At 43.3% G+C, this 144,179-nt stretch overlaps 2 protein-coding genes across 4 annotated transcripts; both read right to left on the minus strand.

The window, feature by feature from the left end:
* Positions 1 to 18,324: 18,324 nt before the first annotated feature.
* Positions 18,325 to 42,893, minus strand: LOC124110535 (dipeptidase 1-like). The gene is made up of 10 exons (XM_046469911.2): positions 42,299 to 42,893; positions 30,564 to 30,705; positions 27,092 to 27,224; positions 25,589 to 25,739; positions 24,843 to 24,909; positions 24,325 to 24,501; positions 23,370 to 23,466; positions 21,911 to 21,986; positions 19,005 to 19,140; positions 18,325 to 18,469 (listed from the first exon to the last, which is right to left on the minus strand). The coding sequence occupies exons 1-10, from the start codon at positions 42,538 to 42,540 to the stop codon at positions 18,383 to 18,385; spliced, it is 1,308 nt and encodes a 435-aa protein (XP_046325867.2). The 5' UTR covers positions 42,541 to 42,893; the 3' UTR covers positions 18,325 to 18,382.
* A 7,998-nt stretch (positions 42,894 to 50,891) lies between these two features.
* LOC124110536 (telomere-associated protein RIF1-like) lies at positions 50,892 to 103,780 on the minus strand. Of its 3 annotated transcripts, XR_007218200.1 has the most exons (35): positions 103,664 to 103,780; positions 101,602 to 101,730; positions 100,370 to 100,534; positions 97,733 to 97,874; positions 96,090 to 96,184; positions 94,262 to 94,448; positions 93,264 to 93,353; positions 92,807 to 92,942; positions 91,535 to 91,686; positions 90,248 to 90,332; positions 88,865 to 89,041; positions 88,311 to 88,421; positions 87,715 to 87,872; positions 86,604 to 86,687; positions 85,591 to 85,664; positions 84,674 to 84,854; positions 84,015 to 84,119; positions 82,759 to 82,908; positions 81,871 to 81,970; positions 81,480 to 81,622; positions 80,156 to 80,344; positions 78,707 to 78,909; positions 77,692 to 77,797; positions 76,516 to 76,701; positions 74,284 to 74,363; positions 73,225 to 73,311; positions 72,315 to 72,402; positions 67,402 to 71,787; positions 65,116 to 65,211; positions 64,414 to 64,485; positions 63,790 to 63,980; positions 62,420 to 62,655; positions 54,909 to 55,046; positions 53,677 to 54,541; positions 50,892 to 53,640 (listed from the first exon to the last, which is right to left on the minus strand). XR_007218200.1 is itself a non-coding variant. In XM_048383045.1 (34 exons), the coding sequence occupies exons 2-34, from the start codon at positions 101,715 to 101,717 to the stop codon at positions 54,153 to 54,155; spliced, it is 8,898 nt and encodes a 2,965-aa protein (XP_048239002.1). In that variant the 5' UTR covers positions 101,718 to 101,730; positions 103,664 to 103,780; the 3' UTR covers positions 50,892 to 54,152. The 3 variants fall into 3 exon arrangements, 2 of the variants coding, with proteins under 2 accessions (XP_048239002.1, XP_048239003.1); XM_048383045.1 differs by having other exon boundaries at positions 50,892 to 54,541; XM_048383046.1 differs by lacking the exon at positions 64,414 to 64,485 and having other exon boundaries at positions 50,892 to 54,541.
* Between the last annotated feature and the right edge of the window lie 40,399 nt (positions 103,781 to 144,179).

Here is a 144,179-nt window from a genome sequence, read left to right on the forward strand (position 1 = left end):
TACTTCTGAGCATTGGGATGTTTCTGCTTAAAAGAGAGGTGTTTGTCAAGTCAGTTCTTTTCAAGGGCACAATACCTGTTGATAGCACTTTGATGTTTGCATAAAGATTGTTTAGTTTGTCCATTATTTGTCAACAAATGTTCATCCTTAGCTTGGGGCACTCTTCACACTTTGATAAATGAATGTATTTTTGATGCAGTTAATTTTGATAATTATTTTAGATGTAATTTTTCTATTCATGTCTAGTGGACTCGTTGCTCAAGTTGTTTCTAGTCAGTCCAAAAGGTTTCATTTGTCTATATAAAAATAAACCATTTCAACACTAGTTCACATTATGAGGTGATTTGCAATTAGGTGAAATGAATTCACTATCAATAGAATAAATATGGTGTATATCATATTTGCCGTAATAAGCGCCCTGCACCAATAAGCACCCCAGACCAACTTATAGACCAATCTGTTGTTAATATGTGGATGTGAAACTTCCCCTTGAATACGTAATCTTTATTTTAGCTACAAAGGCCGAAAATTTATGTGGCCATCTTTATTTTCTTGTGTATTTTACATACTTTTTACAGAAAACAGCAGGGGGTATATAACTGACTTGCAACAAATAGTGTAATAGTTTCACTGATGTTTGAAGTTTGGTGATTTCCCTCGACCTCTGAAACCAAATTTGGCTTGAGTATGGATGTTTAAGGCATCCCACTCTGTCCACTTTCTAAGTGCCCAGAGGGCTTATTGCTGCAAGAACAGGAACTATATCACTTAGTGTGATTTACCAAATGACGTTAAAAGATAGTACTTGTTACCCTGCCAGGCTCTTGGCATTGAGGTGCTAAAACAAGGACTGGTCATCTCGCAGTCAGTATACTGAGTGGGGTATTCATGTTAAATTGCTGCATGGTGTCTCAGTGAGCTAGCACCATAAATCGGCATCAGTCCGGACTAGTACAAGCAGACACACACACACACACGCATGCACATCACTATATAAATGAAATAATCTTGGCCGTGACGTTAAACCCCATTTCACCACACCCCTCTGGGGACAGCGCTGCCCATCTTCCCGAGACCAGGGAGTTAACTGACTATGAAAGTCCAGTTTCCACCCTTGCCGAACTAGGCTGGATTTTCTGAGTTTGATCCCAGTGCCACCAGTGGCTATTACGAGTTATGTCCCTCCTATTAACCTATCAGATTCCACCTCTGATATCACTTGCATTTGTTTCAAACAAAATGGCGTCGCCCAGTGATGGCGATCCGATCAATATAATCAAGATTTCTATTGTAATAAAACGAGCCTTACTTCACGAAGTGCATCAAATCACTTGAACACCTTGATTAAAAACGTGAAAAAAAATGGAAAATATCCATTGACTAGAAGTTGACGGTACACATGCCTTGCAAATCCTGCAGTCGACCAAAAGCTGCACGACAGTTTACGAACTCGATGTTGATTTTGTTACACAATTTTGATTGGACTAGACTTGATAGTCCAGCCAAAATATAACTCCATAATTGCTGCCTAGTTCGGCAAGTGTGGAAAATGGACTTTTATAGTCAGTTAATGCCCTTGCCTTAGGAAGATGAGTGCTGCCTGGATTAAATGGGTTTCAGTGTCTTCGTCCGTGGTGTTCCATCTGATATCCTCAATCCATTGTCTTTAATACCTCAATTAATACCTCTAAGAATTGATTATTTACTGGCCAATGTATCATGGAATTTTGCTGAGTGTGCAGTATATAAAACAGACACTCACTAACACACGGAAATAACATGCCGACCACACAGGACAAATTTCAAATTACAGATGTAGTTTGCTATACACTTTGGGCTGACATGCTGTGCGGAGTTGTGTCCCTTGTCTGTGTCAGTTGACAGTGGGTTTCAAATCCCTGACTATCGGCACAGTTAAGTTAAATTCACAAAATGTGTGCTCTGAATGCTATGGGCGTTTTCGCATTATTATTGTTATTGTTATTGAAGTAGTACTGTGCATGTAAATAAGTTATACTATTCAAAGAAGTTAAGGAACACCCGATTCTTTCATATTACTACAGCTAATCTGCCTGGACACTTTTGAGTCATATAAACAAGGTATTTGTCTTTTGGTGCTGCGTGTCAAGAATGGTTTTGTATAACTCATGCCAAAGACCTCGTCCCAATTTTATAAAGGGATGTACTTGTTTTAGTCGTCGTGTCAAATGCATCAATGTCACACCCCTCTATTGTTTCCATGCCATTGATTTCCAAATTCTAATGCAGTGAGTAGCATGGTGATGTGTATTTTTGCGACTAGTCGCCCTTGGTTTGCATTTAGAGATGCATTTATTTTCAAAAGCCAAAATATTTTAAACAAGTAATTTCTGATCCAACATTCACACAAAGAAAAAGAGCAATCTTAGTCATAATAAAGTTGTGCAATGTAGTGTCATAATATTTGCAGTATGGTGTTTAAGTGATATGTTGTCATGGTTACAGTCATCAATGTTTTGTAAATTCAGGAGTTCAGTGTTCTGTGAGTTACTTATTTATTTTTTTAAGCTTTCAGAAAAGATTTAATCAGATGTGATATGCACGATAGGGATAAGATGGTCTCCCTTATGTTGGATGCAGTATGGGTCAGCTCGTACCGGGTTATTGTAGAAGTTGTTACATGTAGCTAGGCGGCCTATTTGCCCCACATGGAAATTTCTTACCCTTGTGGGCGGTCGGGTAGCCTAGTGGTTAAAGCGTTCACTCGTCACGCCGAAGACCCTGGTTCGATTCCCGACATGGGTACAATGTGTGAAGCCCATTTCTGGGTTCCCCGCCGTGATATTGCTGGAATATTGCTAAAAGTGGCGTAAAACCATACCCACTCACTCACTCACTTAACCTTGTGAGTTCTCTCCCTTGATTTTCTCATTTTATTTGATTCTTTACTATGAGTAGACAAGTGTAAATACGAACAAATACCTAGACAATTTAATACATCGTAATTGATGTTTGTCTGTTTTCCCTGTATATAATTCTGTAGTAACTATGATACAAGTTGTTTACTATAACATTTATGCATTAATCTCATGTACAGCTGTTCTGTATCTCTCCATGCTGGTATCCATCATCAATCAGGAATGGCCCGTGAAGACCCTGGTAGAGAATACTGGTAGGTCTGCAGCAACCTATGCTTGTCGTAAGAGGCGACTATCAGCATCGGGCGGTCAGACTTGGTTGATGTATGTCATTGTATTCCAATTGTGTAGATCAATTTGCATAATGACAATCACTGGATATCTGATAAAGACACGATTATTTACAGACTGCCGTCATATAGCTCGAATATTGTTCAGTGCGGCTTTAAAGAACAAACCAACCAACCAACCAAATCGACCAGAAATGTTATAAAAGCCTTCTTATCTTGGATGCTGCTGCAGGGTCCCATGTTGACCAACTCATCATCGAGACACTTCCTCCATCACTCTTGAATACATTCAGCCGTTATGTGATGCAGCCGCTAGTTTTAACCAACCAAGCAAGCCACGGCCTGGTTCCAGCAAGATTGAACCTGCGAGTGCTCAGACCAATGACCTCTCAGATTAAACAAGCAATATTTTTCATGCAACACGTGCCATAGCCTTGTGACTTCATCTCTACACATTGCTTCAAGACCCATGAAGATCCGGAGTAGAACAGGTCTTCAGCAACCCATGCTTGTCGTAAGAGGCGACTAACGGGATCGGGTGGGCAGGCTCGCAGGCTTGGTTGATGCGTGTCATCATGTCCAAAAGACGTGGATGGATGCTGATGATGTCAATCACTGGATTGTCTGATCCAGACTCCATTATTTCCAGACATCCGTCATAAAGCTGGAATATTGCTGTGTGCGGCGTTAAACAACGAACAAAAAAACATTGCTTCAAGACCAGGATACGATCACACAAAGTTAATACACAGAGTTCGGGTAATTTGGCTTCTGAGAGTTATATATGGCTGTTTTTCAACCTGACTGAACTAACGCGTCACTACGACACCACACAGTGGACGTATGTGTTCACGGGTGATTGGGGAACATGTGGCCACAAACTCGAGATGTATTGTCGATGATGAAAGCTGAGTCACCATGACTCACTGCACATATTTTTGAGTCATGCACAATTTAGAGTCATGCATGAGTTCAACTTGCGACTGCAAGATATTGATGACACGATTTACATCTTGAAAATTCTGTTGCTGTTTTGTTTAGACATGTTTCAGTTTGTTCCAGTCCCTGTGTTTTGTGGGTGTCCTTCCCATCTGATAGAAATGTGTTGCCTTAAATATAAGTAATTGAAATGTTATATTGACTATTTTGAACGAAAAGCATGTCAAATATGCAGGATTTAAACTGCTGTTGGTCAATGAATCATTTGAGGCAGGTGTTGGTGGTGAGAATGAAAATCTGATAATTAATGTGTTATCGCCTAATTATAGGAATCTAAGATTTTACTGGATAGGTCGTCTTCCCGAGGCAAGTGAGTTAACTGACTTTAAAAGTCCAGTTTCCACCCTTGCCGAACTAGGCTGGATTTCCTGGGCTCAACCGTAGCGCCACCAGTGGCTATTACCAGTTATGTCCCTTCTAAGCCTCTCATATGGACCAATCAGATTTCACCTCTCGTATCACTTGCATTTGCTTCAAACAAAATGGCGGCGCCAAGTCAGGATGATCAGCTCGACGATCAAGATCCATATTGTGATAAAACGGGTCTTACATCGCGAAATACATCAAATCACGTGAGCACCTTGATTAAAAACATGAAAAGATTTTGAAAATATCTGTTGACAACGAGTTGGCGGTGCACATGCTTTGCAAATCCTGCAATCGACTGAAATCTGCATGACAGTTAACGAACCGGATTTTGATTTCGTTGCGCGATTTTGATTGGACTATGCATAGACTCGTTAGTCCAGCCAAATTGTAACTCCATAATACCAGCCTAGTTAGGCAAGGGTGGAAACTGGACTTTTATAGTCAGTTAACTCACTTGCCTCGGGAAGATGTGGATAGGTAGGCGGTATATCAAAATATTACTGCACCCACTGTTCAGATTTTCTAAGAATTTGTTTTGTTCTGCATGATATGTTTGCCTGGGTTTGAATATAGTCAATATTTCCGATGATAATTATACACAATAATGTTTTTTTCTTGTCTTTGAATGGCATTTAGAAGTGATGCATGCAAGCAAGAGAATTTATGGATGTCAACTTCCTTTTTAACAAGAACAATGTTTCGGAATATATACTTACTTCTTCATCAGGTGAATTAATGCTATGAGGTAGAGAGCATATGTATATTAACATGTAATATCAACATAAATAATAAACTTAAGGGGAGCCAACAGATAATGCCTCATTTCATTTATTCACCTGATGAAGGAGTAAGTACACACTCCGAAACGTTGTGTTCCTCATAATAAACATGTTGACATCCATAAATTCTCTTCCTCATGTATTTTCTTGTCAGAACTCAGGTTAGTTGTGATGTTGATGATCCTCCTGACTGACCGAGGGCAGCTACTGGGGTACAATCAGTCAGTTGAAATTGCCAGATTATAAATACCGTATTCGACATAATAAGCACCCAGGGCGCTCTCAAAGTTAGAAATAGGGGGCTCTTATTAGAATATTATTTCAGTGAAAAACAACAGAGTTGAAAGATTGTCAATTTCTTGGTTTATGCTGACAGCCTGAAATATTTATATACAACAGATATATTTTTTCCAGAATTTAATTTCCCATAATTATGAATGCATATAACATACGTATTATACTCAAATAAATATGTCCTGGGTACATTGATCAATCGGAAGGGGTGCTAATTGGGATTGTTCACTAGCCAATATATTAGAAAATATCGCCGGGGCGCTTATTACATCGAATATGGTAACCTTTAGTTTTTATGAGCACCGTGGGGATTCTGGATTAGAAGTGGTCCCAAAAACAGATGCTGGTCACAAGAGGCGAGCAAATGAATCAAGTGGTTGGACTCAGTGACTTGGTTGATTGTGTTTCATCTTACCACTACGAAGTGGATCGTTGCTCACAATATATCGATCACTGGATTGTCTGGTCCAGACTTGATTAATTACAGGCAGCTGTCATACAGGGCTGGAATATTGCTGAGATTGGAGTTAAAGAACAAACAAATAATTAAAAATACTGTCATGACTTCCCATGTTGTGCATGGATGATGATGATGATGATGATGATGTGTCCACAGTATGTTTAGGGTGAAATCTGCAGTATCAGCATTTTCTCAAGCCAAGCAATTGATATGTTCGGGGGCATTTTATTTGGTATCTTGTTGACCATGTTTAATGTTTTGAATGAATATGTTCACTTCGAATTCCTTTTTTAAGGGATTCTTTATAATGGGATGTCAGATGTGATATGTGAGTTTTGTTAAGGGATATAACTTCCAAGATATAGTAATCCACTTTTTATAGGAATATTTATATTTTTCCATGATACACAAAATTGATTCTTATAATATGTCAGGGGCAGTGGGGGAGCCTAGTGATTAAAGCATTCGCTCGCCAAGCTGAAGACTCGGGTTTCATTCCCCACATGGGTACAATGTGTGAAGCCCATTTCTGGTGTCCCCTGCCGTGATATTGCTGGAATATTGCTAAAAACGGGATAAAATTAGACTTGATTATTTGCAGACCGCTGTCATATAGCTGGAATATTGCTGAGTGCAAACAAACAACTACAAGGATCTTTCACCCTTTGCATATTTCAGTAAAAGTATTCCTGGTTACAAAACAGACATGCTTGAATTTTGTAAAAATGCTGTTCAGATAAGATCAAGGACTTGAGAGATTTGACAACATTGTCTTAGGAGATGGCTTTGGTGTATAGGTAGAGATTTGTAAATAGTCTGATGTTTGAGGAAATGTGTTTAAAGGCAGAGGTGAAGGTTACAAATAGCTGTGCTGCATCTCTTGTGTGTGTGTGTGTGTGTGTGCGTGCGTGCGTGCGTGCGTGCGTGCGTGTGTGCATACATAGAAGTGTCTGAACAATGCAGGTAGAAACTGGACATGGGACTGTCAGCTTCACCTTTTGAGGAAATTGCAATATTCTCTGCTTATCCAGTATATTAATGAAACAATCCCACATATTAGAAACACTGATATTTGCTGTATATGACCAGAGCATTTGTAATAAATATTTTAGAAGTATGTTCTTGTTACTTTTCTTCATGATTTTCTAAAATTTGCAAAACAGTGAAAGACAAGGTTTTTGAGAATGTGTGTTTTTCTGAGGTGTATGTGAGATTTAGCCAAAGTGATAAACTTGACAGGGAGGGGGAATAATTTGTTCCAGGTTGTTTTGCATTAAAAAAAAGAATTGTTCCCCGAAAGCACAGGTTGCATGGCCAGAAAAATAGAATTATCTGCCTTTCAAATAAAAAATTGTATGTTTAGAAGCTGTAAACAAAAGAAGATTCTGTGTTAAATAGAACATTCTTCGTCCATTCAACTGATCACAGGGTTTACCTACCTGTAATACTTTTGATAAAGGGCAAACCAGGGAACCAACACACAAGACACCATAGGATCTTTGGTTGAGACAGGGACCCCACACAAGACACCATAGGATCTTTGGCTGAGGCCGGGACCCCACACAAGACACCATAGGATCTTTGGCTGAGGCCGGGACCCCACACAAGACACCATAAGATCTTTGGCTGAGGCAGGGACCCTACACACAAGAAAACATAGGATCTTTGGCTGAGGCCGGGACCCCACACACAAGACACCATAGGATCTTTGGCTGAGACAGGGACCCTACACACAAGACACCATAGGATCTTTGGCTGAGGCAGGGACCCTACACACAAGAAAACATAGGATCTTTGGCTGAGGCCGGGACCCCACACACAAGACACCATAGGATCTTTGGCTGAGACAGGGACCCTACACACAAGACACCATAGGATCTTTGGCTGAGGCCGGGATCCTACACACCTGACTCAATAGGATCTTTGAGGCTGGGACCCCACACACAAGACACCATAGGAACTTTGGCTGAGGCTGGTACCCTACACATAAGACTCAATAGGATCTTTGAGGCTGGGACCCCACACACAAGACACCATAGGAACTTTGGCTGAGGCTGGGACCCTACACACAAGACACCATAGGATCTTTGGATGAGACAGGGACCCCACACAAGACACCATAGGATCTTTGGCTGAGGCAGGGACCCCACACAAGACACCATAGGATCTTTGGCTGAGGCCCGGGACCCTACACACAAGACTCAATAGGATCTTTGGCTGAGGCCGGGACCCCACACACAAGACACCATAGGATCTTTGGCTGAGGCCGGGACCATACACACAAGACTCAATGGGATCTTTGGCTGAGGCAGGGACCCCACACAAGACACCATAGGATCTTTGGCTGAGGCCGGGACCCTACACACAAGACACCATAGGATCTTTGGCTGAGGCCGGGACCCTACACACAAGACTCAATAGGATCTTTGGCTGAGGCCGGGACCCCACACACAAGACACCATAGGATCTTTGGCTGAGGCCGGGACCATACACACAAGACTCAATAGGATCTTTGAGGCTGGGACCCCACACACAAGACACCATAGGAACTTTGGCTGAGGCTGGTACCCTACACATAAGACTCAATAGGATCTTTGAGGCTGGGACCCCACACACAAGGCACCATAGGAACTTTGGCTGAGGCTGGGACCCTACACACAAGACACCATAGGATCTTTGGCTGAGACAGGGACCCCACACAAGACATCATAGGATCTTTGGCTGAGGCAGGGACCCCACACAAGACTCAATAGGATCTTTGGCTGAGACAGGGATCCCACACAAGACACCATAGGATCTTTGGCTGAGGCCGGGACCCTACACACAAGACACCATATGATCTTTGGCTGAGGCCGGGACCCTACACACAAGACTCCATAGGATCTTTGGCTGAGGCCGGGACCCCACACACAAGACACCATAGGATCTTTGGCTGAGGCCGGGACCATACACACAAGACTCAATGGGATCTTTGGCTGAGGCAGGGACCCCACACAAGACACCATAGGATCTTTGGCTGAGGCAGGGACCCCACACAAGACACCATAGGATCTTTGGCTGAGGCCGGGACCCTACCGACAAGACACCATAGGATCTTTGGCTGAGGCCGGGACCCTACACACAAGACTCAATAGGATCTTTGGCTGAGGCAGGGACCCCACACACAAGACACCATAGGATCTTTGGCTGAGGCCGGGACCATACACACAAGACTCAATGGGATCTTTGGCTGAGACAGGGACCCCACACAAGACACCATAGGATCTTTGGCTGAGGCAGGGACACTACACACAAGACACCATAGGATCTTTGGCTGAGGCAGGGACCCTACACAAGACACCATAGGATCTTTGGCTGAGGCCGGGACCCTACACACAAGACTCAATAGGATCTTTGAGGCTGGGACCCCACACACAAGACACCATAGGATCTTCGGCTGAGGCAGGGACCCTACACACAAGACATCATAGGATCTTTGGCTGAGGCAGGGACCCCACACAAGACACCATAGGACCTTTGGCTGAGGCCGGGACCCTACACACAAGACTCAATAGGATCTTTGAGGCTGGGACCCCACACACAAGACACCATAGGATCTTTGGCTGAGACAGAGACCCTACACACAAGACACCATAGGATCTTTGGCTGAGGCAGGGACCCCACACACAAGACACCATAGGATCTTTGGCTGAGGCAGGGACCCTACACACAAGACTCAATAGGATCTTTGAGGCTGGGACCCCACACAAGACACCATAGGATCTTTGGCAGGGACCCTACACACAAGACTCAATAGGATCTTTGAGGCTGGGACCCCACACACAAGACACCATAGGATCTTTGGCTGAGGCCGGGACCCTACACACAAGACTCAATAGGATCTTTGGCTGAGGCCGGGACCCCACACACAAGACACCATAGGATCTTTGGCTGAGGCCGGGACCATACACACAAGACTCAATGGGATCTTTGGCTGAGGCAGGGACCCCACACAAGACACCATAGGATCTTTGGCTGAGGCAGGGACCCCACACAAGACACCATAGGATCTTTGGCTGAGGCCGGGACCCTACACACAAGACACCATAGGATCTTTGGCTGAGGCCGGGACCCTACACACAAGACTCAATAGGATCTTTGGCTGAGGCCGGGACCCCACACACAAGACACCATAGGATCTTTGGCTGAGGCCGGGACCATACACACAAGACTCAATAGGATCTTTGAGGCTGGGACCCCACACACAAGACACCATAGGAACTTTGGCTGAGGCTGGTACCCTACACATAAGACTCAATAGGATCTTTGAGGCTGGGACCCCACACACAAGGCACCATAGGAACTTTGGCTGAGGCTTGGACCCTACACACAAGACACCATAGGATCTTTGGCTGAGACAGGGACCCCACACAAGACACCATAGGATCTTTGGCTGAGGCAGGGACCCCACACAAGACTCAATAGGATCTTTGGCTGAGACAGGGATCCCACACAAGACACCATAGGATCTTTGGCTGAGGCCGGGACCCTACACACAAGACACCATAGGATCTTTGGCTGAGGCCGGGACCCTACACACAAGACTCAATAGGATCTTTGGCTGAGGCCGGGACCCCACACACAAGACACCATAGGATCTTTGGCTGAGGCCGGGACCATACACACAAGACTCAATGGGATCTTTGGCTGAGGCAGGGACCCCACACAAGACACCATAGGATCTTTTGCTGAGGCAGGGACCCCACACAAGACACCATAGGATCTTTGGCTGAGGCCGGGACCCTACCGACAAGACACCATAGGATCTTTGGCTGAGGCCGGGACCCTACACACAAGACTCAATAGGATCTTTGGCTGAGGCAGGGACCCCACACACAAGACACCATAGGATCTTTGGCTGAGGCCGGGACCATACACACAAGACTCAATGGGATCTTTGGCTGAGACAGGGACCCCACACAAGACACCATAGGATCTTTGGCTGAGGCAGGGACCCTACACACAAGACACCATAGGTTCTTCGGCTGAGGCAGGGACCCTACACAAGACACCATAGGATCTTTGGCTGAGGCCGGGACCCTACACACAAGACTCAATAGGATCTTTGAGGCTGGGACCCCACACACAAGACACCATAGGATCTTTGGCTGAGGCAGGGACCTTACACACAAGACATCATAGGATCTTTGGCTGAGGCAGGGACCCCACACAAGACACCATAGGATCTTTGGCTGAGGCCGGGACCCTACACACAAGACTCAATAGGATCTTTGAGGCTGGGACCCCACACACAAGACACCATAGGATCTTTGGCTGAGACAGAGACCCTACACACAAGACACCATAGGATCTTTGGCTGAGGCAGGGACCCCACACACAAGACACCATAGGATCTTTGGCTGAGGCAGGGACCCTACACACAAGACTCAATAGGATCTTTGAGGCTGGGACCCCACACAAGACACCATAGGATCTTTGGCAGGGACCCTACACACAAGACTCAATAGGATCTTTGAGGCTGGGACCCCACACACAAGACACCATAGGATCTTTGGCTGAGGCCGGGACCCTACACACAAGACTCAATAGGATCTTTGGCTGAGGCCGGGACCCCACACACAAGACACCATAGGATCTTTGGCTGAGGCCGGGACCATACACACAAGACTCAATGGGATCTTTGGCTGAGGCAGGGACCCCACACAAGACACCATAGGATATTTGGCTGAGGCAGGGACCCCACACAAGACACCATAGGATCTTTGGCTGAGGCCGGGACCCTACACACAAGACACCATAGGATCTTTGGCTGAGGCCGGGACCCTACACACAAGACTCAATAGGATCTTTGGCTGAGGCAGGGACCCCACACACAAGACACCATAGGATCTTTGGCTGAGGCCGGGACCATACACACAAGACTCAATAGGATCTTTGAGGCTTGGACCCCACACACAAGACACCATAGGAACTTTGGCTGAGGCTGGTACCCTACACATAAGACTCAATAGGATCTTTGAGGCTGGGACCCCACACACAAGGCACCATAGGAACTTTGGCTGAGGCTGGGACCCTACACACAAGACACCATAGGATCTTTGGCTGAGACAGGGACCCCACACAAGACACCATAGGATCTTTGGCTGAGGCAGGGACCCCACACAAGACTCAATAGGATCTTTGGCTGAGACAGGGATCCCACACAAGACACCATAGGATCTTTGGCTGAGGCCGGGACCCTACACACAAGACACCATAGGATCTTTGGCTGAGGCCGGGACCCTACACACAAGACTCAATAGGATCTTTGGCTGAGGCCGGGACCCCACACACAAGACACCATAGGATCTTTGGCTGAGGCCGGGACCATACACACAAGACTCAATGGGATCTTTGGCTGAGGCAGGGACCCCACACAAGACACCATAGGATCTTTGGCTGAGGCAGGGACCCCACACAAGACACCATAGGATCTTTGGCTGAGGCCGGGACCCTACCGACAAGACACCATAGGATCTTTGGCTGAGGCCGGGACCCTACACACAAGACTCAATAGGATCTTTGGCTGAGGCAGGGACCCCACACACAAGACACCATAGGATCTTTGGCTGAGGCCGGGACCATACACACAAGACTCAATGGGATCTTTGGCTGAGACAGGGACCCCACACAAGACACCATAGGATCTTTGGCTGAGGCCGGGACCCTACACACAAGACACCATAGGATCTTTGGCTGAGGCAGGGACCCTACACAAGACACCATAGGATCTTTGGCTGAGGCCGGGACCCTACACACAAGACTCAATAGGATCTTTGAGGCTGGGACCCCACACACAAGACACCATAGGATCTTTGGCTGAGGCAGGGACCCTACACACAAGACATCATAGGATCTTTGGCTGAGGCCGGGACCCTACACACAAGACTCAATAGGATCTTTGAGGCTGGGACCCCACACACAAGACACCATAGGATCTTTGGCTGAGACAGAGACCCTACACACAAGACACCATAGGATCTTTGGCTGAGGCAGGGACCCCACACACAAGACACCATAGGATCTGTGGCTGAGGCAGGGACCCCACACAAGACTCAATAGGATCTTTGAGGCTGGGACCCCACACAAGACACCATAGGATCTTTGGCAGGGACCCTACACACAAGACTCAATAGGATCTTTTAGGCTGGGACCCCACACACAAGACACCATAGGATCTTTGGCTGAGACAGAGACCCTACACACAAGACACCATAGGATCTTTGGCTGAGGCAGGGACCCCACACACAAGACACCATAGGATCTGTGGCTGAGGCAGGGACCCCACACAAGACTCAATAGGATCTTTGAGGCTGGGACCCCACACAAGACACCATAGGATCTTTGGCTGAGACAGGGACCCTACACACAAGACTCAATAGGATCTTTGGCTGAGACCAAGTCATTGAAACAGGACCGCCTCCATGGTCTAGTGGAGAGCGGAAAGTCCGGAGTTTGAGGGGCTAAAAACAAGGACTGGTCGACTCGGAGTCAGAATACTGTGTCTGAGTGGGGCATTCGTGTTAAACTGCGGCATGGAATCTCAGGGGTACAAGCACTATAAAAACGGCATCAGTCCGGACTAGTACAAGCAGCAACACACGTACATGCACGTTGCTATGTTAGTGCAATAATCTTGGATGCGACGTTAAACTCCATTTCACCTCAGCCTCACCTCAAAGATCAGCTCTTTGTCTAACAGTCTAATCCAACCATGGGAAGCGTTATGTTCTCTGATGTATGTGTACTGTGGGCCTTAGGGGTATGGTTGACTCAGTGGTTTAAATGTGCCACAAGTGACTGTGCCGAGTTGTGTCCCTTGACCGTACAAACGTCCAGAGGTTATGACCATCATAGATTTGAAGCCCAGATTTCTCCCACTGATGATCGCTTGTGTGTAAACACCGACTGAACGAATTGTTTCATAATGGCCGTGAACGTCTCAACACCTTCATTTCATGGGTGCTTATACATTAAGCTGACAGGCCGTGATCTGTATAGATGAAAGACTGTACAATAATACATGTCACTCTGCACAGGCCTGGAAGTGTACTGTAACCCTTCAGGTGTACTGTTGCCCTGGAGCCCTGAATAACTAGTATTCACCCCCAACAAACCACACACCCCGTCCACACCTTTTAAAAAAAAAGATGTGCCTCCCCACTTTTCAAAAAAGCTGACCCGGGAAGATCTGGGTTAGAATTGGTCTTCAGCAACCCGTGCGTGTCCTGGGAGGCTTCTAAGGGAATTGGGTGGTCAGACTCGGTGGCATGGATTATGCATGTCATCGTATCCCAAATGCGTAGATCGATGTTCACGGTGTCAAATTACTTGATTGAGGGGCGGTCAGGTAGCCTAGTGGTTAAAGCGTTCGCTCGTCACGCCGAAGACCCGGGTTCGATTCCCGACATGGGTACAATGTGTGAAGCCCATTTCTGGTGTCCCCCGCCGTGATATTGCTGAAATATTGCTAAAAGCGGCGTAAAACCATACTCACTCACTGGATTGCCTGGTCCAGACTCGATTATTTAGGCAGCCGCCATAACTGGATTATTGCTGCGTACGGCGTTAAACAGCAATCAAACAAACACTCATATCAAAGCAGTTGTATCCAACGGAAAGCAAGACAATGTTGGACCAGTTGAACTAGACCGGGGGAGTTAAGTTAGTTGTAAATACACCAGACAACAACAAATATTTAGAACGTAAAACGTTGCGTTTAAGAACAGATTTGTCTCGGGCTCACCTGACGTAAGAATGTTGTTGTTGGCGTACATTTTGTTGTATACACGTCATGTTTCAATTCAAAGGAAAATAGATTATTCTATTGAATAGCATCAGGGCGTTTCCCTAGCTATATTAGATTATCTACCCACTGTCAATGTTGACACCATTTGCACGTGCTTCATATGCCGGTGTCACGCTCGAGCCTTGAACTCATGCATATTCATGAGGTCAGATGTCGCGACCAAGTACTCGTCTCTATATGTTTTGTCTACTCTTTCATAACACATGTTTGTGTGTCTATTTGCTGACCCGCTCACGCACATCGTACCTGGCACGAACGGGTTAACTAAACAGGCGAAACTGTTCAACAGTATATACGCACTTATAGACATATTTGTTTATGGATGTTCACAGTGTGGGCATACAGTTTAATACACCCTGTACCCCATCTGTCCAGGGTAGGGGGTGGGATGTTGGGTGTATGCTTTGTGCCTTTGTAGTCAATTTCTTCTTAGATTATTTCCAGCACACAATATTGTCCAACACATTGTCAGAGATTTGGATATGTAAGGTTTCAGGGGGTGTTTTACACTAACGTACAAGATTATGATCAAATTCTACCTATAACAATCGCGCGCGTGTATGCGTGCATGCGTGTGTATGCGTTTGTGCCAGTAATGCCGGACTAATGCCGGGTTTTTTTCCATAGTACTAGTCAACCGAGATACCATGCCGCAGTTCAACATATATACCCTACTCAGACACCGTGTGCTTGCTCCGAGCCGACCAGTCTTTGTTTTATCCTCTCAATGCCAAGCGCCAGGCAGGGTAGCAACAAGTACCAGCTTCCAAAAACGTCTTTTGGTATGACGCGGCCGGGGCTCGAACCACCAACCCGGGCAAACACTCCATCCACTGGGCCAGGGAGACAGACAAGAACCATGGCACTTGTTGGTAAAGCGTTGGTTGTACATGTAAGTCTTATAAAGGGATGGGGTCACGTGGGTTCTGTGTCAACTTGACAATATACATGAGTATTTCACTGACAAGAAGGTATTTTGTCATAGGCATGAGTGGTTTGAACACCATGAAACACCCCTGATCTGCCACTTGTGTTACGACTACAGCTCCAATTGTCAGATTCACAAGAATCAGTCGTATAGCAACGGTCCTGCCACGAAGGGTGGAATTTACGCCACCTGCGACGTGAACGGTTGGTTGATAAGCTACCACGTCATACAATCCGGGTCAGAATTGGTTCACCCGTGAAGATCCGGGGTAGAATAGGTCTTCAGCAACCCATGCTTGCCGTAAAAGGTGACTGTGCTTATCGTGAAAGGCTACTAACGGGATCGGATGGTCAGGCTCGCTGACTTGGTTGATGCATGTCATCGTATCCCAATTACGTGGATCGATGCTCATGATGTCAATCACTGGACTGTCTGATCCAGACGCGAGTATTTACAGACAGCCGTCATATAGCTGGAATATTGCTGCGTGCGGCGTTAACCAACAAACAAACAAACAGAATTTGTCCCCGGCAGCCTGTGCAGGTCGAAAGTGGTGAGCAAATTGATCGGGTGGTCAGACTTGGGTGGTCAGACTCGGGTGGTCAAGCTTGGGTGGTCAGACTCGGGTGGTCAGACTCAGCGACTTGTATTGGGCGATGGCGTGTCATCGTACCCCGTCGACAAAGACCGTTGCTTTTAATAACAATCACCGGATTGTCTGGTCCATACTCTATTATTTTGGCTGCTGCCTTAGCTGGAATATTGCTGAGTGCGACGTTAAATATAAAACAAACAAACCTTAGGTACACTATGAAGTATATCTTATAAGACGTCACACAGTATACAAAATAAAAACTTTATTAAATAATTTCTAAATGTATATCAATATAAATGTGTATAAAATCTGCGTATCTGATATGGGAAAATGAAAAATACAACACTGAATCCACTGTGATACATCTGTCGGTCAGTTGAAACATAACCTGCGCCCATCTTCTATTATTAGCGTTATTGTTTCTTCTTATCTAGAGGTACGAGTTGCATGTGAACTTGCATGTGCATGTCCTACGTCAATACGTCACTGGCTTTGTATCATTTTCTCTTGCCATTTCTTTTGCGGTTCCATGCTTTTCTTCAAATTGTTCTGGGTTTGTGAGTAAACTTGCAATATACCCGAGTATTTCAATAACAAGAAGGCATATTGGTGTTTGTTTTGTAAATGAAATCCATATACTTTATTATACTACTCAAAAAATTGTTACGACCCAAAGAGCCTTTCATAGTACTACAGTTAATGCGTGTTGCCATGCTAGATTAACTGTAGCAATATGAAAGAATCGGGTGAAAGATACTAATAGGGAAGAATCGGATGAATGTTTATGATAATATGATAGAATTGGGTGGTCCCTAACTTTTTATTGAGTAGTATAAATAATGTCTAAATGTATACCAATATGCCAGTGTACTAATTTGGAATGGCCTTCTAAGTGTTTGTGTATTGCTGTAACTGCTTTTAGAACACATATTCTAAATAAAATCTACTGACTATGCACATGCAGTTCACAGCCCATATATGTTCGTGTGGACAGTGGGCGTTGTTAACGGTGAGCATCGTGCCATCCTGTTTATCCGGACCGAAACTTAAATATCTGGTCATCACCTCCCAATCGGGGCAAATCATATTTGTAAAAATATAAAATATATATTTCATAAAATACCTGTAATCCTTGTATACTCGCGTTGATATTTTTAGGCGTATTTCATCATCGCTTTAAAACTTTAACCATCGAGTATGACATTCTGTGATATATGTCTCGTAACAAAATCAGAACGTTTACCGTTATGCATGTTGTGACAATATGATCAAGAGAAGATGATAATAATTAAACAAATTAAAGTATGGTCAAGAGAAAACGCCCCCACCCCACCCCACCCCCACCCACAAACCTCTTCTCAATATATATATAAATAGCGATTATTTGTATTTCAAATTTGAATGAGAGCAAATACACACTTGAATAACTAGTCGCTCACGTGTGTACTCCTTTTGTCATCAGGTATTATTATCCAGTTAATCAATTTATAGGCAGTTCCAGGAATTCCCCAAACCGTGATTTCTCTTTTCTGTTCTCCTACACAAAACTCAAAAACTCCGACCTTTGTGACATCATAGGTCGGTCATTATGTTGGTCAAAGACACGACTTACGTTTGTGGCCATCAGCGATAACCGGTGTTATCCAATAATTTCCTCTTGTTTTCTACCTCACAAACAGACCTTTGGAAGGGAGAGGTTTCATATTTGAGGAGAGACGCATGGAAAAAGACTACACGATCTCAAAACCAGCTAAAGAACACCCACAACGGTCAGGCTGTGTGCTGCAATACTCACTACATGCATGTGAAACCTATTAACTATTGGCATATGAAAAAGTAGGTGTTCTTTAACTTCTTTTGAGTAGTATAATTGAAAGTCTTGTTGTGTCCCGACACTGGATTTCTCAATTCGTTGTCGTTGATTTAAAAGCCGGTCCGGCAGCTACCGTTGATGGCTTCATACGGGATGACATCTTCATATGGCGGAAGGTTGGCCTGGTTCATTTTCACCTGGCAGAAAAGAAGTAAAATGTGATTGCACTGCTGCTAAAATGATTGTGTTTGTTTGTATGTTGTTTACCGCCGCACTCAGCAACATTCCAGCTGTATGACGGCGGTCTGTAAATAATCGCGTCTGAACCAGACAATCCAGACAATATCACGGCGTATCAGCTTATTGTAGGAGGAAAGCCCGTAGTGGTACAGGTCTTAGACGTTTACCACTTCGGTGAAACCAACGACCACTGTAGGGTGCTGACGAACAGGGATTCGAACCCACAATCATAGGTTTCTGGCGTAGCCAAGGCACGCAACTCTGCACAGTGAATTACGACGTGTTAGACGGCTGCCGAAGAGACGCAGCTTTGAACAACGTATTGCGGCGTCTTAAGACAACCAGACCACCACGCCCTCTTTGCTATAACGACGATCAAGAGCTTCAAGTATATAAGGGGGCACAGGTGGCCAAGTCAAAAGCGGCGTTAAACCAAACTCACTCACTCACTCAAGTATACAAGAGGAGTGATCAAAGGCTAGTTGAACTCACCTTCTCGGCAGCTTTGAAAACACGAATGAGATTCCGTCCAGCCAGCTTCTCAAGTTCAAGGTCGGTCCAGCCCCGATTTATAAGTTCCTCAAACAGTTTAGGATAGGTGGAAACATCTTCTAAGCCCTGCGGTAACCTTGACAACACAGAAACACATCCTCTAGTATCCAGTGTGTTATATCTACTTTCTGTTATGATAAATACACTCGTATCGTTGAGGATGTGACGTCACCGTCTCTCTTACCAGTAAACTTCCCACATAATGTGTCTCGCATATGATTGAATCGGACTCAAGATGAAGTTATTTATCATAACAGAATGGAGGTATATATACCGGGTAAATCGTGGCTGATAAACACGTGGTCATGAAATTAAAGCAAAGAAGCACTATTCATGTCAACAAAACCCACCCAAGCATGGGGTTCAGGGAGCTATTCTTTCCCTGACTCCCATCAGAGAGATAAGCGCTGGGTCCTTGGGGCCTAGACTTTCTCCGACTCACAACTGAGAGACAAGCATGGGGTACTGGAACCTATTCTGTCCCCGACTCCCAACAGGAAGACAAGCATGGAGTACAGGGACCTATTCTGTCTCCGATTCCCAACAGAGACAAGCATGGGTAACTGGAACCTATTTTGTCTCCGATTCCAAACAGAGAGACAAGCATGGGGTACTGGAACCTATTCTGTCCCCGACTCCCAACAGGAAGACAAGCATGGGGTACTGGAACCTATTCTGTCCCCGACTCCCAACAGGAAGACAAGCATGGGGCACTGGAACCTATTCTGTCCCCGACTCCCAACAGGAAGACAAGCATGGAGTACAGGGACCTATTCTGTCTCCGATTCCAAACAGAGACAAGCATGGGTAACTTGAACCTATTTTGTCTCCGATTCCAAACAGAGAGACAAGCATGGGGTACTGGAACCTATTCTGTCCCCGACTCCCAACAGGAAGACAAGCATGGGGTACTGGAACCTATTCTGTCCCCGACTCCCAACAGGAAGACAAGCATAGGGCACTGGAACCTATTCTGTCCCCGACTCCCAACAGGAAGACAAGCATGGGGCACTGGAACCTATTCTGTCCCCGACTCCCAACAGGAAGACAAGCATGGGGCACTGGAACCTATTCTGTCCCCGACTCCCAACAGGAAGACAAGCATGGGGTACTGGAACCTATTCTGTCCCCGACTCCCAACAGGAAGACAAGCATGGGGTACTGGAACCTATTCTGTCCCCGACTCCCAACAGAGAGACAGGCATGGAGTACAGGGACCTATTCTGTCCCCGATTCCCATCAGAGGGATAAGTGCTGGGTACTTGGGGCCTAGACTTTCTCCGACTCCCAACAGAGAGACAAGTATGGGGTACTGGAACCTATTCTGTCTCCGATTCCCAACAGAGAGACAAGCATGGGGTACTGGAACCTATTCTGTCTCCGATTCCCAACAGAGAGACAAGCATGGGGTACTGGAACCTATTCTGTCTCCGATTCCAAAAAGTAAGACAAGCATGGGGTACTGGAACCTATTCTGTCTCCGATTCCAAAAAGTAAGACAAGCATGGAGTACAGGGACCTATTCTGTCCCCGATTCTCAACAGAGACAAGCATGGGGCACTGGAACCTATTCTGTCTCCGATTCCCAACAGAGAGACAAGCATGGGGTACTGGAACCTATTCTGTCTCCGATTCCAAAAAGTAAGACAAGCATGGGGTACTGGAACCTATTCTGTCTCCGATTCCAAAAAGTAAGACAAGCATGGAGTACAGGGACCTATTCTGTCCCCGATTCTCAACAGAGACAAGCATGGGGCACTGGAACCTATTCTGTCCCCGATTCACAACAGAGAGACAAGCATGGGGCACTGGAACCTATTCTGTCCCCGATTCCCAACAGAGACAAGCATGGGGCACTGGAACCTATTCTGTCCCCGACTCCCAACAGAGAGACAGGCATGGAGTACAGGGACCTATTCTGTCCCCGATTCTCAACAGAGACAAGCATGGGGCACTGGAACCTATTCTGTCCCCGATTCACAACAGAGAGACAAGCATGGGGCACTGGAACCTATTCTGTCCCCGATTCCCAACAGAGACAAGCATGGGGCACTGGAACCTATTCTGTCCCCGACTCCCAACAGAGAGACAGGCATGGAGTACAGGGACCTATTCTGTCCCCGACTCCCAACAGAGACAAGCATGGGGCACTGGAACCTATTCTGTCCCCGACTCCCAACAGAAAGACGGGCATGGAGTACAGGGACCTATTCTGTCTCCGATTCCCAACAGAGAGACAAACATGGGGTACAGGGAGCTATTCTGTCCCCGACTCCCAACAGAGAGACAAGCATGGGGCACTGGAACCTATTATGTCTCCGATTCCCATCAGAGGGATAAGTGCTGGGTACTTGGGGCCTAGACTTTCTCCGACTCCCAACAGAGAGACAAGCATGGGGTACTGGAACCTATTCTGTCCCCGACTCCCAATAGGAAGACAAGCATGGGGTACTGGAACCTATTCTGTCTCCGATTCCCAACAGAGAGACAGGCATGGGGTACTGGAACCTATTCTGTCTCCGATTCCAAACAGGAAGACAAGCATGGGGTACTGGAACCTATTCTGTCTCCGATTCCCAACAGAGAGACAGGCATGGGGTACTGGGGGTCTAATCTGTTCCCGACTCCAAAAAGTAAGACAAGCATTGGATACAGGGGACCTATTTTGTCTCCGACTCCCAACAGAGAGACAAGTGCTGGGTACTGGGGGCCTAGTCTTTCTCAAAATCCCAACAAAGAGACAAGCATGGGGACCTATTCTAGCCCCGATTCTCAACAGAGCGACAAGCTTGGGGTACTGGGGACTTATTGGCAGTGCAACAAAGGTAAAGGTCATCTGAACGTACGTAGGGACTCCATCATAATCAGCGCCTATTCCAACATAGTCGACGCCAATCAGGTTCTTGATGTAGTCAATGTGGTCTGAAAAAAAGATTCATAGTTCATAACATCTCTAGGCCTTGCTGAAAAAAGCGATAATACATCTATACATTTCATCCATTGCTCCACCAATAGAAGGCTTTCCTCAAATGGACCGCCTCCGTGGTCTAGTGGTAGAGCGTCCGCCCGGAGAGCGGAAGGGGTAAGACGTTAAAAGATGGAACTTGTTGTTACACTGTCTGGCGCTCAGCATTAAGGGGCTAAACCAAGAACTGGTCGGCTCGGAGTCAGTATACTGTGTCTTCATGTTAAACTGCGGCATGGTATCTCAGTGTGCGAGCACTATAAATCGGCATTAGTCCGGACCAGTACAAGCAGCCACACACATACACATGCACGTCGCTATATAAGTGCAATAATCTTGGACGCGACGTTAATCCCAATTTCACCTCACCAAAATGGGGCGTTGGTGGCCTTACTGGCAAAGAAATCGACACTGCTGAAAAAACATTCGCCACACCGAAGAGGGTTGATTTCACAATGGGTGTGCCATTCTTGGTGTCCAAACTGTGGTGTTGTTCAAACATAGTTGACTCGAACCGTTATCTTGAACCTGGCGGGGATACTTCGAGATATCCGGACATTCGAGATAACGAGACCTAGGCATCCAGATAGATCAAGTAACAGCATTATAGGTACACAACAATACGATTGCATGCACGAGACATTAGAAACACAACATGTGTACACGAAACATTAGCAGCAGCTGAGTGAGTGGCACGTGGTCTTGGCGTTTACCAAGACTTGAATTTCATATTTAACGAAAGAAAACAAACGACCGATGTTTGTTTGCACTTCATGTCACTGATATTGAAATATCTTTCGATCTGGTTTTTGACTTCATAGTAAAAGCGGAGCAAAACCTAAATAACTCCCAAATACTTGTCCGCCCTATTTTCAGATGACACGACCCCCTTACCCCCAACCCCACCCTTCCGACATAAATGTGTTTTGTTATGAATTGACTTCAATAATAATTATTGCGCTCATGGAGGTATAAACGTACAAAACGTTGCCCCATGCTCGTCTCCCTGTTGGGATTCTGGGGAAGTATAAATCCCCAGCATAACGAATATACATAAGTGTACACACCGATGTCTACGCTTAGAACTCCATAAACGCAAGGACATATTAATGTCAATTCTTATGAAACAAATGCGCGTACTTTGACAGGCCGTAATTCACTGTTGTAATTAAGTCCAACCCAGGCATCAGGGCTGCCGGGTAGCCGAGTGGTTAAAACGTTCGGTGGTCACGCCGATAGGAAACTACCTTGCGAGGCAATAAACAATATCCCAGTTGTTTGTTTTCTTCTTGTATTGACTAAATCTACATGTCAAGCTTGATGTGCAACGAACGACATACCTGCCACCTGAGCCAAAGTCGCAACGCTCTGGTTGTTCGGGAAACAGTTGATGTACAAATCGTAGAAATTCACCATCACCACACCTTCATTAATTTTCTGTTTCAAAAGAAAAGATAATCAGAAGATAAAATGTGTTTTCTCCCTCTCGCCTATTTGAAAAAAATAATTCGTTTAAAAAAATTGCTGGAAAAAAGGCAATTTGTAGTCAAGGTTTGCAACAAGACAATTGTCCGCTGGACATCTAGATGCGGAACATAACAGTATGAGTGACGATGTCGCCGCGTGACTTGGCCATTTCATAGTGTAACCATCCGATCTATATTTCGTGGGTTTTTATCCAAAAAAAACCCAACAACAATCGGGTACTAAATATCTGTTCTGCCCTAGAATCCTGGGTATTTAAAATAATGTAAAAACTGAAAATAGACCCAAGCCTGTGCCAAATCGGGTCTGCTGAAAGCGCTCATTAAATGTCATCGTCACCAAAACGTTGATTCAAATGGCATGCTCCAACATTAGGGTAAAAAGAAGAAATATATAAAAAATCGCCATATATATACAAATTTTTAAGTAATGAGAAAAAGGATTTTGCATGTGACCATATCAAACGGTTTTCAACTAATAATCTTTCATTGCTTGAGTGTGTAAGGTGGACTTAAACAACCGCTTTCAACAGTATTGCAGTTATATCATTGCGTGTCAGCTTGATGTGGGAGGAAATTCCGAAGTGATGAGGGTGTCAGACGTTTACCCCTTTTGTGAACCCAAAGAGGAAGGGTATGGTGCTGACAAACCCAAAACATAATAAGGACGAAACTTGGAATCGAACCCACAATAAAAGAGTTCTGACACACCTAAGGGACGCAACTCTGCATAGCGGATTGGCACCTTGGCCACCTGTGGCCCCCTTTCTATGAGATTAATGTAATCGACAGGCTGATTTCGGGTGACTACCGTGAGGTTCAAGACGTCGTCCTGGACGTTGCGGTAGTGGTTGCAGATGGCGAAGGCGGAGGAGTGACTGTAAATGACGGGAGCGTCCGTCACCGACAGTGCGTCAATCATGGTTTTGCGGGACACGTGGGAGAGGTCGACGAGCATCCCCAAGCGGTTCATCTCACGGATCACGGTCTGAAACATACAGTAAATTCGCGTACATAACAACCATGGTTATGGTCAATATAATTAAGTTATTTTGTTTTTTTGTTGTTTAACGCCGTAGTCAGCAATTTTCCAGCTAGATCATATAATCGAATCAGGACCAGGCAATCCAGTGATTGACATCATGAGCATCAATCCATGCAATTGGGATACGATGACATGCATCAACCAAGTCAGCGAGCCTGACCACCCGATCCCGTTAGTCGCCTTTTACAAGCATAGTCACCTTTTACGGCAAGCATGGGTTGCTTAAGACCTATTCTACCCCCGATCTTCACGGGTCTTTAGTTTGGTAGAAAAGCCCATCTCACCTTGCCGAAGTCTGTCAGGCCGTTATGTTCAGGGGTCTTGTCAATGTCCACCATCCAGTTGTCGGCCCTGAATTACAGAAATCAGCAGTACTGGTGTGTCACAGGTTATCGTTCCTACAATGTGTACCCTGTACAGAGTTATCTCCCGTGGTGTGATCATTAACCGCACAATCTCCCTTACGTAGGTATCTCAGGTAGTGTTATCATCGTAAGTAATCGTTAACATAGTTATCTCCCTTACGTATATCCCACGTAGTGTTATCCTCGTGCCATGTTATCATTAACATAGTTATTCCCCTTACGTAGTTCTCACGTAGTCTTATCCTCGTACAGTGTTATAATCAACATATGTATCTCCATTAGTTATCTGACGTTATACTCTTAGAGTTATCACCATACACAGTTATTCCCCGTACAGTTGCTTCCCTTATGTGTTATCCAACATACACTCATACAGTTTACGTCCACAGTGTTATCTCCCATAACCGTTATCCCACCATGTTATTCCACGTCTCACGTTATCTCATTTGTGTTATCTCATGTTATCCCATTTGTAGTGTTATCTCAAGTTGTCTATAGCCAGCTTTAAGAACTACGGTGTCAAGGTTCCTTAACGTATAATAACGCCCACTATAAGAGCCCGTATCATTTTCCCGAGGCAGTGGAGTTAACTGACAAAAAAGGCCAGGGGAAACTGGACTTTAAGATGGACCGGTATATAAAAGACAATGATAATATAATAATACCATGGTGTGTTGCAGCTGTGTGTGACGGTCATATATCTGACCCCGAGGTCATAGAACATGCGCAGATTACCGAGACTGCTGTCGATGGCATGACCTCCCTCCAACCCAAGTAGACTTGCGACCTTCCCGTCATTGAAGGCTTCCAAGATCCCTGTGTGGCCAATGAAGGAATATTTATCATGATGGATGGTGTTATCAATGCGCGAGTGAGACTTTGCGCCACAGGCAGCAAGAAGGAGGACATATAACTGCATTTATCCAATAATAAATACATTGCTAGTGATATCGTGATGTTTGATTGGCTAACCCAAGAAAATATTTTTGCGTTTATGTTTCCATAAACCAGAAATGGACTAGGACACGCCGACTACCGGCCTACTATTCTTGAAAAGCTGATAACAAAATAGGCAGTACCCTTGTTGCACTATTGCGTTGAACGATGTCGCTGATTTCGTATCGTTGTCTTCATGTGTGGTACTTAATGAAAAAACACTCTCTGAAGTTAAATTCCCGGTGTTTTTTTCTTTCAATATGTTCAAGATTTTTAACATTTTGTTCAGCACAATCAGGTGTGACAAAACATATTCTTTTGGCATGTTTCGCCCTTATGTTTTATTTTTGTAGTTACTTTGAGTTCTACCCCTTAGCCCCAGCTAGATTATATCAAGGAAACCGTCTTAGTCGTGAGAGAATTACGGTGCTATATATATTCCTCAAAAGAAGTTAAAGAACATTCGATTTTCCTATGACTACAGTGAGTCTGTCACGGTGGTGGGTATTGCAACACAGCCTTTCAACTTGTTTTGAGTAGTATCTGTCCCCTGTACCACCACGCTTGTACAGCCGGCCAAAGAGGAATCATGTGACCTGGCTGATAGTGTCATCGTACCCCAACTGCACACATCTTTGCTCATGATGTCAACCACGGTTTTACCTGGCCCTGGTTCGGTCACACACATTGCACCTTGATAGACTGTGTTGTTAGGTCGTGCACACCACGTCCAGGCATCAGTGGGATACATTTGGGGGTCGGCTATCTGGCAGATATACACTACCCAACAGCTGATAGAGATAATCTGAGTTTGGGACCTGAATGTGTGTGATTGGCTGCTTTGAGATGGTGCCATAACAACAGTATCCCATAGTGCCATGCACATCGGGCATGTTCAGCTCCATCGAAGACGTGCATACATCGACGTGTTTGGCTCTATTTAAAGTTAACGTAAGGACACTATTCAAGTACACCAGTTGCTGTCTTCTAGTAAGGCAACAGTATGAAATAGCCACGTTTCCCTCTCAAATGTTAAGTAGTATATTTTACTGTTATTAACACCGAACTCAACAATATTCCACATGACGGCGGCTTGTGAATAATCGAGTCTGGACCAGACAAACCAGTGATTGATATTATGAGCACCGATGCACGCGATCGGGGCACGTCAAAACTCTATTAAGCAATAAGAATATATTTAAATCATAACGTTAGTAAGAACAATATTTCACCATCTGCAGTCGTGACAAACTTGAAGGTCTCCGGATATTTTCCCACGAACTTCTTGATTGTGTCAGTCTGGTCCAGAAACTGTCTCACTGCGTCTTTGGACTGAGAGTCGCACAGAGCAAAGATGGCCCAAAACTGAAAAAGGTTTCATAGCGTTTTCATAGATACATGGTGTTTCGCATTTCAAGACAATCAACGTAATTCCAAAGGAAACTCTTAACTGTCATGGTAAAACATATATGTATAGCGTCCCCTCGCTATACTCATCGTCCTAATGCTATACTACCAATAGCACATTGATATGATGGAACGTTGGTGACAGAGATCCGTTGTTCACCGGTTCGAATCAGAGATTCGTCCGATTAAGATCCTTGGTCTGTCAGCATAAAAATTGTAGTCCGGGGTTTCAAGGCAGTGTTAGAGGACCATCACCTGCGTCTCTAGGCTTTCCTCTCAAATGTAACTGGCATAAATGAATTACTGTTCAGGCCAGTGTTAACTCGCTCACTTAAAAAAAACACGAAAATAATCGTCACGATTAAACAATGTCAAATTGCCCAATGAAAATGTGGCGTTAGATTATCAATCTCCCTGATGAAAATGTAGCGTTAGATTATGAATCTCCCTGATGAAGATGTGGCGGTAGATCATCAATCTCCCTGAGGAAAATGTAGCGTTAGATTATCAATCTCCCTGATGAAGATGTGGCGGTAGATCATGAATCTCCTTGATGAAAATGTAGCGTTAGATTATCAATCTCCCTGATGAAGATGTGGCGGTAGATCATGAATCTCCTTGATGAAAATGTAGCGTTAGATTATCAATCTCCCTGGTGAAAATGTGGCGGTAGATTATCGATCTCCTAACTGAAGATGTGGCGTTAGCTCATCAATCTCCCTGATGAAAATGTAGCGTTAGACTCTCAATCTCCCTGATGAAAATGTAGCGTTAGATTATCAATCTCCCTTATGAAGATGTGGCGGTAGATTATCGATCTGCTAACTGAAGATGTGGCGTTAGCTCATCAATCTCCCTGATGAAAATGTAGCGTTAGACTATGAATTTCCCTGATGAAGATGTGGCGTTAGATTATCACTCTCCCCGTGTCTCATATTACACCGAGGGCGCGACTATTCCACCACAACATTTAAACACTCGAGTTTGGAACAGACAAACCAGTGATTGACAGCAAAAGCAGCGAGCAATGCCACTAGGGCGCGACGACACACAATTGCAACCAGTCAGGTGACACATTGCAACTACTTTGGTGCCCACCCGTGAAGATCCGGGGTAGAATAGGTCTTCAGCAACCCATGCTTGCCGTAAAAGGCGACTATGATTGTCGTAAGAGGCGACTAACGGGATCGGGTGGCCAGGCTCGCTGACTTGGTTGATTCATGTCATCGTAACCCAATTGCGTGGATCGATGCTGATGATGTCAATCACTGGATTGTCTGGTTCGGACTCGACTATTTACAGACCGCCGTCATATAGCTTGAATATTGCTGCGTGCGGCGGTGAACAACAAACAAACAAAACAAACAAACTTTGGTGCCGTAGTACAAAGTGATCATAGCGTAATGGCCGTAATGTAATACCCATACTTAAACATAGGATTACGATCATCGTAACGCTAAGTTTGTTGTGTACACCCCGATTCCTTCTTCATTATTTGCATTGCCCTTACAGAAAACCCCGGGGTGTGCTGTGGTTCATCTGTCCTGGAATTCCACTAAGCTGTCGCAGCTGTGTACAATGCTCAAAGCTTCTTATATACCTTCTTATATACATGTCATATACACAAAGGGGCGGTCGGGTAGCCCAATGGTTAAAGCGTTCGCTCGTCAGGCCGAAGACCCGGGTTCGATTCCCGATATGGGTACAATGTGTGAAGCCCATTTCTGGTGTCCCCCGCCGTGATATTGCTGGAATATTGCTAAACGCGGCGTAAAACCATACTCATATAACCATATACACGAAGCCGACAAGTAGAAATTGATTTATCAACATGACACATTACACCATTCAGTCTTAGTATGCATGTTAAAGGGGAGTGGGGTAGTCTAATTTGTAAAGCGTTCGTTTGTCACATCGAAAAGGTCGCTTCGATTCCCAACCTGGAAATAATGACGTGTTCCTTGTTGTGTTGGAACGATGGTTTAAAAGCGGCACTTACTAACGTGTGTTAAATATTCTAAATGTCCAACAACAAGTAGGTGTTAAAGACCATGGATTCGACCAAGGATGAATGAGCCACTTGTAACAGTATTCCAGTCAGAACGCGGCGTGTCAGCTTAATGTGGGAAGAAAGTCCGAAGTAATGAAGGTCCTAGATGTTTACTACTTTAGTGAAACCCACGAGCACGGGTATTTTATCAATATTGATTTTATCAAGGAAAATTATTGTCCCCGAAAATTCTTGAAAATAATAATTATGTTTCAAACAGTTGAATAAAAGTTGCCTGCAACAATTACATTGTTCCAAGGTGTCTTGCTTAATAAGTTTCATAGTTTTAAGTATAAAGGTATCTGGTTCGGTAGCTGTAGATGAACAAATATGTTATCCCGATACAAAATCCGAGCGCGCACACACACGCACACACACACGCGCGCACTCAAGCACGCACGCACATTGAACAGTGTTTCAGTTATGTTACCGGGTGTCAGATCGATGTCAGAGAAAATCACGAAGTGATACGGGCTAAGGACATTATCCCCTTTGGTGAAAAACACCAAACCAAGAATCATAATCGAGGCGATTTAGGAAAACGATTCCAGCACAAAGTAACCCTGCACCGTAAATTTTGCCACCTTAAGCGACTCGCCCGACCGTACACTTAAATTCAAGCCAAGACACATAATTGTTTGTTTGTTCTTTAACGCCACACTCGGCAATGTTCCAGCAACATGACGACAGTCTGTAAATATTCAAGTCTGGACCAGACAATCAGATGACTGACATCATCATCAACACAGTTGGGATACCGTGACTAGCTTCTTACGACAAGCATAGTCGCCTTTTACAGCAAGGTGTGAGGTGAAATGGGGTTTAACGTCGCGTCCAAGATTGTTGCATGCACGTGTGTGTGTGTGTGTGTGTGTGTGTGTGTGGCTGCCTGTACTAGTCCGGACTGATGCCGATTTATAGTGCTAGCTCACTGAGATACCATGCCGCAGTTTAACATGAATACCCCACTCAGACACAGTCTACTGACTCCGAGCCGACCAGTCCTTGTTTTAGCCCCCTTAACCCTTAGCCAGACAGGGTAACAACAAGAACCATCTTTTAACGTCTTTTGGTATGACACGACCGGGGATCGAACCCCGGACCTTCCGCTCTCCGGGCGGACGCCCTACCACTAGACCAAGGAGGCGGTCTTTACAGCGAGCACAGGTGGCTGAAGACCTATTCTACCCCGGGTGTTCACGCGTGACAATCGCAAGACACTCAACTGATTGTGTATATCTATTTACCTGCGCCCCCAGCTTCCCGTCCCGTATCCTCTTGATGTCCGTGTGGGTGGTGTTCCACGTGAGCGCCAAGTCCATGTTCAGGTTCACCTGGTACACTTTGTTTTGGGCGTATTTCCGGTACTGCCATGACAGGTCGTTGTGTCTGAAACATACACGTTGTGTGACTTTATTGTCTGTGAAACATACTTGTTGTGTGACCTCATTGTGTCTGAAAAATACTTGTTGTGTGACCTCATTGTGTCTGAATCATACTTGTTGTGTGACCTCATTGTGTCTGAAACATACTTGTTGTGTGACCTCATTGTGTCTGAAACATACTTGTTGTGTGACCTCATTGTGTCTGAAACATACTTGTTGTTTGGCCTCTTTGTGTCTGAAACATACTTGTTGTGTGACCTCATTGTGTCTGAAACATACTTGTTGTGTGACCTCATTGTGTCTGAAACATACTTGTTGTGTGACCTCATTGTGTCTGAAACATACTTGTTGTGTGACCTCATTGTGTCTGAAACATACTTGTTGTGTGACCTCATTGTGTCTGAAACATACTTGTTGTGTGACCTCATTGTGTCTGAAACATACTTGTTGTTTGGCCTCATTGTGTCTGAAACATACTTGTTGTGTGACCTCATTGTGTCTGAAACATACATTTTGTTTTACGTGCTTATTGTTTGGCCTCAATGACATTGTGTCTAAAACATACATGTTGTTTCATTTATTTGTTGTTTGACGTCAATGTGTCTGAAATATATATTATGTTTTACGTCCTTGTAGTTTGACCTCATTGTGTCTGAAACATACAAGTTGTGTTACGTGCTTGTTGTTTGACCTCATTGTGTCTGAAACAAACATTTTGTGTTACGTGCTTGTTGTTTGACCTCATTGTGTCTGAAATATACAAGTTGTGTTACGTGCCTGTTTGACCTCATTGTGTCTGAAACATATATTTTGTTTTACGTGCTTGTTTGTCCGCATTGTGTCTGAAACATACATTTTGTTTTACGTGCTTATTGCTTGGCCTCAATGATATTGTGTCTAAAACATACATGTTGTTTCATTTATTTGTTGTTTGACGTCAATGTGTCTGAAACATATATTTTGTTTTACGTCCTTGTAGTTTGACCTCATTGTGTCTTAAACATACAAGTTGTGTTACGTGCTTGTTGTTTGACCTCATTGTGTCTGAAACAAACATTTTGTTTTACGCACTTGTTGTTTGTCCGCATTGTGTTTGAAATTTACAAGTTGTGTTACGTGCTTGTTGTTTGTCCGCATTGTGTTTGAAATTTACAAGTTGTGTTACGTGCCTGCTGTTTGTCCGCATTGTGTTTGAAATTGACAAGTTGTGTTACGTGCTTGTTGTTTGTCCGCATTGTGTCTGAAATATACAAGTTGTGTTACGTGCTTGTTTGACCTCATTGCGGCTGAAACATATATGTCGAGAATGTCGTAGCGCTGAGACCACTTTGTGGAAGTGAACCCAGCATAGGTTGCTGGTGACGTATTCTAACCCGGAATCTCCACAAAGGTGCAGCATCTTGGCAGTTGTCGGTAAATTTTCCACTTGGACCAGACACTGAGTGACTAAACATAGCTCGTGACGTCGCTTTCAGCAAAACTCCAGTCTTATTACAACGGGGACACTGGGCTTGATGTGGGGTTAGAAAAGGTCAAATATATACTATAGATGTACTGTAGGTGTCGTCAGTGAAACAGATAGAGTTTACTGTGTGTAAATATTTACAGAATGATTTGTTTCAAATGCATACTACGGGGTACATCGGGGTACATCGAATGACTAAAATGGACATTGGGTTGTCCTGGGTTCGTTTTAAAGACGCTGTCTTTGGAACGTTGATACCCTTTGTTGTTAATAAACGAGCCTGTCTATGTTTCCTATATTAATAAAGATCTTTATTTATAGTACATGTATATTACCGTCATGTGACTTCTGTTATTAATTATGTAACCTTTTTCTATACGGGGGCACCTGAAATGGACAAATTAATATGGCCATGCATATGGGTGTCAAATTTGAGTCTAGGGCGAAGTGAGCTAACGATAAAACCACTCGACCACCAAGAATACAAAATTTAATACTATTATGTTTCTAGGTTTGTCAGCAACACACCCGTGATCGTATGGTGGCCGAGAGGGGACATCGCTTTCTCGCTTCTTTTATGATTTAAACCCCTCCCCTACTGAGGTCAGGTTTAACAATTCATTAATGTTGTTTTACGTATATACTTTTTATCGTAAAGAAACCCATATAGTGGCCAAGAGGAAATATTGCTATACCGCGAGAAAGCGATAGAGCGAGAAAGCGAGAAAGCGAGAAAGCGAGAAAGCGATGTCCCCTCTCGGCCACCATATGATCGTGGGTTTCACCAAAGTCGGGACACATCGGGCGGGAGTCCCCCCCCCCCCCCCCCCCCCCTTCAGTTATGAATTGAGGTTAGTGCAGAAATTGCAATAAGAAACTACATAAAACTTCGACCTACCTACCTATTTATTTTTATAAAATAGTAAAATAGTAAGAGCCCGTACATTATGTTTCCCATGTCCCGTCCGCCCTGAGTTATAATTTCCGACATGGAATAACACAGTTGTTTTTTGAATATCTACTTTCGTAGCCGTTGTGAAAAATTATACCCCGATGTGATAACAAAAGTACCACTTTAACTGCACACTCATTTAAAAACCCAGATCAGCTTGATCTTTGCTCAGGAGTGTTATTTAAAAATCGTTTCCGAAGCAAAGCGACTCGATCTACGTCATACATTAATATAAAAACTGGTACCACTTTAATATGAAATAAAAACAGTCACACAGTCTGGGAAAAACATACTTTTCTTCTTATTTTTGTTACATTTTGTTGCGCCCGCCCTCTCTCTTTCTGATTGTGGTAGGAGATGAAAAATGAGATCGCAAGAGTAGTAAGGTTTTTATGTGACCGAACTTGAGAACCGGGTTAGAGCGGCTGAAAATCGCAAAACCATATTTAAATATAAGTTGAACCTATTTTGTCATGAAAGTGATGAGAAACAAGATGTGGTTTGTGTGGCCTAACCTAGACTGCATGCACGGAGACGTAAGGGTAACACCTGGTTTAATGAGATACAGCGGTATCCAAATTTTTATTGAGACATGAAATCAAGCTATAGTTTGTGAAGTGTCATGTTAACACCCTTCATTCCTCCAACCAACAAAACGGCCTTTGCTTCATTACAAAATAGGTTAGGTTTGCGATAAAGGACGTCAAGAAAGTTATATGTCTCCTGGTGAAACGTTCTGTCTCATGGTCATTTATATCCGCTGTTAAATCGTCTCAGTCCAGAAGGACCTCTGTCAGCACTGTTGGAAGCCATGTTGGATCTTGTTTCGAGCTAGTGACTTTCACCTGAACATGAAAAACATGGCGGCAGTCGAATTGTGTAATTCTGTAAATTGTTTTCCGTTGTTTGGATTCCTTTTCTGCAAAACATTACAGCGACCAGAATCTCAGTCACCCTGACTATATCCTTGCTATGTCATCTGCATATCCGTGTTAGGAGTCTCTTCCCTTTTAATGTTTGTCCCATTGAAGCGACCGATAGACGATGATTTTGACGGATTCAGTCGTTCAGCTCGTAAATGTCCTTCGGAATATCCCATGTTATCCTTTCCAACGTTGATAAGAAAACACATTCCGACTGTCACTTTCCCGATCTAGTAAGCGACGCTCCGATTGGTCGGGTGAAAGGTTGTTTCTTCAATGGGCGGTAGAGAGAACTTAGATCTGATTTTAATGAGATTGTGGGTGGTAAATGTTGGTATGAATATCGTCGTGCGAGGATTATGAAACCAAACAAAACAAGACAAAAAGTGAGGAGGGCTCACTAATAACCCCGACTTCGAGTCCAACATATTTCCAAGTTCAAAATATGAAAAAAGCAATATTTTCTCAGAAAATACAAATAATTGAAAACAAACTTTACACTGCACCTCATCTAATGGTATAGAAACTGTATCCCCAATTGGAAAAGAATAATTAATGAAGCAGTTTTCAATTCATAGGTTGCACATATGTTGAACTAAAAAAAATCTAAGTTCACAACATGAAAAACCTCATATTTTTCCGGAAATTCATATATCAAAATCAAACTTTGCACTGCACCCCTCCTATTGTTTTGAAAACTGTTCCCTAAGTTTGAAAAGAATCCACCCCGAAGTTTTCAAGATATAGGTCGCACAAATGTTTAAGAAAATAAAAAGCTGTCTAGTTTCAGAAAATCCAAATATTGAAATCAAACTGCACTTCTCCACTCATATAGGTATAAAAAGTTTGAAAAAAAATCTATGTTGTAGTTTTCAAGTTATAGGTCGGACGGACGGAGGCACAGAATTCCTTGGTATAACTATATGCCCCCGCCGTTTTAGGTCGAGCGTATAATAAACTGTCACCAAAAGAGTCTTGTCTACAAATATAAATCAGACTGCAACCACAAAACGAAGCCTACTACTTGAACCGCTCCGCTATTTATCCAATGTACACAGTCACGTCTAGGGTACTTTTTTTGGAAACCGATCGGGTCTATACGATCCTTGTTGAAAAAGTTTTCCATGTGCAGGTTCATAGGAGATCATATCATATAGGTGTAAGCAGATTCCGCCATGAGTGAGAAACCCCGTACTCCGGGAGTTCACGTTGGGAGGACCGGGGACCAGTCGAATAACATGCAAGCGGAAGATTCAAGCTGAGCTCCATCTCGTCATATCAACTCCCAGAATTAGGGAATCGAACCCGGGCCTACCGCGTGACGAGCAAACGCTTTAATTCTGCCCAGTGAGTTCTGAAGGGAGGGAACTCGGATCATAATGTCATGACCTTTAAGAGACTACATGCAATGTTTAAGCAACCTTGACCTATCACCGACTATGCGAGTAGTGTTTAGTTTATGACGGTGTTCATGCTGAATATAAGTCTTCTACCTTCCTTAAGCGTCTCGCAACAGATCAAAGAATATTCAGTCTATTAGATGCAATATGTACTGCCCCTATGGAATTGTTACAAATTGCAACCCTTTGAACGTCCAAGGCCCACTTGCACAACGCGATTTCAGCGCTGAGATGATCGTAACTCCCATACTTTAATATAGGCTTACAATAGTCAATGTAGGTTATTGTAGATTTAAAAAATGAATTTGGAAAAGACTGCGCAGCTCCGAATTGAGCACCCAGTGCATGGGTACTGCTTCACGCCGCCTTTAGCTACACGTGTACACCATCATTATCAGGAAACCAGGACTGAGCCAACACCTGCACCACTGGACCACAACAACAACCCAACACACGTGAAGGTTTCGTTTCTCCCAGCAACTCTTCACAGCTTGCACCAAACAGAGACAAACCAAGTTTCTTAATCGGGGCGAATATGGGTTTAAGCGGATCCTGGCATGGCTAAGGGACGAAACTCCGCACGGTGAAATGCCACGCCTTAGACCCGTGTGTACCAAGTGACACACGGTGTATTCCGATGTACCTAGCATGCTATTATGAAGCTGTTTTCTACCTCGTGTCATCAGCCTTCATCTCATATACACCCTGTGTAAATATTCCACTTCTCGCTCCCCTTAACACACAATGGAAAGTGGAGTAGGTCAACTGAGGAACTTATTATCCTTTCATTGTTATGCGACACTTGTAAGGAAGGTACACCATCATAAGTATAAACTAAACACTACTCTGACAGTCGGTGATAGGTCAGGGCTGCTTCGGCTTTAAATGTGGCCTCTTAAAGATAATAATATAAAAGCCGGGAGGTTTTCGTCCGTATCCCATCAACACAATATTCATTCTCTACACATATTCTCCACACCCCATAACATTTTGCTTGGTCCAGATTCGATTATTACCATGCTATCATGGTACATATTACCGGGTGCGGCGTCAAACAACATCCACTTAAAGCCACTGTTTCGCTAGTGGTAATGACTGTCCTGGTTATTCTTCCCGTCCAGCTACGGTTCGTGTAAAGGCATGTTGTGACCCTGTGTTCCTGTGTCGAAGATGTATTCGGTGTCACGGACAACGCCGTGTGCCTCGGGTTAAACCAATGTGCCCAGCTGAGCCTCCTGCAGTGTCCTGGCGGGTCTCAGTGTCGATATCATGTTCCGTGTCACGGCCTTCACTCTGAACATCTGTGTATTCATCAGGTTCAATTAAATCATCTGCAAGATCACGTAAAGTCAGCGACACCTCAGAGGGCTGTCACGAGGCCGGGAAAAAAACTACTCTTGTTTTTAATTACGTGTTTTAAATCCGAGTACGTAGGGAGGTAGGATTTTATCCTTGTATTTTATTTCTTTAGTAGGCTGTAAATGTAAACCTGAGTTTAATGTATCATGTGGCCTCATTTGGCACCGTCCACATGGCTCGAAGTATCAAGAGACGACCGAGGTGACGTTGGGCACATTGATGTACTACCATGTCACAGTTTAACATTTAACACACTATGCATGCTGTGTACAAAAAGTCGGAATACGGCGCAAAAATTACATTTCAGTTGAAACGTTATTTCTTTACAGTGCTTTAAAGCATATAAAAAATGGCGTGTATTCCTTCGCTTCCAACATCGGTCTCATAGCTTTCAAGAATATGTTCTGTTTAAGTCGATTTTGTATATAATCATATCCAAATGGACGCTTAACAATTTTAGTGACCTAAGATATTTTTGGTTACTTTTTTTTATATTTGTTAGATTTTGCAAACGCTGTAGTGAACATATTTTCATATAAGAGTTACCTCCCCGCAAATTGTTTCCCTTTATCATAAGTGTTTGGCTTGTACACAAACTGTTGACATCATTTTTACATTGACAAGGCAAAACAATGACAGATCGTCAGTTATGGGGTTAATATCGCTTCTTGTCCTTTCTTATTCTCTTGAAAATGTTTCGTTATAAACTGTAAATTTATCATTTAACTCGTCAATCGACACTTCTCGTTTCGCAAAGCGCCATTTTTTTTGTTACTTGACCAGCGGGTATTCTTAAGCTACCAAATGTCACAGATTTTAAGAATGTCTTTGGCTGAAGTTGATTTGGTATGTCATCATATCCAAATGTATGATAAAGAATTTGAGTGACTAAATATTTATTGTTACTTTTGTTTACGTCACGGAAAGGTACAAATGGCGACTAATGCGGAGTGTCGACTGTTGACGTAAAGGACATGTATTCAGTCAAGAAGTTCATTATATTCCTAGTTTCGAGTCAATGAACTTTCCAGGAATAAAAATACATTCCTTTTCAGAGGGACTGAGGTGATACGGTCTACATGATATGTTGTAAGGCATCGTTCTTCAATCCAATTTATGTTGGTCATGTGACTGCCCGTCCCCACACACTTGGTCCACCCTATCACGTAGGTCAGTAGGAACAGATCGACATTGTGCCAGGCATCTCTTGTGTTCCAACACCCTGATGTATGCTGTCAAAACACCAAGCAGCAACACGCGAACAAAGAAACGTGGCAAATGTACCAATGGGGATCAAGAAGTGCCCAGTTCACGTTACTATAGTTACAGCCAGTGTGAAGGCTTGGTCGAGGGGACTCCTACTTTACTGAAAACAAGACCAGTAAAGGCTTTAGTGGTTAATTTTACAAACTATGAGATTGGATGCAGTGTCCCAGTACAATGTTAAGATACATCTGCATTTAAGAAATCAAGAACTTTAAAACAAATCCCGAGTTTGAACGACATACTTTTTTCTCAAATACCTTCAAGAGCAAAACCCTAGATAAATAATTCTTTTAGACCGCTGCGTTGACTCCTTGCAGCATGTACAATGTTCCAATAACAATAATAAGAAGATTGATGATGATGGTGATGATAATAATACATCCATAGCAACCACAACAACTATTACTACCACTACTACTACTTCTACTACTACTAGTGCTGCTGCTGCTGCTGCTGCCATTACCACTACTATAAAAATGGCCACTAGTAAACTTCTAGAACTAGACTAACTACTGCTACAACCAGTATAACCACCAATACTACGACAGTGTACAGAGAGTCAACGTGTCACGTCACGTTACTTACGCAACACCATACACAGCTCGATGTCATTTATGAATAGCCTGTACTCCACACACATACATCAGTGGTTAGTGAGTACGTCATGTTACGCCATATCTTAGCCATGCACATCACGATAAAGGACAACCAGTATGCGTTGTATTCACAAGGTTTCATAATGACATGTAAGGCCCAATAAATGACAAAGTAGAGATAATGTATGGGTAACAACTTCTTTATTTACTTTAAAGGCGACGTTTCGGATTGACTGTAAAGGCGACGTTTCGGTATAGATCCTTATACCGTTGTCAAGCAAGGATCTATACCGAGACATCGCCTCTACAGTAAATAAAGAAGTTGTTATCCATAACTTATCTCTACTTTGATAATAAACATCGTAGACATGCAATACTTTCAGCAATCCTCCTAAATGAAGCTTCATGTCATGGTATTGTAGTGTTGAATGTTTACAGCAACAGACTTTAAGAACCATATGTTTCAGCCAAGGTTACGTTAAAGTTAACACAGTTTTAATACCAAGAAAAGAAGTTTCCTACTGCGTTTCGAATGTCAAAACACTTTTTACACATGTAATACAGTAAACTACGTTTATAACGAACACGCTTATAACGAACTGACGGGTATAACGAACTTTTTTTGTCCCGGCCATTTGCTGTTTATATGTTGTATATATGCTTATAACGAACTACGGTTTTATCGAACTAATATCAGTGGTTCCTTTGAGTTCGTTATAACCGTAGTTTACTGTAAAAATGTTTGAGTCGCAAGAGGAACAACGGGTCGGCCTGGGTACCGGAAACTGTTTCCAAAACAGTGATTGTTCCAAACAAATAATCAACAGATTGAAAAGCAGTAGTCCTAGTTTCACGTGTATCCGCTGTTATGAATCTTCTGAATGGTATTAGCATGTGTAAAGTTGGATTTCAAAGAGAGTATATTCACAAGAACATCGATGCACCCTCTGTTGTCAACACAAATAGTGCTGGATGCATTGCCGGGCGCCGGACACAATTCGACAGAAAGACACAGAGCAACATCAGCCCGGAATACCTTCTGCGTTTCAAAAGGTATTTGACTAGCCCCTCGATTGTATTGTATACCTATCACCAACTTTACAGTGACAACGGTCATCGAAACACCTGAACACTGCGAGCATACAGAAAGACATTTGTAAAGACATATAAAGTCACTCAGAAAGTCTCTGTCATGTCGGACTTGCTAACTATATACACCTTGCCAGTTTGAATGCGTATATATACATGGATATTGTAATACAAAGATTGCAAATAAACTGTGATGTACTTCAATGTACGAGCTCAATTGCAAGTAGGTTATGTAATAACATTTCTAATTTGGTGAACCTGTATTATTTACTCTTTGCTTTGGAGACGGCCCCTCTTACTCATTTCGAGAAAAAATCACGACAGACAGCCTCACCTTATGTACAATATGATTACATTAACATCACACATTTGAATGCAAATACAGACGTCATTCCTTATGGAATTATGATAGACTTACTAAAGGGTAACGTACATTCTCTGTACAAATGCTATAACATCAATAATAGAATATGTTTCTCCGTCGTTGTAGACTATAAAAACATTCAGCGGACATTAAAAGCATAGCTGCTCCAACTTTTTATAATTTTTGAATTAACTAATATACTAACAGGCAGTTTGCAAAAGATTAAAAGGGAAATTCGTCATAAACAGGACAATTCAATAAAACATGCATTGACTACGTCTTCTATCGCACTGTTATTGCATAAGGGGCATATACTAAGGGTTATACAATACTTTGAGTGACAGGAAGGTTCTCATATCGCCCGGTTTCAGTTTGAATTGCAGCCAACACCCCATCTAAATTTAGCAAGGTCGCTTCTACACCTCCCAGGCATTAAAGGTGTTACGTTGCTTTTCGCGCCATCATTTTTCTTAAATAGACAGTTCTAAGATTACCGGTGATGCTCAATAACGTTTCTCACCAAGAAAACACCTGTCGATCAGCCCATTTTTTCAATACATCATTGATTTCGGCAAGCATACAAGAATATTACATTTTTCACATATGAGTATATAAGTAAAATATAGGTTGGTCACTCATTCTTGGTCCGGTGGATAAGGCGTCGGTCTATAGTGGTCTCCGGAGAGCGGAAGATCGTTGGTTCGATCACCGGCCGCGTCATACCAAAAGACGTTAAAAGATGGTACTTGTTATTACCCTGCCTGCATGGCGCTGGACATTGAGGGATAGAACAGGGACTGGTCGGCTCGGAGTCAATAAACTGTGTCTGAGTGGGGTATCCATGTTAAACTGTTGCATGGTATTTCAGTGGGCTAGCACACACACACACACACACACACACACACACACACACACACACACACACACACACACACACACACACACACGCACGCACGCGCACACACACGCACGCACGCACGCACGCGCGCATGCATGCATGCACGTCGCTGTATAAGTGCAAAAATATTGAACGAGACGTTAAACCCCATTTCACCTAACCTCACCACTTCACAAAATATGACATGTATGGCATGCATACAAAAAACGTTTTGTCAGCGTTCCTGGGTCATCAAGGGGTCACGGACAAGTATAAATCCCTCCAGTGTCCCAGCTATTGTAATACCGTGACCCAAACAAGACGTGACACTACAAACACTCATACTTTTGTACCAACGGAATGTCCTGCGGGGGACAGGATGTCACATGGCTGTGTATTACTGTGTGCCTGGGAGCACGGTGTCCCTGTAGTGGGGGTCTCGCAACGCTGGGCTGCAAACATGGGTACAGATTGGAAATGGAGGAGCAATGTATGATTTGGCAATTTTCCTTTAGTAAAGTTTAAATTTGTTGAAAATAAATACCGAGTATAGTGTTGTTAGACGTATATTTTTAGCCTACTCTATCACCTAAATTGTCCAGTTGTGTGAATGCTTTAATGTTTCAAAGGGGGTGGGGTGGGTGGGTGTAGGAGATGCGTACCCTTGCAACAGACGCCAACCCAAGTCGATATGTGTATCTGTTCCATACCTTAATCGGCCAGGAACCGGTGATCGTGGATGGAATAGCGCTCCACGATTATACGTTGATGACCATGACGTCTACGGCCTAAGAACACTTTGAGGTTAGGAACTACATCGCATGATTACATTGATGTATTTAGGGGCGATGCTGTGCAGGGAATGTTGAAGAGAGAGAGGGAGAGAGAGGGAGAGAGAGAGAGAGAGAAAGAGGGGGGGGGGGGAGAAAGAAAGAGAGAGAGAGAGAGATCCCTTGTTATGTTAATTCACTTTTGCGTTGAACGTGTGAAATAAAGGTAAAACCCTACGCCTCGTTAGCTCGAAGCCCTAGAAATAAATCGAGCTCTCTATAATTCGAGACAGGTATCATACACTGGCAATAAGGGCCATGCAGGTTCATACATTCAGTCTTTAACCATATACAACAAAGAAATCCGCGTTAACGGGTTTTAACTGCAATGTATAATACGTAATACATACACTGTGATAATAGTGTCTCCATTGTTTTCGTACATAACTTGTACAAAGCAGCAATATTTTCTCAAATATGTTATACATACTAATAAGCTTTTAATTTCAAGTCTAAGAAAGAATTGATTTACTCACCCATCAATCAATGGATATTGTCCCAGAACTCGTTTAGCCCTATCCAAGGGTGTGGCGTCCGCCTGTCGTTTGTTTTTGGATTGAGACAGAGGCACCCCCACGGCAACTCCGATGACTACTGCCAAGACGACCACGCCTACCACAGCTCCCCACATGAGCCGCTTACTGCTGATACCACCACATCCCTGGGCTGACGATGCTTTTGTTGATGTCAACGACGACTTTGATCCGCCTACCTCCATATTGACGAATTAATCCCAAACAAAAATAAAGTCTTCTTGGAAGGTATAAGATTCTCAAATTGATTGGAAGAATTGTTTTGAACTTTGAACGATGTTGCTCCAAATCGAAAACGTTATTCTCTGGCTATTAAAAAACTGTCCATGAAATCGGCGAGTTAGGTACCAGTTTTGGTTGGGATACGTTGGCAATCAGCTGGAGGACTTTGTGCAATGTTTTAACAAACTTCCACCGCAGTCGTCTCACCTCACCTCACAGCGCGACCTCAGGTAATGACCTATGCTCGTTGCGCGAGCTGGCAGACCACAGTTACATGCGCATGCGTGATGTCACTTGCATTCCTCGCCACAAGAAAACGGACATACAACAGTTTATTTACGTCTCACTGCTGCACAAGATTTGATTTTGCAGAGCGGTTGGGAGCATTATTCCTTTGATGTCAACCGTACGTCCCGATACCACACCAAGGATAACTTCTATTGCCTACAGTGTTATCAAACTAACTTTATGATTCGGGGGCACGGGTGGCCCAGTCGTCTGAGGCGCCGCGTGCAGAGTTGCGTCCCTTGGGCACGCCAGACACCTATGATTGTGGGTTTAAATCCCGGTTCGCCCCGATTATGTTTCTAGGTTTGTCAGCACCATACCCGTGCTCGTGGGTTTCACCGAAGTGGTTAACGTCTGAGACCTGCATCACATCGGGCTTTCCTCCCAACTCTGAACTTTTCAAAACAACATATTTACTAAATATTTTACTTTTACTAAATTTTGAGTTCCTTTTATTCGTGTTCAATCTTTTCCATCATTGGCTTTCTCACGGTCTGCTCGTGGGATTTAGATGGCAATAGCTTGACTATGAACACACCTATATTCTTTCATTCTACACAGGATTAACTCAGGAAAACGTATCGAGTTCCCCATTCATCTACTGGGTGTCGAGGGGATAAATATGCTTCAAAGCAACGCAATGTTTGTCAGTAGAGAGTGAAGTAATAATAACATACAGCTAGTCACGATTAATGTAAGGGGTGGATTTTTGAGAGTGTAGGCAAAGTGCACTAAACAGCTTTACTGTAGCCGAGATGCACTGGATGCAACGTCTGCCAGGAGACCGCACCCGGGGTGTAGTCGTCTTGCTCCTGGGTTGTCATTCCAAACTCAGGTTTCGTTCCTAAGTATTTACGGGGCAGTCTTATTCTAGTACTGACGTACTCTGGCTGTACTGACGTACTCTGGCTGTACTGACGTACTCTGGTTGTACTGACGTACTCTGGCTGTACTGAGCTACACTTACTTTCAGTTACATCCGGGCGTGTCAGCTTGATGTGGGAGTGAGTTTGGCATAACGCCGCTTTGAACAATATTCCAGTTATATCACGGCGTGTCAGCTTGATGTGGGAGCGAGTTTGGTATAACGCCGCTTTGAGCAATATTTCAGTTATATCACGGTGTGTCAGCTTGATGTGGGAGTGAGTTTGGTATAACGCCGCTTTGAACAATATTCCAGTTATATCACGGCGTGTCAGCTTGATGTGGGAGCGAGTTTGGCATAACGCCGCTTTGAACAATATTCCAGTTATATCACGGTGTGTCAGCTTGATGTGGGAGTGAGTTTGGTATAACGCCGCTTTGAACAATATTCCAGTTATATCACGGCGTGTCAGCTTGATGTGGGAGCGAGTTTGGCATAACGCCGCTTTGAACAATATTCCAGTTATATCACGGCGTGTCAGCTTGATGTGGGAGCGAGTTTGGTATAACGCCGCTTTGAGCAATATTTCAGTTATATCACGGCGTGTCAGCTTGATGTGGGAGTGAGTGAGTTTGGTATAACGCCGCTTTGAACAATATTTCAGTTATATCACGGCGTGTCAGCTTGATGTGGGGTGAGTTTGGCATAACGCCCCTTTGAGCAATATTTCAGTTATATCACGGCGTGTCAGCTTGATGTGAGGGTGAGTTTGGCATAACGCCCCTTTGAGCAATATTTCAGTTATATCACGGCGTGTCAGCTTGATGTGGGGTGAGTTTGGCATAACGCCCCTTTGAGCAATATTTCAGTTATATCACGGCGTGTCAGCTTGATGTTGGGGTGAGTTTGGTATCACGCCCCTTTGAGCAATATTTCAGTTATATCACGGCGTGTCAGCTTGATGTTGGGGTGAGTTTTGCATAACGCCCCTTTGAGCAATATTTCAGTTATATAACGGCGAGTCAGCTTGATGTGGGAGAAAAGCCTGAAGTGACGCAGTTCACGAACTGTACAACTTTGGCGATCGTCATCAGGGCAAATGTGACGTCAGTTGCACACTTAAGTCAGTTAATAAGGCACCGTCATGGGTGAGTGAGTGACTATGGTTAAACTGTATTCCAGTTACACAACGGGGCGTGTCAGCTCGCTGTTGGAGGAAACACACGTAACGACAAACAAATTTGATATTTGCACAGGAAAGCGCTGAATACACACATTGCAGAATACAGCGTTGAAAGTGAAGCTTTGCTCGCGTTACTAATGTCACCTGTGTCCTGGGTCTTTGTTCGTGGTGTATAGACCAGATGTGTTTGTACAGGTTGTCTTAGCGGTAACAAATATGCCTTCCTGTGGCAAACACAGCCTATACCTCGCATAACAGTGTCGACTTTAGGTATGAACATCACAGGCATACGTGTCTTTGTCCTCAACACGCCATCAACCAGAGGACGATGTATGTCCCTTCACAGGGGTAACATCGATGCTCATGATGTCAACCACTGGATTGTTTGGTCCAGACTTGATTATTTGTAGACCGCCGTCAAATAGCTGGAACATTGCTGTGTGGCGTTAAACAACACACAAACAAATACACATCTCGACGTCGTTGATAGTCACTAGGACTATATATAAACCCTTGGTTGCCAAAGCATACTCATTTTTTACAGATCGCCGTGACATTGCTGGAAATTTCCCATTGGCGCGAACTGTAGCTGGCTGGGTAGACTGCTTACGCTATCAACCACTGGGTTGTCTGGCTCAGATGCGATATCAGCTTTAACACAGGGGGCAAAACAGATGTTGGTAAGTCGCAACTACCATTTTCTCGCTGGACAATAAATAAAAATTGCGATTTCACCGGAGCACATAAAGCATGATTTGGGCAAGTTTATTATTGCCCTTTTACTTAATAATTTGAACTAAATCAAACTTATATCATGCACCTAAGCTTCCTGACCACAATCGTTATAGTATTTGCATACGACATTCAACAAAAAGTTCAATATTTCTTACTAGGGGCGGTCGGGTAGCCCAGTGGTTAAAACGTTCGCTCGTCACGCCGAAGACCCGGGTTCGATTCCCGACATGGGTACAATGTGTGAAGCCCATTTCTGGTGTCCCCCGCCGTGATATTGCTGGAATATTGCTAGAAGCGGCGTAAAACCATAGTCACTCACTCTCACTGAACTTTAGGTCTCATCTGATGCGATAGCAATGAGTCGAAAACAAGATGCTTTCGGCGTAAATACGCCATTATTCCTTTAAACCGGCGAACTTTTCTGTCAATTTTAGCTTTATTAGGCTATTTTAGAATTTGGATGAATGTAATACCTTTGTGTGATGAATATATTCTGAGATATTTAACAAAACAAGAACAGTACGATTTGATAGTATTTGGCTGCGTGAACAAATGTGTTGTCAATGTTGTAATAATACTGTCTGGGTAGTTGGTATAAGAAAGCTACATTGATTTGAAAAGAATTAAACAACAATGATATTGATGAAAACTGTTCTGATGAAAACATTTCAGGACGTTTTGTTAGTCCATGTATTCTAGCACACTATTTTGGCCGCAGATAGATGTAAACGCCTTCGTGTGGATTTAAACAACGCATAAAAGCATAAAAGCATAAAAGCATTTCCATTATCAAAAACATCTCTCATTCAAGCGATGTTCATGATACGATTATGACTATATTACATTGGTTTGTTTGTTGTTTAACGCCGTACTCAGCAATGTTCCAGCTGAATATTATTCCAAATTTTTCCAGTATTCCAATATTAGTACGTAAATACTATAACGATTGTGGTTCAGATATTCCAATATTCCGGCTGACTATATTATAACCCTTAGTTTATGAATCACGATCAAATAATGCTGTTATCAGATGTTTGCGAAAAGGAGGTGTACACCCGTCATAAACACATGCAAAGGCAAATCAATTATTCGGCTGAAAAACATTGCACTGGACATACATTTTGTCACTGATGCGTCAAATTTGGAAATGTCCCCCACCATTAAACTTTGTGGAAGCTTTGCTGGGGCCTTGAATATTGTAACAACTTTTGAGCAAGCGTTGTATGGCCCTCTAAGTAGAGAGAACATGCTTGATTGTACCTAAAGAGTTGTGAAATGTAGACACCAAAGGCTGGAGCTGCTTGAATATTGCCGGACATACAGAGAAAGTTGATGACATCCCTCTTGTCATACTGTTTTGTGGATATATTTTTTTGTCACTCTCAATCTTTATGCATATATACTCTGCAAAAAAAGAAACTTGACATTGACTTTCAAAATGTAATATAATGCGATTGTTTCAAAATAGGACACAGAAACCATAATTGAAACACTGTTTGAAGATCAATGTACACAATGTTCAAAACATTAATCGTGTCACCTAGACAGACACACGTACACGATACAGTTAATGTCACAGGGGTACAGAAAATGTCAGTATCGGTTGTGCCAACCACGTGCATCAATCACCGCTTGACACCGACGACCCATAGATGCAATCAAGTTGTCAATAACACGCTGTTGGATGTGCTGCCATTCATGCTGAAGTGCATCAAGAAGCGCCGGAAGTGTTTGGGGCGGTGGATTCCTTCTGCGAACGCGTCGATCCAGCTCGTCCCACAGATGCTCAATCGGGGACAAATCTGGTGACCGGGCTGGCCAAGGTAATGTCTGGATGTTGTTGTGCTGTAAGAAGTCCTGACAAACACGTGCAATATGCGGTCAAGCGTTGTCCTGCTGGAACTGTCCGCCATGAACGTTGACGTGAGGAAGAACGTAAGGCTGTAGGATCAAGTCTCTGTAACGCACACCTGTCAATGCACCTGCCACATGCACGAGAGGCGTCCTACCACCGTGATGAATTCCGGCCCATACCATGACACTCCCGCCGCCAAATGGGACAACCTGCTGCACACAGTTGGGGGCGTAACGTTCACCCCGACGTCTGTAGACACGTGCGCGCCCATCAGCACGTGTGAGTAGGAAACGGGACTCGTCAGTAAACAGTACATTTCTCCACCTTGCACGTGCCCATCTAACCCTCTGTTGGCACCAAAGCAGGCGGTCCGCCAGATGACGTGGGGTCAATACATGACGTCGAACATGTCTTCGTGCAAAAATTCCAGCCTCCCTCAGTCTGTTGCGTACCATTTGATCTGATAATCTGCGTAACCCAGGGATCTGTGTGGTTGTAGACGTGGCTGTGGTAGTGCGGCCTCGGAGGTGTCGCAGCCGGATGTATCGATCTTGTGCTTGGGTTGTCACCCTTGGTCTTCCTGACCTTGGTCTGTCGTCAACTATGTTGGTGTTGTTGTATCGTGTCCACAGTGCGGAGATTGTCTGTCTGGATACGCCAATGTGCCTGGCCACTTCTTGCTGAGTTGCTCCAGCTTGTAATCTCCCAATGGCGTTGTTCCGTTGAGCTGCATTCAGTCTTGGCATTCTGTCACCGCCTCTACTGCCGTTATAAGGACTGTATGAACAGCCGTTGATGTGGATTTTTATACCCATTCAGCAGGGGGGCCTGCATGCCTAAATGCAGGATCCTGTGCTGCACGTTTTTTTACAGGCGGTTGCGTTTGGATGAAGCTGTAAAATTGATCCCCAAACGCTACGTTTATGTGCTTTGCATGTGTTTTCGCGAATTATTGACACATCATCTTTCTGTTTGACTTATTTGGTTCTCATTTAATGTAATTATTTTAGATATTTGGCAAAAAGTGGTTATACATCTATGTCAAGTTTCTTTTTTTTGAAGAGTATATGAGACACTGAGGAAGATTTACGGGCTCTCTTTTTACTTTTATTTTAGCTGGGTAAATCAGTTGCTATTTCACCATTGTTGAACGATATCAGATCATCGACACAGCGGAACTACACCTTGTAGATCAGGGTTAGAATTGACTTAGGTCAGGCTTGCTGACTTTGCTGATGCATGTCACCGTATCCCAGTCGCGTTAATCGATGATCAAGATATCAGGGGCTTACTGAATATAAGGGGTTACTGATAGTTAAAAATCACCTTCCTCCCTGGACAGAGCAGCCAATTTACTGAAGGATGACCACAGACCTTCCTCTCTGGACAGGGAGCAGCCAATGTACTGAAGGATGACCACAGACCTTCCTCTCTGGGCAGAGAGAAGCCAATGTACTGAAGGATGACCACAGACCTTCCTCTCTGGGCAGAGAGTAGCCAATTTACTGAAGGATGACCACAGACCTTCCTCTCTGGGCAGAGAGCAGCCAATTTACTGAAGGATGACCACAGACCTTCCTCTCTGGGCAGACAGCAGCCAATTTACTGAAGGATGACCACAGACCTTCCTCTCTGGGCAGAGCAACCAATTTACTGAAGGATGACCACAGACCTTCCTTTCTGGGCAGAGAGCAGCCAATTTACTGACGGATGGCCACAGACCTTCCTCCCTGGACAGGGAGCAGCCAATGTACTGAAGGATGGCCACAGACCTTCCTTTCTGGGCAGAGAGCAGCCAATTTACTGACGGATGGCCACAGACCTTCCTTTCTGGGCAGAGAGCAGCCAATTTACTGAAGGATGACAAAAGATCTTCCTCCCTGGGCAGAGAGCAGCCAATTTACTGAAGGATGACTACAGACCTTCCTTTCTGGGCAGAGAGCAGCCAATTTACTGAAGGATGACAAAAGATCTTCCTCCCTGGGCAGAGAGCAGCCAATTTACTGAAGGATGACTACAGACCTTCCTTTCTGGGCAGAGAGCAGCCAATTTACTGAAGGATGACCTAAGATCTTCCTCTCTGGGCAGAGAGCAGCCAATTTACTGAAGGATGACCACAGACCTTCCTCCCTGGACAGAGAGCAGCCAATTTACTGAAGGATGACCACAGACCTTCCTCTCTTGGCAGAGAGCAGCCAATTTACTGAAGGATGACTACAGACCTTCCTCTCTTGGCAGAGAGCAGCCAATTTACTGAAGGATGACTACAGACCTTCCTCTCTTGGCAGAGAGCAGCCAATTTACTGAAGGATGACCACAGACCTTCCTCCCTGGACAGAGAGCAGCCAATTTACTGAAGGATGACCACAGACCTTCCTCTCTGGGCAGAGAGCAGCCAATTTACAAAAAGATGACCACAGACAATGAATATTTATCTCGTTTATTTATCAAATTCATGAAATACAAGAAATATCTACATATATATTGAAACTGTTATTTGTATCTATATATAGTACACAAACATGACCACAAACCTATCAACAGGATTAAGCACAAACTTATGTACATTCTCAGGACACAAACGTTATAAATACTTGCACATGGACTCCCCTCGTCACCTACTACAAGCATTCATCCCAATGAAGTCACATCTGACTTGACCTTCAGCACCATGCCCGCCCTCAGTGGCATCAAGACTTGCTTTGGATGGCCAAAAAAACCATTAGGCCACACTTATATATTAGGCAAGGCTCTCTTTAAAAACAAACGAAACTGCAGATTCCCAAACATTGAAATGTGAAAGAATATCATGGTTTTCAGATTTTTGCCAACCAATTTGTTGTTAGTCACAAAAGAACTCCAGGGGTACAGCAGTCTAAAGAACTGACGAGTACAGCCCAATAACTGATGTCTCGTAATTACTACACGCCTACAATCACATTGATGAGAAATAGCATAGTTCTGAAATTAGTTTCTATATTGTTTAACGACGCACTCGGAAATATTCCAGCTATATGTGGCGGTCTGTAAATGATTAAGTGTGGAGCAGACAATCCAATGATAGTGATTGAGAATAACGATCTATATCATCAGCGTTCGATGACACCCATCAAACAAGTCACCGAGCCGGACCTCACGAGCCACATGTCGCCTCTTACCACCAACATTGGTTGCACGTTCTGTTTTATTTCAAGTTGATAAAGCATAAATATAAAGTTCAATAACTTGTCGTCACATGAACAGTGAAGATCCAGGGTAGAATAGGTCTTCAGCAATCCATGCTTGCCGTAAAAGGCGACTATGCTTGTCGTAAGAGGCGACTAACGGGATCGGGTGGTCAGGCTCGCTGACTTGGTTGATGCGTGTCATTGTGTCCCAAATGCGTGGATCGATGCTCAGGATGTAAATCACTGGATTGTCTGGCCCAGATTCAATTATTTACAGACCACCGTCATATAGCTGGAATATTGCTGAGTGCGTTAAACAATAAACGACCAAAAACAAAACATCACACTATGAAATGTTTCAGTATCCCAATCTCACTTAATGAGGTTACCATCACTGAAAGAAATGTGAATATGTTGATATAATCAGCACTCAAATCAATACTCAGCACTTCAATGCTGTGAAATGGGTAAAATCAAGTTCTAGTAGGATGAATGGTAATAAAATATGGTGGTTCTTCCTCACTAAATGATTGATTGTGGCTATGGACAGCATCATACTTCAATGTCTTTCTTAGTGTATCTTGGCCACAACTTTGGACACGGTACAGGACCAGGAACAAGGCAGTTGTCATCCATGAAAACATGGCATGTATTCCTGTACTTCCAACTTCTAAATGCCTGTGAAAGACTTCATCACAGAGTTGATGTAGTTAAGCTTAAATTTGATATTAATGCAGGGTTTCAGATTGGTTCATTGTCCTACAGGATGGCCTGTGCAAAGTTTATAAAATCACAAGAATGTCCTTGTGCCATTCGTCACAAGCAAAATCACTTTCAATGTAAGTTGATCTGTAAAAGATGATTTTCTCTGAAATTGTGGCTTTTGTGATTAAAAACAATGAAAATGATAAAACAATGAAAAGTGTGAACAAAAGCAAGAATTATCATGGATAATTGGACACTTATTGTGTCTTCACACCCTGACCAACAGTCTGACCAACAGTCTTCACACCCTGACCAACAGTCTTCACACCCTGACCAACAGTCTTCACACCCTGACCAACAGTCTTCACACCCTGACCAACAGTCTTCACACCCTGACACCATGACAGAGAACCCCATTACTTCCTCGGGGAATCAGTGAATAATTAACTTGCACATGTGGCTGCAAATATTTCCCAAGGGCAATTGGAATGTTTAACACTTGCTTACCAATCAAAAATAGCAGAAAACTATATTTGTTTTCCTTAGTGAAAAGAATTTCAGAGCGGGTTTTCTTTAGTTATTCCATGAAGTTTTCCACTCGATTCTGAATGAAATGGTCTCAGGTCTCCACCTAGATCCAACGCCAAGGGTCAGTCCAGGTTCAAAACGGACTTGGCCACATATGGTCAGCACTTCACAGGTGTATACACTGTTCCTTATCACCCGTCCTCTGTCAGGAACATTGGAATCTCACAAAAGAATAAGAAAAGATTCAATCAACATTCAATCAAGTCCTGGACCCAGCATGTACTTCAATCCATCAATCAATCAAGTCCTGGACCCAGCATGTACTTCAATCAATCAATCATTCAAGTCCTGGACCCATCATGTACTTCAATTAATCAATCAATCAATCAAGTCCTGGACCCAGCATGTCAATCAATCAATCAAGTCCTGGACCCAGCATGTCCATCAATCAATCAATCAATCAAGTCCTGGACCCAGCATGTCAATCAATCAATCAATCAATCAACAACTGTGCAATATGTGCCAAGCCTTACAGCCATCTGCTCAATACAGTACTGAAGGGACTGACTATTTGATATCCTTGGGCTAGGGATTTCGACCAGATAGTTATTCATCAACAGCTGATTAATGTTTTCAATTATGATCCTCTTGTAACAATGTACTTTCTGTGGCAGACAAATTCTTTTTCCCGATAAAATTCCCCCACACCCAGCCCTCCCCAGAATATGACCTGGTCAGTCCCTCATGGCAGGAGATGGTGGCACTCACACCAGTAGAGGCTATACACTGTATGTGGTCTGATTTCATTACGACACTAAAGTCAGGTATGCTTACCACGAGTACTCTTCACAGCGGCCATGTTTTCACTCGCGATGGAGGAACATGGTGCATAGAAACCAGAGAAGCATTGAAGGTATCGCCCACACATCTAATAAATATTTCTAATGATGCATATTTATTCCTCTTAACCTGTATCAAAATTGATAGAAAAAAAAACTGGATGAAAATAATTCTTCTTAAATCCACTTAACTCTCCAGAATCATGATTGACAAAGACATGCAACTGAAAAGTCCTCCTTCGTCTGATGGACGTTTCATGCCGACCACAGAACTAAGATTAAAACTATTAAAATCACTCCAATAAATAACGGTACATTAAATCTTGAAATATCATCAACACTGCAGGGTTAGATTTAACACTACCCGCTAGTCTGAGGCTAGCACAAATTGCTGTGGGCTAGTACAAATTCACAATTTCCACCTTGTTTTAACAGTGCAAGTTATATTTATCGGGCTAGTAAAACGTTTTGAGTTTAGTTCTAACCCTGAACAGTGAATAAATGTCTGGTGAATCAATCCACTGAGGAGACTAAATCCTGACAAAACCAGTGGTTGATAGTGTGAGCACCAATCTACATTGCTAAAGTTGGGAGGTTTGAGGCCGTTTTGGACAGTATTTCAGTTTTGTCACAGTGAGTCAGCTAAAGGTGGGTGGAAAGCCAAAGTGATGCAGGTCTTAGACGTTTACACTTTAATTAAACACACAATCACCGACATGGTGCAACAAACCTTAGGGCAAATTATCATAGGTTCCTGGCACACCAAAGGGATGTAACTCTGCACAGTGAACACAGGTGCCCTAGATGAGTGGGCAACAGGTGCCCCCTTTGGCACTATGTACCAGTGTTTCAATCATTTGGCCTATATACTGTCATACCAGTGTTTCAATCATTTGACCTATATACTGTCATACCAGTGTTTCAATCATTTGACCTATATACTGTCATGCCATCCTTGAAATAGCCTTGCATCAAATCACACTCCTGTGCCAGGGATAATCTGCCACAGATTAGAATATTGGCAACGGTGTTGTCACTTTCAAACAAACGTGTGTAACGAATGGGTCCATGTATAGAACTGAATATCCAGGTTGTCCTTTGTTGGTCTTGTATTTCAACAACAGTCAATGACCAATCTGACAAAAAATATATAAACATATTTTGAATCTTGCACCGTAAGAAAAATCACTTTAGAACTACTTTCAACATAATAACCAATTAATTCTGTTCTGATACAATTCTTGTAACCTTGGTCGCGACTCCATGTGTACTTTTGTGAAAGATTTGGCATAATATAATACGATAGTTGAGCTCGTTGTCCATCAAACCATCCTGTCATCTGAAGACTGGTTAGTGATGCGAAGTTGCTTTTCCGGTCATCCTAACCCCCCGATCCCCAGTATCAACGACTCACTGGGAATTAGTGGGCGAATGGCATCGACTCTTCATCGCCGTGACAACAATGTTTGACAGATGTGTGAGGTGCTGATGAACCTGGAAGAGGTCTCCAGTCCTCATCTTCTGGAGACGCTTATAGTCATTTTCTTTCACAAGAGATTCCAGAACCTTTGCAAGATTGGCACCATGATCTTCAGCACTGACAGCAGTTGAAACAAGTTCCAGAGTCTGTGTAGGCCCTCTTTGGGCATCGGCTACTGAGTCTGTTAGAAACACTGAATCTGATTGGCTAGAACTGGCTGTGCTCTGTGATTGGCTATTTGGTTGGTCACATGACTCGATTGCACTCTCCACTGTCCCTTCAGGCTCCGCTTCAATACTGCTGTTAAGTTCGTCATCCGCTGAAAAATTGAAATTGAAGAATTGAAATGTCAGATATATCAAATGCAGTTTTAGAAGTTGGTAAGTTTGTTTGTTTGTTGTTTAACGCCGCACTCAGCAATATTCCAGCGATATGACAGCGGTCTGTAAATAATCGAGTCTGGACCACACAATCCAATGATTGATATCATGAGCATCTATGCAATTTGGACATGGTGACATGCATCAACCAAGTCTGGACAATCTGATCCTGTTAGTTGCCTCTTACGACAAGCATGTGTTGCTGGCGACTGTAATCCTGTTGGGGCGACAAGCATAGGTTGATGAGTGGAGAATACGCCAAACACTGTCAATCCCTGTGAATCCAAATGAACCAAACATTCTTACCGTTTCTGGGCACGAGTTCATCAAGAGCGACCTCCATGTCAGGGAGGGAGTCGGGTTCCTCCTCACGGGGCTCCTTCGTTTCCGTCTCGCCGTCCTCCTCTATTGTATCCAGTGACTGCATGGGGGTCACGCTCGGTACTATCAACAAACAGTTGCAGAAATACAGTTTGAAATTACTTTTGCTAGTTTGTTGTTTAACACTTCAATCAGCAATAATCCAGCTATATGACAGCGGTCTGTAAATAATCGAGTCTGGGCCAGACAATCTAGTGATTGACATCATGACTATCGATCCACGCAAATGGAATACGATAACATGCATCAACCAAGTCAGCGAGCCTGACCACCCAATCCCTTCAGTTGGCTCTTACCACATGTTAGACTCTTAGTCGCCTGTTACTGCAAGCATGGGTTACTGAAGACCTATTCTGTTCCCGAATGTTCACAGGTCTCGAAATTACTACTACATTAGCCTCAAGCAAATTACTACAAAGTTAGCCTCAAGAAAGTTTCCACAAAATCAACCTCAAGAAAATTGCTACAAAATCAGCCTAAAAATATATTACAACAAATTATCCTAAGAAAATAATTACAAAATTAGTCTTAAGAAAGTGGCTACAAAATTATCCTTGAGAAGGTGGACACAAAATTATCCTAAAGAAAATAACTACAAAATTATCCAAAAGAAAAAAATTAGTAAAATCTAAATATTTTTTACATTTGTATACTTATCCTGCATTACTCCGTATTGCATTTACTGCTATGTTTGACAGAGAGACGAACTGTGTGAGATCCAGCTGCTGAAGAAAGTTGTCCCAACCAGCCCAGGAGGCAGCGCCCTCTCACAGTCGGCACGTGACCCGGAAGTCATGACGTCACACCAAAAGACATAACTGCTTTAAACATAACATCTGAAACTTCGTGGGGAGGTAGCGTAGCGAAAGGGAGGGAACTTAGACTTCGTAATGCAGGATAAGTATACAAATGTAAAAAATATTTAGATTTTACTAAATTTTTTAACTTATCCTGCATTACTCCGTATTGCATCTTTATCAGACGGCTTGGCCGGTGGGCATACTTGCAGATGTGAACCATATTAAACCCTCGTCAAGGTCCGATGAATCCGCACCGCATACAAGTGATGACCGGAACATCTACGACCATTCCTGTCTTCAGGAAACAAGAGTCGATGCAAAAACGAAACGCCCGAATAGGTAACCGAAATACAATGAGGCGTGTAGCCAAAATATATAACTTACCGAAGAGCGAAAGCGAAACGCAGTAGAACCTAGAGCTAATCTGAGGTGATAAACACCAGAGAGTTCGACGGGCCCCGCTCGGGGAATCGAAGAATCAGCGGCGTCGGCGGCAAAATCTACGACCAATCCCAAGAGCGAATGCGAAACGCAGGAGAGCCCTCTAGGCTGGAGGCAAGGAACACCGGTGAGGTCGACGGGCACCGCTCAGGTACCAGAGAAGCAGCGGCGTTGGCGTTGGCGTCGGCGCCGGTGACCACATCTACTACCATTCCTGTCGTCAGGAAACGAGAGTTGATGCAAAAAGTAAAACCCGGATAGGTGACAGCAATAGAATGAGTCGGGTAACCCAAAACTAAAACTGACCTAAGAGCGAATGCGGAACGCAAGAGAGCCGTCTCGTCTGGGGTGATAAACACCAGAAAGGTCGACGGGCCCCGCTCAGGGTATCGGAGAATCAGTGGCGTCGGAGATAGATGACCTGTTGGGCTACAACCAGGGACCAAAACTGTGAACGCCGGCGACAACTTTCAAGGCTACATCACGGAAGTAGTGGTTGGTGAAGGCGGTGTCCGATCGCCACGAGCAGGCTTCCCTGAACGACGGGATGGAACAGTATACCGTGAAGAACCAGTGTAAATACGATCGCCCTGATCTCATTTTATTTCAGGTAATAGCCTTTGGGGGGAGGGTCCAATCCGGCGGCTCATACGCTTTAAGGATGACCGCCCGGAGCCACAGGGAAAAGTATTCCGGCTGACCAACGACAGCGACGAAGGGGAGACCGGCAGAAAAAGGTGTTTCCTAGACTTGCGGCAGTCTTTAGATCGTAGAATAACCTTCAGTGCCCTTACTGGGCATAATGACGCTCATCCTCATCCTCGGCACCCACACTGGACGAGGGGGGAGGGGACAAGGAATGATCTATCAGGCTGTCCTGGGAGTTGAATCTTTACGCTGACGTCCCAGTACGGTCCATGATGAACGGCGCCCTGCGGGTACCGCATTCGAACCGGGCATGGGAGGCGTCGAGGGCGTGCTGTACATGGACTCGAGCGGCAGTAGTCAAAACCAGTAGAAACACCCGTCTTCTACTTAAGGTCGAAGAAGGAAGACGAGGGGAGTGGTTCGAAGGGTATTGAAGACCACATTCAGATCCAACGCAGGCGGTCCGAACTTGGTCTTCAGGTCTTCAAGACTGAACGAGCGCAGCCAGGCCCGTAGGTCGGGAATTTTCGTCTTTCTCCGATCGTCCGGGATGGCCAGAACGGAGTAGATGGCGACCAGGTATGTGGGGGTGGTAAGCCCTTCAACCGATGGGTGCTACACAAGTACAGAAGGAACTGATCCAGGATCTGCGGTGACGCTGTCATCGGATCCTGGTGTTTGTCAGAACAAAATGCCTGGAACAAGCATCAGTTATCAGCATACAGTCCCCCTGTAGATGGACGGTGGGCTGAAGCAATAGCCTTGGTCGCTCTAGCCGAATAGCCCTTGGCTTTCTGCATGTGTGTCAGGCGTGCAGACGATAACATGCGGGTATGAGGGTGTGGCAACAGACCGTGTGGATGGAGCAGAAGGTTGGACCACACCGGAAGTTCCAGGGGTTGTCTCTGGCTATGTTTCGGAGGTCGATAACCCAACTTCTGGCTGACCAATAAGGCGAGACCAAAGTCAATGGCAGGGGTCGAGTGGCCTGGATCTTTGAAGAACCGTGGGAGGGAGAACCGGAGTCGGAAAAGCGTACGCGCGTAATCCTTCTCAGGAACGATGGAAGGCTTCGACTGCCACAGCGGTCGTATCCGGCACAGGTGGAATGGAAGACGACAGCTGGCCACATTCAGATATGAGGCAAACAGATCTAGGGTTGGGGTGTCGACCGTTTCACATAGTCTGGCCCGAGGCGCCGGAGAGCGTGAGGCGTCGGAGAGCTTGAGGCGCCTGGAACGCCGAAGATGGTGATTCTCGGGGGCGCCAGTCGAGTTTGTGGCGCCGGGAGAGGGGCGAGAACTCTGGGTCCGCAAACACCACACTACGGTGACGTCGTCAGTGGACACGATCAACAGGGCGTGACCGAGAATGCACTGTCAGCAAGTGCCGTCCTGGATAAGCATTTATCTCGAGGCTGTTGCTGTGCCAATGGTGTTGATCTCTGGATCACAGGTGGTCACAATGTGGGCTGGCGTGGGCCACTAGCCACTGACAAGGTGGCAGGGAAGGTAGTCAGCAACAGGGGTCTGCGATTGCGTACCGTCGGTACGATTCGGAAAAAAGGTGTGATCGCCTGCGAGCCAACCTCAAGTAGACGAAGTAAACCAGCTTCACAATCGACCGCCGGGGCATCGACGTAACCGGGTAGTAGGAAGTCGAGGCAATATGGCCATTGCACGAAGTAATGAGATCGTTTTCATCCCTGAAGCGGCGTATAAGTACTCCTGTTCTTATATCGAGGTGACGATGGAGGACGACAACACGATACGAGGCAGGTATGCAACAGGGGTCAGTGGGACGGCCGAGGGACTTTAAGTATCAAATCGACACTGTGTCCGGTAGTCAAGGCGGAAGATAGGACTACCTGTCGTAGTCGAAAAGATCAAACCGGACGAAGGAAGGCGATCTTTTCCATCCCTTGAACGCCTATAGGCGCTATCGTTCTTATAGCGAAGGGTTGATGAAACAAGGTTCCTCGTGACAGCCGTGTTGGTAGAGGAGGTCTATTGTTTCCAACATCCGTGCATGGATGGACTGCGACAGGCGCCTGGTTGAGTGGTATCACCAAGCGTACAGGTAGACATGGAAAGCAATCTGTAGAAATACATGGCACCCCTTGCCATGGTAAGTTGACCTAAATCCGGTCGGAGTTGTTGACAGTCCGAGTACTTGACACGTGACATGTAAATCACTCTGCGCAGTAGCCGAGAAAACCGCCTTGGAGTCGGAACTGAGGTGCAAACTCCACACACAGACAATCCTCAATGAACTGTGTGAGAGACGATCAAGTGGTGTACCCGAGTTTTGCGATAAAACACGGAACCCCATGGGCGTCGTGGAAAACCCGGGGAGCGCCGAGGAAGAGTCTCTCTCAGGAACGCTGGCGCTAGGGTAGGGTAGAACAGCGTTGATGTCTGCGATGTCGACGAAGTAAACTCTTTGTAAGTGGATGTCGTCGTCGAATCTGATACAGACGCTGTTCACATGACGCTCTGTTTCGATGGAAACCCGCAGGTTATCTCTCCGGAATCATAGCGCTTTAAACGACGGGATTATGGATAACGTCTCAGTGGGCAAGTTGAATCAGACCAACTGTCTATTGGTTGAAATGATTCCACCCAGGAAGTAGAACGATAGTCACGATCCCGAAGACCGACGGGAGAGTAGCGAAAGGAGCGGCGACAGTTGTTTCACCATGCTTCTCCGTGTGACGAGTTATGAGACGGCAGCAAGAGAAGAGGGCAGTGGCGCCGGGGAGGCGATTGCCGATGGTGCCCCTTAAGCCGCAGTAGAAGATCGGATGGTCGGCTCGTTGATCTGAGCTTGATAAAGCTTGTTGATCTGAAGCTTGTTGAGCGCCGAAGACATCAGAGGATGCGGAGGCGCCGGAGCGCGGAGACATCAGAGGCGCCGAGACATAAGCGGCGCCGAGTTATCAGCTTGTCATGAACAAGTCATGAAGCTTGTTGAGCGCCGAGACATCAGCGGCGCCGAGTCATCAGAGGCGCCGAGTCATCGGAAGCGCCGAGTCATCAGAGGCGCCGGGAGCGCCGCGTCATCAGAGGCGCCGTGTCATCAGAGGCGCCGGGAGCGCCGAGACATCGGAGGCGCCGGAGGCGCCGAGTCATCGGAAGCGCCGGAGGCGCCGTGTCATCAGAGGCGCCGGAGGCGCCGCGTCATCAGAGGCGCCGGGAGCCCTGGAGGCGCCGGGAGCGCGGGGAGCGCCGTGTCATCAGAGGCGCCGGGAGCGCCGAGACATCGGAGGCGCCGGAGGCGCCGAGTCATCAGAAGCGCCGGAGGCGCCGGGAGCCCTGGAGGCGCCGGGAGCGCCGCGTCATCAGAGGCGCCGGGAGCGCCGAGACATCGGAGGCGCCGGAGGCGCCGAGTCATCAGAAGCGCCGGAGGCGCCGCGTCATCAGAGGCGCCGGAGGCGCCGTGTCATCAGAGGCGCCGGAGGCGCCGCGTCATCAGAGGCGCCGGAGGCGCCGGGAGCGCCGGGAGCGCCGGGAGTGCCGGGAGCGCCGGAGGCGCCGTGTCATCAGAGGCGCCGGAGGCGCCGCGTCATCAGAGGCGCCGGAGGCGCCGCGTCATCAGAGGCGCCGAGTCATCGGAGGCGCCGGGGGCGCCGGAGACATCAGCGTTGACGGTGTTGGAGACCGTGAACGGCCGTATGTCGTGCCAGGGGAGGCAGACTCTACGTTGGGAGCGCTGGAGCCGCCGGTGGAGTAGGAGACCGTGAACGGTCGTATGTCGTGCCATGGGAGGCAGACTCTACGTTGGGAGCGCTGGAGCCGCCGGTGGAGTAGGAGACCGTGAACGGTCGTATGTCGTGCCATGGGAGGCAGACTCTACGTTGGGAGCCGCCGTGAAGCTCCGCTGAGCGCTGCTGCCGTCAACGTAGGTGGGGGTCGACGAGCACGTTGAGCGAGGTGTGTCCTGGATACTCGCATGAGCTGAAGGATCACAGCGACGAATGACTGCAACATCGGCACTGCCTTGTGAAAGTACAGGGCGTCGTACAATCACGGCAGAAAGGGGCGGCCCCGACCAGATTTGTTCCCGCGGAAACAAGTGCAGCGAGGCAGAAAATCTGGAATTTAAGCAAAACATAACTATGTGGCAAAGCCACAAAGTGCGGGAAGCATAATGTGTGGCCAATCACAAAGTATGGGAAGCATAAAGTAACTCAAAAACAGTATATTTTATTAAAGTTTATGAGATAAACAAGTACGCTAAAAGGGAGCGAAAAGGCAAAGCCTTAAGCAAACACGTAACCATGTGGCAAAACCACAGAGTACGGGAGACATAATGTAACTCATAAACTTCGTATTATATTGAAGTTTATGAGAAGAAACAATTACGCTGAGAGGTAGCGAAAAGGCAAGGCTTTAAGCACACCAAAACAACATACATAAATGTAATGTATTACCCAAGCCAAAGAGAGAATTCAAAACGCAGAACACGACATTACGTGGCCACGTGGTGAATGACCAAAATGGCGGGAAAGAAAACAAAATGGCGGGAACAACATTGCGCCCGTAAATTACTGTGACGTGAGCCACAGACGAGCGATAAACGTTACAATTTACGAATGGGAAGACCCTAAGGTCACGGCCCATAACAGGTAACAATGTAGCAGCATATAATGAATGTAGAAACACGCAAAATATAAAAAACAAATAATAAGCTTTAATTTCCACAAGGGATACAAAGTACGTCCGTCCGTGGAGGTGACAAAGCAGTTATGTCTTTTGGTGTGACGTCATGACTTCCGGGTCACGTGCCGACTGTGAGAGGGCGCTGCCTCCTGGGCTGGTTGGGACAACTTTCTTCAGCAGCTGGATCTCACACAGTTCGTCTCTCTGTCAAACATAGCAGTAAATGCAATACGGAGTAATGCAGGATAAGTTAAAAAATCTACAAAATTAGCCTAAAGAAAATAACTACAAAATTATCCTTAAGAAAATAACTACAAAATTAGCCTAAAGAAAATAACTACAAAATTAGCCTAAAGAAAATAACTACAAAATTAGCCTAAGAAGAGGCACAAAATTAGCCTTAAGTGGCTACAAAATTGTCCTTAAGAAAATAGCTACAAATTAGCCTAAAGAATGTAACTACAAAATTATCCTTAAGAAAATAGCTACAGAATTCAACCTGAGAACGTTGCTACTCCAGCCTATGAAGCTTATGACACTAGAAGTTGATCGCAACAAACATGTTCAGGCCTATTCATATTTCAATGAAATACAATCAACACCATAAAAATATATGTGAGAGTGTGTGAGTACGCGAGATGGATTCTACACCACCGTTAGCAATATTCCGGCAATATTATGATGAGGGACACTCAAAATGGGCTTCACACATTGTACCATGTTAGGAATCAAACCCAGGCCTTAGGTGTGATGAGCGAAACACCTTCACCAAAAATATGTCAACACTGATGCTACAAATGGAGAGAACTATAGAGCTAAAATCCCTTTGAGAAACCAGCCTTAATTCTTAACAGGTACAGTTTGAAAAATATACACCAGCCTTTACCTTTGAAAACTGCACTTTCAGCCTTGTCCTCTTGATCCGACTCCGAATCTGTGGCCTTGACATCCTTTGACCTTTTGACCTCAAGGTGCTGTTCAAGGTCATGCAGAACTCTGCGCACAGTGACGACCTTTGGTGACCTGATAGGGAGATTGTGGATGTCGACCTCTGTCAGTTTGCTGAGATCTCCAACAGTGTGGATGTTGCGTGCCATCACGAGCTGCCCCAGACCGCGCGACCTGAACAGTTAAAATGCATTGCAAAGTGAAAATGCAACCAAAATATCCTCTATATTTTATAATGAGGCCAACCCCAATTGAGTGAGTGAGTTTGAGCAATATTCAAGCAATATCACGGCGGGGGACACCAGAAATAAGCTTCATACACAACCCTATTTGAAGCTTTGGTATAATCAAAGCTTTGGAATTGACGCTTTTGGGTAAAAAAAAGGAGTAATTTCATGTGAAAAAGTGTAATGATAAAAGTACCATGGTAACAAAATGACTTGAGTCTGTTTTAACAAAGTAGCCACTCAAAGACCTTGTATGACTGAGTAATGAATAGTTAACACTATGTGAATTGAAAGCATGGCTGTCATTGGTCAGCAGTCTCTCTGTAGAATGCTTCATGTCACCGGTGCCTTAGCAGTTTGAACCTCGGTATCATTAGGCAGAAAATTGTGATTGTTTCGACCAAATCATTAAGGTTGGCCTCTCTGTCTCTTGGGTGAGGTAAGGTGAGGTGAAATGGGGTTTAACGTCGCGTCCAAGATTATTGCACTTATATAGCGACGTGCATGCTAGGGGATGTGTGTGGCTGCTTGTACTAGTATGGACTGATGCCAATTTATAGTGCTAGCTCACTGAGATACCATGCCGCAGTTTAACATGAATACCCCACTCAGACACAGTATACTGACTCCGAGACGACCAGTCCTTGTTATAGCCCCTTAATGAAGAGCGCCAGACAGGGTTATAACAAGTACAATCTTTTAACGTCTTTTTGTATGACGCGGCCGGGGATCGAACCCCAGACCTTCCGCACTCCAGGCGGACGCTCAACCACAAGACCACAGAGGCGGTCCTGTCTCTTGGGTTCCATTGAGTTTGACAGGTTTGTTTGTTTGTTTGTTTGTTGTTTATCGCTACACTAAGCAAAATTTCAGGTACATGACAGCATCCACACCATTTGGTTACCATGGCATACACTCAACCAAATCACCGAGCTTGACCACCAGATTAATTTGGTGGCCTCTTACAACCAGCATAGTTTGCTGGGGACCTATTCTAACCCGGAACCCCAACAGGGGAATTTGACAGGTTTGCAGCATATGAAACTGTTCAAGGGTTATGAGGTGTCACAGTTCATCTCACCAGACAGATGACGTCAGTTGGGGCAGAACCTTTGTGACGGACTCGGTGCAGCCAATCAAATCCGGGTAGACGGGGTCGGAGCTGTTCAGTTGCGACTCCTGCGTGCTCCGGTAGCTTGCCTGTGATTGGCTGACCGGTGATTGGCTGACCGGTGACTGGCTGGGCTGTGAGTCTCCACTGTCCACAACCGTCTGCACAAAAAGTTTGGTTTAGTATTGAAGGAAAACAATTAAACATGTAGCAGATCTGACAAGTCACGTGGTAAGTGACATCATTTTGGGAGCATCCATTTGATTTTTATTGGGGAAGATGTTTCAAATGTATAGTTTGTCCAACTCCCAATGAAATGGATGCTCCCTCATTAGAGGCAATATTTGAGCAATGTGACCATGATGGACTAGAATGGGCTACACAGGAAGAAACCCACTCTCTTTAGTCAGGGCAAAATGACTGGTCGATCTATACTGTTTAGAGCAATAGTGAAATTTAGGACAATGGACCTAAGGAATGTCGATTTGAGTTTTCATGCCCTAACAGATTATTTTATTGTTTTCTAGGACAAAAGTATTAACTTCATGTCGTTTAATAAGCTGGGATGTGGAAGATGGGATTTGGAAGATGAACCTTCTTGGGTCTGCTGAGTGGGGCGATGACACGCAGGCTGCTGGCAGGTCTTCGGGGGAAAGTGAACAGTTGCTGTAAACAAATGGAAAGCAAACTAAAGGCATGAAACAAGCAAAGCAAAGCAATCCTCAAGCAAAGCAAAGCAATCATCAAGCAAAGCAAAGCAATCCTCAAGCAAAGCAAAGCAAAGCAAAGCAATCCTCAAGCAAAGCAAACCTCAAGCAAAACATTGCAAGCCTCAAGCAAAGCAAAGCAATTCTCAAGCAAAGCAAAGCTAAACAAAGCAATCCTCAAGCAAAGCAAAGCAAACCTCAAGCAAAGCAAAGTTCACAAAGATATTTTAAATGCTGAGCTACTGTTGGTTACCTTTTGTCAAAACCCACAAGCACAGGTACGGTGCTGACACGAATATTCTTAATCAGGATGATTCCTGGAACCTATAGAATTCTGGCAAGGGACGCCACTCTGAACTTTGTATCATAAACAGAACAGAGGCCAACGAGATGAGCCACAGCTTAACTAGCAGAACATGCAAGCAGACACAACTGATGAATGAAGGATCTACATAGAGGCAAGGAAACCAACAGCGAGACAAGACGAAGCCACTGTCAGCTGACACAAAAGTGTCGGCAAAGCAGGACTGACTTAAGTCCTATATATGTGACAGTGTACAGGTGTGACAAGTGTCGCCTGATTGGTTACCTTTCCTGCTGCACTCCGGGACTTGATGAGGTCAAGGCTGACACCACGATGAGGGCTTTCTCCGCTGATGATAGGCTCGGCAAACGAAACCCGCCGCTGCAAGAAACAAGCGGGTTAATACAGCGCCTTGCTCCTTCCCCACAGTTGTTTAACGCCGCACTCAGCAATATTCCAGCTATATGACAGTCGAGTCTGGACCAGACAATCAAGTGATTAATATCATGAGCATCTATCCACGCAATAAGGATTGATGAAATGCATCAACCAAGTCAGCGAGCCTGACCACCCGATCCCGTTAGTCACCTTTTACGACAAGCATAGTCGCCATTTACGGCAAGCATGGGTTGCTGAAGATCTAAACTGATGTCAGTGAGTAAGCACAGATGTGAAACGTGAACATTTTTATACCTCCATGTCAGAATATGATGTACCCCGCCTTGGAGGGGAATAAATTTATCAGTGGGTGAATAAATCCCTTATACCCCGCCACAAACAAATAGGCTGCATGTGGATTTCTGAGAGCAGAATAAATCCCTTATACCCCGCTTCAAAGCAAAAAGCCGTATGCAATGGAAGTCGTAAGCTAACCTCAGCTCAATCTAACAGCTGTTTTCTATCAATTTTGAATTTGTTTGATTTCTTTTACAATGTCATTAAAGCGTCATTAAGATAAATTTGTTGTAGCAAGATCACGCGGGGTACATGGAGTTTCATGCGTCCAGCGTTATGTTTTATTCCATGAGCCAGAGGCGAGTAGTATAAAACCTAACGAGGGATGCATGAAACCCCATGTACTCTGAGTGATCCTGCTACAACAAATTTATCTTAATGAGTGAGTGAGTGAGTTGGGTTTAACGCCGCTTTTAACAGTATTCCAGTTATATCGCGGCGTGTCAGCTTAATGTGGGAGGAAAGCCTGAAGTGATGCAGGTCTCAGACGTTTACCTCTTCGGTGAAACCCACGAGCACAGGTATGGTGCTGACAAACCTAGAAACATAATCGGGGCGAACCGGGATTCGAACCCACAATCATAGGTTTCTGGCGTGCCCAAGGGACGCAATTCTGCACAGCGAATCGCGGCGCTTTAGACGACTGGGTCACCCGTGCCCCCTTATCTTAATGACGTTTTAATGACATTGTAAAAGAATTCAAACAAATTCAAAATTGATAGAAAACAACTTATCTGCTGGATATGATAAAGGATTAGGGTTATATTACAATCACACTTTTGGTGAAGACAAGGTTCATGTTCATATTTGTTTATTGTGTAACACTTAGCAATATTTCAGTTATATGACAGCGGCTGCTGAATAATTAAGTGTGGACGAGAAAATCCAGTCAATAATATTAAGTGAGGGAGTATGGTTTTATGCCACCCTTTTCTAGCAATATTCCAGCAATATCACGGCGGGGGACACCAAAAATGGGCTTCACACATTGTACCCATGTTGGGAATCGAACCCGGGTCTTTGGCGTGACGAGTGAACGCTTTAACCTTTCTAAGATCAAACTGTTGTTAAGTTGAGGTGAGGTGAAATGGGGTTGAATGTTGCAACCAAGAGTATTGCACTTATATAGCAACATGCATGCACGTGTATGTATGTATGTATGTGGCTGCTTGTACAAGTCCGGACTCATGACGATTTATGGTGCTAGCTCACTCAGACACAGTATATTGACTCCGAGCCGACCAGTCCTTGTTTTAGCCCCTTAATGGCGAGTGCCAGACAGGGTAAAAACATGTACCGTCTTTTAACGTCTTTTGGTATGACGTGGCTGGGGATCAAACCCCGGACCTTCCGCTCTCCGGGTGGACGCTCTACCTCTAGACCACGGAGGCGGTCAATAGTTAAGGACAAGGTTCATGATTACCATGCTGAGGTCAGGGAACTGACCATTATATATTAGAGATTATATGTTTGAGACCGACACTGAATATTCTTGCAGCGAGTTCAAAACATACACATCTTTTGCAAAAGCAGGCCCCAAACAATACCTTCCAAGCTACAATTAATTTTCAGAAGATCAAGCATGTCCATGATATATTTTTCTTGAAAAGGCAGTAATAAATTATTTTTCAAGTAGACACATTTTATGGACAACAACTTCTTTACTTAAACAGTGTCTCTACTTTGTCATCCATCAGCTTCCAAGTAATGCCTGTCAACAATTCAAATTATTCCTCACCTCCCCGGATTTTGGGGGAACAGATCGCAATTTCTTAAAAATCTCAGACCCCCCTGAGGATATAAAAAATGGTGGACCCCTACTCTGCTGGCACTCACCTTGGAAGGTGGGGAGGGAGAGTTGACTGGGATGTCGGAGTTCAGGCGCCGCTTCTTCAGAATCCCAGCGCTCGGGGAGGCACTCGGTGAATGAAACTGGAACACTTTGATTGGCTGAAAGTCAGGGTCACATGGCCTCTTTGAGGGGCTGCTGTTTTCGCTCGAATTCTTTTGCTTCAGTATACTGCGCCTCACGATACTCATTCCACGATCAGCCAACCGGTTCCTTGCCCGGATTTTGTTCAAGCTCAGCACTTTGGAATCGGAAAAGCCACGATGGGCATGGATCACTTTGCGTTTGGGTTTTTCGGCTGATTTCCTTGGGGTATCATTTAGAGAATCAATCTTGGGTCGAACAGGAGCACTAGCATGACTTGTTATATCACCACCGGTTTCAGTTGCACCAAAACCAGTATCATTTTTTTCTAAATCAGTTTCTTTTTCTAAACTTGTTTCTTTTTCTAAACAAGTTTCTTTTTCTAAACTAGTTTCTTTTTCTAAACTAGTTTCATTTTGCTCTAAACCAGTTAATTTTTTTGGGGAAACAGTTTTATCTTGCTCTAAACCAATTTCAGTTTTTTCTGAACCAATTTCAATTTGTTCCAAACCACTTTCAGTTTCTACAGCACTACCAGAATTATCAACTGTTGCCATGGCAACCACATCACAATTGCTAGTCACACCATCTGCATCCTCTGTTTTAAATGTACATTTTGTGTCCTCAACTTCCATTTCTATTTTTGAATCTATTTCTTCCAAAAGTCTCTTCGGTCTGGGAGATGCTCTGTTCTTTGTTCTAACCACAGTTAAAGGTGAAACCCTGGACACAGATTTACCTGCTAATTTGGCTCTTGCTCGTAGAACCAGTTTCGAGGACCGCAGTCGTACACTCACCGGAGAGGACACTTTCAACTTCGACATGTTCCTCTTTCGTTTACTGCCCCGAGGAGCTGCCTTGCCGGGGGCTACTGGGCTTGCCAAACTACTTATTATCTCATCCACCTTCCCCTTGATTTTGTCATGCTCCACTGCCCGAGGCGAGTCCTTACAAAACGACAGGTCCAGATTAACAAACAGGGACTTATTCTGAGCCTGTGACGGCTCAATAACATCTATCTGACTGTCAAGTTTATCACTTTCTTTGATATCCTTATTCTTCTTTTCCTGTATCAGAGCTGTTTTTGCCGCGCTGCATTTGCTCTCCGTCCATTCATTTGCATCTTCGACACTCAAATCCTCCGAATTTTTGTCTGACATTTTGGAAATTGACCTTTTCCTTGCGGCTTCAATCTTCTGTTTGGTGGTACTCCGCCTTACAGGGGCTGGGGACGGCTTGGTAGATGGCGTCTGCTCTCCCTCCTTGGAAATGTCCTCACTAGACATCTGGCATTCTTCTGGTGTCTGCTCATTTAGAGATTTAGAACTGTCAAACTCCATTCCTACAATAATAACTTCTGTTCCTTGTTGACTTTCCTCTGTCTGTCTATCACTCTCCTTTGAATCAGTACTTTCAGGATTCTCGCTCAGGTTTTCCTCCAAAATAATTGGTGAGTCTTTTGGAGCACCTGTAAATGCAGGATGAATCATTTCCTGACTCGGTTCAACCATCTGGGGTTGAATCCTTCTCGGTTTCTTTCCCTGAGAGGGAGCAGAAGCATCACCTCCAGAACTGGAACTAGAGCTTCCTAGACAGGCTGCAGTCACAGCCTGAACTGGATTCCTAGCCTGCTTCAATTGGGAATCAGATTTGGTCTCCCCATCAACATCAGCGATAGAATCGACCCCTTCCTTCTGCTTACAGTCCTGGCCCAAATCAGCTTTCTCCTGATCCAATACATCCACGGACTCCTGGCTACTCTGTGACTTCCTCCTTTGAGACTCAAGGTTTTCAGACTCTGTCATCTCAGCAGCTAGGCTCTTCCTCGTTCTCTTCCTCTTGGGTGCTTCTTTTGTCTTCTCTTCAGCTTCCTCTGAATCAGTTTTACTTCTTCCTTGCCTCTTCGATGCGGACTTTGATTGACTAAGTTGAGAAAGAGGAAGATCATCTTCTTCCTCATCCTCTTCCTCATCAGCTTTTCGTTTTCTTCCTCTTCTGGGTTCATTCTTTTCCTGACTGTCCTCCCCTGACTGTGAACTAGAAATATCAACTTTTCGTCGTCCACCCTTCTTCTTCCCCTTCTCCTCATTCCCAATAAGCAACAGATCTTCCTCTTTCTCAACAATCTTCTCCTGAGAACTGTCACTCTGGTCAATTTCTTTCAATCCTTTTCTTTGTCGTCCAACCTTCTTCTTCACTTCCTCTTTTCCATTTACCAACACATCTTCCTCCTTCTCAGCACCCTTCTCCTGAGAGCTCTCATTATCCTCAGAAGACTTCTCCAGCCTCTTCTTCGCACTAGGTGGTCTACCAACCTTTCTGGAAGCAGTACTCTCAGTCGAACTCTCAGACTTGGAGATTCCATCAACCTCAAAACCATCGAACGTCTTCTTCTTCCTCTGTCTCGGAGTCCTCCTCAAATCTTCCAGACCCATCTTCTTCGGCGTATCCTGCTTCCTCCTCCTTGACGCAGGCTCTTCAGCCAGAGTGGACACAAGGTCGACCTTGTACGACCCTTCAGACAGAACAGTCTCCACTGCACTTGCTTGTGAGCTCTGGCTGGAGCTGGTGCTCTGAGAGCTGCTTGAATCTGTCGTACTCTGGGATGACCCTTCCTTCAAAGTAGATACTGAGTCCGGGTTGTATGCATCCACTGTGTCAGTTGGACATGTTTCGAACAGCTCTTCTGTAAATTTGTCCCCTGCGTCCAGACCCACCTCTTTGTCTTTGGATAACCCAGAATTTTGAGAAGCAGAATCTTGAGAACTACTTTTAACCGAATCGGCATTGAGGACACTGACGCTGTAGTTTGAGGATGAACTTGATGCATTTATCAACTCCTCTCTTTGTCCAAAGCTCAAAATGCCAGGCAACTCAGGATCAGAATTGATAGATATCTGAGAGTCTGGTCTCTCACTCGATATCCTTGGAAACACAGGACTGAACTGGGATTCCATAGTTTCCTGGTCCTCACTTGTCTCTGCTGTCGGAAACCCTTGAGAACACGGAACATCCTTGCCTTCCGACGTGCCACCTTCACAAACTGACAACGGTTCTTTGAACAGAGCTTTTGACACTGCCTTTTCGGGAGATCCATGGGACAGCACACTGATCTCTTCAGTTGTCAGCTTCTTGATTTTCAAAACAGGCGTGCCGAGCTTAACGTCCGTCTCTTTGTCATCCGATTCTTGGTCCTGACTTGCAACCTTGTCACATTCCCCGAACAAGTTGCGACTTGAGGGTAGTGATAACGGACCGGGCAGAATATTGGATGAATCTTTTACTGGAGTCTCCTCAATCGAAGCATTAATATCTGGGGAGAACAAATTCTTTTGACTAAACTTTGAGGGAGACTGTGTGTCTTCAACGAATGAGTGTGACGACTTGTTTGCCATATGCTTGCCCTTCGAAGGAGACATTGTATCTTCAACTACAGAGTGTAACAGGGACACCTCCATTGTGGTCGACAACTGAGTATCTGGAACGAATGAGTCCTCCGGAGACTTGGCATCTATCACACAACTTTTACCTTTGGCTGGCGACTTCACCAACCATTTATCTAAGCTACCAGCTTGAGAACTTTTACTACGATCCCGGCTCCTAGTGGGTGATTTCGCGGAACTTGTCACCTCCTGGCTGAGAGTCTTCCTCCCCGGTGACCTTGACTTCCGTTCAGGTGGCGACTGACTGATTGACTTGAATGGACTGAAATGTTCCCCACTTCCTTCCTGTGAATTCTGGGAGCTGCTTGTAGAATTCCCCGATTCTCTCACCGATTCTTCCCCACATCTGCTCTCCTCTGAAGAATCACTTTTCCCCAGGGACGAACTTGATGTACTTTTCAGGGTATTCAACCACTGATCTCCGAGCGCGTGCATGAGGTTCTGCTTCAAGGAGGGACTCGGTGAGGGGTCACTGGAGTCGATATTAACGCTTGAACTGACCAACTCAGCATCTTTAGTCACTTTTGATCTTGAATCTTTGTCAGCCTCCTTATCTTTTGAATTTTCACAATCAATCTTGGTGGATTTCTTTTCTGTTGATGTCAGTTCTTTCTCATTTGACTTCTGATCCTCGTCAGACTGTTTTGTATCCTTCCTCGACCTGAGTGACCGGAGAGTTGGGGTTGCACTGGGGGGGCTCTTCATCTCCGCCTTCTCTCCCTCCTTCTCCTGGCTGTCATCATTGCTGAATCGGACTGACCGTCGCCTGCGTCCTCTCTTCACATCAGACGTGGGATCATCCGCAAGAGACTCCGTGCTTGAAGATTTGGGCACAGAGGATTTACTCTGAAAGCAAAGACCACATTGGAGTCAGTGAGATTGTGTGTTTGTTGCTTAACGCTTCAGACGGTGGTCTGTAAACAATAAAGTTTGGACCAGACAATCCAGTGATTGACATCTTTAGCACTGATCCACGCATTTGGGATACAATGACATGCATCAACAAAGTCAGCGAGCCTGACCAACCTTTCTTTTAGTCACCTCTTACGACAAGCAAAGTCGCTTTTTATGGCAAGTATGGGTTGCTAAAGACCTATTCTAGCCCCCGTCTTCACAGGTCGAGTGAGTGAGTGAGTGAGTAGTATTTTAGTTATACTGTGTATAATGTGTGTGAAAACGAGCACAGGTATGATGCTGACAATCATAATCAGGGCAAATCAAGATCTGAACCCTCAAACATAGGATCCCAGCATGCCTAGGGGAGGCAACTCTGCACAGCATAGATGACTTAATTTTCAGCTTGGAAAATTATATCCCATCAAAACGCAATTTGTATATTCCTGACAAGTTTCTGATTATGGCCCACTTCTTACCTTGTCGTGTTCGAGGTTTTGTGACTGGCTTGAATTTATGACTATGACTGAATCTTCCGACGGTGGCTGTGTCTGCATCATGATGGAACTGAAGAGAACAACATTAACTTACTTTACACACTCGAACCCACACATATTAGTTTGTTTGTTTACTATATAACCCTGCACTCGGCACTATTCTACAGAGATCCAGATAAGCTGCGTATCTGCGTAAAATACGCATCAGAAATGCAGAAATATGCAGTAAAATAATATCCAAGCGTATCAAATACGCAACGAACATTACAGATACACTACAAAAATAAAACGTGTGCATATATTCAAAATATTGTGAAGTAACCCTGCGTATTCGATTGGCAAATCAGCAACTAATTTGAAATTATAAACGGGCATTCCGTCAACCTTGCCAAACTCCACGATGACAGTTACATCATGATCATTTGCCATCACACTTTCTTGTGGAAGTATCGTGGTATTTTTGAGTCCTATAAAGCTCTCGAACCCACACAACACCAGTTTGCAGGGACTAGATGAATAGTGTTTTTAAATATTTAACTTAAATACCCACATGTGTAAAAACTAGTGGGTAACAGAAATTTGAATACCCAGTTAGAATTACTGATACGCAGTGATTTTAAAATGCATGGGTAAAATACCCACAACACCAAAAGCTTATCTGGAGCTCTGATTCTAGCTATATGATAGTGGCCTAAAAATAATGTATAAAATAATAAGAGTAATCGATGCAATTTATTGAAAAAATATATAGATACATAGATGTATTTACGTAAAAAGCGGTGTGCCTCCATAAAATGAGAAACACATATAAAATCGGAAAACTTCAAATTTATATCAAGAGTATGGATTCTAAAGCCGATTATTATCCTGTGTGCTGTGCAGATGTACTCACTCCTGCTGTGTGTCAGTGTTGAACTGCGAGGCCATGAGCGACACGTCCTGGGAGAGGTCAAGGTTGTTGTACATCACCGGGATTGTCCTGGGGAGGACCAATGAGTGAGGGGATCAGTGAGTGAGGGAAACAATTCTGTCAGGATCAACAGTAAGGCAACAAAATAAACTATGTGTTTTCTGAATACACCAGCTCATCCGGTTTGTTTTTCTCACACTTCTTTGTTTCAAAAAATGAGTGGGTGAGTATGGTTTCACACCGCATTTTTTTTAGCAATATTCCAGCTATATCACGGTGGGGTACACCAGAAATGGGCTTCACACATTGTACTCATGTTGGGAATTGAACCCAGGACTTTGGTGTGACGAGCGAACGCTTTAACCACTCGGCCACCCGACCACCCGTTTCGAAAAATGGCAAGTGCAGTGTCAGTGAAAGCCTTGTTTCAAATGACAACAGTGTCACCATATTGATCATAATGAGTGATATATCTACATAAGTGCAAAAATATACACTATTGGCATCAAATTTGAAAAAAGGTAGGGTGGAACTCCAGAAAACAAAGAAGTGAGGTCCAAGATCCGGGGCTCCAGATAAGGGTTGTTGGGGAAAACAAAACACATATTTAAAAAAAAATTGTTTCAAGCTGAACCGACAAAATTTAATAGCAAAAATCCACTCATTTGGAAACAAACACACACACGCTCAGCAAGACTATTAATCAGATCTTCATGAGCACAGAATACAGGGAATTGCTACCACCATGGTGCTACTTCGGCCAGTTTATGGGGGACACATTATGGGAGCTCTCACTGTATTGGGTTCCCAGGCCTGACAATAAGGCGCCCAGAATGGCCACAACTTCTTCCAACAACAAAATTTTGGACAGCAAAATGTGCATGTTACGACAGCTTGACTGGGACATACTTTCATGATTAAGGCCGACACACTTTTGTGCATCGCTCGAGACTCGCATCCGCATCCATCCGCCATTATCCCAATAGGGTGTAACTTGTGTGGGGTAAAACTACCAGGAATAAATGTGATGAGATAACTCACCTCCTCTCCTTCATCACCTCCTTCTGGTGCTCTGTTAAAACTCGCTTCTTCTTGGGAGACGTCTTGATGATCACAAAGTCCTGAAAACAACCAACTAGAATCAACAACCAATCGAAATCAACATCCAATCACAATAACAACCAATCACAATCAACAGCCAACCAGAATCAACAACCAATCGGAATCAACAGTCAATCACAATCAACAGCCAATCACAATCAACAGCCAAAATCACAATCAACAGCCAACCAGAATCAACAGTCAATCACAATCAACAGCCAGTCACAATCATCAGCCAAAATCACAATCAACAGCCAACCAGAATCAACAGTCAATCACAATCAACAGCCAACCACAATCAACAACCAGAATCAACAGTCAATCACAATCACTATCAACAGCCAATCACAATCAACAACTAGAATCAACAGTCAATCACAATCAACAGCAAATCACAATCAACAGTCAATCACAATCAACAGCCAATCACAATCAACTGCCATTCACTACCAAAAGCCAACCAGAATCAATGAAAACCAGAATCAATGAAAACCAGAATCAATGACAACCAGAATCTAAACATCTATATCAATATAAACTAGTGTTTGCTGTTTTATGCCGCAATCACCATTACTACAGCAATAACATGGTGGCCTGTCAATAATCAAGTCTGGACCAGTCAATCCAATTATCAATTTTTTATCAACAATCCATGCCTTGGGGAACGAGGACATGCTATCCACAAGTTGGCACAGTGACATTCTGACCCTGACTACCTACAGTGACATTCTGACCCGAACTCCCTGCAGTGACATTCTGACCCGGACTCCCCACAGTGACATTCTGACCCGAACTCCCTGCAGTGTCATTCTGACCCGGACTCCCTGCAGTGACATTCTGACCCGGACTCCCCACAGTGACATTCTGACCCGGACTCCCCACAGTGACATTCTGACCCAGACTCCCCACAGTGACATTCTGACCCAGACTCCCTACAGTGACATTCTGACCTGGACTCCCTGCAGTGACATTCTGACCCGGACTCCCTGCAGTGACATTCTGACCTGGACTCCCTACAGTGCCATTCTGACCCGGACTCCCTACAGTGCCATTCTGACCTGGACTCCCTGCAGTGACATTCTGACCTGGACTCCCTGCAGTGACATTCTGACCCAGACTCCCCACAGTGACATTCTGACCCAGACTCCCTACAGTGCCATTCTGACCCGGACTCCCTACAGTGCCATTCTGACCCGGACTCCCCACAGTGACATTCTGACCCGGACCCCCCACAGTGACATTCTGACCCGGACCCCCCACAGTGACATTCTGACCCGTACTCCCCACAGTGACATTCTGACCCGGACTCCCCACAGTGACATTCTGACCCGGACTCCCTACAGTGACATTCTGACCCAGACTCCCTACAGTGACATTCTGACCTGGACTCCCCAGTGACATTCTGACCCGGACTCCCCAGTGACATTCTGACCCGGACTCCCCACAGTGACATTCTGACCTGGACTCCCCACAGTGACATTCTGACCCAGACTCCCTACAGTGACATTCTGACCCAGACTCCCCACAGTGACATTCTGACCCGGACTCCCCACAGTGACATTCTGACCCGTACTCCCTACAGCGACATTCTGACCCGGACCCCCCACAGTGACATTCTGACCCGGACTCCCCACAGTGACATTCTGACCCGGACTCCCCACAGTGACATTCTGCCCCGGACCCCCCACAGCGACATTCTGACCTGGACTCCCTACAGCGACATTCTGACCCGTACTCCCTACAGTGACATTCTGACCCGGACTCCCCACAGTGACATTCTGACCCGTACTCCCTACAGCGACATTCTGACCCGAACTCCCCACAGTGACATTCTGACCCGGACTTCCTGCAGTGTCATTCTGACCCTGACTCCCTACAGTGACATTCTGACCTGGACTCCCTGCAGTGTCATTCTGACCCGGACTCCCTGCAGTGACATTCTGACCCGGACTCCCTGCAGTGACATTCTGACCCGGACTCCCTACAGTGTCATTCTGACCCGGACTCCCCACAGTGACATTCTGACCCGGACTCCCCACAGTGACATTCTGACCAAGACTCCCCACAGTGTCATTCTGACCCGGACTCCCCACAGTGTCATTCTGACCCGGACTCCCCACAGTGACATTCTGACCAAGACTCCCCACAGTGTCATTCTGCACTTGTCATTACCTCCTCTTTGAAGTCGTTGACAGAGAGCTTCTTCTTGGCGGAACCGACAGGCCGGACATCAGGAGGTGGCAGTTTGGCGGGGGACTTCTTTATATTGGGGGACACAGCCTTATGCATGAAGCTGCCCACGATCTTGTGTGGGGAGGGGAGCCCAGGGAGACGGGCATCGGGGGCGAATGAGTCCATCTACAAACGAACATTGACATTTTGATATAAAATTGCAATCATTGATATACTGCAATAAAGTTAAATAGAACTGTTTGCCTGATCACATCACATATTTCCCAGCATTAGGAGATAAACATATTGTCTGTTTGTTTCAGGACCAACACTCCTTCTACAAGAACCACATCCGCCATGACAGATCGTGAAATCAGAAACCATGGGAACCACATCACCATGTTGTGAAATCAGTAACCATGGTGACAACCACTACGACAGAAAGTGAAATCAAGAACTAGTCAAACTTAATGGTGAATTTTGTAACTTTCTTAACTTTATTTTATTGACAGAATTTGGCGCAATGTATCATAATGATTTGTGATAACTGATAACAACTTGGGCGAGTGCTAACTTATTGTGCATCACAAAACAAAGTGCTAACTCAGACTGCATGACTGGTTGATTGGTTTGTTGTTTAATGCCACACTCAGCAATATGACAGCGGTCTGTAAATAATCAAGTCTGGACCAGAAAATACAGTGATTGACATCATGAGCATCGATCCACACAATTGGCGAGCGAGTCAGCAAGCCTGACCACCCGATCCCATTAGTCGCCTTTTACGACAAGCATAGTCGCCTTTTACGACAAGCATGGGTTGCTGAAGACCTATTCCAACCCCGGATCTTCTCGGGTCCTGCGTGACTGGTTAATTTAGGTTTGTTCTGCTAGTTCTGTGCAATGTAAACACAAGCACGTTGATAACAACAGCAATGGCCGGACAACACTATATGTAACTTAGCATGACAACTGTAGTCCTTGTTGTTTAACGCTGCACTCTGCAATATTCCAGCTTCATGACGATGATTTGTAAACAATCACGTCTGGTCAAACAATCCAGTGATTGATATAATTAGCATCAATCCTTCAATTGGGACACGATGATATGCATCAACCAAGTCAGCAAATGAATTCTACCCAGATCTTCAAGGAGGGACAACACTAGAAGACTACCTGGCTGTACTGGCTGAAGGGTGTCTCCTCAATGACGTTGGTGTCCGTCTGCACCCACCCCGGCAGCATGATAGGCGTCTTCTCCTTCACCTTCATCAACACGGGCCTGCAATACACACCAACCAACATTCACCAGATGCAACTGTCATGGACCCACATTATTTGTTTACAAACTGCCATGGACCAAAAAAATTACTTGCTGGTCTGCAATCTCGAACCAATCTGATCAAACGAAGAAAAAGGTAAATTCATCTGGGAAATATGAACAGTTGTGAACCTTTTCAAAATTTAATATGATGGCAATCCAAAAGACATAAACAAAAGTATAAACGTTACTACAATTAGGGTTCGAGGGCATTTTCAAAATTCTTGTAAAGGCGCCACCCACAATGCTGGAAGCGATGTTACCGACATTGTAACAAAGGTGCTTGAGTACATCCCAAGCTCCTCACAGCTATAGCCCGGTCGCAGAGCTCTCTATACTATCACTGCCACCAGTCAAAACTCCCCACTGTGAATAGGTGGCCACAACCATGCTTGGAGTTGAACTCGCAACCGAATGACCGTTATGTTTACAAACAAGTGACGACTGTCGTGACGCCGAATACACTTACCGCTGATAAATTACTTTCTTTGTTTGTCAATTTGAATTTCTGTTTCAATAAAACTATCATGTTATTGATATAGTAAGAATGTAAGGGAGAAGTTGGTTGATTTTCCGTTAGTCTGCAATCTCGAACCAATCTGATTATTAAAACAACAAAGTAAATTCATCTAGAAAACATGGGCAGTCGTAAACCTTTTCAAAATGAAATATAATGGCATTCCCAAAGACATAAACAAAAGTATCAACGTTACTACGTTTGGGGTTAGAGGGCAAATTTCAAGATTCTTGTAATGGCCGCGCCCACAGTGGTGGCAGTGATGTGACCGGGAGTGTAACGAAGGTGTCACGCGCTGGGAAGGGGCTTGAGTAGATCCCAGCAAAGGGAGACAACTCTGCTGAGCCACTCACTTGAGTTCTTCTGGGTAGGTGAGCGGGGCTGCGTGACTGAAGGTGGCCTTCCACAGAATGAGAGACTGGTTCTTGATCTGTCGGCGCGGGTGCAACAACGTCTCCTGCAGCAGCGGCGACACACACGCCAGGAACTCCGTGTCATACTGCATGGTGTAGCGACTCTGGATGCAGGTGGAAATATCCAGCCACAGCTTCTCCACCTGAAACATGGAGTGCCCGGGTCAGCTCAGTCTCATCAAGGCAGGTGAACGTGGGAGAAAATACAGACACCTCAGCCATCAGCCACTTTGGTGAATCCCATGGGTATGGTGCTGATAAACCCAAGATCAAAACTAAATCAAGTTAAAGTTGAACTAACGATCACTGGATCCTGGTTGGAGAAGGGAGGAAACTCCTCACAGCAAACTGAGGACACCCATGACCATCAAACTGAAAGTCTAACTTAGCTTGAAAGTCAGGTGAACATTTTCCCTTCGCGAAAAATGATCTATGTCAATGTATTCAAAATATTAGTTCAAGAAAAGCTAGGCTTTTGCAACAGATTCATAAAATTAATTATTCATTCTCTCAAAATTTCAGTTTCATTAATGTTTTATGACCAATATCGAAAACATATGATTTGAGCTGAAAGAAAGAGGCAATCTAGTATGGTTTTACGCCGCTTTTAGCAATATTCCAGCAATATCATGACGGGGGACACCAGAAATGGGATGCACACATTGTATCCCTGTGGGGAATCAACCCGGCCTTCGGGATGACAAGCGAATGCTTTAACCACTAGGCCACCCTACTGCCCCAGTTTACAGCTTGAACCAATGGACAAGAGTCCAGATATCAGCTAGTTCACTCCCCATTCAAAAAGACAGAAACAGATCCTCAGGACACACTTCCTTTCATTCTGACATTGCGTTAATTATTCTTATTTTGTCAGAGCTCCAGATAACTTTTTGACTTTAAAAAATTGAGTTTTTACTCTACGGTTTCTATTTTATTGGGTTATTACATTTTTCATTGGGTAACCAATATTTTTTCACTCATCTATTTATCTCTCTATTGGGTTTTCCCCAAAATTAGTAAACATTTTAAGATTATAAAGAAATGATATAATGTAAATTATGTTTCAGATGTATAAAATTGTTCTAAATATATAGGCTTGGCTCGGAAAGTAAATAAGCTCGTAATTGTGTTTCGGAAATTAGCTCCTTTGTACGCATGCTGAAAAAGCTTCATTGGGTATTCACGCGTACATTTGAGTTTTTCATTTAATGCATGCATTTTTATAGGCAAGTTAATTGAAAATAATTGGGTTTGGAATATTTTGGGGGGTATTTTACGTAAATACGCTGCTTATCTGTAGCTGTTTCCTTCTTTTAACCTATTGTCTTGCAGTTATTTTGTGGAAAAAAAAGTAAGTTGAGCACAGTGCTCTTGAAGCTTCCCTCCTACCTTCTGCATGAACGCTGCGTTAAAGAGCCTGCTGCACGTCTTCCTGCTGGACGCGGAGAAGAACCAGGAAGTGGGCGTGGCCAGCTGCCCCAGCATCCGTGCGATGATGGTCGACACGTTGATGTGTGTGAACAACGTCGCCAACACGTCCACCAGCAGCGTGGCACCTGCAGTCACATTTGCCGGTTTCTGCAATAACATGGTATGGTATACAAGTAAACTATTCAAGCTGTTGAGGATGTTCCTGGAACAGGACAAGTTGTTGGAAGGTGAAACATTGGACTTGGTGTATGACGATGGCTAGTAAATAGGACTGTGACGATTCAGAGATACCCACGATATCAACGATACTTAGCTACACACGATACCTAAATCGTCAAATTGTGAGATTGCAATTCGCTATAAAAAGAACAGGAACTAATAGAGTTACCTTCCATAATGGCAGAAGTAGCATTGCGCCACCTATAAGCATCGAAGAACACAAGGACGAGGTAGCTGAGCTGAGCAAGCCCCAACTTACTGTTACATTTAATAACCATCCCTTCATTTGAAACTTTTTGTTCTTGTGGATTTCTTTGTTTCGGTTTTTGAGGTTTGTTTTGTGTGCTTGTTTGTTGTTTAACGCCGCACTCAGCAATATTCCAGCTATATGACGGCGGTCTGTAAAATAATCGAGTCTGGACCAGACAATCCAGTGATTGACATCATGAGCATCGATCCACACAATTGGGATCGAAGACATGTATCAACCAAGTCAGCAAGCCTAACCACCCGATCCCGTTAGTCGACTTATACGACAAGCACTAACGGGATCGGGTGGTCAGGCTTGCTGACTTGGTTGATACATGTCATCGATCCCAATTGTGCGGATCGATGCTCATGATGTCAATCACTGGATTGTCTGGTCCAGACTCTATTTAGGTTTTTGAGATTTCAATAAATAAATGTATGAAGAAAGAGGATTTAGAGCTGTATTTCAGTGATTTTTTAACTTCTAACTATTTGATGTAGTGTACAAGATACCAGGCGATGCTCAGCTCTACTAGTGACCTTGTTTCAGTCTTATCTCTTGATCAATGATATCAGGGTTTGTCTTAGCTGTGGTTTCAATTCTCCTACATCAAACATGAGTAAACTTCTGATCAACCACTGACCAATGCTGCAAGTTTGACAATGCAGCCGAATAGTATTAGGACGCTGACATCTGATTGGCTCAAAACCTCATGCAACCTTCCTCTTGAACATTCGGAACTATTTATATTATATTCCAGAAATAATAAGCCAAATAAGAGAATTTACAACTCAAAGTAGTAATGATGTGTACCTGCTTGGCAGTGAGAGTTGTCTCCCCTGACTCTGTCAACTCCGCGAGATTCTCCACCAGGTGGACCAGCAACTTAATGAAGGACTGGAGATTCTCCATTGGCTTGTTCTTCCGCTTGATCCATTTTGACGGACTCAGAGAAGCTATGGAGGATGGAAGATGGCTCTCAAAACAAACACCAATTTCCACACAAAATCATAAATTTCAAATGCATCGTCAAGTATACAAGACACGCTAGACAACCTGATCTTATCAAAACTAGTTGGTACAACATCTTCTGTAGCCAGACCTCTCACAGCTTCATCTCCTAAGTAAAAAAACAGCAGTAGATGCATTAAGAAGTGATGCATGGTACAGTTAAAAATAATTCTTTTAATAAACGTCCTCCTACCTCCATGAGCAAACCCGCTGCCGGTCCCAAGTGACGAGAAGTCGACATTGTCAATCACAACCTGACACATCTGAGCCACGAACTCCAACACTCCGCTCTCCTGTCAGAAACAAGCACAGTTTTAGATTATGTCTAATCTGGCTTATTGGACAGGGTATCTGAAAAACTGAGTCAGTTACACTCCACTCTCCTGTCAGAAACAAGCACAGTTTCAGATTATGTCTAATCTGGCTTAGTGGACAGGGTATCTGAAAAACTGAGTCAGTTACACTCCGCTCTACTGTCAGAAACAAGCACAGTTTCAGATTATGTCTAATCTGGCTTAGTGGACAGGGTATCTGAAAAACTGAGTGAGTTACTTTTTAGGCCATGTTGAGGAATATTCCAGAAACATCACATGGGACACCAGGGATACCTTCACATATTGCACCCATGCAGGGAATTAAAGCTGTAAATTTGGAATGTTTAACCACTAGGCTAGTCAAACATTAAGATGTCAGTCATTATATCGTACAGAAATATTCCCATGGGTTTTTGAAGAGAATATCATCAGTAAATTCAATAAGCCACCATTTGTCACGATTATAAATAAATAAATAAACAAATAAATAAACAAATAAATAAATAAATAAATAAATGATGTGCATTCAATAGTTCCGTTTGCACACGATTTTCATTCTCAGCTCCCTGGGGAATATACAACAAGTATATATCTACTTGATACTAAACACAGTAACACAACAGCACACTAGCCCCATAGAAAAACCACAACCAGAACTGGAGCACACGGCAAGGAAGTCATGGTGACGACCGAACTCATGTTAGAACCATCACCATGCTCTGTATCCTGCAAATCTCAGAGTATAACAGACATCTGGGCTTCCTTACCTTCCACGACTCGTCTTCAAGACACTGGAGGACTTTTTGGCAAAATTCTTCACAAGCAATGTTGGCCTCTGCAGTTGTCACGAGGGCTGAGAGACGAGCAAAACTCCTGTACAACTCTCCCCACGTCTTCAGCAGTGACTTGCAGATAGGCTGGGGAACACACACACACACACACGAAAATCACGATATTTTCAAGTAGAAATGTAATTTTAAAAATGTTTTATGTTCCTGATTAACATCTTGTTAATTCAGAGTCATTCATCTTCCCGAGGCAAAGGAGTTAACTGTCTGTAAAAGTCCAGTTTCCACCCATGCCGAACTAGGCTGGCATTTCTGGACTCGATTGTAGCGCCACCAGTGGCTATTACTAGTTGTGTCCCTTTTATGTTTCCCTCCTTAACCAGTCAGATTCCACCTCTCATAGCACTTGCATTTGCTTCACGAAATGGTGGCCCCCAGTGAAGACGATCTGATCGATAATCAAGATCTATATTGTGATAAAACGGGTCTTACTTCGTGAAGTGCATCCAATCATGTGAGCACCTTGATCATAAACATGAAAAGATTTGGAAAATATCTGTTTATACGAAGTTGACGGAACCTATGTTTTGCAAACCCTGCAATCCACCGAAATCTGCACAGCATTTTACAAACCGGATGTCAATTTCGTTACTCGATTTTGATTGGACTATTCGTCGAGGGTGGAAACTTGACTTTTATAGTCAGTTAACTCCCTTGCCCTGGGAAGATGGAGTATTTGTCACACTTTCACAGGTACTACTACACCAAATCAGAATCAGTCATTCAACAAGCAGTTTTCAGAAGAAAAGACTGAATCATCTGACAGCTGTGATTGGAGGATATTGTGTAAGATTTTTATGTCTTTTAAATGTACATCCATCCAGTTATTAAAACTGACCATGTTTTTCTATATTTAGTGCTGTCTTTTTCTACATGATGACTTATGCTGAATGTGACCACAGGTAATTTCAAGCAAGTGACACTTGGTGCGGAACTGGGGTTGGTGTGTGTAGCTTCCTGTACCCAGAAAAGGATGGGGCAAAGCTGGTAATATTTTTTGTTCTTCTTGCTACTCTAAGGCCAAAATGTACACACACATACTGAAAATAGCTGTTAAATGCTTTGTTATCTTTTGAAAAAACATCACATTACTACAGAAGTCTGTGGGAAAACATTTGGTTGTGTGTAACCTTAACGCAAACTCAAAATCACGAAGAAGCTGCAGTAATTCTCACCTGTGTCAGTCGGGTCCCCAGTTTGTTTTTGACAGGGAACAACAAGACCGTGTACAAGGAGTCGAAGTTGTATTCCAGGGAGTCGCCTTGATTCACCTCGTTTGTCTGGAAATACAACTCACCACCATCAGTCTACATCACCACATCACTGTTCACAGCAATCGTACATCATGATACCTTGAACATGGGTTGGACATTTTAAACTTGTGGGGGAGATAGAAGCCTACACTTCAATCTCATCCTATATCATCATCTACATGACTGTGTGTTTAGCCACTAGTCCGAAGCCAGACTAGTAAAATTCTGTTCAGTCTAGTAAGCTCCGCTAATACTAGTCCATATAACACTAAAATCTACAGAAAATATAGCTAAGAACCATGTTTGGACTGGTGGACTCATAACAATTTGGCAAAGACTGACATGATCAACATTATCTTCATGATCAGTGCTTGAGACACCGTCAAGACCTACCTTGACAATATGTTTCCACAACGTGTTGGCCGATCATCAAGACCTACCTTGACTATATGTTCCCACAACATGTTGGCTGATCATCAAGACCTACCTTGACTATATGTTCCCACAACATGTTGGCCGATCATCAAGACCTACCTTGACAACGTGTTCCCACAACATGTTGGCCGATCATCAAGACCTACCTTGACAATATGTTCCTGCAATGTGTTGGCGAGGATGCTCCAGAGCCTCCAGAGAGCGTCAGGGTTGGTGATGAAGGAAGCCTGTTCGTTGACGACGTTGGTCACTGCCTGGCAGAACTCCAGAACTCCGGTGACAGTACTGGTCCCACAGTTGATCAGAGTCGAAAACAGGCTGATGAAACTGGAATGGAGGAATGGCAGGGCTCATACAGATATGGAACACTAAATTTCCAGGCCTTTTAGTTGGGGTTTTACTTATTAGCCTTAGTCTGTTTGTATGTTTTTTAATCCAGCACTATATTGTGTTTTAAGAGCTGCTAGGGTCAGTTGAGTTTTTGTTGCCCCTTTCTCTCTGTCTCGTTTGAGTGTAGCCCTTTCGAGGCAAGGGATTTGATATTTCAACGGCATTGGAATTCTGTCTGATTCCATCGGTTGACACCCCCCCCCCCCCCCCCCTCCCCCACCTTGATAATTACCAAAAATTGCTTTAAGAGCCTTGAATGTGTACAAAATGACATATGCCTGATGTCAATTCTGCTTATAAGTGAGTGAGTGAGTTTGGTTTTACGCCGCTTTTAGCAATATTCCAGCAAAATTGCAGCAATATCACGGCGGGGGACACCAAAAATGGGCTTCACACATTGTACCCATGTCGGGATTCAAACCCGGGTCTTCGGCGCGACGAGCAAATCACAACGTCTTACAACTAATATATACGATTTTATCTAAATTGTGAGAGCTTACTGATGTATAGAGATGGAATGTTGCAATATGATACGAGTAATTTTTCTTGAAATTTTCTCATTTGCTGAACACCCAATACCTCATCACAGGGAAGGTTAATAAAAGCCCAAATGGCCATATCTGGACATTCCTTTTCCCATTTTAAACAATGTGTCAGCAGTTATTCAACTCACTTTTCTGAGCTGGCCAAATCTTTGAGAAGGGTTGGTGCCAGCAGAACTTCACACAGGAACAGAGCCGGTGTCCCCTGCAGCAGGAGCCAGACACTATCACACACAGCCCAGCAAGCAGACCAACATGGCGGACACAAACTCATGAAGCATTGTTGCAAGGAGCAGGCCAAGGACATTTACACAGTATTTTACTTGCAATTTATTTAAGGGCGCATTCAGCAATATTTCAGCTGCATGTACCATGTACCGAGCATGGAGTCATCCTTCAGATGACATCCTGACCTTGTCAGCTTGCTCATATATAACAAAGACAAGGTGCTGCTTCAGCTGCATTCAGCTGAATATATCACACCGGAGAAATTTAGGGGGGGGTTAAGAATTTATTTCACTAGTACTCAGAGTCTGTAGTCCTGCTGGAACAAGACAAACATGTTTACAATGTTTACAATTTCTTTCATTTTTATACAGTTCCATCTTGTATCAAGCAGAACTCCAGATAAGCAGCATATTTGCGTAAAATACCCCCCAAAATATACAAAACCCAATTACTTTGAATTAACTTGCATACAGAAAAGCATGCATTAAATGAAAAACTCAAATGTAAAAAAACAGCATGCGTAAATATCCAATGAAGTTATTTCAGCATGCGTACAAAGGGGCTAATAACAATTACAAGCTAATTTACTTTCCGAGTCAAGCTTATATATTTAGAACAGTTATATACATCTAAAACATTGTTTCATTTTGTCAAAATGTTCACTAATTTTTGGAAAAACCCAATAGGGTGATGAATAGATGAGTGAAAAAATATTGGTTACCCAATGCAAAATGTAATAACCCAATTAAAATAGAAACCTTCGAGTAAAAACTCAATTGCTCAAAAAGTTATCTGGAGCTCTGATCAATTCCTAAATGGTACCTTCCATCAGGACTGCCATTATTAGATTGTTACTTGTCGTGGCTAGCATGAACTATACAGATTGTAAGCATTATGAACAAGCAACGTCCCCTACCCGTACGACCTTGCCGCTGTTGATGTTGTACGCTGTTGATGCCAGTGCCTTTTGGGGCAAGTTACACACAGGATGAAATAGTTTCTGGAAACAGAAAATAGTGAAAACTGATTCCAACTGTCGTTCCAACAAGTACAAGTACGGGGAATCACACCTGGGCCTCAGTGACGAGCCACCCCTGAAAAAGGTGTGTAATGAGGGAAAGAGTTGAGTTGAACGCAATCTTTGAACAGTATTTTACTTTTATCACATCAATGTGCGAGGGAGTTATGTTAAACGTCGCTTTTAACAATATTCGAGTTATATCACGGCGTGTCAGCTTAATGTGGGAGGAAAGCCCGAAGTGATGCAGGTCTTAAGACATTTACTACTTCGGTAAAACCCACGAGCATGGGTATGGTGCTGACAAACCTAGAAACATAGTCGGGGCGAACCAGGATTCAAACCCATAATCAAAGGTTTCTGGGGTGCCCAAGGGACGCAACTCTGCACAGCAAATTGCGGCGCCTTAGACGACTGGGCCACCCGTGCCCCTTTTATCACAACAGCTATATGCAGGGTTTTAATATGACTTACAAAAGTGGGGACCACCAACTATTAATTTTAATATTCCTTGCAGGCAACAGGAGAGTACTGTAATGCAGTAAACTGGCGTAGTGAACAGTATGTTTTATAATGGACTTGTCATGATTGATAGATGACATGACAGACACCAATAACTGCTCTTGATGTGCTGTAGGTACAGTCAATATTATTGGGCATCCCTTGGGATGCGGTATCTTCTTTTTCTGCGTCCAATCAACATTTGAGCATCATGTAAAACTCTGGGAAAGCACAAAGAAATGCAACTACTTTTGGGAATCTTCCAAAGACTCACTACACCAGTAAGACAGCCGACTCGCTACACCAGTATGACAGCCGACTCACTACACCAGTATGACAGCCGACTCACTACACCAGTATGACAGCCGACTCACTACACCAGTATGACAGCCGACTCACTACACCAGTAAGACAGCCGATTCCCAGTGATGAAGGCAAGCGATGAGAGTAACCCTGGTATAAGATTTTACTGGGGGTTCCAGCTTGGCACGATGTAGTCAGCACCTACCATGACAGTTTTGGGGGGAAGACTCTGGCTGAAGACGAGTGTCTGGAAGTGTCCGAGAAAGCTGGACAGAGCTTCTCTATTCTCAGACCGCGAGGATGACTCGATGGCGGAACGGAGGTGGAACAGCAGACACTGCCAAATGAACATCAGGTGGGACTCTGAAACAGTGAGTGAGTGAGTGAGTGAGTGAGTGAGTGAGTGAGTGAGTGAGTGAGTGAGTGAGTGAGTGAGTGAGTGAGTGAGTGAGTGAGTGAGTGAGTGAGTGAGTGAGTGGGTGGGTGGGTGAGTGAGTGAATGAGTGAATTATTCACTGAAGCTTAAACTCAATAACTTGCGGGAAAGTAATTGGATTGGATGGCCCATTTTAGTGTTGTGCTAACCTACCATTAACCTACCCAGTCTTGTACATCCACCCTGAATGCTGACACACCCACCCTGTATGCCGACACACACACCCTGTATGCCGACACACCCACTCTGTATGCCAACACACCCACTCTGTATGCCGACACCACCCTGTATGCCGACACACCCAACCTGTATGCCGACACACTCACCCTGTATACCGACACCACCCTGTATGCCGACACACCCACCTGGTATGTGAGGTCCCTGGGCACAGACAAGGTCAAGACTACTGGACACTATCACAGAGGCATGTTTCAGGAACATGGGCGTCCCGCTGACCACTTCACATGCCAGACCATCTACAACACAAACAGGGTCAAATCAAATAACAGCCAAGAAGATTTAATAGGAAAAGTGTGCCCCAAGAAACTACAGTCCATAGCCCGAACCTTTTCGTTTTTTGTATATTTGGATGCTATTATTGAACAATTACCAGCTGAGCTTACAAAACAGTCACCCCTCAGACTAGTAGCTGAAGTCTTAGACTGTAGGCATACACTATTTTAATGCCATTGCTTCAATCTGGGAACAAATCTTCATGAACTACTCAAAAACGTCAAGGACAACGTGAATCACTGGATTATTTATAAGCTGCCGTCATATAGCCGTAAGATCTCTAAGTGCGGCGTTAAACAAGAAATAAACAAAAAAAAACAACAACAACAAATAAACAAACAAATAAACAACAAACAAATAAACAACAAGTAAACAAACAAACAAACAAACAAACAAACAAACATACCGAGTGAAAAGCTGACCCTGGGGAGATCCGACATCTTGCTTGGACACACAAGGACGTGGGCGAGGATGTCACAGCCCCGGAGTTGCAGTGTGGGGAAGACGGGGCGGGACAGGCCGGGGCTGCTGACAGTCAGATTGAGGCGGGGAGTGGCAGGACTGGACAAAGCATTCTTCAGACCTGAAACATCACACAAGGAGTGAGTGAGTGAGTGAGTGAGTCGGGTTTTAGGCCTCTTTCAGCAACATTCCAGCCAACTAATGCCAGGAGCATTGTTCCTGCTGGCTTTTGATTCCTGGTGAAGGGCAATACAAAACATCACTAGTCCCCTAATTGTTGTCAGTCTAGGAAGATCCAGGGTAGAATAGGCCTTCAGCAACCCATTCTTGACGTAAAAGACAACTGTGGGTGGTCAATCTTGCTGACTTGGTTGATGCATGTCATTGTGTCCGAATTGCATGGTTCGATGCTCATGATATCAATCACTGGATTGTCTGGTACAGTCTTGATTATTTACAGACCGCTGTCATATAGCTGGAATATTGCTGAGTGCGGCGTTAAACAACAAACAAAACAAACAAACCAGTCTAAACTTTCAACAATTCTTTTTTTTTTAATTCATTCCAGATGTTTGATGCAATGACGTCATCTCTGAAGTAACTTAGTTACATATAAAGATCATTCACACAAAGTTCAGTCACAATTTTTTCTTTTCTTTTGAATATTCCACAGATATATATTTAATATCAAAGCAAAGCAAATTGTTATTTTTTTGCACTAAAAATAGTCAAGGGGAAACCCTGATGGTAACAGACAAGCTAACTTCGTTCGAAAAATATACTTATATGAATATCATCGATGTTTTGTTCAACAACAAAGATTCATCACGTTCATAGGGTACTTTGACTGGCAGTCACATGAATTATCGGACCGTCTTATTTCACCGGTAAAAATTACCGGTAATCGGGAACACTGAGGAGTGAGTGAGTGAGTGAGTTGGGTTTAACGCCGCTTTTAACATTATTCCAGTTATATCACGGCGTGTCAGCTTAATGTGGGAGGAAAGCCCGAAGTGATGCAGGTCTCAGACGTTTACCACTTCGGTGAAACCCACGAGCACGGGTATGGTGCTGACAAACCTAGAAACATAATTGGGGCGAACCGGGATTCGAACCCACAATCATAGGTCTCTGGCGTGCCCAAGGGACGCAACTCTGCACAGCGAATCGCGGCGCCTTAGACGACTGGGCCACCCGTGCCCCCGGAACACTGAGGAGATATGAGCTTCACATATTGTACCCATATGGGGGGAATCGAACCCGGGCCTTAGGTGAGACCAGCGAGTGCTGTGGTAATCATCTACAGAACATCACAAAGGCTACAAACCCATGTGTGGCGTTGTCGGCGTCATGGAGTTGGCAGGGCTGTTCCTGTTGCCCCCAATACAGAAGTGGAGCAGCGGAACCACCACCTGGAGGGACAGAAGAGTGAGTGAGTGAGTGAGTGAGTGGGCGGATGAGTGAGTGAGCGAGTGAGTGAGTGATCGAGTGAGTGGGCGGGCGGGCGGGCGGGCTGGTGGGTGGATGGGTGAGTGAGTGAGTGAGTGGGTGATTGAATAGGTGGGTTTGGATGGGTGAGTGAGTGAGTGAGCTGTTATTTCAATTACAAAAACATTCTCATAATTATCCTCTCTGCTTGTATTTCTATGACTTATCTGCTGTCTTTACAAGACAGAGCCCTATCACTGTCATCTTCCCAAAGCAAGCGAGTTAACTGACTATAGAAGTCCAGTTTCCACCCTTGCCGAACTAGGCTGGTATTATGGAGTTACATTTTGGCTGGACTAACGAGTCTATGCATAGTCCAATCAAAATCGCGCACCAAAATCGAAATCCGGTTCAAAAAGTGTCATGCAGATTTCGGTCGACCGCAGGATTTGCAAAAAATGAATATTTTAGGAGCCAAACTTAAGTTTTTGGGAGCCATCAGATATCTTACACAGATATTGTCACCAGTTATGTTTTAGGTAGCCAAGTGGTAGATAAATTTAGGTCACCAATCATAGAATTAAGTCGCATTTGGCCACCAAAATGGTCGCAACTTGAGGACTGAACGCTTAACTAAGTTTGCCAGCTTACTTTCTATATATATCATTATTAATAAAACGCTGAAATTTATGTAGGCCCAGGTACAGCAAATATATTCACAGCCAAAAAACAAGGCTAACCATAAAAACAAATAGAGAAGTATGTACGTTAAGAGAGAGTTTTCCAATGTGTACCAGTTAATGACAAAATGACAAAATCAGTCATGTGACCACAGTGTGTCCTAATTCTTTTCAAGATATGCTGCACATGATGCCCAAACTTGACACACTAAACCTGCATGAGACAAATGGTGTATCTGGAATAATGGATCTATGACATCACATGTGATGCGTTCATGAGTGTAGGTTCACACAACAGGACCAATCCAATATCTCTTGAATATGAGTAATTCTTCATATATCACCAAACGAACGTTTTTCCCTTTTCTTTTGTCGTTGAGAATATATTTTCAAAATGTTACATTGCTGATATTCTCATGCTTTACATCCATCTTCATCAGGAGACACAGATTCATAAATATTTCAATTATTCAACACCACAAAAAAAACGCAACCTAAGTACCTACCTGGTCGAAGTTTTGGGATATTTTCGGACCAAGAGCTTTGACAAAATGCCACCATATTTGAAGCTTCTCCATGGCAACACTTTCCACTTTGGCATTATTGATTTTGAAAACTTGCATTATGAGTTTTATCCTCTTTGGGTCACTAATTATGCCTGAAAAAACAACAACAAACAAACATCATATCCCACAGTACCTGACAATGATCAAGTAAACATGGAAACACCAGAACTATACCATGAAGACTATTAAGTTGAGAAATATTATTATTATCAATGTTGTTTAACGTTGCACTCAGCAATATTTCAGCTATATGACGGTGGTCTGTAAGAAGTCAAGACTGCACCAGACACACCTGTGACTGACATCATGACATTTATTCACACAACTGGGATACAATGGCATGCAACCAAGACCTCCAAGCCTGGCACATTAAGATGAATCTTATGACCAGCATAGACTGCTTGGACCAATAGAAAAGCCTCACCCGAGTGTCTTTTCATATCAAATATATCAACATGAATCAATAAAAGTTTAAAACTTTGATGTTTGCCTAATTTTGTAACCCTACATATATCCCTGCAGTAACTGATGACGTCATAATGGTCTGCAACACACTGTCATGCAACTTGATGTCAATCAAATATTATCTTGACAGTGAAAATCCGGGGTAGAATTGTCTTATGCTTGTCGTAAAAGGCGACTATGCTTGTCGTAAAAGGCGACTAACGGGATCAGGTGGTCTGGCTCGCTGACTTGGTTGATGCATGTCATCGTATCCCAATTGCGTGGATCGATGGTCACGGCGTCAATCACTGGATTGTCTGTTCAAGACTCGACTATGAACAGACCGCCGTCATAAACCTGGAATATTGCTGAGTGCGGCGTTAAATGACAAACAACCAACCAAACAATATCTCATGTGGAGTGAGTTGGGTTTATCGCTGCTTTTAACAGTATACCAGTTATATCGCGGCGTGTCAGCTTAATGTGGGAGGAAAGCCCCAAGTGATGCAGGTCTCAGACGTTTACCAGTTCGGTGAAACCCACAAGCATGGGTATGGTGCTGACAAACCTAGAAACATAATTGGGGCTAAGCGGGATTTGAACCCACAATCATAGGTTTCTGGCGTGCCCAAGGGACGCAACTCTGCATAACTAATCGCAGCGCCCCCTATCTCCAGCCAGTTTTGGATGATAAATTATCCAGAATCCCTTCAGGGGCAGCAGGTGACAATGGTAAAGAACAAGACGATGGACACAAGTGACACTTACTTGGATTAAGTGCAAAGTTGTCGATGAGGTGTTTCCAGGACTTGAAGGCCTCTATTTTCACCTCGGCCAGGGCGTGTTTGAAGCCCAGCTCTGCCAGCGGCAGCATGTGGTTGATGAAGCTCCCGTGGTGGAGTTCCTGGAACATGACATACAGTTGGAACATTATTAAATCACAAAACCAAACCTAATTCAAACAAGACTGGTTTATTCCTTGTTGGATCAAGAACAAGATGCACACAATGGTTCCAAGTATAGAAACATGTATCTATTACATCACAATCAAATAGAACATATTCAGCATATCTGTAACCATGGTAACTGAAGAATCGCACAGGTAGTCTGGAAGAGAATATCGAACTCAGACTGTCATGACGTAAGTATGGCATTTATAACAGCTGTAATTCAAACAGTGTTTGATGAATGGGCATCCATTAAGAACATAGATGTTGTTACTTACTTCTCCGAAAAGCTTCACCAGAAATCTCCACACTTTTAGCACGTATATCTCGTTGCCATGGAATAGTTTCTTTAACTCCAGACATAGTTTCTGTGTAGGACAACAATGAAAAGAGTGAGTGATTGGTTTAATGCTGCTCTGAACAATATTCCAGTTATAACCCGAAAAACCGAAGTCAGTCGTAAAGTGGGTGAGTTTGGTTTAACGCCACTTTGAACAGTATTCCAGTATTCAGCTTAATGTGGGAGGAAGGGCGCAGGTCTCAGGCCTTGCCCACTTTAGTGAAACCCATGAGCACGGATATGGTGCCAACATACAGAAACATAACCGGGATCCTGACATGCCCAAGGGCCGTAACTCTGCACAGCAAAGTTCAGCACCTTAGACAACTGGGCCACTCCTGAGCCCCACCAGCCTAAGAAATATCAACATAAATATCATCAGATCTCGGCCTCCATAGTGGAGGCAAGAGAAGGACCAAATCAAGGCAACACTAAAGACAATTGTATTTGTTGTTATGAACTAGAGCTGAGTATCATCTGGTGTCTTGCTATACGATTTGTATCACGATACAGACCGATGATACTACTGGTATCACGATACACCACATCAAAGAGTAAGATATGATGACATCACTGAAATACAGCTCTGAAACCTCTTTCTTCATACATTTATTTATCGTTATCTTAAAAACATAAACAAAGAGAACCACAAGAACAAAGAGTTTATAGAAGGGATGCTTATTGAATGTAACAGTAAGTCGGCACGTTATCTGCTACCACATCCTTGTGTTCTGCCATGCTTACAGGTGGCGCTGTGCTACTTCTGCCATTGTGGGAGGTAACTCTATAAGTTCCTGTTCTATTTATAGCATATCGCGATTTCACAAACTGATGATTCAAGTATCGTGTGTACCTAAGTATCGAGGATATCGTAGGTATCAGTGAATCTTTACAGCCCTCATGGGAACTATTCCCCTCACGCAAGATTCGACTTACAGTTCTGAAGTCCTGGACAAGCCCGGTCCTCAGCTCCTTAACACCGACCATCCAGGGTAGACACGTGTCCAGCAGCGGGAGGATTCTCTCGCGGATCTTGATGGCGGGGTGAGCAACAAGAGGTACGACCAGCTTGGCCCACTTCAGACAACTGGACTTCATCTCAGAGGGAGTCTGCTCCACAAGCCTGGCGTCAAGATACCAAATATCCGTCAAAATAACGAGGACGACAACCAGACAACACTTTCCAACAGCTAGCAAGGTCACATGTTTAAAAAAATACTTTCAGATCTTATACAAACCAATTGGCTTGGTTGGTTGAATAAAACTAATATTAGTAACATCTTAATATTTTTTACATTTGTATGCTTATCCTGCATTACTCCTTTATGCACTACTGCTGATTTTTTTACACAAAGACGAAGCTGTGTGTGGTCCAGCTGAAGAAGTTGTTCCAAGCAGTGTGGCATATCCCATCACACAGTCTAATGTGGTAAGACTGACTCCTGTCGTGGATGGCCTGGAGATGAGGATGAATAGCTATTTCCAGGCATCAAGTTGAGGATAAATCGGCGGATAAAACCCTGGGCACTGAAGGTGTTCCACCTCATCTTCAGCACCCATGACCGAGGAGAGAGGTGGGATAGTGAAGGACCTGCCAGGCTGTCCTGGGAGTAGATTCTTGGCTATTAAGTCCAAGGCCCAAGGTGAACGGTTTTCTGCGCCCTTCTCTCAAATTGGACCAGGGAGATGTCGAGTGTGTGTAGACCGCTAACCCTTTGCCATAGGTAGAGCCAAGAAGAAAAACGTCTTCTTGGTGAGGTTAAAGAAGGAAGCTGAGTCGACAGGCTCAAAGGGAGTACCACGCAGAAAGCTTCCTCAGAATGGTGCCTACAAGGACTTCGGAGGCATGTGCTGGAACGGCATCTGCGCTGGACCAAATATGGGGCGCTGCAATCACAGGAGTCTGAGAAGGCGCCATGGTGTAGAGGCTAAGAGGCGCAACCGCAGGAGCAGACGGCAAACGATGCACTTAGGTCAAGCGCAGGTATCACGCAGGCGTCAGAGGCGCCTGGGGAGGCGTAAGCGTCTGACTGGACATCAGCGCCTCACACAGCTGTGACGTCATCTCTTCCGTGGTCACATCGGCGCTGTGTGAAGAGATTAGCACAAAGCTAGTTGGAACAACGTCTCCTTCTGCTGGACCTCACACAGCTTCTTCATTGTCAAAAAATCAGCAGTAAATGCATCAAGGAGTAATGCAGGATAAGTTAAAAAATAGGAAAATAAATGGTAATTCTGTTTAAAGTTCAACATGTCTTCTAGTTTAACAGTGACATGTACCGGATTCCCCATAATAGGCACCCTGGTGCTTAGAAAAGTGACAATGGGGGGCAATAATTTAAACCAAACACAAGTTGTTTTCGGGGGTCAATTGGTAGTGAACAAACTTGTTCAAACATCAATGACACTGAAAACTTTTTCCATTCTTGTTACAAGGCAACTGTGTGCCCCTTCTGCACTGCTGTTTAGTGCACATTTACATCAGCTGAAAACTTTTTTTGTTTTGTTTGCTGTTTGCTGCACACAGCAATATTCCAGCTATATTCAACGGTCTTTAAACATTCGCATCTGGACTAGACAATCAAGTGATTGACATCATGAACATCGATCCACGCAATGGGATACGATGGCATGCAGCAAGCCTGACCACCCAATCCCGTTAGTCGCCTCTTAAGACAAGCATAGTTGCCTTTTACGGCAAGCATGGGTTGCTGAAGACTTATTCTACCCCGGATCTTCACGGGTCAGCTGGTGAGTGTCTTACCTCGTGACAACATTGAGGGCTTCGTATTCCACGGCAGTCGACTGGTTCTTCCACTTGGTGAAGGCAAGGTCACACGTGGCCAGCAACATCGGCAGCTGAAACGAGGATCCAGCCATTCAGGGCGATCACAGGTCAATAGTTGCTGAGGACCAACCCTACAGTTTTAGTAGGACATGTCCGAGGACAAATCTGACCAATATCACATCATGGATTTTAGAAAGTATCCACTTAGAAAATATCAAATGGCCATCTCATCTTAGTCAGTTTTTCATTGTGATTGAACCCCTGACCTTCCGCTCACTGGGTGAACGCTCTACCACTAGACCACAGAGGCTGTCAGCACCAATACAGACTAAATAAAGGACCTGGTACGATAAAATCAAATGTCAGGCGGTATTTATTTACATTTTTAGCCAACTTGACATCAGCTTTTTCCAATCCATTGACATGTCTCTTACGACCAGCATAGGGGACCTATTCTAACACAGAATCCCCATGATGTAGACCAGCATAGGTTGCCGGGGACCTATTCTAACACAGAATCCCCGTGATGTAGACCAGCACAGGTTGCCGGGGACCTATTCTAACACAGAATCCCCGTGATGTAGACCAGCATAGGTTGCCAGGGACCTATTCTAACACAGAATCCCCGTGATGTAGACCAGCATAGGTTGCCGGGGACCTATTCTAACACAGGATCCCTGTGATGTAGACCAGCATAGGTTGCCGTGGACCTATTCTAACCCAGAATCCCTGTGATGTAGACCAGCATAGGTTGCCAGGGACCTATTCTAACACAGAATCCCTGTGATGTAGACCAGCATAGGTTGCCAGGGACCTATTCTAACACAGGATCCCTGTGATGTAGACCAGCATAGGTTGCCAGGGACCTATTCTAACACAGAATCCCTGTGATGTAGACCAGCATAGGTTGCCAGGGACCTATTCTAACCCAGAATCCCCGTGATGTAGACCAGAATAGGTTGCCAGGGACCTATTCTAACACAGAATCCCCGTGATGTAGACCAGCATAGGGGACCTATTCTAACACAGAATCCCCGTGATGTAGACCAGCATAGGTTGCCAGGGACCCATTCTAACACAGAATCCCTGTGATGTAGACCAGCATAGGTTGCCAGGGACCTATTCTAACCCAGAATCCCCGTGATGTAGACCAGCATAGGGGACCTATTCTAACACAGAATCCCCGTGATGTAGACCAGCATAGGTTGCCAGGGACCTATTCTAACACAGAATCCCTGTGATGTAGACCAGCATAGGTTGCCGGGGACCTATTCTAACACAGAATCTCTGTGATGTAGACCAGCATTGATTGCCAGGGACCTATTCTAACACAGAATCCCCGTGATGTAGACCAGCATAGGTTGCCGGGGACCTATTCTGACCCAGAATCCCCGTGATGTAGACCAGCATAGGTTGCCGGGGACCTATTCTAACACAGGATCCCTGTGATGTAGACCAGCATAGGGGACCTATTCTAACACAGAATCCCCGTGATGTAGACCAGCATAGGTTGCCGGGGACCTATTCTAACACAGAATCCCTGTGATGTAGACCAGCATAGGTTGCCGGGGACCTATTCTAACACAGACAGAGGCTACAGTGTAATCAGACTGCCTCACCTCCTTGACGACAACGGCTTCAGCTAGAGTCTGTTTGCTGAGACACCACAGTGCCCGAGTGGCGGTCGTCTTGTCCTCTGTCTTCTCCACACATTGTCGCAGCAGTGTGAGGAGCTCGCAGCTGGTGGCCGGATTCAGGAACCTACCAAGCAATGGCACATGGGTAAAGGGAGAGTTTAACACAGGCACGGAACAAGACATGCCTTAGAATTTCTTTTTTTGAAGATGACTCGAGAGGACTAGTGAAAACTTTATTTCACTCCTCAGAGTTTGTAGTAAGTACTGCCTTAACAAGACAAACGTGTTCCTACATAAGTTTTATTCCCTTCCAATTTATCGCAAAATTCAAGCATCGAGAACTGGTTCAGAATTATAGCCCTCAAATGCTACTTGTCTATGACTACTATTACAGTGTTCCCCCAGGTTCTTAAAATTACTAGCCCCCTCTCACCCACCACCCCCCCCACAATTTTTGTCAGTCCCAACTTTCAACAAATGAAAAATGTATGAAATTACCTGATCTTAATTCTTTCAACTCTTTTTTTAAATATTTCGAGACTTAATCGCTGCAAATATATATTTAACCTTGAAGCAAGCGAAATGTTATTTCCTTGCGCTAAAAGTAGACAAGAGGAACACAGATGGCAACTGACAATCTTTGTTCGAAAATTATACTTATATGAATATCGCCAATGTTTTATTCAACAAGATTTATAAGGTACTTTATTTGCCTCCACAGGGACTGGCAGTAGCATGAACTACTGGTACAAGCCTAATTTTACCGGAAAAAAACTGGTAATTACCGGTGAACGGGAACACTAAATTAATGGATTTTTACTTGGTAGTCGCAGACCAGTGTGAATTGCAGTGGCTGTGCTGGGGTAAACTGGGTCAAGGGAGAGTTGGTGAGGTGAGGTGAAATGGGGTTTAACGTCTCGTCCAAGATTATTGCACTTATATAGCGACATGCATGCATGTGTGTGAGTGTGTGTGGCTGCTTTTACAAGTCCGGACTGATGCCGATTTATAGTGCTAGCTCACTGAGATACCATGCCGCAGTTTACCATGAATACCCCACTCAGACACGGTATACTGACTCCGAGCCGACAGTCCTTGTTTTAGCCCCTTAATGCCGAGCGACAGACAGGGTAACAACAAGTACCATCTTTTAACGTCTTTTGGTATGACGCGGACGGGGATCCTTCCGCTCTCCGGGCGGATGCTCTACCACTAGACCACGGAGGCGGCCCAAGGGAGAGTTAACGCAGGGATGCTAGCCCGAGTCCTTGGGACATCAATGTATCTCGCAATATCAAAATATTTGTACTACTGATACTCTTTCGATACAAATTTATAAACATTGATTCTAAATTAATAATTCACTGGCACATACATATTTTTTAAGATAACCATGATTAGGATAGTTCATAATAAGTCTTAGTTAGATCAAACAGGTATTTTTTCTGTCAATAGGCATACAGAAGAATATATTTGATAATTAATCGTGATATTTGAATCAATATATATCAAATCTAAAATTCAATCAATGACACCCCTACTGAACTCAGGTGTGCAAATGGCATAAAACCCAAACCAGGCCTAAAAGTTGCAACTAAAACGGTCACCAATGCGACCTAAATTTCAGACTGTCTCTGTCTAAAATTCAAATGGCTACCTGGAAAATATTTTGTGGCGACTAAATTCTATTGCTACACATCTGTAGGCACAAAAATAAATAACAGCTGATATTGGAAAACATGTCTGCTTATAATAGTATTGGCAAATAATTCCTTTTAAAGTCGACAATGAACCGAAATACATAAATATTAATCATCAATTTAATGTAATTAGTACTTCATTTTAGTTGACAATGCTCATTGGATAAGCAACGATATACCTATATAATCTAGTAACAAAAATTGCATCATTGTTTGAGTCACAAATAACAAAAATCAAGTACAGTTTCCACTAATATACAATTTCAAGACTAATGCTATGACTTGTACATATTATAATAGTTATTTGATGAAAGATAATTTCAAACGCTTTTGGCTACCTACAATATTGGCTTGACTTCTTGATTTTACCACTGGCTACCTGGAAAAAAATACTTATGGCCATATGGCTACTTGGTAAAAATTTAAACTTTGAGGCCTGCAGACAATGTCAGGATGGTATTAGCAACTAAAGAAGAAGAATGGTTGGGAATTGAAGGTTACACATCAGGGTTGGTTGTGAGTGAGTGAGTGAGTGAGTGAGTGAGTGAGTGAGTGAGTGAGTGAGTGAGTGAGTGAGTGAGTGAGTGAGTGAGTGAGTGAGTGAGTGAGTGAGTTGGGTTTAACGCCGCATGGAACAGTATTCCAGTTATATCACGGCGTGTCAGTTTAATGTGGGAGGAAAGCCCCAAGGGATGCAGGTCTCAGACGTTTACCACTTCGACGAAACCCACAAGCACGAGTATGGTGCTGACAAACCTAGAAACATAATCGGGGCTAAGCGGGATTTGAACCCACAATCATAGGTTTCTGGCATGCACAGCGAATTGCACAGCACTTAAGACGACTTGGCCACCCATGCCCCGAGGTAGGTTGATAAATCTGTAACATATTTTGAGGGTGTATCAGTTTTCAGACATACCTGACTATTTCTGCATCGTGGAGACAGAAGCCGAGCACCTGCAGCGCCCCCTGGCGGACAGCGTTGGACTCATTCTGAACATCCTTCTTCAGCACTGACAACACTCGGTCAGTCTGTTTTGTCAGGTCAAGGCTGATAAAACTCAACTCATTTTCTCGCAAGTGTCTGGAACATCAATGTGTATTCATATTTTAGCATGTTTAGCAATCCAATCAGCATGACCAGACCACCCCGTTCTGCAGTATTATATTACTTCAACTAAAATCTCATTAAAACAGGGTTTAATACACAATCTAGGTTATTGCACGTACTAAGCTATTTTCATGCACATGGCTGCTTGTACTAGTCCACACTAATGCAGGTTATAGTGCTAGCTCACTGAGATACCATGCCACAGTTTAACATGAATACCCCACTCTGACACAGTATACTGACTCTGAGCCAAACAGTCCTTGTTTTAGCCCATCAATGCCAAATGCGAGGCAGGGTAACAACAAGTACCATCTTTTAACATCTTTTGTTATGATGTGGATGGTAATTGAAACACAGACCTGCTCTCTGGTACGATGTGGTCGGGGTTTGAGAATTTAGGCATCTTTAGGCATTAACATCTGGGTTATGACAATGACACCACAATTTTCATTCCTAATAACAAACACTGGGCTTGAACTCACAACCATTAGAATTTAATAGTCTACTTTCCCTGGGACAAGTATTTAAGAATAATAACATAAACATGTTTGTTTGTTGTTTAACGCCGCACTCAGCAATATTACAGCTATATGACGGCGGACTGTAAATAATCCAGACTGATCCAGACAATCCTGTCATTGACATCATGAGCATCGATCCACGCAATTGGGATAAAATGACATGCATCAACTAGGTCAGCGAGCCTGACCACCCGATCCCGTTACTCGCCTCTTACGACAAGCATGGGTTGCTGAAGACCTACCCTGATCTTCATGAGTCAAGAATATATAGAAATTCAAAACGTACAACATACAATGTTTGGAGTGAGTGAGTATGGTTTTACGCCGCTTTTAGCAATATTCCAGCAATATCACGGCGGGGGACACCACAAATGGGCTTCACGCTTTGTACCCATGTGGGGAATCGAACCCGGGTCTTCAGCATGACGAGTGAACGCTTTAACCACTAGGCTACCCCACTGCCCCTAAAATGTTTGGAAGAGTAATTTATTGTCATTTTAACATGTGCTTGGCACCTACGTTGAGAGAGTTGTGTAGGCTTCGATCTTATCATCCAGATTGCTTTTCTTGGACTCGAGCGTTGTCAAGAGGACTGTCAGATCCATGCTGCTCGGCGTGGAAGCGGCTACCATCATAATCTGACATTAACTGGAACAATAGAGGTGAAAAGATACATCGGTGCGCAGGTGCATCGTAAGTTTTCATACGACGATATGATACACAATATGTTTTCATCTGTATCGATACAAGTCAATACACTTGCTAATATATATAACTTACTACTTGTTCAATGACCTCCAGGGACTTTGTCAGTCACATGTTACAAAATGTGTTGTAATTAGCGATTAAAGTTCACTATTAAATTAGCAGCTACGAACATGTATCTTCAGCAAGATTTTCCTGTAGAACGTGCTCCGAATTATTTATAGCTATGAAGTTTCTACGCAATTTGTGTGATCGCGATATGTATGGTATTGTTACCTTGCGGGATCGTTTCACCCCTACAACAATGGGTCATAAAATAGTGACAACGTTCCGTATTTTACCCGCATTCTTTTTATATATTTTGCACCACTTTAGATAATAATCAGTTTCACAATTAATAATCACAATGATCACACAGGGTATTAAAGTTTATTTGATGTTTAATGCCGCACTCAGCAATATTCCAGCTGTATATGACGGCTTACACACCCAGGGTATTAAACCATGATAAAGAGCAAGTAAAGGGCTTAACTGATTGTTATACAGTATTTCAGTTTATCATGAAGAGTCAATAAACCTGCCATTAATCTGGGAATCGAAAATCAAAATCAGGGTATCACAGCACTCCTAATGTATGCAACAACTGAATTATTAGCATCCACAATCATAAATGCAGAGGCAGACACTTGGCTGTACCTATTTGAAGCATCCAAAACATTTAAACATTTGGAGTGTTGGAGTAGGTGAGTGAGTACAGTTTTACGCTGCTTTTGGCAATATTCCAGCAATATCATGAAGGGGGACACCAGAAATGGGCTTCACACATTGTACCCATGTGGGGAATTGAACCCAGGTCTTCGGTGTGACGAGCGAACGCTTTAACCACTAGGCTACCCCACTGCCCCCTTCACACATTTAAACATTTTGGAGGTTTGTTTGTTTGTTTTGTTTGTTGTTTAAACCTTGCACTCAGCAATATTCCAGCTTTTTGACAGCTGTTTGTAAATAATCAAGTCTGGACCAGACAATCCTGTGATTGACATCATGAGCATTGATCCACACTATTGGGATATGATGACATGCATCAACCAAGTCAGGGAGCCTGACCGCCCAATCCCGTTATTCGTCCCTTACAACAACCAGTCGCCTTTTACTTTTGCTGAAGACCCATTCTACCCCGGTTCTTCATGGGTCTGGAGGTACAATTGATGTATTATGAGTGACACTGTACACTTAAAGCAAATAACTCAACACCATAACTGAAGTTGCATATTTGTACGTTTTGAAAGAACATACTGGACAATATCTGCAAATTTTCCTTGTTTCTCTATCTCCATGACGACTTACATCATACATAAGTGGGTAAGAGCAGTGTTTAGAGCGGGCTAATATTGGGCTATGTATTGAAATATGTATTTTACATCTAATGATGTAGCCTAATGTGAAAGACTGTTTTATTGTGATGGCATGTAAATAAGTGACTACATCTCGACAACTACAATAGTACAAAAGACATACAGAAATAATCGCAATATTTCATAAATAACACATTTTACAAAATAAAACATTAATTTAGAGCCCTTTACAATTCAAGAGCACGTTGTCTGGGGTGTTTGGGCCAGGGCATATAAAAAAATAAACAATGTCATTCTAAATTACTTGGTAGAAAAAGTTGAAAAGTCTTCGACATTTCAGTCTGAAATGTTGACAAGCTCATCGTGATCGGGAAAACGCCAGACGCGGTTGCGTATAAACTGATGTCGGGAACAAAACGAGAACTCGCAAACTCAGCATCAGGTGGCTATCGTCAGCAACCAACTCGACATTCAGACAAAGTTCGACAACAATATTCTCGATGCAGACAGTTGATATATACCTTAGTATCCTAGGTACCCGTTTGTATAACTTCGTTCACCAAACATCATCCATTGACAACGTATTACTGCTATTTTCCTTTCGCGGTACAACACTCCGCCATGAAAGGGTTTCGCGGGAAATTGTCATGCGCGCGCCGGAAACAGCAGCGGATTGGCTGTCAAAAATGGAAATGACGTGGTCGTGTTTACATCGGACAGGCTGCAACTCGAGAAATAGTAGCGATAGTTAATATGATTAGTAAGCGTTAATAAGTGTACACACCCCTTGTGAGAGTACATAAGCTGTTGACTAGGTCAAGATTATGCGGGCCTCTAATCAGTGACTCATTGTATGTCTGAATTGACATGCAATAAATAATAATAATAATAATAATAATAATAATAATAATTGTTGCTGTTTGCTGGTTAAAGCCGCATAAAATAAAAATACTAATATTTGTTGTATATTGTCCTCTCTCATAACGTACGTGTTATTTAAGGCCGTATGCCGTCCGGGTACAACGCCCAGTCAACCACATTACATGTAGATCTATATATATGTAAGTCCAGCCTGGGCACCCGATCCATTTAATGATTAAAAAACATTTAGTTGATGATGAAAAGTATAACAATACTTTATATACCGGTATAAATATCATTTAACATGGTTGGTATATATTCTCTAGTTTTGAATAACCCTTCTGTTATCTATTCCCATTTTACAAGGAAAATATACAGTTAATAAAGAAATGCATTTTAATTCATTTTACAAGCGACGACTAGCCTACACTTACAGAGGGGGGCGGATCGGAAGGGGGTGGTAGGATGGTCAGGAGGTTCGACCCCACCCTCCCCCGACCCCTTTTGAAAAAGAGTAGCAGCGATTTATATAGACTAACATTTAGTCTCTGAAATGAACATATCGTACATAAAAAAACAGTTGTTCAGTTATCTTAATAAAAATATAATAAAAAGGATCCCAGTGACTCTCTTCATTTTCAGATACTGCAGTGATCTAGACATGCCAAACATTATAGACTTGCATGGGCTATTTTTGATATATATTTGTATCAGGGTCTGTAAGACAGACTACGATTTATACAGAAAATGTATTTACGTGTCTATAACGTAGGCGTTACTAACTTACTAGTATCCATCCACAATACTTAAAACCATACTTCCAAATACAACAACTGAGCCTATGGTCCTCACGTTAGTAATGAAACTTGAGTACACATCGTCACAGTCGCGGCAGCTGTCTTGCTCACACGAAACCTGATATTCCTATGATGCTAGATCAAGGGATGCAACACAAGGCGAAAAAGGGTATGTTGAAAAACATTGGGTGTCCGACTAATGGGATCGGGTGGTCAGGCTCACTGACTTGGTTGAAGCATGTCGTCGCAATTGAGTAGATCGATGCTCATGATGTCAATCACTGGATTGTCTGGTCCATACTCGATTATTTACAGACCACCGTCATGTAGATAGAATATTGCAGAGTGCGGCGTTAAACAACAAACAAACAAACGAACAAACGAACAAACGAAACGAATTGACAAGCATGAGTTGCTGAAGACAAATTCTAAACTGGACCAACCTACAAGTTCTCTGCTGACAAAAACGAACACAGTGAGAAAAGCCACCTTTCAACATCCGTGGCTGACTGAAGGAATGGATGGCTAAGTTACAGTCCCTCCGTGGAGGGTGCACGTTACAAGAATTGTGTCCTGTTTCCTCCAGAAGATGGGCGTATATGAAGACTGGAGTCCTCGTGCATGCGCCAATGAAACTTTCAAAAGCTAAAAGGATGGAGTTCTTAATATTCATGACCAAGCTGATATTCTAATGAAAGACGTGCACGGAAATCCACAGCAGTCTCTTCAGTACACACAACAGAATCCAATCAGATGCAGCTCCAAAGAAATAGGCCCTTACTTTAATGTATGGTGAAGTCACTGTTATTTTGTGCCGAACAGAACATTGCCACGAGAGGTCATCGTGATGATGCAACAAGCACACATGCTAATGTAGCAGGGCGTGGAGTCGTCCCACAGATGACATCCTTACCTTGTCAGCTTGCTGACGCGGTTAACCTCTTTGGTCATGTGGACAAGGCGTCAGAAGGTCCGTGGTTCGAATCCAATCACGGAACTTGGAAATTTTATGGCCGCTACATTGGCGCCCAACGTGGGTCTGAGCACGCTCATATTAATTTTAAGCAAAATAAATCTCAGTACCCTATTATACGGCTCGGGACGTGCCTTCTGTTGACGGTGGAGTATGTAGCAGGGCGTGGAGTCGTCCCACAGATGACAACCTTACCTTGTCAGCTTGCTGACGGGGTTAACCTCTTTGGTCATGTGGACAAGGTGTCAGAAGGTCCGTCGTTCGAATCCCATCACGGGACTCGGAAATTTTATGGCCGCTACACTAACAAGGGAAACGCCTTGGCTATTTTGGATCAGGTGAAATACTGAGTGAGCATCTGAAATTGTGCAAGAAAATTTCAACTTTACATCAAAGGTGAGATGAGGTGAAATGACGTTTAACGTCGCGTCCAAGATTATTGCACTTATCTAGCGTGTCTGCTTGTACTAGTCCGGACTGATGCCGATTTATAGTGCTAGCCCACTGAGATACCATGCCGCAGTTTAACATGAATACCCCACCCAGACACAGTATACTGACTCCGAGCCGACCAGTCCTTGTTTTAGCCCCTTAATGCCGAGCGCCAGACAGGGTAACAACAAGTACACTAAGAATGGATTTCACTCATCGTACTATAGGGGAACTGAACCGACCTTCGACGTTACGGGTCACAGCCTGAACCTCTGGGCTACCCCACTGCCCCTATATATATATATATATAGGATGCATGGAATAACGTAGCTTTGTGTAAATGCACCGAGTTGTTTCCACGGCTTTCTATCAATATCGAATTTTTCTCATATACACATGACAAACTTGATATTAATGTTTTAACGTTCACGTATATATAAAGCTGTCCGTGATAATATTTTGTGTGATTCTCGCCTCAGCTTCCGGGGGAGCGGGCATGCGCTATAAGAGACGTGGAAATAAGCAGAAAACATTTGTGTGTTGAGAATGCAGCTGAAAACTTGTCTATTTTATTAGATATGGGCCAAAAGGTTAACAATTTTAATTACTCACCTCCATGGTTCAAAACTGGTTTTCCCTTAATTTTGACCTTTTCGAAAAACGCCTGTGCACACTCTTAGTCTAACTCAGAAGTGTAGAAAGGATTGTGAAAAATGGATGCGTGTGCAACTCTAAAAAGTTACAATGTTAGGTGGGCATATTAGCTCTCTCGAAAATAGTTTGTCTTGACGCGCTGACTAATATATGCCCCAAGCAACGATAACGATAACTTAACGATGTTAGACGGAACTAGAAGAAGGCTGTTATGTGATAACATATTATTGTGGGGGTAAAACGCTTCACATCGTCATTTAACCATTACGCTATGCGCGTTCTACAATTTCAAATCACCAAATTGGCAAAGCAGGTTTTTATAAGTTGTTTTCTTGAAATAATTCGTCGAGTTATCATTCCGTGGTATTCGACTATATTCAAAAATGTTTCTTGCTTTTTTCGATTGTTTGTACGAACGATGAACTGTGTTGATAGTCAGGTATGGTTCACACAAAATGTTTTCAAACAAAATAGTCAACTCTGAAAGACATCTGAACACTTGGGTAAACATATTTCAGCGGTGACCAAATCAAACCTGCTGTTCTCATGATTAAACTATTTACCTTATTCTCAGATTTGCATAATTCTTCCGTATTTATTTACTCCCCCCCCCACACACACACACACACAGATATCTCCTTAAATATACCCCAAAGTGAAAATGCAGTTTATAATGCGAAACAGCATTTGAACACTCAATGGTCTAAGGGAAGTAACTCCGTCCGACTTTTAAATAATCAGACACGATTTATCTGCCCTTAGACCACTAACCGATTGCATTGCCGGCTCCGTGAAGCCGGTTTCTTGTGTGAGCTGGTATCTGAGTATTAACCGCTCTGCACCTGTAACATACCGATCTTTTACTGTGGGCATGTTTTATTATTATATTTTAGTTGTGCGAACAGTCACAGTTTATTTAAGTGCATAGGACGTAGACATAATTATATTATGCAATATGTGTTAGGCAACATATAACAAAGTTATGAGATTTCGACATCACAGTGTGTATATCTGTGGAACACGTGATATTATTTTTAAAGAATGCGTGCACGATATGAGTTTCAATTTGTTAAAACATTAGATCTACATTTGTTTCACAAAAACAATAATAACAATTTCACGTTTAGCGTATGGAACGCGATTATCTATATAGCAAGAAAAAAAATCCCGATTTTGCATCTATGGATTGCATTCTTGGAGTTATATTTTCCTTCGACATGGTGATAGTTGTATTTATGAAGTCATGTGATCCAATCAATGTTATCAATGGCAGTTACAGCCACTGTAAATAACAGACCGAAACCCGTGAAGAGAATTATTCTATGCGTACGTGCTCACTGTACCCCTGTTTGTTTGTTGTTTAACACCGCATCCAACAATATCCCAGCTATATGACGGCGGCCTGTAATTAATCGAGTCTGAACCAGACAATCCAGTGATCGATACTGTGAGCAACGACCCTCGCTGTCGGAGTACGATGACACGCAATCAATCCAATCACAGGGACCGACCATCCTATGCTTTTAGTCGTCTCGTACAACACGCATTTCGTAATGGGGACGTTTTCTAACCTAGAATCTCTACGAGCTACTAAGTTGTGTGAACTCAAAAGAATTAAGTCTTAAAAAGTATTATACACGCATTTCATTTTCGTAACACTCACTCGCATAAATGATTATAGACAAATATGTCGGATATTTATATTTATGGATCTAATTGGTGCTCGACGTTTTCAACTTGCAACTACAATAATTTCTGTTCTCACAGAGCCCCCAGGACTCGAAATATATTGATAGACCCAGGTAAATCATTGACAATATCGATTAACTGATTCATTTTGTTTCTCTATCCTATTATAATTTTCGTAACAAACAGTATCATAAATGAGTATAGACAAATATGTCGGATATTTCAATTTATGGATCCAATACAATGTTCCGCTATTATATGACAACCGATATTCTAGATTGCCGGCAGCCGCTGTTTCCAATATAAAACTATGTAATAAAAAAGTCCGTGATACAATAGTACACTGGTGTCGGGAATGCTTAAAAAAGCAATTTAATAACTTGTGCAACAATATTGTAAATTGTATTTAATCAGTTATATTAATTTGTTTGTTTATGGATATTTGATATATTATGTTGCAGATATTAATATAAATGGAGACTTCTTCAGTCTACAAATAAATCAGAAACTGAAATACATGTAAACATGTAAATGCCGTTATCAATTCAAACACCTGCCTTTATCAAAACATATTAGTTTGTGAAATGCAAGACAATATGATATGCACTGCGATAGGAGAATATTGAATATGTACAATGTGCAATGCAGTTTGAGGTTATGCATTTGGTATGAAAACATGTCATACGTTATGAGATTTGTGAAATACATATACACTACAAGAAACTTCCATACAGTACACCAAGCTAGGCAGTATAACATTATGCAGTACAATATGTGTTAGGTCGTGTTGTACATTGTATCATCTGATGTGTTTGCACGGAAAATAGCGTTCTTTCTCCTGTACATGTGTGTCAGCAACAACAACAGCAAGAACGAACGACAACAGCATGAACATCAGCAACGACAACAATGAAGACAACAACAGGAATAACGACATCAGCGATAATGACATCAGCAACAACGACAGTAAACAACAGTAACCCCACCAGCAACAACGAGAACGACATCAGTAACAACAACACCAATAATGAAATCTGCAACGACAGCAAACAACATCAGCAATAACGACATCAGATACAACGACAGCAAATAACAGCAATAACGACAACATCAACAACGACAGAGAACATGACTAATCCAAATGACAGATATAACACAACTGAGTAAGCGCGAATGATATCCAACTTAAAAAAAAACAGTTTGTAGGCTCGTGTATTTTGAAAGAAAGTGTACATCAGCCTTCTAGAAATCCTAAAATTTTCTTGTTTCAATTCTGATTCCAAAGCTCGAACATGGCAAAGACCATTTATCCGAAAATAAATTTGACGACTATTATTCATATCCAGTCCTCAGCAGTAGTTATGTGATAATGTTTAATAGGGTTAGTATTTAAGGTAAGAAATAAAACAAATACAATGTGCATTCTCCCTAAATAAAATATCACGTCAACAATGCGATGCCAATAGAGCAATTAAAACAATATATGTTTTATTATTTTCATTTTATCATTTATGTAAGTAACGGTTACAAAGTTCTGATATAATGCAGCCTTTGCCGGATGCAAAATAGTGTGTCCTGTACGCTTGGAAATAACTATACTGTGAAACCTATGGCATGGAAAATTACGACTGTTTGAATAATTAAAAAAGGTTTACTTGTAGCATGCGCGTTATATATTACTGATGTTTGTGACACAGAACTCAAAAGAAATGCAGTCCAAGTTCAGATGGCCGGCCACATGTGACTTTCTTCAATGACGCGCTGAGTTTTGTTACAAACAGGAAAATTACCTAGATAGGGTAGAGTGCTGATAATTGATGCTTGGTATTTTATGTTATGTTTGAACGTTTGAACAATAAACACATAAATAAAAAACTTAGCATTCTGTTGTTTCATGATTTGGAAATATCGATTTTTTTCTCATATATAAACTGCCAGTTTCGGGGGCTGTTTTGAGTCAACAGTAACGTTTTGATAAGTCTGTTATAGTTTGGTCGAATCCTATGTTCAAGTGTATACTGCCCGGTTTTACAAAGAGCCTTACATGTATTTGCCTCAGATTTTTTATATAATTATCCATAATCGTTAGTATTATCACAATTATTAGATTTTTTAATAGAATTTTTTACAGTTATATTTATAGTATCATCAGTATCATTTTGTATTTGTAAGGAAAGCAAAACCGTACCGAAACCATTAATGACATTATTTCTTAGCGTTTAACTAGAGTAGATAATCGTTGATATTTAACAAAACGAAATTATATTTTCCTCAATTGTTATTATTATGAATATTGTTGTTGTTGTTGTTATTATTATTATTCTCATCACTATTATCACAATCAACAACAAAAACAACATCAACAGCAATACAAGACGTCCAGGCCGCAAAGGGCCAGCGACGCACCTTCTTCTCCAAACACAATAAAACAAAATATCAAGGGAGATAAGCACTTGTTGACGCGGGGCTCTGCGTATCGGACAGATCGGTGGGTGGATAGGTTGTCTGGAGACGGTATTGCCAGGTGGAATGTACAAGTATTGAAGACGCCACAATGTTGATACGTCCCAAATCTTGTGCCACTGTTTACCCACACGTGATAGTGTTTACTCAGGGATGTTAACACGTGAAATTAACACTCCAGCTGACAGCCACCGATATCGACATTGATGAGAATGACAGCTTGACATGCGTGTACATATACACATTTAAATTGGAAATAAAAATCCATTTAAATGTTTTGATATCATTATAGTGTTTATTTTCGTAAATGCTTGAAATAATATTAATATATTTGGGGTAGCCTGTGTTTTATAAATAGAAGCGCACACTGAATGGTTAATTCATGCGTCCGCGTGTTGCACGTGTAGAGGGTATTAATTCCATATAAAACACGATCTAACACAGATGGACAGCAAGTATTAACAGCTCTACGTTTGTGAACATTTATTAAAGCAGAGGATTGGTGATGGGCTATTCAAGTTAAATGAACGCTGCGTCCCTGGGAAACGATTCGTTCGATACACTCGTAAGACGATTTCGAGGCAAATCTAAATATTTCAGAATATACTAAAGCAACATCCTCTCATCTTTGTCTCTTCTCTGCGATCTGCCTCTGAATTCGTAAAAATATAACATAAACAAACAAACACATTGAACACATCAAGGATGAACATCAACTGAAAATATGGAAAATGTTTACGCTTCATGAACAGCAAGAGTTATTTTTTCAAATAAAAACAATGGAAAAGATTTTCTATAAGGAAATAAATTCGTTTGTGGCGCACATCCGCCACCCGCACCCCAACTCTCCACACCCCAACTCCCCACACCCCAACTCTCCACACCCCAACTCTCCACACCCCAACTCCCCACACCCCAACTCTCCACACCCCAACTCCCCACACCCCAACTCTCCACACCCCAACTCCCCACACCCCAACTCCCCACACCCCAACTCCCCACACCCCAACTCTCCACACCCCAACTCCCCACACCCCAACTCCCCACACCCCAACTCTCCACACCCCAACTCTCCACACCCCAACTCCCCGCACCCCAACTTCCCACACCCCACACCCCAACTCTCCACACCCCAACTCTCCACACCCCAACTCCCGACACCCCAACTCCCCACACCCCAACTCCCCACACCCCAACTCCCGACACCCCAACTCTCCACACCCCAACTCTCCACACCCCAACTCCCCGCACCCCAACTTCCCACACCCCACACCCCAACTCTCCACACCCCAACTCCCCACACCCCAACTCCCGACACCCCAACTCTCCACACCCCAACTCTCCACACCCCAACTCCCCGCACCCCAACTTCCCACACCCCACACCCCAACTCTCCACACCCCAACTCCCCACACCCCAACTCTCCACACCCCAACTCCCGACACCCCAACTCTCCACACCCCAACTCTCCACACCCCAACTCCCCACACCCCAACTCCCGACACCCCAACTCCCCACACCCCAACTCTCCACACCCCAACTCCCGACACCCCAACTCCCGACACCCCAACTCTCCACACCCCAACTCTCCACACCCAAACTCTCCACACCCCAACTCTCCACACCCCAACTCCCCACACCCCAACTCTCCACACCCCAACTCCCGACACCCCAACTCCCGACACCCCAACTCTCCACACCCCAACTCTCCACACCCCAACTCTCCACACCCCAACTCTCCACACCCCAACTCCCCACACCCCAACTCTCCACACCCCAACTCTCCACACCCCAACTCTCCACACCCCAACTCCCCACACCCCAACTCCCCGCACCCCAACTCTCCACACCCCAACTCTCCACACCCAAACTCCCCACACCCCAACTCTCCACACCATAACTCTCCACACCCCAACTCTCCACACCCCAACTCCCCACACCCCAACTCCCCACACCCCACCTCCCCACACCCCAACTCTCCACACCCCAACTCCCCACACCCAAACTCTCCACACCCCAACTCCCCACACCCCAACTCTCCACACCCCAACTCCCCACACCCAAACTCTCCGCACCCAAACTCTCCACACCCCAACTCCCCGCACCCCAACTCTCCACACCCCAACTCTCCACACCCCAACTCTCCACACCCAAACTCCCCACACACCAACACCCCACACCCCAACTCCCCACACCCAAACTCTCCACACCCCACCTCCCCACACCCCAACTCTCCACACCCCAACTCCCCACACCCAAACTCTCCACACCCCAACTCCCCACACCCCAACTCTCCACACCCCAACTCCCCACACCCAAACTCTCCACACCCAAACTCTCCACACCCCAACTCCCCGCACCCCAACTCTCCACACCCCAACTCTCCACACCCCAACTCTCCACACCCAAACTCCCCACACACCAACACCCCACACCCCAACTCCCCACACCCAAACTCTCCACACCCAAACTCTCCACACCCCCAACTCTCCACACCCAAACTCTCCACACCCCAACTCTCCACACCCCAACTCTCCACACCCAAACTCCCCACACCCTAACTCTCCACACCCTAACTCCCGACACCTTAACTCCTCGCACCCAAACTCCCCACACCCAAACTCCCCACACCCCAACTCCCCACACACCAACTCTTCACACCCTAACTCCCCACGACCTAACTCCCGACACCTTAACTCCCCGCACCCCAACTCGCCACACCCCAACTCTCCACATCCCAACTCTCCACACCCCAACTCTCCACACCCTATGATTAAGTCGGTATTATTACAAATCAGTTTAATAATAAAAAAATATGATTGTGTGGATATGATTCTGCCTAGTTTTTGATATGATATAGGGCAATTGTTATTTATTTTTATATTTTTTACATATTATATATAATGTCATGATGCATATAATATCGCCAATGATACTCGTATCAAATACATCACCATCGAATAACTCATTTCAGTCAGCATCAGACATGGGTGTATACTTTGTTTTGGCCGGCAGTATAGATGCAATATTGCTGTGATACGCTGTGAAATTGTACCGATTTGGATACAAGCGTAACTGCCATGCACGTTTCAAGAAGCTGTTCGAATCCAGTGTACACCACTTCCAACTCCGGATGTGACGATTTCCAATTCAAAGGACAGTTCGTTATATCCGAAATTCGTTATTCACCTAAACAAAAGTATCAAACAGTTACAACAAACATGTGTTTACCATTCCCAGAAACACTCGTATTATTACCAGCGGACTCTTCGCTACAAACGACTTCGTTATATCAGGAATTAAATATTTACTTTCGAATAACAAAATTCTTTAGGTATATTTTCAAAAGAACGAAATAGAACGGAAGCTTTGACGTTTAATGCAAACAGCTGATTGATCACAACGTGACAGTTTCACTTCATATGTCGGTTCAAACTCATCTGTTTTTGGAGACACGTGTAGCCCAGCTGTTAAGGCTGTGTTAAGGCTGCAAGAGACATATCGTCCTGGGTTCGAACCCCAGTTATGTTTCTTGGGGTTGCAGCACCATACCGTACACGTGGGTTTCACCGAGGGTAAACGTCTGAGGCCTGCATCATTTGGGTCTTTCCCTCCACTCAAACTGGCACGTTAGAACTGAACTCAGTCACTCACTCACTCACTCACTCCATTAACAGAATTAAGAGGAACTTAGGGAAGCGCCGTGTTCACGACAGTCCGAACATTTTGGAATTTTTAACAGTACAATGCGAGTAAGAGTGCAATATGTACCAGAGGCAATTTATTTCGTTTGTCAGATATACTTACCATTGAGTGCATGACTTGTGTAATACGGTGAAATACGACGCTTTTCTAATGCAGTTTGTATGCATGAATTGCCTACGTGCTCCCTCCAGCGTCTTTTCGTGCAAATAGACATCAAGCGTTATCTGCGACTGGAAAATATCGCCTGTTTGAAAATGATTGTCGGGGAAAGATAGAAAATCGATAGCTAATAGTTTTCAGGTATATTGGCTACTTTGTCAATTTCCCTGACCCAACGGCCCACAGCTTGCAGGCACACGTGCGTGGTCAAATATCTCATTATTGACCTTTGTTGATTTCTTAATGCACCAATCATCTTAAAATGGTTAGATTATTTGAAGATCGACCACAGCAACCTTGTTACATCTCTTTCTTGCTATGAAGGATCAATAGATTTAATTTCTTTCTTATTCTGTTGAAACTTAGCAGTGTTAGAACGTGACAGAGCGAGTCTCATCCTACCCCGCCTTCGGCAGAAACGGTTAATAAAGAATCTTTGCTGAGATAGCTTGCTCGATAACGCTCCAGTGTAAGCTTTGTCCTATTGCAGCAAGCACATTTTCCAATCCCCCATCAACGGTTCCTTCTTTTCAACCTACCCTCAGGGAAATCGTCTCCATGGTAACGACCGGTCAGCCAATGAGGAGCTGTATATTAATGTTTGTTTTACAAGCGGTGTATCGACGCTTCATGGGCACGGAATTGCCGAGTCGCGTGCAAGCGCAATGAGAGAAATATGTTTACATTCGCCGTCCACGTTTTTCACGTGCAAACCTAGGTCACGAGGCAGAGTCAATGCACGTGCTGCACACGCAAAAATGGACTGGAGGGTTTTGACAGGCGGCCATCTTGGGACGGAGATAAGGATGGTGCTGGGGGCTGTTTTGCTGAATAATTGTGGGGTTTCGATGATAGCAGCGCGTGTGTGAAGCGATTATTTCGGGTGAAATTAGCCATAAATTGATTACGCGAACCGATGTGGCTGACACAGGGCAAGTCAATGGCGAGGGATTTATCAAACTTTAATGTCCTTCCCTGTCTCCCAGTAAATCGATGTCTCCACTACGAATAGTGAAAGAGCTTCTAAGATTTAATTTTCAAATTCACGGCATTTCGGCGTCGTTGGAGACTAGGCCGGCGTTAATGTTATTGCGAGGCTGCCATCGCTGCTCGCGGCTTGCAAATCCGTAATATTCAGTCATTTTTTGATAGCTCGGTACGATTGAGAGGTTTTGTGTCTGTTCGAAGCAGCTGTGTTTGGGCTGAATGGAGACGAGAGCCGCTTGGCTTTGGTGCACTTGGAGATATTGGTCTGTGATGGTGGAAACGAAGCATTGAATCGCAATATTTTATCTGTTTGCGTAAATTCACCACAATCATTGACGTCATTCAATAAAATATGTCAGAATTGTCGTTTAGAATAAGCTGTATTTCACATACCTAATCAAGCGCATTTTATAGTACACATTTCGATTACCGAAAGGAAATTAACACATTTCATAGTTGCTAAAAAAGGGGAATAACTCGATAAGATATTTTAAGAGTAGCGTGGGCACAAATGGACCTTCTGTGGCCAATGTCATGCTGCTGCCGCTGCTGCCACCACCACCACCACTGCTGCTGCTGCTGCTGCTGCTGCTGCCACCACCACCACCACTGCTGCTGCTGCTGCCACCACCACCACCACTGCTGCTACGGCTCAGTTTGGTTTGAATCGTTTGGAATGAATTCCTCAGAGTAGATGTACGAAGAAATGTTCCAGTAGATGATTTATTCTATGTCAGTGTAATGGGGACTGTTATATGAAAAATCTGAACATCAGAAGGAAATAATTGTGAATTTACCCTTCCCTATAAAAGAACGCAGTTATCCATTCTTTGATAAGGTTCAATTAGGAGCTGGCAAAAGTTTGACTTAACTCTTTAACAGCCCTGTGCTGGCGCCACACTGTACTGTCCCTTCAGGTCCCCCATGCATGAACACCAAGTGTCAAGTTCTAATATTCAATTGTTCCCCTTTCAGTTAATAGACAGGATTAACAAAAAACATGAACTAGTAGATTTTCATCCGAATATTAAAAGAATGTGAGGCGGTAGGCATATATGTTTTATGTATTTCTTTGACCAAAAATGGACAATTAAGGCACTCGTGTACATAACTTCCACCCTACATCCCCATGGTATCTCAATGGGCTAGCACTATAAAATCTGTATAGTCCGGACTAATACAAGCAGCGACACACATACACGCACGCACGTCGCTATATTAGTGAAGCAATCTTGAACGCGAGGATAAACCACATTTCTCCTCACCTTCAAGCAGAATTGGTTATACAGAGTTACGTCCCTAGACCTCATAGTACTGGTGATTATTTCTTGATTTATAATGGCCATAATCCCTTAATAGTTCTCGTATAACAAAATCGTATTATGAAATATTCATGTGTAAAAATAATAATGTGATAATAAAATAAATATATGTGCAAAATCAATAATGAAGCTGATATAATGAGTCTTGACATGAAGTTACTTGCTTTAAACTCAACCAATCTACCGATCATCCATTAGTGTTGCTGAAGAATACCGACAACCCGTCTTTCGACTCGGCGAACATACATCCGTTTATCCTCTCTCTCTCTCTCTCTGAACACTGCACTAAATGTATGATACAATAAAAATATCTCTCTCTCTCCCCCCCCCCTCTCTCTCTCTCTCTCTCTCTCTCTCTCTCTCTCTCTCTTTGTGTGTGAACACTGCACTAAATGTATGATACAATAAAAATCTCTCTCTCTCTCCCCTCTCTCACTGTGAACACTGCACTAAATGTATGATACAATAAAAATCACTCTCTCTCTCTCTCTCTCTCTGTGAACACTGCACTAAATGTATGATACAATAAAAATCTCTCTCTCTCTCTCTCTCTCTCTGTGAACACTGCACTAAATATATGATACAATAAAAATATATCTCTCTCTCCCTCTCTCTCTCTCTCTCTCTCTGGACACTGCACTAAATGTATGATACAATAAATCTCTCTTTCTCTCTCTCTCTCTCTCTCTCTCTCTGTGTGAACACTGCACTAAATGTATGATACAATAAATCTCTCTCTCTCTCTGAACACTGCACTAAATGTATGATACAATAAAAATCTATCTCTCTCTCTCTCTCCCTCTCTCTCTCTCTCTGTGAACACTGCACTAAATGTATGATACAATAAAAATCTCTCTCTCTCTCCCTCTCTCTGTGTCTCTCTCTGTGAACACTGCACTAAATGTATGATACAATAAATCTCTCTCTCTCTGAACACTGCACTAAATGTATGATACAATAAAAATCTCTCTCTCTCTCTCTCCCTCTCTCTCTCTCTCTCTCTCTCTCTCTGTGAACACTGCACTAAATGTATGATACAATAAAAATCTATCTCTCTCTCTCTCTCCCTCTCTCTCTCTCTCTGTGAACACTGCACTAAATGTATGATACAATAAAAATCTCTCTCTCTCTCCCTCTCTCTGTGTCTCTCTCTGTGAACACTGCACTAAATGTATGATACAATAAATCTCTCTCTCTCTCTGAACACTGCACTAAATGTATGATACAATAAAAATCTATCTCTCTCTCTCTCTCTCTCCCTCTCTCTCTCTCTCTCTCTCTCTCTCTGTGAACACTGCACTAAATGTATGATACAATAAAAATCTATCTCTCTCTCTCTCTCTCCCTCTCTCTCTCTCTGTGAACACTGCACTAAATGTATGATACAATAAAAATCTCTCTCTCTCTCCCTCTCTCTGTGTCTCTCTCTGTGAACACTGCACTAAATGTATGATACAATAAATCTCTCTCTCTCTCTGAACACTGCACTAAATGTATGATACAATAAAAATCTCTCTCTCTCTCTCTCTCTCTCTCTCTCCCTCTCTCCCTCTCTCTCTCTCTCTCTCTCTGTGAACACTGCACTAAATGTATGATACAATAAAAATCTCTCTCTCTCTCTCCCCTCTCTCACTGTGAACACTGCACTAAATGTATGATACAATAAAATCTCTCTCTCTCTCTCTCTCTCTCTCTCTCTCTCTCTGTGAACACTGCACTAAATGTATGATACAATAAAAATCTCTCTCTCTCTCTCTCTCTCTCTCTCTCTCTCTCTCTCTGTGAACACTGCACTAAATGTATGATACAATAAAAATCTCTCTCTCTCTCTCTCTGAACACTGAACTACATGTATGATACAATAAAAATATATCTCTCTCTCTCCCTCTCTCTCTCTCTGTGAACACTGCACTAAATGTATGATACAATAAAAATATCTCTCTCTCTCTCTCTCTTTCTCTCTCTCTCTCTCTCTCTCTCTCTCTCTCTCTCTCTCTCTCTCTCTCGCTCTCCCTCTCATTTAAGACTCCGTAAGCACTAAGACAGTAGGCACTCATGACAAATGTTTTACTTCCAATTACTAACGAAGCGATGGTAACCGCTGGCTTTGGATTGGGGGTTGGGTAAGTTTTTGTTTTTTTTGGACATCGATCTTTTTTGCTACTCCTTGACAGTGTTACACGTAACATATTTATAACAAGGCTGCCGCATTAACGGAGTAATTGCAGCAGCGACCAGCTGGTTACAGCGCTCTACGTGCCATGTCAATTTCAATTCATGCATTGCACACAGCGCTTCATCATTGTGTGTTGTTCAAACAAGGAGGAGGATTTAACGCAACGTGCAATATGTGATCGATCCTGGGGGAGACAAACGAGTGATTGATAGTGTGAGCATTTGTCTTCATGATGGTTAATCATCCAAGAGTGATCACATGTTTCTCGTTTATTTTTAGTCGCGTCACACTAAACTGGATTCGATATAGTTCATGAATCTGGCCCGGGACTAAAACGTGATAATGACACGAATAATAATGTTTCATCCATAAAGTTGTACATTTTCTTAGAAATGTTTCAGTAGACATGTCGGGTGTATATATCGATGATATCATATCTGCATGATATCGCGTCCCAATTGTGTGGATCGATGCTCATGATGTCAGTCACTGGATTGTCTGGCCCAGACTGGATTATTTACAGACCGTCGTCATATCAGTTAGGCGAAGGAAATATTGATCATATTAATCAGGCGGCGGTGGATATGTCAATCATATCAGGCAGGCGGTGATGGATATGTCGATCGTATCAATCAGCCGGTGGTGGATATGTTGATCATATCAGTCAAGCGGTGTTTGAAGCAATGTTTTTTCCCCGTAGATATATGTATTATGACCGAATAAAATCTATCACGATCGCATCACATGTATTTCGACTCCATGAAGTGTATTACGACTATTTGAAATGTCCCGCTATATATTAAGATATACGTCTGCCGCCTTAGAAGTTGTTTCAACAAACTCATTGTGGGGTCTGAAAAGATATAAAATCACAAATCCCGTGAAAGTGACATACCACATATTGCATGCCAAACATACGAACCGAAAATGTCGATTTCACTCAAAGCGTTACGCATAGCGTTCATCAGGCATTGTTTGTCATTGATCAAGGGTAGTCCATTTCACACCAGTGGACGTCACGCCTCTGGCATTCTTTAATAATGCACGGGGTAATAGAGGTCGCACATTGTTGAAATAAACAGATACACGAGGGTGTGATAAAACTCCTATTTACTGGTGCTGGAAATGTCACGTCGCACGAGCTATGTGAAGGGATTGTGGGGTGGCGAGGCGACGACGTGGAGGAGAGTGGTCGTTGAGGGCGGTGGGACGTCGGTGTAGGTGGCGATGAGGAGTCGTGGTGAGGGCGAGTGGGCGAGGATGGGTGGGAGGTGTTTGTGTTGGTGAAGGAGGTTATTAAGATTTGCTAGTTGTTAAAACAGGATGGAAATCCACAGACAGCATTTCTATTATTAATGAACGGAAATTATTAACGAGAAGCGACTGTACAAATGTTTCAAGGCTGTGTGTGGGAATATAGTGTGAAAGGTTTTAGTACAGAGATCGATTAGCTGATTAATTTTCAGTAGACTCATTTGATAAATTAGTCCAAAGTCCTGCGGTTATTCGTTCGGGGAATATTTTGATTGATTGGGGCAGCAGTTGAGAGCCTATCAGTCCATTCGATGAGAACAGATGGAAGCCACTTAATACACAGCTAGTGTAAGGGTAGCCTAGTGGTCAATCAGTTCGCTGGCACAAAGGATATCGGGGTTCGATTCCCCACAAGGCTTAATGTAAACACAAAAAGACGTTCATGGTACATATTGCTATACCCACGATATTGACGAAATATTGTTCACAATTTCAAGAAAAGCCATCCCTTGAATACGGGCAATATTTATGCTAACTATTTGTCATATTCTACTAAAAAAATGTTAAGGGTCTCTCTAATTTTTCATATTACTATGGTTAATCTGTCATGCCATGACAGGCTAACTACAGTGTATGAAATAATCCATAATGGTGCTTAATTTGTTTAGTGGTATACGTTTGAAAAATAGCTGTTGCCAATCTCATTAAAATCGGATCTTAGTTTTCGCTACCGCGAAACAGCTGATTTTAATGAGATTGAGCCGTTGTCGGCGATTTCGGTGTTTCTTTAATATAAGGAATAAATACTCTTCTACAGATATAAAAAGCCAAAATCAGTAATACTTATTCTATATTTCAACGAATGTGATGGTGATTAATGATTTTAGATCGCAAAATAAAATCGGTAGTTGTTACTTTGTTTAAGTAAAGTACCGGTATATATACTTTGAGATAAGGGATTTGAGTAAGTCTAGGTATTTAGTGTTCAAACATAATGTTAGTCTGTCTTACAGACCCTTATACAAATATATATCAAATACAGCCCATGCAAGTCTATAATGTTTGGCAAGTCTAGATTACTGCAGTATCAGGAAATCAGTATCTAAAAATGAAGAGAGTCACTGGGCTCCCTTTTATTACATTTTTATTAAGATAACTGAACAACTGTTTTTGTCTGTACGATATGTTCATTTCAGAGACTAGATGTTAGTCTAACATAACGTGTACTTTAAGGCCTATCGGAGATGTAGAGATGCGCTGGAAATGATACGGTTATTCATCATAAACATATTTTTGTTTTCTTCGGACGGCACAGAGTGCAATCACATTTTGTTGTTTCGGATAATTTGTATAATGTGATGTCAATACGCAAACACGATGACATTCATCAACCCAGTCAGCGAGCCTGACCACCCGATCCCGTTAGTCGCCTCTAAGGGCAAGCATGGGTAGCTGAAGGCCTACTCTAACACGGAACTTCACAGAGGAGTTCTACTCGCTATCTGCAATATATACCGGGTATGTGCACAAGCTGCGTTACCCTGGACATTCCTTTAACATTAAGCTGACATGCCGTGTTTAAACTGAACAGAACCTTGAATTGTCTAGGAGGTAGTCATCAAGCGCCCACTCGAAGCGCGGGTTTATCACAAAACAAGACTTACATTTTCGCACGAATTTAGCGTCATGTTTTATTTTAAATCGTAGTGATATCAGTGGAGTCCTGTTCAGGACGGAATTTCCACTGTTACGTATCTATACCCCGCCAATGGCTATCGCTCGCTTGTTTCCGTTAAACCAATAACTGGAATACTGTTAAAAGCGGCGTTAACCCCAACGCACTCACTCCATTAAACACCACAAGACTGAATTTATGTTTGTAGTTATACCAAAACGTACAAAATATTAATGAATTCGGAATTTCGTTAAATGAGAATTAATTCATCAGTTTAAGCAGTACAACCGCTGAATTATCACGTAAAGAATTGTTTATATTTAACCACATCAGAGCAATTACTACATCGGTAAAATAGATTATACATACTACTCCACCTTTGATAGAGATATTTTATAACCATAATATGTCAAGTGTATATTGAAATAGAATGACATATTTAATTATCCTTTTTAAAAGCTGAGTCGCACATATACACACACCACCACACCTGTTTAAAGGGGCGTTTTACCCAATTCACTATTTAACAGAAGAAACGTCAACGCTATTCAATGACTATTCGTGAAGTTTATATTTCTAGAATAGCTAATGAACAGTTTCAATATTCATGTATTCTTTTTTATGATAATCATTTTTCATTTTATGATAAACATTTGTAATTTCTGATAACCCAGAATATCAACTCGGCGACAAATTGATCTTTAAAATAGAATGGTAATCTAAATGTTATCTTAACTGCAAACTGACATCGTTTATTAATCTAATATCCTTATTTCCAGATTACCCTTGATGTAAACGTATTTAAATTCATAACATGTGACTTTTTAATTAAAATCAATGCTCAGAAAATCCAATATTCTACCATTACATGCAGAGCCATGAACCATTCAGCGTACATGTATGAAGATCCATTGTTAAATTGAACTCATAAATAAAGTTAATTAAACAGCGCAAGTCTTAAATCAACAAATAAATCTACACGACATACAAACACGTGGCGAAGTGAAATATACACGATATCACAATGACACGTGACACGCACTTGTCAATTACAGCGCCTGCGGCGGACGAGCTTGGAGATAACATGTATATAGCCCACGCCTCGGGTCAAGACGAGGTCAATGTAGGTACGAGCAACTTATCATTCTACTGACCTTAAACTGACCAATCGTTTAATCTGGGAACCAGACTGACCTGCTCCTCATGACTTCATTATTTACTTTTAATCCCCGCTGTCCAGTTCCCGATGACATTTATTTCAGGTGTAAATGTATGATTTATATATATCATCTGTTATTAGGATTTTATCCATGATGTAAGATTAAAAATGGGCAGTGATTTTTCGTTTCATGGATTTTCATTCAGTATATATTTTCGTAAGAAATTCACATCTCGGTATATTTTTTATTAACACACTCAAGGGGCGGCCGGGTAGCCTGGTGGTTAAAGCGTTCGCTCGTCACGCCGAAGACCCGGGTTCGATTCCCGACATGGGTACAATGTGTGAAACCCATTTCTGGTGTCCCCCGCCGTGATGTTGCTGGAATATTGCTAAAAGCGGCGTAAAACCATACTCACTCACTCACTAAAAACATACTCGGAAATGTAAGTGGTGAGTTGTAGTTTAAAATATCGCAAATGAGAAGGTGAAGCTTGTCGTTTGTGTTGATTGTGGGCAGGTGATTATAGTAAGGCACGGATGTCACGTGTCAATTCGGTAGGAGGTCCAAAAATATTATTGTCTTTAAATATATATGTCGAATATTCATGTTAGGCATGATCCTTTGGAAAATGGTTAGATTGTTAAAGTTTAAATATTGTCACTGTCATTATGCTTTTACTTGGCGCTACGGAGAGGGTTTCAGAGAGGGTATTATTTCCTTGTGCATGGATGCAATTTATAATCATGCGTATTTAAACCAACATTTGTATGATTACATGTTACATATTTTGCTCAAGTCACGCAATTGTTTTTTATCAATAACATCAACTTTTACAGTGAAGCGGTGCTTGCCTCACTTTAACGTCAGATCATACGATAATCAAGATGATTTAAACTAAAATTGCGATTTTTTTATTTGTTTATTGTTAAACGCCACACTCAGCAATATTCCAGCTATATGACGGCGGTCTGTAAATAATCGGGTCTGGACCAGACAATCCAGTGATTAACATCCTGAGCATCGATCCACGCAATTGGGATCGATGACATACATCAACCAAGTCAGCGAGCCTGACCACCCGATCCCGTTAGTCGCCTCTTACGACAAACATAGTCGCTTTTTACGGCCAAAATGGGTTGCTGAAGACCTATTCTAACCCGGATCTTCACAGGTAAGCATATATATATCCCAGATTCTTCGGAAGTCATTTCGTTATTCATATTAATTTCATATCCGATTAATTTCGTTTATCAAAGTCTAACTCAACTGTACATAAAACCCTATGCACATGTGCCTGTGAACTGAAAGTCTCTTCTCATATCCTTGTTATGTGTGTTTGTTGTTTAACGCCGCACTCAGCAACAGCCCATCTATTTAAAAGCGGTCTGTAAATAATCGAGTCTGGACAAGACAATCCAGTGATTGACATTATGAGCATCGATCCATGCAATTGGGATCGATGACATGCATCAACCAAGTCAGCGAGCCTGACTACCCGATCCTGTTGGTCGCCTCTTACGACAAACATAGTCGCTTTTTACGGCCAAAATGGGTTGCTGAAGACCTATTCACCCCCGGATCTTCACAGGTAAGCATATATATACCCCAGATTCTTCGGAAGTCATTTCGTTATTCATATTAATTTCATATCCGATTAATTTCGTTTATCAAAGTCTAACTCAACTGTACATAAAGCCCTATGCACATGTGCCTGTGAACTGAAAGTCTCTTCTCATATCCTTGTTATGTTTGTTTGTTTGTTTGTTGTTTAACGCCGGACTCAGCAATAGTCCATCTATATGACGGCGGTCTGTAAATAATCGAGTCTGGACCAGACAATCCAGTGATTGACATCATGAGCAACGATCCACGCAATTGGGATCGATGACATGCATCAACCAAGTCAGCGAGCCTGACCACCCGATCCCGTTAGTCGCCTCTTACGACAAGCATACTTGTCTGTTACAGCAAGCATGGGTTGCTGAAGACCTATTCTACCCCGGATCTTCACGGGTCCCCTGTTATGTTAATGTCCCTAAGAATATCCACCGCACACTTCAAGTCTGTACATATATCTACTGTAAAAATGTGGCACGTTGACTTGATAGATTACGTGTCATCGTGCGTCGTGCTAAATATATCAATCACTGGATTATCTGGTCCAGACACGATTGCTTACATTCTTATAGCTGGACTGAACAAACAGCTCTACAAAACACTACAAACTGTAGTAAGGCCAATGTAAAATTCACATCCCTTCATCTGCATATTAATACATACATGTAAATATACTGATTGTAAATTAATAATCATTTCACACATATCAATCCAGGTACACCCTGCAGTATAATTAATGAATACCAAGTGTAAAGTCAATACATATACAAAGACCCGCAGTTAAAGTGAAGTCAATACATATTATACCATTGTTAGATTAATGTCACTACATCTTATACCATTATAATATTAATGTCAATACATATACAATTGTTAAAGTGATTCAATACAGCTTATACCAGGTATGATAGTAGGTAATTTGGGTGGATGTCGACGGGTGCGGGGGGGTGGGGGGGCGGTATGGTACTGTATAGGGGTGGGGTCTGGATGCGTGAACCATCGGGCACATTTGCGTAGCTATTAGTGTAAACGATGTTCGCTTTTATGTATTTTAGTTAGTTTATGTCGTATTTTACTATATATTTTACTATAATGTAACGCATTTGTGTCGGACATTTAGTACAATTGTACCCCATCAAGACTTAAACACTGCATATACTAAATGTGGGACACAATAAAAATATCCCTCTCTCTCTCTCGCTCTCTCTCTCCCTCTCTCTCTCTCTCTCGCGCTCTCTCTCTCCCTCCCTCTCTCTCTCTCGCGCTCTCTCTCTCGCTCTCCCTCTGTGTGTGTGTGTGTGTGTGTGTGTGTGTGTGTGTGTGTGTGTGTGTGTGTTAAAGTAAAATGTTCGTTCCCATTTGTCAGACGATCCAATCATCAGATAGATTAGGATTGTGTTTGTAAGTTGTAAGGCAGAAGGAGACCTCTTAGACACTTAAAGCAACAACAACAACAACAACAACAACAACTTTGAGGAATATATTGTCTTTTGCAATAATGTAAAGAAATATATCTTGTAAGAACTTCAAAATGTGTGATATCACACGTTTCAGTGTATATTGTATATATAGTGTCTTTCCAATAATGTAATAATATTATTTCTTATGTGGGGCGATAACATTTTCGTCCGCTGTATGAGTGGTTATAGTGAAATATGTTCCACATCAAAGTTGAATAAATATATCCGGTAAATAATTCACATATGTGATTTCTGGTGAATACTTCAAAATGTGTGATTTCTGGTGTGATTTGATGATTAAAAGTGCATGATGAACCTCTCCTGTAAATTCCTCAAAATGTCTGGTTATTTTTGTTTGTTCCACTTCAATGAAAGGTAAACAGTTAACTATTAGTTAACTAACCAGCCTTGACTAATCCTGGTATAAGGTGTCTGACAATTTGGAGGTAACCCCATACACATAGCCAGGGTACAAGTAATGCCCATCTGTAAACTCATTAAAAGTACTTATTCAATTATTGGCGGTACAATGTTGTATCACCGCTGTCTACTCGCGGTGTACCATAAAGACTGGCTACCGTAAACCCCAATTGACTGCTTCGTAGTGTTTAATGGATAGAATTAAGACGTTGCCATAGAAACATTCTACCTGACTGCAACCGTTTGATTTCAGACTTCAAACGGCTTAAAAATACAATTAAACTTGAGTGCTTGGTGATATCTACTTGACGTACAATGTATGGTGATCCGCATGTGCCCAGTTTGTGGTTAGATCATTTTAAGAGTTTAGCATACTGCGGTTGTCATAGAAACAATTCAATCAATAAATACCTGTTACGTTTATTTGCAATTATCAAAGACTATTTCACTCCTATTTCGATTTCAAGGTCCAACACATGGCGCATAAATAATTATAAGTGTTCTTAAAGCTATTTCGGCCGAGTTCGACAATAATTAGTCTTTAAATATATTATCTGCTGAATTTGACATCCGCGTTTAATATAATAAAACACACAATACTTACACGAACTGTCGGGCAAAAGAAAGTATACATCTATGTTTGATGGTGGCTAAAAAAAGAAATGGTTATTTGATGGTGATGTATTTGACACGGGTATCATAGTTGTGTTTTGAACCATGCGTTTGCAGTGTTTCGGCGACTGTTTTGAGCTTAGTTAAGTTTTTATAACGTTTTCGTTTTTTAGTCAAGTCCAATTTGCAAGTATATTCTATCTTTTGTCCTGGAGTTTAGTGTGGAATCGGAAATGAAAGCAGAATGTGAATATTTATTTTATTCTCGCAGTGGGTTAGCGATTTCGGTTTTACGAATATTTCAGAATCATCACAGGAGGTGACACCAGAAATTGACTTCACACAATGTACCCGTGTGGGGAATCGAAACCGAGCCTTTGTCGAGACGAGCGGACGCTTACCCACGGGGCCACCACACCGGCCACAGACAAGGAATATGATTGTTTCTATGTGACTTACACTCACGATGAGCACAGGGCACTGAACCCGAATAGGAAAATATGTTCAAACATCGATACTATTTTACATACGAATTCCAGCGCGCTGGTGAGTCCCTTTACTGTGTGTAAATGTAAAACGTCAAGGACAGAGAAAAACCAGTCTCGATTATCCACCGAAACAGATTCCAATGGGCGTAAAAGGCGAAATAGCGGTGAAAATAATATGAATGGATCACTGAAAATCTGTGATGATACTAGGACAGTACTTTCGGTCTGTTTCGTCCCACAAATGGAAGCTATGATAAAAACACAATGTCTTAAAATTAATTTAATTTCCATATTCAAAATCACTCGATTAATGAGCTGTTGTGTACTTGCATGTGTGTTTCGTCACGTGTGTATTGTCACGTGCGTATGCTGACCACTCCGTAAATGGTGACTAATTGATAAGACTGTCAGTCCGGCTTAAAGATAGGTTTTTAATTTTGACGCGATTTTTTTATATCAAAAGCTGTGATATTTATCCTACTGTTTCAAATTCCTTGTTGGCAGATATTTGACAATGTTTAACTTGTTCTCGTCGCGATATTGCCGATGCGATGTAAGATAAAATCTCACTAACCAGTATGATATTAATTCCGCTCTGCCTTCGTGACCTTCAGTTTATGGTAAAGTCACAGTGGTATCTGTCAAAACATGTCTTCTATGGGACAGGCAGAAGACAGACAGACAGAATTAGTTTCTTTGTGTCACGAAATACGCAACAATAACAACGCATTTACATATAGTGCCTTATCGTAAGAGGCGACTAACGGGATCGGTTGGTCAGGCTCGCTGATTTGGTTGATGCATGTCGTCATATCCCAGTTGCGTGGATCGATGCTTAGGATGTCAGTAACTGGATTGCCTGGTCCAGATTCGATTATTTACAGCCCGCCGTCAAATAGTTGGAATATTTCTGAATGCGGCGTTAAACAATAAACAAACAAAAACAACAAAATGTCCTGTTATCCAGCTTTCGTAGTCTTAGGAGACACTCATGATAGAGTACATGATCTACTTAGGCGTGTATGGGACCGAAAGTTTATCCGGTTTAGTAAGTGATTCGAATTACTGAGATTTAGGCAGGACTTGTTTCCCTTGCTGTCACGACATGAATTCACAAGATCGTAGACAATATATATTTAAAATGATACAAGAGGCATCTACAGCGTCTACACATCAATTGAAAGAAGTTTCCTTACGACCCTTTGAGGGGCGGTAGGGTAGCCTAGGGGTTAAAGCGTTCGCTCGTCACGCCGAAGACCCGGGTTCGATTCCCGACATGGGTACAATGTGTGAAGCCCATTTCTGGTGTCCCCCGCCGTTATATTGCTGGAATATTGCTAAAAGCGGCGTAAAACAATACTCACTCACTCACTACAACCCTTTGATAAAACACGTAATCATTATTAACTCAAGTTTTGTATACTACTCAAAAAAGTTACTACAGTTAATCTGTCATGAACGACTCTTTCCTATTACTATGGCATGACAGATTAACTATAGCAATATGAAAGAAGCGGGTGGCCCTTAACTTTTTTGAGTAGTATATTTTCCTACCACTTGACGTGTTCACGGCAGTCTTATCTGGATGCTCAAACGTTCCATTGTGTGTGCCGGGATCACGGGCGACAGCAAGTGTACATTGATGGATATAAATGTTACTTTTTTGGGGCAGAGATTCACATCACACCATGTGGAAGATCTCCCTGTAAACACAGTCAACGTAGCAACGGATCTATCCACGAAGATTGTACTCAACATTTTTTAAATGTAAACAATGGAAATATTTTAACTTTTATTTTCTCTATTCGAAATACGATAAATGTAAAATGAAGAATATTCATTTTTTTTAAATCCGCACTAAGATACGCGTTTCTGTTTGTTGAGGTACCGTTATTCGAGATTCGACATGGTTGATAGACAATTAGTTAGATAATTATTATAAAATAACAACTCTAGTAAATATTGTTTTCTCCAAATATTTAAAACTTAATTTAACCGAGCAAAGTTAATTGATTAAAAAGTCAAAAGAAAGTTTATTATTTCGTTATTTTACAGGCTATAAAAAATGTAGTTTTTATATTTGAAAGTATAACAATCTTAAATTTATACATTGACATAAATATACTTAATAATTTGAGTACTGATCTTTGAATGAAGTTGAAGATGAAAATAAATTTTTGGTTAGTTTGCTGTAAATATAATGAAATATAAATGTATATGGAACAACAATATATTAATCTAAAAAGATGAATTTGCATAATTATTGTCATTCACCACCAACAAGACAACGTGTAACTTTCACTGTGTATATATCATGCTATCCCACTGTGTATATATATCATGCAATGACATTCAGAAATTCATCATTGTACACCGTATTCTTCACATTATGTACACTGGGCCTATAACAATACCGTAATACCGACATAAACGTTTTTGTATATAATTCATACCGCAATATGGTAAAAGCGTCTATATGGGGGTGAAGGTCACGGTGACATGTACTAACAAGAAACATTCGTGCGCGTGCGCGTTAATACATAACGGTGCATTAACGCACGCTCACGTAGATAATTCGATGGAGCGAAGTCACTGCATGTTTCAATATATTATCTGCATGCTACTTGAATGCTCGAATAGCTTCCTGGTGGATCTGAAACTGCAACCCCCTCACCCTACCCCCTGCCCCCCCCCCCAACCCCACCCCCCACCCCCACCCCCACCCCCACCCCCAACCCCACCCCCACCCCCACCCCCACCCCCACACCATGCAGGTCTTAACTGTGGTTTCAATTATTTACAGAAACGATCACGTAGCGTGCTTGTAGATTTCACCGTTCATGTCGATTTCACCGTCCATGTCGATTTCACCGTTCATGTCGATTTCACCGTTCATGTCGATTTCACCGTTCATGTCGATTTCACCGTGCATGTCGATTTTCACCGTCCATGTAGATTTCACCGTGCATGTCGATTTCACCGTTCATGTAGATTTCACCGTCCATGTCGATTTCACTGTTCATGTCGATTTCACTGTTCATGTCGATTTCACTTTTTGACCTGAAATGTACAACCGGTGAATATACGTCATATCGCACATGTACATGTAAGACCTAAGTGACAGCGCCATTGACATATTTCCGTTTGAGGCTAAAAATACAATTTCCTAAATATGTAAGCAACTTGTCACATTGATTTTACCGTATGCACTTCACAATATTGTATTAAACACTTGTACAAACAAGCGGTTGTTTAACTAACGGCTGACAGTTGTAATGTACTGTATGATACAAAGATAAAGTGATATAAAATGCAGATAGGCGCTAAATATCAGCTACATCACGAACTTGTACATGACTCTGACAAATATGTACATCATTAAGTATCAAAGAGTAACGGACGTATATGTAGTCTCTTTTTATATGAATATTTTGTCATGTTGGAATTGTTCACTAATAGGATGTCAATGCAAGAGCACGATATGTTATCTGATATGATATGAGAATCGTAACAATATCTACTCATGGGCAGAGTAGGTCAAGGTCAAAGTAAGGTCAAGGGTTTATGATAAAATCATGACAGATACTTGTCATTTGAAACGGAATGATAATTATACCCTAATATAAAGTTTATAAATAAAACCTATGCCTGTAAACATTTATTAAAACAAATAAAATATAATAGCACAAAATAATGAAATATATACATATTTATAATGGTTTGTTATCATTGATATAATTATAACTGCGCATTGCACATTAAGCAAATCGCATTGTATTGCTTTATCTCTGATAAATACCGCAATCTTTCATTGACTATATCCAGCCATAAGCAAACCTCAAACAGGTTGAAGGACTATATTAACGAAGAAAGTATACGAATATGAAACACTCCGTTCCAGTTACATATGAAACTCTCCGTTGTACCCACCCATATTGAGCCCCATCAAAAGTCTAAAGTTTGAAATTCAAGTGCAGCTTTCTGAAATCACGTGACTTTACTTGAATGCTCCATACGGGCTTCAGCTGACGAGCGTTGGGCGCTGATCAAGTTGTAACTGGGGCATGAATTGGCTAGCTGTTTTCTTCAGCTGTATACTGCAACGCTCAAACTGACCTCTGCTTAAGCCACGGGCGCTATCCCGTTAAACTATGCAATTGATGTTTTAAATGTCATCGGTTTAACTTTCCGACAGTTTATTCAGCGATGTTACCAGGTAACGAGTTAGGTATAAACTACATTTTGTGAAATTTCACTGGAAGTCAGCTGAATGGTCTGGTTATGATTTCAAAACGTTGTTGATTTAAATAGCTGGAATGACTTGGAGTGGATAAAACGTGTGATCGTGTAGAATGACGGAAGTGAGAAATGAGAGAGTTGAGACGAAACAGAGATGGCGGGTGGAGGGAGGGAGTGAGAGAAGAGGAAAATAGAAAGACGAAAATGAAGATTGGGAGGAGAAAAGAAACGAGAGTGAGAGAGAGAGAGAGAGAGAGAGAGAGAGAGAGAGAGAGAGAGAGAGAGAGAGAGAGAGAGAGAGAGATGTGTTTGATGGTCTAAAATGAAACAAACATAAATTGGTTATTCGATGGTGATGTATTTAATACCTGTATCATTCTAGACTTGAGTTGGTCCCCCCTTTTTTAATATATTCTTAAGGGTCTCGGAGACAGATTTTTGTGGAAACCATGTTACAGTGTTTCGACGACTGTTTTCAGCCCCGTGTCGTTTTGAAAACGTGTGTAATTTTTGGCCAGATCCAATTTTCAAGTGTATACTTTCTTTTGCCCAGTTTATAAAAACCTGTATTTAATATAACCAGTAAAATCAGAAAATAACACGATTTCTATTGGATTGTTTTTTCATTACGTGTTCACGTTCAAATTCATTAAGTTTGAATTATTTGAAAAAATATCATTTGCTAGAGTTATTATCTTATAAAACATAACTAACTCATTGTCTGTCAACCATGTCGAAATAATGTCTGTCTCGAATCACGGTACAGCAAAGTCGACAAGTATTGTAGTGATGATTTTGTATTTTTTTGGTCAAATCCAATTTTCAAGTGTGGTCAAATCCAACGTTGGAGGAAAGTGATGCAGGTATATAGGAGCAATTATCTCCCCATGTCAGTCTTCCGTCCGCATTCCATCATGTGACGTCACTATAGTCCTCGCCACTTGAAATGGAATCATATGACGTCACTATAGTCCTCGCCACTTGAAATGGAATCATATGACGTCACTATAGTCCTCGCCACTTGAAATAGAATCATGTGACGTCACTATTGTCCTCGCCACTTGAAAGGTAATCATGTGACGTCACTATAGCCCTTGCCACTTAAAAATAGAATCATGTGACGTCACTATAGTCCTTGCCCCTTGACACAGAATCATGTGACGTCACTATAGTCCTCGCCCCTAGAAATAGAATCATGTACGTCACTATAGTCCTAGCCCCTTGAAATGGAATCATGTGACGTCACTATAGTCCTCGCCACTTGAAATAGAATCATGTGACGTCACTATAGTCCTCGCCACTTGAAATAGAATCATGTGACGTCACTATAGTCCTCGCCACTTGAAATAGAATCATGTACGTCACTATAGTCCTAGCCCCTTGAAATGGAATCATGTGACGTCACTTTAGTCCTCGCCACTTGAAATAGAATCATGTGACGTCGCTATAGTCCTCGCCACTTGAAATAGAATCATGTGACGTCACTATAGTCCTCGCCACTTGAAATGGAATCATGTGACGTCACTATAGTCCTCGCCACTTGAAATAGAATCATGCGGCGTCACTATAGTCCTCGCCACTTGACATAGAATCATGCGGCGTCACTATAGTCCTCCCCACTTAAAATGGAATCATATGACGTCACTATAGTCCTCGCCACTTGAAATAGAATCATGCGGCGTCACTATAGTCCTCGCCACTTGAAATAGAATCATGCGGCGTCACTATAGTCCTCGCCACTTGACATAGAATCATGTGACGTCACTATAGTCCTCCCCACATAGAGAATCAATAAATATCGCGATGATTAATAAACGAAGATAGTTGCATGCGTGCTAATACTTACAAAGTGAAAACAAGACATTCCGCCGACAAGGAATATTACTTACAGTAATGACAAACTTTCAAGAAATATCCTTTTTGAGATAAACATCTTCATTGAGTTTTGATCACGTGGTTACAATCCGGTGAAGCCTCGACAGTCAGGTGACTATATTGAGGCTATATTTAGCAGTGTTTGCAGCGTACGTACGTCACCAGCACGAGCTGAATGAAAAACCTGTGCAGATGTGGTATTTAAAGTGCCATTGACCTCGTTCTGGAAGCGTGCAGATGTTTATCGCGAGGAAAATGGATATTTCTGTAAAAGCACACTTTGAGATTTATTTTGGCGAATACACCCCCACCCCATCGCCCCTCCTCGATTTCTCCTTCAGTACACCTAAACCCCTTTAGTACACCCAACCCCTTCAGTACACACCTTCAGTACACCCCAACCCCTTCAGTACACCCCACCCCTTCAGTACACCACAAGCCCCTCACTACACCCCACCCCTTCAGTACACCCCAGCCCCTTCAGTACACCCCACCCCTTCAGTACACCACAAGCCCCTCACTACACCCCAACCCCTTTAGTATTCCCAAATCCCTTCAGTACACACCAACCCCCATCTTCCCGAGGCAAGAGAGTTAACTGACTTTAAAAGTCCAGTTTCCACCCTTGCCGAACTAGGCTTGAATTACTGGGCTCGATCGTAGCGCCACAAGTGGCTATTACCAGTTATGTCCCTTCTAAGCCTCCCCTATGGACCAATCAGATTCCACCTCTCGTATCACTTGCGTTTGCTTCACACAAAATTTTGGCGCCTAGTCAGGACGATCTGATCGATAATCAAGATCTATATTGTGATAAAACGGATCTTTCATCGCGAAGTGCATCAAATCACGTGAGCACCTTGATTAAAAACATGAAAAGATTTGGAAAATATCTGTTGACAACGAGTTGGCGGTGCACATGCTTGGCAAATCCTGCAATCGACTGAAATCTGCATGACAGTTTACGAACCGGAATTCGATTTCGTTGCGCGATTTTGATTGGACTTTGCAAAGACTCGTTAGCCCAGCCAAAATGTAACGCCATAATACCAGCCTAGTTCGGCAAGGGTGGAAACTGGACTTTTAAAGTCAGTTAACTCGGGAAGATGACCAACCCCTTCAGAACACAATAACCCCTTCAGTACACCCCAACCCCTTCAGTACACCCTTTCAGTACACCCCAACCCCTTCAGAAAACCCCCAACCCCTTCAGTACACCCCAACCCCTTCAGTACACCCCAACCCCTTCAATACACCCATCCCCTTCTGTACACCCCACCCCTTCAGTACACCCTACCCCTTCAGTACACCCCAACTACTTTAGTACACCCCACCCCTTTAGGACATTTACATCTTTTCCCAACATACCACCCCTTCCGGGCACCCCCCCCCCCCTTCAGTAACCCCCACACGCTTCAGCCCCCAACACCCCCCCCCCCCTCACACACCCCCACCCCTCCCCTCCACCCCATCAAACCCCATCCCGTCCAATACATCGCCACCCAAACCTGGCCCTTATCACCGTGTTTGTCTGCCCAATGATACACGTCGGTACATACTGTACACGTCTATGTAGGTAAGAGACTCCCAGCAATCATTAACGCTGATGATGTTACGATGCACATTAGAAACTGAAATAAATGTTTTTAGTTTGACTCAATCATACAAGACTTGTTTTGATTTGGATAATCCTGGTGTCTTTCGAATCAATATTTCTGAAATTGCATCGTGTCAAATTTCGATTATTTGACTTTGAGCAAACAGCCACGGTGGGCAAGTCATACATTTGCGTATTATTCATATTGTAACCAGATATTGAAAAAATATATCCAAAATATTTGTTAATGAGATTATTGACGAAATTAAATACAATTGAAATCAATTGATGTAATTAATGCTCTTCGGTCAGCTCACTTCCTCAGACCGATCATACAGGGAAAGTCTTACATCTTTACACAGCTGGTACATCTTACACCTTCCCACAGATTGTACACCTTCAAACAACTAGTACATCTTACACTTTCACACAGTTCACATATCTTCACACAGCGGGTACATCTTACACTTTCACACAGTTCACATATCTTCACACAGCTGGTACATCTTACACCTTCACACAGTTCACATATCTTCACACAGCTGGTACATCTTACACCTTCCCACAGATTGTACACCTTCACACAGCGGGTACATCTTACACTTTCACACAGTTCACATATCTTCACACAGCTGGTACATCTTACACCTTCACACAGTTCACATATCTTCACACAGCTGGTACATCTTACACTTTCACACAGTTCACATAACTTCACATAGCGGGTACATCTTACACCTTCACACAGTTCACATATCTTCACACAGCGGGTACATCTTACACTTTCACACAGTTCACATATATTCACACAGCTGGTACATCTTACACTTTCACACAGTTCACATATCTCCACACAGCTGGTACATCTTACACTTTCACACAGTTCACATATCTTCACACATCTGGTAAATCTTACACTTTCACACAGTTCACATATCTTCACACAGCTGGTACATCTTACACTTTCACACAGTTCACATATCTTCACATAGCGGGTACATCTTACACTTTCACACAGTTCACATATCTTCACACAGCTGGTACATCTTACATCTTCACACAGTTCACATATCTTCACACAGCTGGTACATCTTACACCTTCACATAGATTGTACACCTTCACACAGCGGGTACATCTTACACTTTCACACAGTTCACATATCTTCACACAGCTGGTAAATCTTACACTTTCACACAGTTCACATATCTTCACACCGCTGGTACATCTTACACTTTCACACAGTTCACATATCTTCACACAGCGGGTACGTCTTACACTTTCACACAGTTCACATATCTTCACACAGCAGGTACATCTTACACCTTCACACAGTTCACATATCTTCACACAGCGGGTACATCTTACACTTTCACACAGTTCACATATCTTCACACAGCTGGTACATCTTACACTTTCACACAGTTCACATATCTTCACACAGCTGGTACATCTTACACTTTCACACAGTTCACATATCTTCACACAGCGGGTACATCTTACACTTTCACACAGTTCACATATCTTCACACATCTGGTAAATCTTACACTTTCGCACAGTTCACATATCTTCACACAGCTGGTAGATCTTACACTTTCACACAGTTCACATATCTTCACACAGCTGGTACATCTTACACTTTCACACAGTTCGCATATCTTCAAACAGCTGGTACATCTTACACTTTCACACAGTTCACATGTCTTCACACAGCTGGTATATCTTACACCTTCACACAGCTGGTAAATCTTACACTTTCACACAATTCACATATCTTCACACAGCTGGTACATCTTACACTTTCACACAGTTCTCATATCTTCACACAGCTGGTATATCTACACACAGCGGGTACATCTTACACTTTCACATAGCTGGTAAATCTTACACCTTCACACAGTTCACATATCTTCACACAGCTGGTATATCTTACACTTTCACATAGCTGGTAAATCTTACACCTTCACACAGTTCACATATCTTCACACAGCTTGTATATCTTACACTTTCACATAGCTGGTAAATCTTACACCTTCACACAGTTCTCATTCCTTCACACAGCTGGTATATCTTCACACAGCTGGTACACCTTCACACAGCTAGTACATCTTACACCTTCACACAGTTCGCATATCTTCAAACAGCTGGTATATCTTCACACAACCAGTATATCTTTACACAACTGGTATATCTTCATGTAGCTGGTACATCTTACACCTTCAAACAGTTCGCATATCTTTAAACAGCTGGTATATCTTCACAAGACCAGTGTATATCATCACACAGCTGGTATATCTTCACACAGCTGGTACACCTTCACACAGCAGGTACACCTTCACACAGCACCTACATCTTACACTTCCACACAGTTCACATATCTTCACACAGTTCACATATCTTCACACAGCACCTACATCATACACCTTCACACAGTTCGCATATCTTCACACAGATTATACGTCTTACACTTTCACACAGTTCACATATCTTCACACAGCTGGTACATCTTACACCTTCACACAGTTCACATATCTTCACACAGTCCGCATATCTTCACACAGCACCTACATCATACACCTTCACACAGTTCGCATATCTTCACACAGATTATACGTCTTACACTTTCACACAGTTCACATATCTTCACACAGCTGGTACATCTTACACCTTCACACAGTCCGCATATCTTCACACAGCACCTACATCGTACACCTTCACACAGTTCACATATCCGCACACAACTGGTATATCTTCATGCAGGTGGAACACCTTCACACGGCTGGTACATCTTACACAGTCACACTGCTGGAACCTCTAACACCTTTACACAACTTGTACATATTTGCCGTCACACAGCTGGTACACCTTCACAGAGCTGGTACATCTTCACACGGCTGTTACATATTACAACTTGACACAGCGGGTACATCTTCGAAAAAGCTGGTACATCTTACACCTTCACACGGCTCGTACATCTTCACACAGCTGGTACACCTTCATACAGCTGGTACATCTTCATACAGCTGGTACACCTTTACACAGCAGGTACATTTTACACATTCACACAGCTGGTATATCTTCGAAAAAGCTGGTACATCTTACACCTTCACACAGCTGGTACATCTTACACCTTCACACAGCTGGTACATCTTACACCTTCACACGGCTGGTACATCTTCACACAGCTTTTACACCTTCACACAGTAGGTAGATCTTACATATTCGCACAGCTGGTACATCTTCCCACAGCTGGTACACCTTCTCACTGCAGGTACATCTTACACAGCAGGTACATCTTCGAAAAAGCTGGTACATCTTACATCTTCACACAGCTGGTATATCTTACACATTCACACAGCTGGTACATCTTCGAAAAAGCTGGTACAACTTACACCTTCACACAGCTGGTACACCTTCAACCTTTACACAGCTGGTACACCTTACACAACTGGTACATCTTCACACAACCGGTACATCTGCACACAGCAGGTACATCTTACACCTTCACACAGCTGGTACACCTTCACACAGAAGGTACATCTTACATTTTCCCGCAGCTGGTACATCTTCCGACAGCTGGTACATCTTATACCTTCACAAAGTTCGCATATCTTCACACAGCTGGTACAGTTTCACACAGCTGGTACACTTTTACACAGCTGGTACATGTTACACCTTCCCATAGCTGGTACATATTTACACTGCTGGTACATCTTACACCTTCACACTGATGATACATCTTCACACAACTGGTACATCGTCACGCAGTCGGTACATCTTACACCTTCACAGGGATTGTACACCTTCACACAGCTGGTATAGCTTTACACAGCTGGTACACCTTCATACAGCTGGTACACCATCACACAGCAGGTATATCTTCACACAGCACCTACATCTTACATCTTCACACAATTCACATATCTTCAAACGGCTGGTACACCTTCACAAAGCAGTTACACCTCACAACTTCACGCAGCTGGCACATCTTACACCTTTACACAGCTTGTACACCTTCACACAGCTGGTATATCTTCACACAGATGGTACACCTTCAACCTTCACACAGCTGGCACACCTTACACCTTCACACAGCTGGTACATCTTCACACGGATGGTACAGCTTCCACCTTCACACAGCTGCCACATCTGACACCTTCACACAGATGGTACATCTTACAGCTTCACACAGATGGTACATCTTTACACAGCTGGTACATCTTACACCGTCACACAGATGGTACATCTTACACCTTCACACAGCTGGTACACCCTCACGCAGCTGGTACATCTTCACCCAGCTGGTAAATCTTCACAGAGCTGGTACATGTTACAGAGCTGGTACATCCTACAGCTTACACAGCTGGTACATCTTCGCACATCGGGTGCATCTTACACCTTCACCCAGCATGCACACCTTCACACAGCTGGAACACCTTCACATAGATGGTACATCTTACACCTTCTCACAGCTGGTACACCTTCACACAGCCGGTACACCTTCTCACAGCTGGCACACCATCACACACATGGTACATCTTACACCTTCTCACAGCTGACACACCTTACACCTTCTCACAGCTGGTACACCTTCACACAGCAGGTACATCTTACACCTTCACACAGCTAGTACACCTTCACACAGCAGGTACATCGTACACCTTCACACAGCTAGTACACCTTCACACAGCAGGTAATTCTTACACTTTCACACAGCTGGTACATCCTACACCTTCACACAGATGGTACATCTTCACACAGCTGGTACACCTGCACACAGCTGGTACATCTTACACCTTCACACAGCTGGTACACCTTCACACTTATAGTACATCATACACCTTCACACAGCTAGTACACCTTCACACAGCAGGTACATCTTACACCTTCACATAGCCGGTACATCCTACACCTTCACACATCAGGTACATCTTACACCTTCACACAGCAGGTACATCTTACACCTTCACACAGCAGATACATCTTACACCTTCACACAGATGGTACATCTTACACCTTCACACAGCAGGTACATCTTACACCTTCACACAGCAGATACATCTTACACCTTCACACAGCAGGTTCATCTTACACCTTCACACAGCAGGTACATCTTACACCTTCACACAGCTTAACATACGTTATCTAAATCAGTTAAGTGGATGAGTTGGGTCGAAAGATAGACTGTTGGGTGAACGATGTTTCAGTATTCCATATTCCCATATATCTGTACGGGATACATATCGATTATAATATTTCTGATTTTACGAGTGGTTAAATTCGAATAACATTACTTCCGGCTTTCCTCCCACATGAAGCAGATACGCCGTGATATAACTCCTTCACTTACATAGCGTGGAAAGGGAAGCTTATATAGAGTGAAGCCAACATTATCAAGATGATTTTTGCAAGATGCCAAGTTAAACATGTGTAAATATAATCATGATATAATATAATCCTGTGTGAACCTGATATGTAAGCCGGTTTCTGGAAATCTACGTTTGTCGCACGCTACTTTGACATTCGTTTCCTTCCTCATTTCATTTCTGTCTCTCCCTCTCCCTCTCGTTGTCTCTCTATCTCTCTCATCTCTTTATCTCTCTTTCTCTCACTCCCCTCTTTCCTCCCCATCTCTCTCCCCTCTCTCTCATTTATATCTCCTCTCTCTGTGACTCTATCTGTGTCTCTCACGTCCTCGTTTTCGCAGCCTCTCTCTCTTTGACTCTCTGTGTGTCTTTCTCTCTCAGGCTCCCTGTATCTCTCATTCCCCTATCCCCTTCCCGGCTCTCTCCTCTTTCGTCTTTATCCCCCTATCTCTCTCTCCTCTCTCTCCTCGCTATCCTCTCCTCTATCACTCCTCCCTGTATCTTTGTTCTAATATGCCCACTCACCACACTAGATACGCCTATCATAATTAATCCTTTCAAACGGCAGCTTGTATATTTCCGTCATGACATGTCATGCTGATAAAATAACACATCAGACACCCGACGAGGGCTGAGGGTCAGTCACCTGCACCGAGCTGTAATCAGCGCAGTAAGACCCGCGGCGCGTTCTAAATAGTCCTCTTGTATATCAAGGCTATCAACATGACGGCCGCTAGAACTAATAGCGAATTATCGGCCTGTACTGTTCGTGTTTGACGTCACAGGTTCATTAATCGCTCGCTTCCTACCCCGTGTGTTTTATATGTGTCATCGATCTGAAAAGCCCTAGATTGTCGTTTTCAAAACTGGCCTGAAAGGTTATGATGTAATAAGCTGATTAAATTCTTATCATTGACGTCATCGTGTATCAGAAATAAATTCAAATGGAACTGATTCCAATTTATCGCAAATTAATGTCCATAAACGCTTTACGGATACTTGTGATGGTGATTAGATTTTCACTTTACGTTTGAAGACGTAGCGCTCTCATGAAGGTTCTTTTTCAGCATCATAAAGTATTTCGAATGATACTTGTAACTATAGACGCGTAAAGATCCGGGGAAGAAATAGGTCTTCAGCAACCCATGCTTGCCGTAAACGGGGACTATGCTTGTCGTAGGAGGCGACTAACGGGATCGGGTGGTCAGGCTCGCTGACTTGGTTGATGCGTGTCATCGTATCCCAATTGCGTAGATCGATGCACATGATGCCAATCACTGGATTGTCTGGTCCAGACTCGATTATTTACAGACCTCCGTCATATAGCTGGAATATTGCTGAGTGCGTCAAACAACAAACAAACAAAGAAACATACTTGTAACTATTACATCGTGTTCGCTGCGGCAGACAAAAGAATATAAATATCATCTTAATCCATGACATTAACGTTTTAATTTGAAGCTCCCTTTATCTGCATTACCGATACTGGAAATTCCCCTACAATTATACTACTCAACCTTTAATAGGGATATTTTTCATCTTTGATACACAGACTTGATTCCCATAATACGCCAAGCGTAGAATGTGTATATAACTGGCATATCTGAATATTCCTATCAATCGTTGAGCTGTATATATATAGACACTTCATGTAATCACCGGCAGGGTTTCCAGACTAACGGGTATCACGACACCGGGTGTCCACTATATAGGATGTCCTTCACACCAAACACCGGGTGTTGTTCATATACTGACTCTTTTAGATAATGATTTTAATATTTTCTTCCACTTTTGACTAATTGCTGGTGCGGCGTTATGCAATATTCACTCACTCACTCCACTTTTGATTAAAAACGAATTGAATATTTATATTGCATTTGTATTTTAATTGTGTGACCAGCTTTAGTTTCGGCATTAGTGTATGTATTATAATCAATGTGAATATATCAAATTTGACATCAATCTATCTAAAGTAAACGAATGGTGTTTTGTGTTTAATATGATAAATAACATGAACGTTAAAAATCCAGATATAATTTGCAATTTTATTTTATTAAATAAATGATATAAAATAAATAAGCAAAGTGAAGACAAACGGCAGCTCAACAATTTCTGTCTCATTGCAAAATGAGTCTTGGTCGTATGTGGTATATTTAGGAATCAAATATTACTTATATAAGGTAGTGTATGTGTTCTATGGTAGCTGGTGTCCGTGAATGTCATGTGAAGCTCGCAGCTGTACGCGATCAGATAAGGATATTGACTTTAGAATACTGATTCATCGTGGAGACTACAAAGACAGATACATTGAGGCAGACCCGTGAAGATCCGGGGTAGAATAGGTCTTCAGCAACCCATGCTTGCCGTAAAAGGCGACTATGCTTGTCGTAAGAGGCGACTAACGGGATCGGGTGGTCAGGCTCGCCGACTTGGTTGATGCATGTCATCGTATCCCAATTGCGTAGATCGATGCTTATGATGTCAATCACTGGATTGTCTGGTCCAGACTGGATTATTTACAGACCTCCGTCATATAGCTTGTTTATTGCTGAGTGTGGTGTTAAACAACAAACATACATACATTGCGGCAACGCGTTATCGCTGGACAGGGTTACACGTTAGTCACCTTAACTCGTAGGAAAACCGTTAGACTTTTTTTTCTGTTTCCATCTTCGCTAAAAAGGCCAAAACAAATCGATTATCTGTTCGGAACGCACAAATTAATTGTTTTCGGTAGCGAATTTAGTATCATGTTAAAATGACTATGCTTAACTGCAAAGTGATCAACAATTTTCCCCAATAATTTTCTAACCATGCGAAAAAAGGTTATCTCATTGCGTATATGAGTTCAAGTTTGAAAAGTGTCCGATTTAAATACTGAAACAACAATAATATTTCTTTATCGGTAACAATTTAAAAAAATATTTTCAGTCCATCAATTTAATTTATACAAAAACTGAAGCAACTACAGGTATTGTGTCGAGAAATGCGTTGAAGCGTGTGTCAGTTAACCAGATTTCTTAATCAACCATTTGTCTAAATCCCTCCTTTCGT

The sequence above is a fragment of the Haliotis rufescens genome, unplaced genomic scaffold, assembly GCF_023055435.1.
Source record: "Haliotis rufescens isolate VD_foot unplaced genomic scaffold, xgHalRufe1.0.p SCAF_43, whole genome shotgun sequence".
Classification (NCBI taxonomy): domain Eukaryota; kingdom Metazoa; phylum Mollusca; class Gastropoda; order Lepetellida; family Haliotidae; genus Haliotis; species Haliotis rufescens.

Excerpts from the sequence above, each read along its gene's own strand:
- LOC124110535 (XM_046469911.2), bottom strand. The coding sequence starts at position 42,540 with ATGGAGGTAGGCGGATCAAAGTCGTCGTTGACATCAACAAAAGCATCG. Across the intron at positions 27,225-30,563 it reads ACGGGAAGCTGGGGGCGCAG|TTTTGGGCCATCTTTGCTCT; the intron begins GTAAATAGATAT and ends AACCTTTTTCAG. Across the intron at positions 24,910-25,588 it reads CACAGCTGCAACACACCATG|GGCCGACAACTGGATGGTGG; the intron begins GTATTATTATAT and ends TCTGTAATTCAG.
- LOC124110536 (XM_048383045.1), bottom strand. The coding sequence starts at position 101,717 with ATGATGGTAGCCGCTTCCACGCCGAGCAGCATGGATCTGACAGTCCTC. Across the intron at positions 100,535-101,601 it reads GCCTACACAACTCTCTCAAC|ACACTTGCGAGAAAATGAGT; the intron begins GTAGGTGCCAAG and ends TTGATGTTCCAG. Across the intron at positions 78,910-80,155 it reads ACGCAGCGTTCATGCAGAAG|GTGGAGAAGCTGTGGCTGGA; the intron begins GTAGGAGGGAAG and ends TCCATGTTTCAG.